At 45.1% G+C, this 144,179-nt stretch overlaps 4 protein-coding genes and 1 pseudogene across 7 annotated transcripts in view; 2 read left to right on the forward strand and 3 right to left on the reverse strand.

Moving 5' to 3' along the window:
* Window positions 1-26,141: 26,141 nt before the first annotated feature.
* Window positions 26,142-49,486, reverse strand: LOC144501549 (protein SCO1 homolog, mitochondrial-like). The gene is made up of 7 exons (XM_078225408.1): window positions 49,213-49,486; window positions 45,437-45,562; window positions 43,711-43,801; window positions 39,933-40,130; window positions 35,472-35,564; window positions 34,109-34,224; window positions 26,142-29,269 (listed from the first exon to the last, which is right to left on the reverse strand). The coding sequence occupies exons 1-7, from the start codon at window positions 49,372-49,374 to the stop codon at window positions 29,138-29,140; spliced, it is 918 nt and encodes a 305-aa protein (XP_078081534.1). The 5' UTR covers window positions 49,375-49,486; the 3' UTR covers window positions 26,142-29,137.
* A 2,526-nt stretch (window positions 49,487-52,012) lies between these two features.
* adprm (ADP-ribose/CDP-alcohol diphosphatase, manganese-dependent) lies at window positions 52,013-61,660 on the forward strand. Of its 2 annotated transcripts, none has more exons than XM_078225406.1 (4): window positions 52,013-52,111; window positions 55,984-56,627; window positions 57,528-57,650; window positions 61,213-61,660. In XM_078225406.1, exons 1-4 carry the CDS (start codon window positions 52,023-52,025, stop codon window positions 61,506-61,508), a joined length of 1,152 nt encoding a protein of 383 aa, XP_078081532.1. In that variant the 5' UTR covers window positions 52,013-52,022; the 3' UTR covers window positions 61,509-61,660. The 2 variants fall into 2 exon arrangements, with proteins under 2 accessions (XP_078081532.1, XP_078081533.1); XM_078225407.1 differs by having other exon boundaries at window positions 52,107-52,218.
* Window positions 61,661-63,436: 1,776 nt separating this feature from the next.
* Window positions 63,437-83,157, forward strand: LOC144501553 (manganese-dependent ADP-ribose/CDP-alcohol diphosphatase-like; annotated as a pseudogene). Its single transcript, XR_013499147.1, has 4 exons — window positions 63,437-66,711; window positions 73,848-74,473; window positions 80,709-80,831; window positions 82,864-83,157. The product of XR_013499147.1 is annotated as a manganese-dependent ADP-ribose/CDP-alcohol diphosphatase-like (transcript).
* A 1,471-nt stretch (window positions 83,158-84,628) lies between these two features.
* Window positions 84,629-111,808, reverse strand: tmem220 (transmembrane protein 220). Its single transcript, XM_078225409.1, has 6 exons — window positions 111,663-111,808; window positions 94,941-94,970; window positions 94,771-94,831; window positions 92,417-92,540; window positions 89,970-90,029; window positions 84,629-87,861 (listed from the first exon to the last, which is right to left on the reverse strand). Exons 1-6 carry the CDS (start codon window positions 111,780-111,782, stop codon window positions 87,732-87,734), a joined length of 525 nt encoding a protein of 174 aa, XP_078081535.1. The 5' UTR covers window positions 111,783-111,808; the 3' UTR covers window positions 84,629-87,731.
* Window positions 111,809-137,412: 25,604 nt separating this feature from the next.
* The window catches only part of map2k4a (mitogen-activated protein kinase kinase 4a), a 179,693-nt gene continuing 172,926 nt past the window's right edge, over window positions 137,413-144,179 (reverse strand). For both annotated transcript variants that reach the window (XM_078225405.1, XM_078225404.1), the window contains 2 exons: window positions 142,564-142,609; window positions 137,413-139,759 (listed from right to left, as the gene is read on the reverse strand). In XM_078225405.1, the coding sequence (XP_078081531.1) occupies window positions 139,646-139,759; window positions 142,564-142,609 (160 nt within the window). In that variant the 3' untranslated portion in view covers window positions 137,413-139,645. The remainder of the gene's footprint in view (window positions 139,760-142,563; window positions 142,610-144,179) is intronic.

Below are 144,179 nucleotides of genomic sequence, written 5' to 3' on the forward strand. Positions count from 1 at the left end.
CATACTTGTGACACTAATAAATAAACTTAAAGAGCAAGGAGGTTATGTTGAACTTGTGTAAATGCCAGTTTGGTCTCAGCTGGAATATTGCACACAGTTCAGGGCGCTGCACTTCACGAAGGATATGAAGGCATTGGAGAGAGTGCAGAAAAGATTCAGAAGAATAATCCCAGGGATGAGAAACTTCAGTTATGAAGATAGATTGGAGAGGTTGGGTCTGTTTTCTTTGAAGAAAAGAAGGCTGAGTGGGGATTTGATGAGATGAATTCAAAATCATGAGGGGTCTGAACAGACTCGATTGGGAGAAACACAGCTCCCATTCATGAAAGAATTGAGAAAGAGGACACAGATTTAAGGTAATTTGCAAAAGAAGCAAAAGTGATATGAGAAAAACATTGTTCACACAGCGAGTGGTTAGGGTCTAGAATGTTCTGCCTGAGAGTGTGATGGAGGCAGGTTCAACTAAGGCATTCAGAAGGGAATTAGGCTGTTTGTTGAAAAGGAATGGTGTGCAGGGTTATGGGGAGAAGTCGGGAGAATGGCACTAAGTTAATTGCTCATTTGGAGAGCAGGTACAAGTACAATGGGCCGAATGGCCTCCTTCTGCTCTGTAAAAAATCGTGATTTAGTATTGCCCAAAAACACTGTAACACAAAAGTTGGTGCAATTTCTATCGCTGGATAAAATAAGCGCTGGGCCGGAAGTTGGCCTTGACACCATAACTGGCCAGTGCCCCAGGTCAGAATAATGAGGACAAATGATTTTCAGTCCTTTCGAAGGCCATCTCAAGGAGGGTCTTCAAATTACAGTCATTTTTTTTCAGCACAAAGGCAGGCAGCCTTCACCTTGTGATTCCAGCCTTACTGCATATCAGCAATCAGTTCAGCAAAGTAATGCAACAAACCTTCTAGTTAAATTAACGTGAACTTCATCATACATAATACACTGGAGTTAAAACCAGGATTAATTCAAATCTAAAATAGGCAAAATAAATCACTGTTCGTAAAACTTATGCATTAAAGTTAATATTAATTTAAATCTATCAGTTGGATGAATGCAGTTCTTTATTTAAAGTTACACAGTGTTCAAATTGAATTCACTGTCTAGTGCTCTTACTATGCGTACATTAAACCAATCAGAAAAATCAGACCACATAGTATCTTTTGCAGAACAAGTCCCCATTTAGCTTTCAATCTTCAGCCTCACTCTGAAGAAAACATTTTACACAGTGCTTTTTATGAGACCCCCTTTGCAGACACCTGAGGCCTCAACGGCCCTTCTCCTAATTATTAATCGATCAGCCATTAACATTGACATCCATTGTGCCAATTCATGAGAAAATTTAGACTTGGCATTATGCAAATACATTTCAACAGAAACTTGAACCAAATCTTCAAAATGATCAGGCTTAAAGCAAAAACTCAAAGCCTTTTGTAAAACGTTCAATAAAACATTTCCGCTTTCTCAGAAAATACCTTACATTGTTGAGCAAGTATGTTATTTCATAGAATCCCGACAGTACAGAAGAAGCCATTCAGCCCATTGAGTCTGCACCAACTCTCTGACAGAGTATCTTACCTAGGCCCTCTCCCACACCCTATCCCTCACATATTTACTATGGCTAATCCATCTAACCTACACAACCTGGCACAGTAAGTGGCAATTTAACAAGGTCAATCCACCTACCCTGAACATCTTTTGGACTGTGGGAGGATAATGGGGCACCCAGAGGAAACCCATGCAGACATGGGCAGAATGTGCAAACTCCATACAGGCAGTCACCCAAGGCCGGAATTGAACCTGTATCCCTGGCACTGTGAGGCAGCAGTGCTAACCACTGTGCCACCGTGCTGCCCATGTTACATCACACATGTCACATCAGGCTATGGAGGTCTTGTGGCACAGTGGGCATGGTCCCTACCTCAAAGCCAGTAGCTCGGTGTCAAACAGGAGTCAAACAGGTTGTGTATCAACCTGCAAATCCTTCCAACACAACCAATGGCAGGCAGTAAGAGTGGGAGACATTCCTGGTCAGCCATGTGATAGAAAGAAAGTTGGAGCCTTCACCATCTCTATTTGCGGTTCCAAATTACTACATGCATTTAAAAAAGCATCCTGTCCGAACACTTCAGACTGAATGAACTGTAGCACCTCATTATCACATCAGTCCATGTATTATTCAGATCAACACACACTAAAAAGCTTCTGGAATGACACCTGTCTACCCCAATGAAATGGTTTCTGATAAAATGTCATCAGCCCAAAATGTTAACTCCGCGTCTCCTTCCACTGATGCTACCTTACTTGCTGAGTGTTTTTTATTTTGGATTTCCAACTTCCACAGTATCTCACCTCTGTTTCTATTTAAAGGGATTGAGTCGATTTTACATTCTGTTCAGGCCAACATTAAAGGTGCTCTGGAATTTTTGGTATGGCCATTCCATGTAAAATGATAAACTTGTCGATAAACCATTGGCTGACGTATAAACTAGGCTTCATTGAGTTACTGAAAACTGGGTGCCTGTGTGAAAATGCTGATATAATATTATGTTGGGAGCTAACCGCATCTCTCAGTTAGATACAAAGTTAATGAGTTGTGTGCTGGACAGAAAGTAGAGCTAGCAAATAAACTTTCTGCAAGCAGTTCTTGTAAAATTGAACCTTCTGCAGATATATTCTGGAAAAGTCACTCACACCCAATCAGCCTTTCGGATATGACCATTCTTTTCCATTTCAATGGATACGTCAATTGCAGGGTCACCGACCAACTGCGTTCATATAAAAACATTATAAAACCCTGTGGCTCTGTTGTTGAAGCCAGTAAGTAAATGAATCTCATGAACCAACATGCCATCGGTTTCATTCTAGACCAGCTTTCACAGTAAGAGCATAGCGATTGCTGCCAGTACCCCTTTTTATAGAATCATAGAATCATACAGTGCAGAGGAGGCCGTTTGGCCCATCGAGTCTGCATCAGCATTTGTGAAACACCTGGCCTCCCACCTAACCCCATTTACCAGCACTTGGCCCATACCTTTCCTGAATTCTGGATTTAAATCTACATTTGAAGTTTACTTATTTATTAGTGTCACAAGTAGGCTTACATTAACACTGCAATGAAGTTACTGTGAAAATCTCCTAGTTGCCACACTATGGCACCTGTTCAGGTACACTGAGGGAGAATTTAGCATGGCCAATGCACCTAACCAGCACAGCTTTGTGGGAGGAAACAGGAGCACCAGAGGAAACCCACGCAGATATGGGGAGAACATGCAGATTCCACACAGACGGTGACTGAAGCCAGGAACTGAACCCAAGTCCCTGGTGCTGTGAGGCAGCAATGCTAAACACTGTACTGACATGTGAGGATGTCAGAGCAAGCAAGGGTGGGGCCTTGTCGATAAACAAGGTGTTTTACCCACGCACCCCAAGAAGGATGGCCAATATTCACAATGAAGATTCACACATATGATTATTCATCTGGCTGAGATAAGATAGAACATTAAATGCTAGCTGACCTGTATTCCAATGGAAATCTTGGGGATGAGAGGGGAAAAAATGGATGGGAAACCGAACAAAACACATCAAAGCTCCCAGCAAGATCCTGAGTTTGTCTGATTTAATAAAATGGTTTTGGTTGCCTCATTATAAGAAGGCAGCAAGCAAGCACATCCTACTTATCTGCAAAGATCTAATTAATCCTTGGTCACAATGTTTATCGACCAGGTTTACGGGGCCTCCTGTTAACGCTCTGCCTGGCTAAGACATAATTGACTTCTGGAAGAAGCTGTGGACGGTGTTTTCTGAGCCATGTTCATTATCCCAGCAGCTACTCTGTAAAAGAAGAGTTTGGGGTGGATTCTCAAAAAACACGAACGCCCAACCAGTAAATGCTCAAGAGCTGGTTTGAACCTTAAATTCCTCACCCAATGGATCCACAAACAAGAAGAACTGCGGACTGGCCTCTCTAGCTGTGAAGGAAAGCAGAATGAACAGGTGAGAGTCATATCACATTGCATTGTACAATGCATTTGCATCTGGTGCCGCAGTATTCCCATAAAAATTAACACTTCTGGCTTTACTTTGTTTCCAATATATTAAGCCTATTTGCAAAGTTGTTTAAAGATGTACCAAAAACAATCAGAGGTTCCTTCGTCTCTTATCAATTGAATACCACATAAATCTAAGCAACAGAAATTTCAAGGGTTGTAGAAACAACGACAGAAAGATCAGTTCAAACGACCCCCACCGCTGCCTTTTCGTGTTGTTGAAAGTGCCCCCAGGTAAATGCTACTCACCAGAATCTACTGCAGACTCGAACAAGTCCCCTGCAGGACTGTCAGATTTTTATAAGGAGCCTGACACCTTCCCTGGCATCTGCCACATCTATATATGGTCAACTGAAATCTGGCTATGGATGTTGAATTGATGGTGTTCTTCCAATTATGTCTAAATATAGGAGGGCGTTCTGTTGTAAGTATGTTGATTTGTTTTTAGGAATCTGATGAAAGGCTATAGAATTATAGCCATAGAAGAGTTTCCCACCTCTCGATGCAGACCATTCCTCAGTCTGAGGTTATATGACTTAATAACACAAAGAGGAAATTGTCTGAAAAGTCTATCTTCTTCAAATGATATTTTAGATTTTTAAAAGTCTGAGAGCTCACTTGATATTTTTTATAGCTAAATGTGATGAATTTGAATCTGTGATGCAGTTAATCATGATTTCTCAACCAAATATCATTCCTTTGTTGTGTTTTAAGGACTCATAAAAGGAGGCAGCACAGGTAAAAGTTGCAACATCCACTACCCAACATCACTTAACCAGCCCATATTGTGTACATTTGCTTCTTAATTGTAAGGCTGTCTGACAAAAAAGGAATATACACAAACTTCTAAAGAAAACTGCTGTGGGGGGGGAAATAACGACAACCAATTTAACAAAGAGGAGACGGGATAGTTTTGAAATTGAAAAGTGCAGCAAGTCTGAGGGAAAAATATCAGAAATTTAAATTAAAAGTTTTTTCTTCCCTCCCCTTGAATTCCCATTTTGACATCGGGTTTTCAGCTATTGGAAGGAAGCCTTGTTTGACCAAAGAGTTAAAGTCAAAATTAGCCTATGTTCTGAACAGCACATGCCTCGTATATCCTTTGTCACCGTGCTGTTGGGTGTCCGTTGCAATCTTGTAATCTCAGCAGACAAGTGGGAGATGACATTTTAGAGGAGAGGCCAAAGATTTTTTGCAGTACTTTGCTTCCAGCCTCAGGCCAAAGCAGCAGGTGTCTCCCAAACATGGCGGAGAATGCAAAGTTTGTAATTGTACGTAATGGACATCAATAAATCACCAGAACCTCAACTGCAGGCAATCATTGAATATTGCACCTATTGGCAGCACAATCTTCACTTCCTGCCTGTTAAAGTCGCCAATAACGTGAGTTTCACGAACTAAATCACTCAAAGGATTACTTTATGTAAGTAAAATGATCAAACTAAACTAAGATACATGCTTATTTTACCGTACTTCCACTTGTAATTGCAAAGGGCAAAATACTTAGATTTCAAAATAATTTCAGATCAAATTGTACAGTTTGGACTCTATTACTCTGGAGTACATGTGTAGAAACTAGCTAAAAGGGCATTTATGTATGACACTTTTTTCTTTTTATTCTTTCACAGGATTCAGACATCACTGGTAAGAACAGCATTTGGCACCCATCCCTAATTACCCTTGAACTTAGTGACTTACTACACCATTTCAGGGGTCTTTAAAGAGTAAATCACATTGCTGTGGGTCTAGAGTCATATGTCGGCCAGGCCAGGTAAGGATGGCAGATTTCCATCTAAAGGGCATTAACAAAGCAGATGGGGTTTTATGACAATTGTCAATTGCTTCATGGTCGCTGTTACTGAGACTAGCTTTTTAATTCCAGATTATCACTTAAATCTAAATTTCACCAGCTACTATTACTGGTCTCGTGACATTACTACGACAGTAGCATCTTCCCCATGAATGACCATGTGCGCAAGAACCTGCATCCCAAGGCAACTGTCCGCATGCAGAGGATGAATATGGGCAGAAATGTGGAATAAAAACGTAGACCAAAATTTTCCCATCCCACCCGCCATGGAAATTTTCAGGGGTGGGATCAGAAAATCCTGCCCCAGCACTAGACAATTGCAGTCCATTTATTTCCTGAAAAAAAAGTTAATTTTACACAGACATTGGCCATTTGTGATAAGCAGTCGACATTGAACTTTACATTTATGGGTTAATGGGGTAGAATGGGTTGATGGCCTTGTGCATTATATTTTAGATATTTTCCATTCGAACTCTTATTTGCATGATTTCCTGCATTAAACAGGAATTCGAACACTGACTGGGAAGCTCCTGTGATTACAAAATGGTTGCCTTTGACAAATCAGCTAAGAACCACAATAATAATAACCAGTCAGCAATTCCTCATGGCTTCTACAGATTCTCTGTGTTGCTCTGCCTGAGGTTTGCTGCACTGGAGTCAGTTGTGAACGATCCTCAATCAGATAATTGACCAGAAAAATCATAGGAAAGGAAAGTGTTTAATTTCTTTGTCTGATCCGGGTCGGAAAATGTGTTTGTGATCCCGATCGGAAGATCTGGGATTCTGTCCTCATGGGAACCTAAATGCAACTTCATTGCAGCTAACCTTTTACAAGAAATATTCAACAGAGTCCCTGTCCACTACCTGTTCACTGGCTGTCTTGTCTGGAGACAATACACATCTTTTAGCCTGTCTTGATGCTCTCTCCACTCCCATTGTTTTGTTTCTTAAAGACTGGATTAGTTGTAAGTATTCGCATTCCAACCATTATTCATGTAAATTGAGTCTGTGTCTTATAAGTTCTGTTTGTGAACAGAATTCCCACTCACCTGAAGAAGGGGCTCAGAGCCTCGAAAGCTTGTGTGGCTTTTGCTACCAAATAAACCTGTTGGACTTTAACCTGGTGTTGTTAAACTTCTTACTGTGTTTACCCCAGTCCAACGCCGGCATCTCCACATCATGACTAGCTTAGGTGCAGGTAAAGGATCACAGAGAGATTTCCAGCGCAGTGTCCAACATTTATCTTTCCACCACACACCTAAAACAGATAATCTGGTCAACCTGCTGCATATAAATTTGCTACCACCTTCCCCGACATTATAATTCAATAAACTGCAACGCATTTTCAGATTGTTTGAGGATGCAAGGTTCTCTGTTTCTTGAGACAGTGTTTATACAGTAGTTAGATGGCCAGCTGGATCTGCAGCCTTGCACAGGGAGTATCAATAGAATGTTGCTACCTGGAGTTTAGTTATTAAGGGATCAGTTTTGAACTTAAAAACTGATGTTTTAACAAAGAGTTTCCTTTTTGTGGCCTTTATTTAAAAGTAAATGAGGACATTTCTTGAAACATCAAAATTTTTCAGGGGGCTGCACAGAGGCACAGTGGTTAGCCAGGGTCCCAGGTTCAATTCTGGCCTCTGGTCACTGTCCATGCGGAGTTGCACGTTCTCCCTGTGTCTGTGTGGATTTCCTCCGGATGCTCCGGTTTCCTACCACAGTCCAAAGATGTGCGGGTTAGGTGCATTGGCCATGCTAAATTGCACCTTAGTGTTCCTGGATGCGTAGGTCAGAGGGATTAGCAGGATAAATATGTAGGGTTATAGGGATTGGGCCTGGGTAGGATTGTTGTCGGTGTAGACCTGATGGGCCGAATGGCCTCCTTCTGCACTGTGGAGTTTCTATGATTCTATGATTTCTACGATTCTATGTTCTAAAAGATGATCATTTATGCCACACATGACAATAGTGAGATTAATAAGGGTTTGGAGGTGGGTGATGTGAGTTTGGAACCACGTTTTCAAGTAGAGCAGGCAGGAATGGGTGCAGAAACTGGGACAAACAACCAGTGAGAATGCAGAGGCCAATACAAATGGAAGCTTGACACCATCCAATGCAAATCAGCTCAATTGATTGGCACCCCGTCCACCACCTTACACATTCACTCCCTCCACCACCAACACACAATGGCAGCAGTGTGTACCATACAAAAGATGCACTGCAGCAACATGCCAAACTTCCTTTGACAGCACCTTCCAAACCCGCGACCTCTACTACCTAGAAGGACAAGGGCAGCAGATACAGGGAAACATAACCAACTGCAGGAAGCCACACACCATTCTGACTTGGAACTGCATCACCATTCCTTCACTGTTGCTGGGTCAAAGTCCTGGGATTGCCTTCTGAACATCACTGTGGGTGTACGTACATGATGTGGAGATGCCGGCGTTGGACTGGGGTAAACACAGTAAGAAGTCTAACAACACCAGGTTAAAGTCCAACAGGTTTATTTGGTAGCAAAAGCCACTAGCTTTCGGAACAGGCTGTCCCTTTGTCAGGTGGGTGGGAGTTCTGATTACAAACAGGGCACAAAGACACAAACTCAATTTACATGAATAATGATTGGAATGTGAGTCTTTACAGCTAATCAAGTCTTAAAGGTACAGACGATGTGAGTGGAGGGAGCATTAAGCACAGGTTAAAGAGATGTGTATTGTCTCCAGACAGGACAGCTAGTGAGATTTTGCACATCCAGGCAGGTTGTGGGGGTTACAGATAGTCTGACATAACCCCAATATCCCGGTTGAGGCCGTCCTCATGTGTGCGGAACCTATTTGTAATCAGAACTCCCACCTACCTGACGAAGGGACAGCCTGTTCCGAAAGCTATTGGCTTTTGCTACCAAATAAACCTGTTGGATTTTAACCTGGTGTTGTTAGACTTCTTACGGTGTACGTACATCACATGGACTGCAACGGTTCAAGAAGGCGGCTCAACAACATCTTCTCAAGGGTAACTAGTATTTTGGAACAAATGCCAGCCACCTCCCACATCCTGTGAAAGAGAAAAAGAAATTGCCTTGTTCACACAGGTCCCAGATCCACACTGTAGTGGATCTGTAATTATTGTAATTGTTGCAAGTTGGCCACGCAAAAACCCACTAAGAGTATGCAGCAACTGTAATTGCAATAAACGGCAAGTACTTTCTGCTGCTCTCAAATTCTGGGCCATCAAGTTATTTAATATGAAAGGCTGTGTAATATCAAAGCTAGATTAAGTTTAAGGCATTAATCAGGGTTCACCTTTTTTAGAAACACCAAAGCATTATTACAAGTGGCTGATATTTGAGGAATATCATTACCAAAGATTTTTTTACAGAATTCTGTACGTCTACATTTTTGTCTCATAAAAATAGGCTTCGCTCACATCAGAAAAAAACATAATTTTGGTCCTTAATATGTACCGGTGGACAGAACAATCAGTGAATTCCAAATTCTATACTGACCGATGCAGATGAACAAGATTGGAATTTCTTGTTACCCCAGAATGGGGTAATCAGTTGGGTTTTCAGTGTAAAATAAATTACTAAATTCAGAAGAATCCATTTCTGCCCTCGAGGACAAAATCTTTGTCACATTCTTCCTTTCCGTGTTAAGATAAACCTGTCACTCTTTCAGAATGTTCTAGCGATGTGCCAGGACTGTCGGAAAGCAGATACTGTTCCAGTCTAATGGCGAGATTAAGGCAGTCTTCAAATTGGCTTTGCTGTGCTGACTCATTTTCTGCAGGCTTGGGAGAAACTTGCGAAATCCAACAAGGGGAGCAATATCTTTTGAGAAAAGGGCAGCTCAGTAAATCACAAGTTGGTCCCAGCACCGAGACCGCAGCAATGCATGGGCTAGTTAATGAGTTTCATTGGATTAGGAAAGCATGGAATTTAACTTGCATACAACAATGGCATGGTGGCACAGTGGTTAGTTAGCATTGCTGCCTCACAGCGCCAGGGACCTGGGTTCGATTCCTAGCTTGGGTCACTGTCTGTGTGGAGTTTGCACATTCTCCCCTGTGTCTGCATGGGTTTCCTCCGGGTGCTCTGGTTTCCTCCAACATTCTGAAAGACGTGCTGGCTAGGTGCATCGACCATGCTAAATTCTGAACAGGTGCCAGAGCGTGGCGACTAGGGGAATTTCACAGTAACTTCATTGCAGAGTTAATGTAAGCCTTACTTGTGACCAATGAATACATTTTAATTTTAGCCATACTAAATTGATCCTAGTGTCAGGAAGAATGCAGAAGGAGGCCATTCGGCCCACTGAGTCTGCACCGACCACAATCTCACCCAGGTCCTATTCCCGTAACCCTACATGTTTACCCTGCTAATCTCCCTGACACTGGGGTCAATTTAGCATGGCCAATTAACCTAACCCGCACATCTTTGGACTATGGGAGGAAACCGGAGCACCAAGAGGAAACCCACGCAAACACAGGGAGAATGTGCAAACTCCAAGAAGACAGTGATCCGAGGCTGGAATTGAACCCGGGTCCCTGGCGCTGTGAGGCAGCAATGCTAACCACTGTGCCACCGTGCTGCAGCGTTGCTTAACCAGGAGCCAATGGAGGGCAGCGAGGGCAGGGGTGATAGGTGAACAAGGTTTGGTAAGTAAGGATATGGGCAGTGGATGGCCTCAGATTTATGTCGGGTAGAATGTGGGAGACCTGCCAGGAGTGCTGGAATACTCACGTCTAAAGGTAACAAAGGCAATAGGTGAGGGTTTCATCAGCAGATGAGCTGTGACAGGGGTGCAAATGGGCATTCTTAACAATGTTGTGGGTATATGTTGGAAACTCACCTTGCAGTGAGATATGACATAAAGCAGCATTTTGGATCATTGTTATGGACAGGAGAGAGGGGCAAAACTGAACTCCTTTGTTCACTCACCATCTGTCCATAAGCAGAGGTACTTTTTGTTTTAAAATAGGCTGCGTCGCTTGTTCCAAAAACATTTGGTTTGTTTAGGCAATTTTTAAAGTAACTTGCAGTGAACCCTCTTAATACTAAATCAGAAGATTCGTTTATTCACACACTCAAACCAAGGGGATGGTCACAACTTCACACACACAGATATACAGTAAGGGGGATAAAAAGGAGGGGATTTGACAACTATGAATAACTTAACAGAAAAAAGAACCACAGAAATAGCAATCAGTCCACGTGATTCCCAGAATCCAGCAAGTCTAAATACAGAGGGGGTCCCCTCGTGGGGAGGTTCCAATTCAGGTGAGAAATGTCTTCACTCAGATGGCTGTGGATGCTCCATCTTTGAAAATATTCAAGGCTGGAATAAATAGATTTTCGATCTCTCATGGAATCAAAGGATATGGAGGGCGAGTGGGAAAGTCAAGTTGAGGCAGATCAGCCATAATTGTATTGAGTGGGGAAGCAGGGTCGAAGGGACAACAAAGTCTACTCCTGTTGATATTTCTTATATTTTTACATTCTTAGCTGGCAGGACCAGGGGCTGAGTACTGCTTGAATCAAAAGGAACAGGTGTGCAATAATGTGTGCAATAACATGCTCCCAGATCCATTTTTGGGTTGTATGAATTTTGTGGCCATAGAATCACAGAATGATACAGCACAGAAAGAGGCCAGTTGGTACATTATTTTTTTTTAACCTGCTTTTTAAAAAATACTTTCCAATTAGGCCCACTCTCCCCTTCTCTCTCCAAGAACTGTGAAAAATTTCCCCTTCAGATATTGTCCACTTCCATTTTGAAAGTTGACTTCCACCGCCTATTCAGGCAGCGCATTCCAGATCATAACAAATGGCCATGTGAAAATAATTCTAATCATCTCACCTCTTGGTGCCATGTATCTTCATTCTGCGTTCTCTAACTAATGGTGTTGCCAACCCGCCAGGATTGGCTTGGATTCTCCAGGAATTGACAATCGATTTCCAGGACACAGCTCTGTGCAACCCTGGAGAAAAATCATCCAGATATCGAAAGGAAGAGAGCGTTTTCAAAAACTTCTTCAAACATTTTTCTGCACCAGATATAAAATATTGAAAATGTAAATGAAGGCTATTTGGCTGACAATCAGGCATCAACCAATTGGGTATAGAATCCCTACAATGCAGGGGGCCATTCGGCCCATCGAGCCTGCACCAACAACAATCCTATCCAGGCCCTATCCCACTAATCCCATGTATTTACCCTGTTAATCCCCCCGACACTAAAGGCCAATTTAGCATGGCCAATCAACCTAATCCACACATCTTTGGCTGTGGGAGGAGAAGGAACACCCAGAGGAAACCCACGCAGACACGGGGAGAACGCAAACTCCACATAGATGGTGACCCAAACTGGGAATTGAACCCGAGTCCCTGGCACTGTGAGGCAGCAATACCAACCACTGTGTCACCGAGCCACCCTGTGATGTTGTAATTTTTTTTTTATTATTCATTCGTGGGACATGGGCGTCACTGGCTGGCCAGCATTTATTGCCCATCCCTAGTTGCCCTTGAGAAGGTGGTGGTGAGCTGCCTGCTTGAATCGCTGCAGTCCATGTGCTGTGGGTTGACCCACAATGCCGTTAGGGAGGGAATTCCAGGATTTTGACCCAGCGAAGGAACGGCAATATATTTCCAAGTCAGAATGGTGAGTGGCTTGGATGGGAACTTGCAGGTGGTGGTGTTCCCATGTGTCTGCTGCCCTTGTCCATCTAGATAGAAGTGTGCTGTCTAAGGATCTTTGGTGAATTGATAATGAGTCCTTTTGCCTTCTGATTGGCGTAGGAAGGCAGTGTGTCACAACGGTGGTTGTGTTGGCCTCTAATGGCTGGAACATGGGGGCAAGTCATGTGACGAAACCTCCAGGAATACATTTAATCACAATTGGCTACTGACCTTTCTGACACTGGAAACACTTTCTCCCCATTTACTCTGGAAAAATCCCGAGGTGTACATAAACAAAACTTAACAAATGGCAGGATCAGTTGGGAAAGTTGCTAAAAAGTTGCAGGATACTTGGCTTCATAATGAGGCATGGAGTAGAAAATCATTCTTGGCTTTTATAAAAGACTGACCAGGCCCCCGCTGGAGTATTCTGCCCACCACTCGTTAGGAAGGATGTCAAGAGAGGGTGCAGAGGAGATTCACTGAGAAAAATACAAGGAATGAAGATTTACCAGTTTTTTAAAAAGATCTATATATAACCTTTCATGACCACAGGAAGTCCCAAAAGCTGATAGAATACCACTGATGGATTATCTTTGAAGTGTAGTCACTGTTGTAACGTAGGAAACATGGCAGCCAATTGCACACAGAAAGCTCCCTCACACAACAATGTGATAATGATCATATAATCTGGACTTTTTGGAACATGGGCGTCGCTGGCTCAACCAGCATTTATTGCCCATCCCTAATTGCCCTTGAACTGAGTGGCCTGCTAGGTCATCTCAGAGGACATTTAAGAATTAACCACATTGCTTGGAACTGTAGGCCAGACCAGGTAAGGATGGCAGATTTCCTTCCCTAAAGAGCAGATGGGTTTTTTACAACAAGCAACAATGGTTTCATGGTCATCATTAGATGCTTTAATTCCAGATTTTTATTGAATTCAAATTTCACCATCCGCCGTGGTGGGATTCGAACCCGGGTTCCCAGAGCATTATCCTAGGTCTCTGGATTACTAGTCCAGTGACAATATCACTCTGCTACTGCCTCTTGATTGAAACATGAACATGGCCAAATTAACTCCCATGTTCTTCTTCAAAATAGTGCGATGGGATCTTTTACATCAACCCGAGAGGACAGTTAGGATGTTAGCTAATGGTGCATAGAAAAGACTTACTGTTATGTATTTGTATTTATTCCTACTGGTTCACTGGAGCTATGCTGTATTAATGTATGCACCAGAAATTATGTCAGAGACCTAGCATGGGAGACAAAAAGAGAGAAGCAGCCATGGAAGAGATCACAGACCATTAATAAAGCTCTGTTTGTTTTTAACCAAGGTCTGTCCTGCACATCACATCTCCAACACACAACAAAAACTGGCGGTGAGGACTATGGACATACACGTGCTAGCCACCCAAAAAGAAGAATTAATCAAGGAAAAGTCAAAATAAAAAGAAAACTTTCACACTTGGTACGGAGCCTAACGGGCTAGGTTTTAAAGTTTATTTATTAGTCACAAGCAGCCTTACATTAACACTGCAATGAAGTTACTGTGAAAATCCCCTAGTCGCCACACTCCGGCACCTGTTTGGGTACACTGAAGAATTTAGCATGGCCAATTCACCTAACCAGCATATCTTTGGACTGTAGGAGGAAACCAGAGCATCGGAGGAAACCCACGCAGACATGGGGAGAACGTACAGACTCCACACAGACAGTGACCCAAGCCAGGAATCAATTCCAGGTCCCTGGTGCCGTGAGGCAGCAGTGCTAACCACTGTGTCACGTGCAGGCTAAGTGGATGTGAGTAAACGATAGACTGCAAGCAGATTATACAGCGAGCTGTGATAAATAAAAGCTGAAGCTCAAGTAGGTATTTCATATGTAAGGAAATCAAGGTTGCTGCTGGAAATGCGGGGGTAAAGCGTGCATACAGGATACTTGCCTAAATGAACAAACAGCGGGAGGTTTTGGCATCACAAGACCTTTTGATGAAGATGTGGAGTGATGGAGCTCTTATACCGAGCGTTTTGACTATTTTGCGCAGGCAAACAAAATAGCTGAAGATGTTATGGTGCCAACTTTCCTGAGCGTGATAGTGGGAAAATTTTTAATTTCCTCCGTAGTCTAGTGCAACCTGACAAACCCGGCATAAAAACGTACAAAAGGCTTGTGGACATTCTTCAAACACACACTTCACTGAAATCCCTGGTGAGTGCTTTAAAGTTAAAAGTTTATTTATTAGTCACAAGTAAGGCTTACATTAACACTGCAATGATGTTACTGTGAAAATCCCCTAGTCACCACAGTCGGGTCAATGCACCTAACCAGCATGTCTTTCAGATTGTGGGAGGAAACTGGAGCACCCAGAAGGAACCCACGCAGACACGGGGAAAATGTGCAAACTCCACTTAGACAGTGACCCAAGCCGGGAATTGAACCCAGGTCCCTGGCGCTGTGAAGCAGCAGTGATAACTAATCACTGTGCTACCCTGTCACCCCGCAGGTTAGGTTGCATAAAAGAAACCAAGAGGAGGAGGAGTCAATGGTGCAATATGTGGCAGGTCTTAAAAGACTTGCAGAATATTGTGAGCTCGCTGATGTGTTGAATGACACTATTCGGAATAGATTTGTTTGTGGTCTATGCAGTGAAGCGACATAAAAACATCTGTTAACTGAGAATAATTTTACTCTGCGGAAGGCCACTGAAACTGCTGTTCACTTTAACAATCTTACCCATTCAAATGAAATACATCATAGCCAAATTTCACATAAAAAACAATTCTTTTACGGTTCTTAATGAGCCTTCTTGTGGCTGAAAAGGCAATAACTTATGTTTAGAGAACGATCCTTTCCCATCCCAAGTCACTCCACTATGAGTCACGGTTCCAGCAAAAAGCAAACTGCTGCTTTTAACTCTGACACCGCAGTTTATTTGTGGCAGTTTTTATTGAGATATTTCCTCATTGCCAAAGACAGTAATCTCTCTATCGAGAATGTATCACACATCTCCTGTCTCAGTGTAGGCACTGCAAGTTCTCTCTCAATCTCTCGACACTGGAATGTGCTGAGGCCAGAAAATTGCAAGGGGATGAGATGACCACCCCCTTGTTCCCCATCTCCTCTCAGGACAGCAGCTGCATTGAAGGAACTGACATCTCCCAGCATGCCTGGAACCACGGGCCACCTGTTAGGAGACTTGATTTGCTGGAACAGCACTGAAGTATCCAGAAAACTTATGTCAATAATTCTGGTTGTTGAAAGCACAGTTACAATTCCTCATACATAAAGAGTAGCAAAGGGCACGCAGGTTCCTTTGGACTCTACAGAATAATATGTCTTACTGTCACAGACAGGAAAGGGATTTAACTTAAACAACATTAATTTCTCCTCTCACCATCCATCTGTAAACAGTGAGGTATTTTTGATTTATTCCCCTTTTTAATAAGCCGTATTTCCCAACCCTTTGGTTTTGGTGCAATCTAATTTTCTATTAATAACCCCACAACAAACTCAAGATAGAATGCACTCAAAGGGTTAGTTTATTTGCACACACACAAAATTCAGGAGGAGTGTTGCATTGTTGTCTCATTTGTTTTCATACAGTAAAAGAGGGTGAGAAAAGAAAGATCTACAGTGCAGAGACCACAGAGAAAAGAAATAATGATTCACATGGGTTCTAAAGTCCAGAATCAAAGTTCAGCGAGGTATTCCTTCAATGGGGTCAGTAGGCTGAAGACTGATGCTGTATAATTCACTCTCCCAGTGCACTTGTGTCTAATATCTCATCATGATATGCAATTTGCTCCTCAATGTTTCCTTTGAAAATATTCACAATGTCAGTCTCTTAGCTGCTGGTGCCAAGTGTGGGATCAAAAAGAAGAATTTCTCTTCTTCAATGTCTTCTTTTTCCTCCTCTAACTGAGAAGCTTAGTTCATGGGTATCTGAAATGGAAAAGAGACAAGGAACTGGATTTAGTGCAGTCTTTTCTGACAGAAAATATGGTAGCCAAGTCCACTCTGTCGCAGAAGAGGACATACACCAGTCTCCTGTAACAGGAAAAGCTCCCATGATTGTTTTGGAGGTGGGACGGGCCAATGTGCAATCTTTCCCACTGAAAGCGGACTGTCAATTAAAATTCATTACCGAGCCAATTGACACCAATTATCCCAGAGCCCACCAGAATTTATTGGTGGCCCATGGAATTACTTGGGGGTTGGCAGAGCTTATCTGTGCCTTCAGAAGGCCTTCTAGGTGGGGCCTGCTGTCAAGGGACTCGCTATCATGCAGGAGGGTGGCCGCTGAAAGGTATCCCCCCTACCTTTGCCTCTGACTCCCCATCCACTCTCTTCCACGTCCTCTCATCCCACCCTCACTCACCTGTGGGCTGAGCACCCCAGTGATCCTCATGCATTACCAAAAGAAGTCACCGGTCCAGTCACTGATTGGCCAGCATCTCTCATGGGTCGTGAGGGAGTAGGGGGCATTTCTGCCCCCAGATTCTTGAATTCCAGTAAAGGCCCGATGCTGACAAGTTACATGTCTGACAGGCACTAGTTGGGCCTTCCCCTCAGGAGTGATGTGGTGGGAGACCCAGTGTGCTGAGCCCATGTCGATTAAACTCCAACAAAGAGTTGGGTATTGGAAAGGAGAGGAGAACGTGAGAAGTATTTGTTTATAGCCTATTTGGTTAGCACTGCAGCTTCACAGAGCCAGCGACCTGGGTTCAATTCTGGCCTCAGGTCACAGTCTATGTGGAGTTTGCACATTCTCCCCGTGTCTGTGTGGGTTTACTCCGGGTGTTCCGGTTTCCTCCCACAGTCCAAAGATGTGCGGATTAGGTTGATTGGCTATGCTAAATTAACCCTAGTGTCAGCGGGAATGGCAGGGTAATTATGAGGGATTACAGAGCCTGGGTGGGATTGTGGCCGATGCAGACTCGATGGGCCAAATGGCCTCCTTCTGCACTGTAGGGATTCTATGATTCTATGTACCTTCTCACTCAGAGGACATTGAGGGATGAGAGGAGGAATATTAGGAATGTAGCTGGGGATTAATCTCTGATGTGGAGATGCCGGCGTTGGACTGGGGTAAGCACAGTAAGAAGTCTCGCAACACCAGGTTAAAGTCCAACAGGTTTATTTGGCAGCACTAGCTTTCAGAGCCCCAAGCCCCTTCTTCAGGTGAGTAAGGACTCGTGTTCACAAACAGGGCATACAAAGACTGATGTGCGATATAACTCACGAGGCTAGAGGTACTCGGGGAAATAAAGGCTTTTATTGACTACAACAATAGAGCTACCATATATAATACACGATCCCAGACTAAAGGGTCCCAGACAGAGCAGTGACCTTTATACCTCTCCCAGGAGGCGGAGCCCGACTGGGATGTACCATAAGAACTATATTACAGGTAGAACAGCCCAACTCTAACCCCAACAGTAACATGTAGAACAGCCCAACCCTAACCCCAACAGTAACATATATACAGACTCATAGCACTGGCCAGACCCTGGCTCAGCACTACCTGGTGGGAACCAACAATGGTTCACCACATTCACCCCTCCTTTGAAAACAAAGGCCGGCGGGGTACAAAACACAGAACAATTGTTCATCAGTCTATAAGTTCAGACGGTCTGGGGGAGCGCACCATCGTTGTGACCTCCTCAACACCGGCGATGACACCGGTGTAGGCACTCGCGGTGGCGTTCTCCCCAAGGCGGTGTCCAACGGCTCCTCCAATGTCTCACGGGCCGGTAGACCCCGAGGTGGTGACAATCCGCTGAACTCGGACACGCCTTGAAGTGGCGACCATCTCCTGGACTCAGGCAAGCTGTACACGGGAGTAAAAGGGTTAAGTGATGGTCCCAATGCTGTCCGTGCCGTGTCAGGAGGGGAAACAATAGTTGGGGGGTCTCTAACAGGAGGTATGGGAGCGACAGGGGTTTCCAAGCCCCCTGCTGGCGCCAGGTCTCGAATCGAGACCGTGTCCTCTCGCCCGTCAGGGTATGCCACATAGGCATACTGAGGGTTGGCGTGGAGGAGATGGACCTGTTCAACCAAAGGGTCGGACTTGCGGGTCCTAACATGTCGCCGCAGGAGGACAGGTCCTGAGTACGTCAACCAAGACGGTAATGAGGTCCCAGAGGAAGACTTCCGAGGGAATGAAAACAGTCTCTCATGGGGAGTAGCGTTGGTTGCCGTACACAGGAGTGAGCGTATGGAGTGGAGCGCATCAGGGAGCACCTCTTGCCAACGGGAGACTGGAAGGCCTTTAGACTTCAACGCCAGTAAGACAGCCTTCCTGACTGTAGCATTCTCACGTTCAACCTGTCCGTTACCCCTAGGGTTGTAGCTCGTGGTTCTACTAGAGGCAATTCCGTATGAGAGCAGGATTTGCCTCAAGTCATCGCTCATGAACGATGAGCCCCTATCGCTATGGATGTAACAGGGGTACCCGAACAGGGTGAAAAGATCACGAAATGCCTTGATAACCGCGGTCATATCGGAACAAGGAATGACAAAGGGGAATCGTGAGTACTCATCAACCACATTGAGGAAGTACACGTTCCGATCTGTCGAGGGAAGGGGGCCCTTAAAATCTACACTCAGTCTTTCGAATGGACGAGTGGCCTTAACGAGTTGTGCCCTGTCAGGTCGGTAGAAGTGCGGTTTGCATTCCGCGCATACCCGGCAGCTTCTGGTTATAGACCTGACATCCTCCACCGAGTAGGGTAGATTCCGGGCTTTTATGAAGGGGTAGAGCCGAGTGACCCCCGGATGGCAGAGGTCATTGTGGAGAGCCTGCAATCGATTCTCCTGCATACTAGCGCATGTTCCACGCGACAGGGCATCCGAGGGCTCGTTGAGTTTCCCTGGACGATCCATGATGTCGTAATTATAGGTGGAGAGTTCCACCTCAAGATCTTATCGTTCTTGATCTTGCCCCGTAATGTGTTATTGAACATGAACGCCACGGACCGCTGGTCCGTGAGCAGGGTGAACCGTTTTCCCGCCAAGTAATGGCGCCAATGCCAGACGGCCTCCACAATGGCCTGGGCCTCCTTTTCCACCGCCGAATGTCAAATTTCGGGGCCTTGGAGGGTGCAAGAGAAAAAGGCGACGGGCCTGCCCGCCTGGTTAAGTGTGGCGGCCAGGGCGAAATCCGATGCATCACTCTCCACCTGGAAGGGGATGGACTCATTGATAGCGTGCATCGTGGCTTTTGCGATGTCGGCTTTTAATTTTTCAAAGGCCAAACGAGCCTCTGGTGCTAGGGGAAAAGAGGTAGACTTGATGAGCGGACGGGCTTTGTCCGCGTAATTGGGAACCCACTGTGCATAGTAAGAGAAGAAGCCTAAGCATCTTCTCAGTGCTTTTACGCTAGTGGGCAGGGGAAGTTCGAGGAGGTGACGCATACGGTCTGGATCAGGGCCAATGACCCCGTTTTCCACCACGTATCCGAGGATAGCTAGGCGGCGCGTGCGAAATACATACTTCTCCCTGTTGTAGGTCAGATTCAGGCGAGATGCAGTGCGTAGGAATCTAAGAAGGTTGGCATCGTGGTCCTGCTGGTCATGGCCGCAGATGGTGACGTTATCCAGGTACGGGAAGGTAGCCCGCAGTCCGTTATGGTCCACCATTCGGTCCATAGCACGCTGGAAGAACGAGACCCCATTCGTGACACCAAAAGGAACCCTTAGAAAATGGTACAAGCGACCATCCGCCTCAAAAGCCGTGTATTGTTGGTCCTCTGGGCGAATGGGGAGCTGGTGGTAGGCAGACTTTAGGTCGATGGTGGAGAACACCCGGTACTGCGCAATCTGGTTGACCATGTCAGATATGCGCGGGAGGGGATACGCATCCAGCTGCGTGTATCTGTTAATGGTCTGACTATAGTCTATGACCATCCGGGGTTTGTTCCCACTCTTGACCACCACGACCTGCGTTCTCCAAGGACTAGCGCTAGGTTGTATGATCCCTTCCTTGAGGAGCCGCTGAACCTCAGATCGAATGAAGATCCAATCCTCAGCGCTGTAACGCCTGCTCTTAGTCGCGATGGGCTTGCAGCCTGGCACGAGATTCTGGAATAAAGAGGGTGTGGTCATCTTAAGCGTCGAGAGGCTACAGATGGAGCACGTTGGGCAATTTAGAGGCTGCGAGTCTCCCACTGAAAGCGGAGGGAGTGGCCCACCGTACTGTAGGGTTACACTCTTCAAGTGGACCATGAAATTTAGTCCTATGAGTATTGGCGCGCAAAGGTGCGGTAACACCAGGAGCTTGAAGCTCTCGTAAACCGTGCCCTGCACCGTCAGATTTACCACGCAACTCCCTAGCACGGTGACAGACCGGGACCTTGACGCCATCGAAATTGTCTGCTTGACAGGCTGAATCCGGAGGCCACACCGCTTCACGGGTTCTGGGTGAATGAAGCTCTCCGTGCTCCCGCTGTCAAACAGACAATAAATCGTGCGTTTGTTTACCTGTATGTCCATCATGGACTTGTCGAGTCTGTGAGGCTTTGCCTGGTCCAGGATGATCGACGCCACCGTTGGTTCGTGGGCGCCACTGCAGGCAGCTGAGATGGATGATGACGACTCCTGCTGGTCATTCGCGGTCGATGCCGATCAAAATGGCTGCCCCCATAGGTCGCACGTGGGCGATGGCGCCAAAACCAGCGGCCCCTGGTGGTCGCGCGTCTCTTGCGACTCCGTCGTCTGGAATGGCGACGTCCTGGCCTCGCACGTGGAAGAAGCCCTTGACGATGCCGACGACGAGGAAACCGGCTCCGGGGAGTCACACGCCGCACTGCTGTTCCTGGATGGAAGTTTGGATCGGCATACCTTCGAATAATGCCCCTTCTTGCCGCAGGCGGAGCACAACACCGCTTTAGCGGGACATCGCTGCCGAGGGTGCTTCACTCCCCCACAGAAGTAACACCGCGGGCCGCCTGGAGCTGCTGCCGTCGTCAGGCCCGAGGGTGGCAACGCAATCACGCAGTTTTTCGGTCCCGCTGAATGAAGTGGGGTCTGTGACTGCCCCTGCCACGCTGTCTCCACGTGGTCGTCGGGGTACATCGCCAGACTTTTGGAGGCTGTTTCTAGCGCATCCACTAGCTCTATGGACTTAGTGAGATCGAGATTACCTTGCTCCAACAGCCGAAGGCGGGTGTAAGACGAGCCGATTCCCGCCACAAACGCATCTCGAGCGAGGTCGTTCATGTTCTGGTCTGCCGACACTGCTTTGCAGTTACAGCCCCTGGCTAGCTGTAGGAGCTCGCACGCGTACTGTTCCGTTGTTTCGCCGGGCTGCCGCCGTCGAGTGGCTAAGAGATATCGAGCATGCATCTCGTTCGGCGGTTTAATGTAGCGCTTCTTAAGAAGCTCGAGGGCCCCTTTGTAGTCGGTGGCCCCACGGATCGCTAAATATACAGCGTCGCTTACCCTCGCGTGGAGGACCCGGAGTCTGTCGGCGTCGGTGGTGACCGCTGCGGAGGCTTCGAGGTAATCCTGAAAGCATTTCAACCAGTGGTCAAAGGTGTTCGAGGCACCCGCCGCACGTGGGTCCAACGTAAGCCGTTCGGGTTTAAGCATTTGCTCCATGTTCTCTGTGTCGTTTTTTTTTCAACAAAGAGAGTTCAATTGTAGTCAATAAAATTGATGCGCGATATAACTCACGAGGCTAGAGGTACTCGGGGAAATAAAGGCTTTTATTGACTACAACAATAGAGCTACCATATATAATACACGATCCCAGACTAAAGGATCCCAGACAGAGCAGTGACCTTTATACCTCTCTCAGGAGGCGGAGCCCGACTGGGATGTACCATAAGAACTATATTACAGGTAGAACAGCCCAACCCTAACCCCAACAGTAACATGTAGAACAGCCCAACCCTAACCCCAACAGTAACATATATACAGACTCATAGTACTGGCCAGACCCTGGCTCAGCACTACCTGGTGGGAACCAACAATGGTTCACCACAAAGACACAAACTCAATTTACAAGATAATGGGTGGAATGCGAGTCTTTACAGGTAATCAAGTCGTAAAGGTACAGACAATGTGAGTGGAGAGCGGGTTAAGCACAGGTTAAAGAGATGTGTATTGTCTCCAGCCAGGACAGTTAGTGAGATTTTGCAAGCCCAGGCAAGTCGTGGGGGTTACAGATAGTGTGACATGAACCCAAGATCCCGGTTGAGGCCGATTGGAAATGTTCCCTTCCAATCGGGGAACACTTCAGCAGTCACGGGCATTAGCCTCTGACCTTCGGGTAAGCGTTCTCCAAGGCGGCCTTCATGACACACGACAACGCAGAATCGCTGAGCAGAGACTGATAGCCAAGTTCCACACACATGAGGATGGCCTCAACCGGGATCTTGGGTTCATGTCACACTATCTGTAACCCCCACGACTTGCCTGGGCTTGCAAAATCTCACTAACTATCCTGGCTGGAGACAATACACATCTCTTTAACTTGTGTTTAACCCTCTCTCCACCCACATTGTCTGTACCTTTAAGACTTGATTACCTGTAAAGACTCGCGTTCCACCCATTATCTTGTAAATTGAGTTTGTGGCTATATATGCCCTGTTTGTGAACATGAGTCCACACTCACCTGAAGAAGGGGCTTGGGGCTCCGAAAGCTAGTGCTGCCAGATAAATCTGTCGGACTTTAACCTGGTGTTGTGAGACTTCTTACTGGATTTATCTCTGGCCATGGTTTCAGTGATGCCCCTTCTCATGACAGCCAGCAACTCCATGGTCGATAAAACGTGCAGCCACACTATACTGCTTCCTATTCTTCTCTGCCACCTCCTCTTCTGCACCACTTCCTCCTGCAGAAGAAGGTATGTCAGCGAATGTTACACAATATGTTTGGGTTATTTGGCTGTCATCGTGCGATAGCTCTAGTTCACTTGAGCTTTAGCATGAGGCTCACAATAGTGCTGTGTATGTGAGGGTGCAGCAAGGGATGTGAATTTTAGGGCTGAGTACTCTTTGATAGAGCTTGCTGGTAGGTGAGTGAGTCAAGTGTAGTGAATTGTGCAGTAAAGGAGGCTAGCAGTGGGATATGCCATTTGCAGATGAACTCACTCAGCTTGACAATTCATATCAGGTTGTTGAACTTCTTCCTGCCCTGCAGTGTGTTCTTGGAGCTACACTTCCGGCATTGACTTTCACCACTATTTCTTCCTACTGCCTCCTGAATATATGTCTGGAGAACCCTATGCTCCCCAGTCGATGCAGTATGTCTCACCATATTCTCACCTTCCCCTCAAGCCTCCACTGCATAGCGCGAAACTTTGGCTGCGTTTGTTCCAGTCCAGGTTGACTTCAATAGCCACAATGCTCCTACCCTTTAATTGGTTCAGGTTGCCTTTAACTACTGTAAGCCTCTAATTACAAACCCTGCTATGTGCAGCGATTGAACAGTGCGGGGAGCTGCTGACAACAATCATTTAAAAGAACAACAAAGTAAGTGATTGGGTGTAGTCAGTTGAGCAATGGATGGGGGCCATCTCCTATTGGGGCAGTTGGTAGGATCTGACATTTGCAGGTGCAGTGACTCACCTTGACAATTCATGTGAGATCATTACATTTCTTCCTGGACTGCATCCGTGTTTAAGGGGAAACATTCCTGGTATATTGACAGCTGCCCGCTAACTTCTGCCCACTCCCTCCTAAGAATGTGCCTGGAGGGCCTCCGACAAATACAAACATGTTTCTCAGTTCCACCTCTTCCACCAAAGCCTCCAGCGCATTTGTGCACCCATTTGTCCAGTTGAAACAACATTCAACTTTTAAATGGGTGCTTAGTAGTGAAAAAGACAGGCTATTTAGATATGCAAATCAGTATCTCACTTATTTAAGGAACGCAAACTGCAACTTCCAAAGAGAAACAGTTGGAGTAATCATGGTAAATGGCAGTACAATTTGTTTAACTATTAAGGAACCTAGCCAATAATCCTTAAAAATACTGATGGCGGTCTCTCCAAAGGCAAAAGCAAGCATTCTTCTCTGGTCTCCACATAAATCATATACAGAAAGCAAAATAGAAAGAGGAAAGGAACGATGGGATTAATAGAGAGATAAGAGGCAGAAAGAAAAAGTAAAAAAATTGATCCGGATCTTCCGCAAAGCAACAATCATCATCAGATTGCCATTCCACTCAAATTTTCCCACAACTAGATACTGCTCCACATCTTTTGTTGGGTCTTCCGAGCTCAGCTTCTCCAGCAATGCTGAGTACAGATTGATCGGATAACTCCATCGCATTGCTGTAGCATTTGGGGGAGGAGAGGGGTTTTACGGCATTAATTGCAGTATGGTCAATTTAAATACCCAGTAAGAATGTTAGTGAATCCGTGAATGAATGAATATTTTGTGAAGGGTGAGTGGATGAATGACTGAATGGATAGGGTGGTATGAGGGTGAGGTAAGTGGATAAGTGATTGAATTGGCAGGTGCGGAATTTGGGAGGTGGGTCACTGTAGATGGGAAGGGTAGTCAGGCCAGGGGCTAGTTGGATTAGGTCAGGGATAGTTGGGTGTTCGATTTGGGTTGGAGGGGTCAGTTCTGTAGTTACCTAAAAGTTAATTAGGATTCTCTGGTGTAACATGGGTAACTATCCAGTTAGGTCCCACGGAACTGTCTGAAGTTCCAACTCTAACTCAGAGTCAGAGACATTTGCGGAGGGTCCTGGGGAGTCGGGCAATTCTGTCAAAAGTTCAATTTTCCTGCACAATTCCCAGAGGTCAGCATGTCGGGACTCCTATGGAGTCCAGGTAGGCAACTTGGGTCATGTGTCCAGAAGATCTGGTCACCAACTTGATTTTAAATTTCCAACACAAATTAAACACTGAAGGAATGAGATTCCACCCTGAAGGAATGAGATTCCACACTTGTAAAATTGCATTTTCAGAGGCCAAATACCATGGCAACAATTGTGACTTACTAAGCCGTTAATAACATCAATTATACCTGAATGCAACTGCCCTAGCTTTTTTTGTCTCATTGAGTTAGTAATTAGTGGGTATGAAAAGGAGTTTCATATTCTTCATTTGAGTCTGTTAGGGAGATTCTCTTATAGCACAGCCAGCAAAGTAGCAGGAAAACTCAGATTGCAACTTGCTAATTTTCCAATTTAACCATGTAAGCACGGACTCTGGAAGTTACTGTCTGATTTGCTCCATAGTAAACAATGAGTGCTTAGAGCTTTCCCTTTATTCTCAACACAATCTGAGCCATTTTTTTTCTGCCCTTGAACATTTGTAACCCATGTTTCCATAAGTGTTCTCATGTATTTGACCATTTTACAATCTAAAAGACAAACTTTTAATCTTCAAATCAGATAGTTCATTTTTAGTCAAATTGAGAAGTTGTATAAGGAAAGAAAAAACTGAGAAAAGACAGATTCAGATGAGGTTGACTACAGAATAATTCTACATCTCAAATGTCTGCACCATTTCCCTTATTATTCATGTACCATTACTACAGTCAATGCTGTGATAATTTTCTGTGACTGTGAACTGCCGACCATGTCACTCAACTATGGTGAGCCATACATTGTGAAAAGATTCTCGACAACATTTTATTTTATCATGTTTTAATCATCAAAGATAAAGGCACGAAAGTCTGTGGAATGTTCGAAGCGACAGAGCATGTTGTGAGCTTACTTTACCAAAAACAAATTAATGTCCTTTTAATAGCGTGAAAAGAAAATTGATCCCAGCCAAAGAAATAGTTAAAGATAATAAAGAGATGCCAAGTGTCCTGCCTAATTTACATGACATTTACTCCCACTGACTTCTGCCTCCATGGTTGACGTCTATCATTCATCTCAAATAGTAACTATCCTAGGCTTGAGCTCATGGTGCTAGACAGATCCATTTCACAAAGATACCTCCCTGGTAGTTTAGTTTTACATTATAATATCTTATATTCCTCAATATAACTTTATAAAAAGGTACAGTCTCCAATATTTACCTCTGCTTAGTTGAATTAACAAATTCTGTTCACAAGATAATTCTTGTAATAGTTGAAAAGCCACAATACTAACAATGTTGTCAGAAATACTGTTTAAACAGGTGCTCTGTGTACATGTCTTTGTATGAGATATACAAGCAAGTCAGGCTGTAAGATCTCAGATACAGCAATTTAAATTTACTTCTGTCAAGCCAACTAATAAATCTGTCTTGAAAAGATGTTGGAGAAGCATTTTTATATACCATTTATAGACAAAAGAATGTTTCTAACTTGGGTGTAATGGAATGCGCTATTGTACGATTAAGTCGATATGGTGTACACACAGGGGTTGGGATTTTCTGGCCACGCTTGCCCCAACACTGGAAAATCCCGCCCGAGGCCAACAACCTTTGCATGGTTCTGTCCTGCCCACTATGATTCCCACAGTGGGTGGGTCAGGAAAATTCCCATCTGGGTCTTTGAAACCACTCCATAATGGTGTTAAGAAATTGTGCACAATAATACCCCAGTGATGGAGAAGATAAAAATCAGCCACACCACACACTCTGAGGATGGGATTTTCCAGCTGTTCCCATCGGCGGAATCTTCTGGTCTCATCAATATCCTCCCATCCCAAACCCTTCCCCCCCAAAAAAAACCCCAACTGCGGATTTCCCAGTGGCAGAGAGAGCAAACAACAATGGAGTTCCCATTGACAGCAGTGGGACTGGAAGATCCTTTCACCAGCCAGTGGCAGGTTGCCTCTGGGAAATCCCATCCTCTTTATCCACGAAGACCGTTCTGTAAAATGTATTCACATGGATGGCCAGAGAGGGCAGATCAAGTTCAACTATGATTCTCTTTCATTTTCCTGTGTCCCCCACCACCCTTGCCCCAGTTGAGCGACCTGCTAACATTATCTCAGGTGACATTTTGAAGAATGGTCACTTGCCTTAGGACCAAGAGGACTGCCTGTATTTTTGGAACCAGAGCCCAGCATGGTTCTCTGTCTTCAAAGGAAGAAGAGACTAAAGAGAAGCAAATATTAAACTTGTTATTACGCGTCACCTTAATTCAATGGCTGGCACCTAAGCTTCTGAGCCACAACACTGTAGGTTTGAGCTGGATACCATGATTGACCTTATAAACCAGGCCAAGAGATTCATGGGGCGGAATTTTCCCTTCCCTCCAACCACAGGAATCGTAGCGGGCAGGCGGTGGGGGGATCATGCAAAGGTCTATTGGCCACGGGTGGGATATTCCAGTTTTGGGGTGAGCGTGGCCAGAAAAGCCCACTCACAGTGTCAGAAATGTCATTGTTTAAACCTTACATTTAAACGAGATGCAGACTGCCTGGTTAATGGTTTAAATGGATGTGTTGTGTTACACATCCCAGAGGAAACGTTGTTCATACAGCAATGCTTCGAGGTGGCTCTAAGCAGGCTACTTTTAATTCCCCAAGGGCAGGGAGTGCCATTGGCTATTAGTTGCACAGCTTGTGCAGCACTTACCATTGATAACACTGAAGAAACCCATGGAAATAAATGCACCTTAATTACAAAGATGCCATTACAAGATTCACTGCAGCAACTTGCCAAACCTCCTTCAACAGCACCTTCCAAACCTTCAACCTCTACCACCTAGGACAAGGGCAGCAAGTGCATGGGAACACACCCACCTGCGAGTTCCCCTCCAAGCCACACACCATCCTGACGTGGGAATATATCACTGTTCCTTTACTCTCGTTGAGTTAAAATCCAGGAACTCCCTCCCTGACAGCACTGTGGGTGTATCTACACCAGATGGAGGCGGTTCAAACAAAAGGTGGCTCATTCCCATCTTCTCAAAGGCAAATAGGGTTAGGCAACAAAGGCTGGTTTAGCCAACAACATCCACATTTCACAGAAGAATTAAAATAATTGGAGAGACTTGAGAAGGTGAGGCCTTCGTCACTAGCACTTAAAAGGTTAAGGGATAATCTGACAAGGGTCTTCAAGGTTATAAAGGGTTAGGATAAGGTAAATAGCGATAGATTCATTTCGCTGGCAGGCTTGACCGGAACAAAAGGCACAAATTTAAAGCAATTAAAGGGTAAGTTGGAAAGCAAATGGGGGCTGGAGAGCTCTCTCCCACAATCTGTATGTACAGCAGAGGCTAGAAATTCCTTTAAAAATGAATCAGGCAGTTGCTTGAAGAGGAGGAATATCAAAGAGTACAAACAGTAAGCAGGAGAGTGGAACTAGATGAAGTGGCTCATGCAGAGAAAAGCACTGGAGCATTCTTAATGGGGCAATCGACTGACTGCAACCTTCTGTAATTTGTCAGTTCTGATGAAAGGCATGCACCCTGAAGCTGCATAACAAAGTCTTTCCTCCTTACAGATGCTGAGCAACCTTTGCAGTTCCCATTTCTATTCATCATTCTAACTTTGTTATTGGATTTACTCAGTTTTCACATGTGCTTACATCTTCAAAAGGAGCAGGTGTTGTTACATGCAATCTTGTACCCTCTGCCAAAAGAACTTTGGACTATTATTTTGCTTAATTTGAAATATTGTATCCTTTATTTCCCAGAAACGGTCAGCTTGATTTGACCAGTTTTCTTTCTCGCTCGCAGTCAAGTGTTCAGATTACTTGTGTTTGAAATTTCTCATGTGTGAAGCTATAGAACCGGAAATCTCAGCACTATTCTTATTCTGACCATAATACTCCAGAAATTCTCCATTAGGTCCAACGAGATACATGATTATTGTGTGGTCAACCTGAAACAAATGGATAACATAAAGGCAGTTAACTTTTTGCAACATAATCCTTTGCTACGTATCTATCGGGCGGCACGGTGACACAGTGGTTATCACTGCTGCCTCACAGCACCAGGGACCCAGGTTCGATTCCCGGCTTGGACCACTGTCTGTGCGGAGTCTGCACGTTCTCCCCATGTCTGCGTGGGTTTCCTCCGGGTGCTCTGGTTTCCTCCCACAGTCCGAAAGATGTGTTGGTTAGGTGGATTGGCCATGCTAAATTCTCCCTCAGTGTACCTGAACAGGCGCTGGAATGTGGCGACCAGGGGATTTTCACAGTAACCTCATTGCAGTGTTAATGTAAGCCTACTTGTGACACTAATAAACTTTAATATTAGAACTGAAAATACTTCAGCTTAAGCAACCCTAAGGTTTATTTTTAAACTGGACAGGCTTTGGATTTTGCATCTGGCCTTAATGCTCCCCTTTCAATAATTTTACTGAGATTCGCTTCTTAAATACCAACAAGTAAACAAAAAACCTTTCTGATCCTGTTTATTTGCACAAAATCATGTAAGTCCAGAAGATCCAAGATATGGGTGCACAAAACGGAATATTTATACAAAAGTGGTTTGAGGCTGGGATGGAGGTGCATTGTAATAGTAATCAACAAGGTTAAGGACAAATCAAAAACTGCCCTGCTGGTTAAATACACTGCTTACTGTGGGACAGGACATTCCAGTCCAAGGAGATCAAGGGTGAAACCATCAATATTTAGCAGATTTAAAATAGATGAGGAGAAACTACTTCTCTCAAAGGGTGGTGAATCTGTGGAATTCACTACCTCAGAGTGCAATGGATGCCAGGACATTGAGAGTAAATTTGAGGAGATAGACAGATCCTTAATTAGTAAATGGTTGAAGGACTATGGAAAACGGGCAGTAAAATGGAATTGAGGCTGAGACAAGATCAGCCATGATCTTATTGAACGGCAGTTGCAGGATCAAGGGACTTGATCGTGGGGCGAGATCGGCACTTGATGGCCGACGGAGACATGATGGGCCAAGGGGTCTCTTTCCGTGCTGTAAAACTCTATGACTCTATTGTTTTAGGCACTATCATGTAGCTCCATCAACAGACTGAGTGCCTTCCATGTGGGATGCATATAATACAGCCATTGTGCATGCCAATGCAACATAGTTAAAAGCAAAGGAATCCAACGGCAGCTTAAAAGAAAAACAGAAGAGCCGAGATTTTCCTGTCCAATCTTCCAATCCCGCTTGCTACCAGGATCTTCCAGTCCAGCCAAAAGTCAATCGGGATAATATAAGGGATCATCTTGAAGGGAATGAGCTAATCTGCTAAAGGAAGGTGTTATGAGTGGGAGGGCATGCTTGACTAACTTACTGGATTTCTTTGAGCAGACGGCAGACCAAAAGATAAGAGAGACAGATATTGATGTTCTGAGAGAGTGGATGTTAACTACTTGGATCCCAGGGAGACATCTGACACTTTCCTACACAACAAGCTATTGCACGTGGTCCAAACCCCCGGATAAATGGGAATGAATGAAAATGGATTGACAAATAGTTGATTTATAGACAACAGTAGTGCACAGGCAGGTAACCAGTGGAGTGACACAAGACTCAGCAATAATGATGCTGTTTACATTTCCTATGGATTTGGAGGAAAGAAAATGGTGTGCACAATGCTGACAACACTAAGGGGGGAATTTTACCATTTTGAGTCTAAGTGCCGAATCCAGGCGTCAAATAGATCCGTGCCTGGAATCCTCTTTCCAGTGCGCCCATACGCGCTTTGCCGGCTCCGGCCCAATCCGCGCTGTGGGCGGGGCTTAGCACTGGCGGACCGATCGGATCTCTGAACTGCGCATGCGCAGTTCGAAAAAAATCTGACAGTGCGTGCCCGGGCGCAAAAGAAAAAAAAAGCAGAAAGCGGAGAGAGCGGCTCTCTGACGGTCATCCTCTGGGTTGGGGGGGGGGGGGGGGGGCTGCCAGATCACCCTCTGGTCAGGGAGGTGGGGGGGGGGGGGTGGTGGGAGGGGAGTGGGAGGGGAGTGGGTGTGACGTATCATCCTCTGGTCGGGGAGGTTCCGCTGCCAGTCTGCAGCCGATCCCTCCTGCTGGAGTGGACGTGCCATCCCACAAAACCTTCAGGATGAAGCGATTCCTCGCTAAGAAGATGAAGCAGAACCGGCTGATTCCACAGTGGATCCGCATGAAAACTGGCTACAAGATCAGTACAACTCCAAGAGGAGACACTGGAGAAGGACCAAGCTGGGCCTGTAAAGGGATACATCATCACTGGTACACTACCAGCCACAGATTACTCTTCCCTGCAGGGGCAAGAGAGCGGGAGAGATGGGCGCGCGGTTTATTAAGTTGATTTAAGTGCATGCAAATGCATTTAAATCGTCAGGTTGCCTGATTCGGGCGCGGGCCCAATCGGGTGTCGGTAAAGCCACGATCTGCTCGGATTCGGATGCAGATCGCGTTAAAGGTCCGCCGCCCAACTTTACCGTGATTTTGCGCCCGTTTTGGTAAAATCAGGCCCTAAATAGGGAGCGGTGGCAAATGATGAATATCAATGTACACGGATTTAGAAGTATCTTAACAAGCATGATCAGTGGGTGGAGTGGGTGGATGGGGAGCAGCCGTTCCCCTTAGTTGCAGGATCAGTTACAAGGGGACACAAGTTAAAAGTGAAGGGTGGGAGGTTTAGGGGGGGAATTGAAGTAAAACTTTTTTACTCAGAGGGTGGTGACGATCTGGAATGCACTGCCTGGGAGGGTGGTGGAGGTGGGATGCCTCACATCCTTTAAAAAGTACCTGGATGAGTACCTAGCACGCCATAACATTCAAGGCCATGGGCCAAGTGCTGGCAAGTGGGATTAGGTGGGCAGGTCAGGGCCTTTCATGTATCGGTGCAGACTCGATGGGCCGGAGGGCCTCTTCTGCACTGTAATATTCTGTGAATTTACTACAGGAAAATGTAACATTCTGAGTTCTTGGCAGAGGGGTGAATCAGGATAACATGCTAACTGGAACTATAGCTGAGCTGTTGCAACTGGACAGAGATCTTGGAGTTTTAACGAACAGCAACTAAAATCAACACATTTCCAAACTGTTTAAAAAAGAACGTTGCGATATTTAGCAAGAAATAGAAATATATAAATCCAGAGAAGCCATTTTAAAACTACTGGATGCTGGTAGTTTTTTTTTAAGTTTTTAAAGTTTATTTATTCGTGTCACAAGTAGGCTTACATTAACACTGCAATGAAGTTACTGTGAAAATCTCCTAGTCGTCACACTCCGGCGCCTGTTTGGATACACCGAAGGAGAATGTAGCATGGCCAATGCACCTAACCAGCACGTCTTTCGGACTGTGGGAGGAAACTGGAGCACCCAGAGGAAACCCACACGTTCACAGGGAGAACGTGCAGACTCCGCACAGACAGTGACCGCAGTGAAGAGGGGCTTGACATCAGATCCATGACAGGAAGTGTTCAAATCATGGCTCAGTCTATGAGCTCCATGGTTCAGGGCATTAACTCGTTGGTTCAGGGCATCAACTACATAGTGCAGACACTAGTGGGCATCCATGAGTGCCAGTGCCAGAGGACGGCAGGGCTTCTGGATCTCACTCCAGCCGCCCCTCTGTGGTGATTGTCCCCTTAAGGATCAATCTGCAGAGTAGGGGTCATGTGACCTGGGGAATCAATTGAGGAGCAGGGTGAAGGATCACCCTGGTAAGCAGGGGTTTCTGTTCCAGAACCTTCTTGGAAGCTGACTGGCAGCCATGAGGCTGCAGGCCTCTGTATTACAGTTATATGTAAGTAAATGCTGCAGTTGCTATTTACCTAACTGGTGAACCAGAATTCTTACATTGGCGACCAGAATAAGAGAAACATAAAATGATCCCAAGATCACGGCCAACAAAATGGAGGAGGAGTGGAAGAGAAAGGTAATCCTTCTGAGCGTGTGTGGGGCACAAGTCTACAATTTAATATGCAGTCTCATATCCTCTTGTGCGCCTGACTCCAAGTCACTCACTGAGATAGTTAAATTGGTGAATACACTACCACCTGAAGCCATTGGTAATATTGTAGCAATTTTAGTTTAACTCAACTGGGACAGCCCCTAGGGAAATTAATCCAACATATTTTGCCAAGTTAAGACAGATCTCAAGAGCACTGCGACTCTCAAGGATATGCTGCGGGACTGTTTAGTCTGCGACTAAATGAGTCCATCCATAGGAAGCTATGAGCAGAGAAGGAGATAAATTATAAGGCGGCGCTGGAGATGGAGAGCGCTGAGAAGGATGAACAGGAGCTTCAGAGTGTGAGAAATTACACAGTTCGCCAGTTAGGGCAAGAGGCTATGGTCAGCAGTGGTGCCAAAAACGAAGATGTAATTTTAAAATGGGAAGTAAATGGATGCACAAATAGGGTCAATCAATTGCCTAGGATTGAAGTAGAGTGTTTCTAGTGCAGGGGTAGCCCTTGCTGGAGGGATCAATGACCAAGGGGCATAGATTTAAGGTAAGGGACAGGAGGTTTAGAGGGGATGTGATGAAAAATCTTTTCAGCCAAAGGATAGTGGGAGTCTGGAAAGGACGGTAGAGGCAGAGAAACTCGTAACCTTTAAGAAGTATTTAGACATGCACATGTGATGCCAAGGCATACATGAACCAAGTGCTGGAAATGGGATTAGAATAATTAGGTCTCGTTTGTGACTGGCGTGGGTGCGATGGGCCGAAGGGCCTTTTCTGTGCTGTAGACATCTACGAGTCTGAAATTAAAACAATCAAACACTGGCACGTGGAAATAAATTTACTTACAATGTAATCATTGTCGTCATCTTTAGGTCCTTGGCTATAATACACTCTGTAGGCTCTCGATACCTGTTCTATTTGCTCTTGCGACCCTGTTAAGCCAATTAACTTTGGAGAAAACTCTAGAGAAAGAATCAAAAATGTATTTGTATTACATTATAGTATGTGCTTCTAAAAAAGATTTACATACTAAACCAAAGGAATGAATTTATATAGTGCCTTTCACAACCTCAGAATGTCCCAGCGTAATTTGTAGTACTAGGTAGTAATGTGATGATATTGTGCTATTAATATATTTTATTTTTAAGGGGGGGGCTCTTTTGTTACAAGCAGTCGGTTTGTCTGGGAGGAATGCAGCAGATTCTGAGAAAGCAGGATAATTATACTCATTTTAGCCATTTAAGGTTTATTTAACAGAAGCCTTAAATGGGCTCTTCTTTGATTAAAGTAATAAGGTAAGTTAGGTTATGCAGGGATGGAATCATGTGATACTAGAAATGGGAGGAGCTAGGCTTGTAGCAGAAAAACAGTTTCATTTTCATTTTAAGAAGGGCAATTGCTGACTGTCGCTGGTTAAAAGCAGAAGCCTGGAGGCTCTCTCTCTCTCTCTGAAAGCTCCAAAGCTGTTAGCCCAAGTCAACGCAAGTATGCCTGGATTTGCTAACTATTTTTAAAGAGGGGTTTAAGTCTGTAAGAGAAGTATTGCTAAGTTGGAACGGAATAGTAATAAGTTAGAAGTTAACAGTTTGTTTCTTTTCATGTTTAAAGATTGTTCAACGGTTAAGAATGTAACTGTTTCATTTTGTTAGAGGTAAATTTAAACTGTGTTACGAATAAATGTTCTTTTGATAAGAGATGCCTAATTTGTTAGTGGAACTACTCATGAGGCAAAGCATCCTTTCCTCACATTTATGCCCAAAATAGAGAATTGTTGGGGTCTAGTCTAACTTCATAATATACCTTAGAGTTTCTGATCTGGCATCATAACAGTAAGAACTGCAAAAATAACGCACGCCAACTAAAAGATCTGGTGCCTGAAGACTCACACACATACCCCATAGAGGCAAAGAAGACTTTAATGCTACAATGCAGATTAAGAACTTAACCTAATGCCATCTTCCTTTCTCAGGGATGCAAGAGTGGGGCTCCAGAAAGGATTTTTAAAAGATATTAGTCGGATGAAAAGAAAAAAGAAAATTGCACGTGTTTGAAATCATGAAGCAACAACAGAAAATGATGCAAGTACACAGATCAAGCTGCCTCTGCAATGGAAAAGGATTAAACCAGAAACATTAACTTTCTTTCTCCTTGTATGTGCTAATCAATCTGTTACCTAATTGCAGAATTCTCTATTTCTTTGCCAGCTCACCTTGGACATATCTTGCCATCGCCTCAACGTTATCTCGGGCTGGATCTATTGTGATCAGAAGTGGTGTCAGGTTTGGTAAAGTGGGGATTTTGTCTGTAACAGGAAGTACAAGAGAGATATAAGATCACAATAAACAAAATAGAGATCTAATCATTGCACAGCATAATGCTTTTCACATGTGTGTCTGCATTAAACAAGTTACAACAATTCTACAGTCCCTGTACAATTGCACAACTAAGTAAAACATCCCCTAGGCCTGCTCCTATACTCGAAGTATCTCAATGGAATATAGATTCCATTGCTAAGTTTATATAAGAATATAGATTCCATTGCAAGGGCAGCACGGTAGCACAGTGGTTAGCACTGCTGCTTCACAGCTCCAGGGACCTGGGTTCGATTCCGGGCTTGGGTCACTGTCTGTGTGGAGTTTGCACATTCTCCTCGTGTCTGCGTGGATTTCCTCCGGGTGCTCCGGTTTCCTCCCACAGTCCAAAGATGCGCGGGTTAGGTTGATTGGCCATGCTAAAAATTTGCCCTTAGTGTCCTGGGATGCGTAGGTTAGAGGGATTAGTGGGTAAATATGTAGGGATATGGGGGTAGGGCCTGGGTGGGATTGTGGTCAGTGCAGACTTGATGGGCGGAATGGCCTCTTTCTGTGCTGTAAGGTTTCTAAGATTCCATCAAGGAATATGGGGGGTGGGGGACTGGGATGGGATCAGGATATTGAATATGATCAGCCATGATTATAATGAATGGTGGAGCAGGCTCAAAGGGCTGAATGGCCTACTCCTGCTCCTAGTTTTGATCTTGTATAATGATAGAAGATCAGAAAATAACAGGGTTTCCTAAACTGCAGGTCACAATTCCCGGTGGGGTCATGAGACAAGATTTAGGGGTCACGAGCACTGTGGCAGAAATGGCTGCTGTAGAGCTCGGACTGAAGGCTAAAAGCTGCGACGTCCCTTTAAATCTGCGGGATTTTCTCTATTGCTGGGCGTGGCCCAAAGGACAGATCTTTGAGGCCTGATTGCTGTTGCAAAAAAAGCAAAAAGGTAGGTCTGCGGAATAGTCGTATGAACTCAAAACATTAACTCTGTTACTCTCTACACAGATGCTGCCAGACCTGCATTTTCCAGGTTTAGGTATCTGTTAGGTATCTGAGGATTGGAGGATAGCGAATGTGGTCCCGTTGTTTAAGAAGGGTAGCAGGGATAACCCAGGAAATTATAGGCCGGTGAGCTTGACGTCCGTGGTAGGGAAGTTGTTGGAGAGGATTCTTAGAGACAGGATGTATGTGCATTTAGAACGGAACAATCTCATTAGTGACAGACAGCATGGTTTTGTAAGAGGGAGGTCGTGCCTTACAAATTTGGTGGAGTTTTTTGAGGAAGTGACAAAAACGGTTGATGAAAGAAGGGCCGTGGATGTTGTCTATATGGATTTCAGTAAGGCATTTGACAAAGTCCCACATGGCAGGTTGGTTAAGAAGGTTAAGGCTCATGGGATACAAGGAGAAGTGGCTAGATGGGTGGAGAACTGGCTTGGCCATAGGAGACAGAGGGTAGTGGTCGAAGGGTCTTTTTCCGGCTGGAGGTCTGTGACCAGTGGTGTTCCGCAGGGCTCTGTACTGGGACCACTGCTATTTGTGATATATATAAATGATTTGGAAGAAGGTGTAACTGGTGTAATCAGCAAGTTTGCAGATGACACGAAGATGGCTGGACTTGCGGATAGCGAAGAGCATTGTCGGGCAATACAGCAGGATATAGATAGGCTGGAAAATTGGGCAGAGAGGTGGCAGATGGAGTTTAATCCGGATAAATGCGAAGTAATGCATTTTGGAAGAAATAATGCAGGGAGGAGTTATACAATAAATGGCAGAGTCATCAGGAGTATAGAAACACAGAGGGACCTAGGTGTGCAAGTTCACAAATCCTTGAAGGTGGCAACACAGGTGGAGAAGGTGGTGAAGAAGGCATATGGTATGCTTGCCTTTATAGGACGGGGTATAGAGTATAAAAGCTGGAGTCTGATGATGCAGCTGTATAGAACGCTGGTTAGGCTACATTTGGAGTACTGCGTCCAGTTCTGGTTGCCGCACTACCAGAAGGACGTGGAGGCGTTAGAGAGAGTGCAGAGAAGGTTTACCAGGATGTTGCCTGGTATGGAGGGTCTTAGCCATGAGGAGAGATTGGGTAAACTGGGGTTGTTCTCCCTGGAAAGACGGAGAATGAGGGGAGATCTAATAGAGTTGTACAAGATTATGAAGGGGATAGATAGGGTGAACGGTGGGAAGCTTTTTCCCAGATCAGAAATGACGTTCATGAGGGGTCACGGGCTCAAGGTGAGAGGGGCGAAGTATAACTCAGATATTAGAGGGATGTTTTTTACACAGAGGGTGGTGGGGGCCTGGAATGCGCTGCCAAGTAGGGTGGTGGAGGCAGGCACGCTGACATCGTTTAAGACTTACCTGGATAGTCACATGAGCAGCCTGGGAATGGAGGGATACAAACGATTGGTCTCGTTGGACCAAGGAGCGGCACAGGCTTGGAGGGCCGAAGGGCCTGTTTCCTGTGCTGTACTGTTCTTTGTTCTTTGTTCGCTTTAAAACTCTGCAGTTTACATAATTCCTACCACGCTGAACTTCTTCCCCTTGCCCAACAGCTAAACTGCACCCACCCCCCCACTCAGGAGCTAAAATGCCACCATAACATCTCTAATCTTTTCCCACTTCTGATGAATGGTCACAGACCTGAAAAGTTAACTCAAGTTTCTCTCTCCACAGATGCTGCCTTGCACTTGGAAGGGAAGATGGTTCTGGGCATCCACTGAGGTATTTACCAGTCACGGAAGACTAATAACCGGCATTGAAATCAATCTCCCAATCAAAAATTGCAAAACCCTCAAAGCTCCTACCCTGATGAGGGAACCTTGTAGCTTGAATGTACAGCTGTCAACCTTGCAATGTGGGGAACAAGCTGTAACAAGTATTGGTGCAACCTAATGCTGAAAGTTAGAACTGTTATGAAAAGATGAAGAAGTGTAATATCACACAACGTGGATCCTTACATCAATGCAAGTTTGGCTTGCCTCCTCATTTAATCAGGATATTCACGTATTCTATTTTAACTGATTAAATTTACAACTTTTTTTCTTAAAAGATGCTAAACTCCACAATGAAGAGAGGTTGGATAGGCTTGAGTTGTTTTTGTTGGAGCAGAGAAGACTGAGCGGTGACCTGATTGAGGTGTTCAAGATTGAGGGGCATGGACAGGGTGGATAGGGAGCAGCTGTTCCCCTGAGTTGAAGGGTCAGTTACGAGAGGACACAAGTTAAAAGTGAGGGGTGGGAGATTTAGGGGGGATTTGAGGAAAAACCTTTTTACTCAAAAGGTGGTGATGATCTGGAATACGCTGCCTGGGAGGGTGGTGGAGGCGGGATGCCTCACATCCTTTAAAAAGTACCTGGATGAGTACTTGGCACGCCATAACATTCAAGGCTATGGGCCAAGTGCTGGCAAGTGGGATTAGATGGGCAGGTCAGGGCATTTCATGCATCGGTGCAGACTCGATGGGCCGAAAGACCCCTTCTGCAGGAATATAATTTATTCATTTTTGATTCTGTCATGTATTTATCCTTCACTACACTAGCTACTTGGGGATCTACTATTCAATGTGTTGCAGTGAGGTACACAATAGAACAAGGGCACACACAAAAAAAAGGTTTTATGGAGAAGTACTGGTGTCACTTGAGACTCAACTCTCCCTTATCTGTAGTTGGCCCGAGACTTACTGTTGTTATAAACGTCTATTCACATCCCCCCAGCAGACAAAGACAAAAATGTGACCTTCAACAAAAAGTTAGGAAGATTTCTGTGCTACAAAACAGAAGAAAATGCACCAGAATATTCCTCTGTATAAACTCCCGGGAGCAACGGTGGTTAGCTCTGCTGCCTCACAGCACCAGGGACGTGGGTTCAATTCCGACCTCGGGTCACTGTCTGTGCTGAGTCTGCACGTTCTCCCCGTGTCTGCGTGAGTTTCCTCCGGATGCTCCGAATTCCTCCCACAGTCCAAAGATGTGCGGGTTAGGTTGATTGGCCATGCTAAGTTAACCCGAGTGTCAGGGGGACTAGCAGGGTAAATATGAGGGGTTACGGGAATAGGGCCTGAGTGGGATTGTGGTCGGTGCAGACCCGATGGGCTGAATGGCCTCCTTCTGCACTGTAGGGATTCCATGATTCCTTCATTTCTATTTATCCTCAAGAACAATATTATTCCTATGGACCTACACTAGGGCAACATAAACCTGAAATGACATTTTAATGTTAGTTCACACATGCTTTCAATATATGCCTCATTAATCAGTTGGATTTAAAATGATATCAGCTTGAACAGCAAAACCTTTCATTTAATCATCTGGTACGCATTTTCAATCACCAACTTTTGTTGAAATTGTTACCTATTTCATCCACGACTGCAACCATTTTCTCCAGTTCTTCAGGACAGATGTCCGGACAGTGTGTGAACCCAAAATAAATCAAGACCCACTGTCCAAGATAGTCTTTGTCCGTCTTGGGTTGTCCTGTATGATTGACGAGTGAAAAAGGTCCTCCGAGAGCTGCCTTTCCAATACTGCGGGTCCGCTCCTTCTCAAGCTCTAAATAAAGCCAATTTTAATAAAATGACTGATTCTTTTCGGGCAAACACCATATGAACACATAAGGATAGACAGATGCTCTTTCCTAAGGTAGAAAAGTCAAATACCAGGGGACATTGGTTTAAAGTGCGTGGGGAAAAGTTTAGAAGAGATGTGCAAGGCAAGTTTTTTTTTTACACAGAGTGTTGAATGTCTGGAACACACTGCCCTGGGAAGTGGTGGGAACAGGTATGATCGCAGCAGTTAAGGGGCATCTAGACGAATACATGAATAGGATGGGAATGGAAGGATACGGACTCTGTGAGTGCGTATCTTGAGGTTTTAGTTTAGGCAGGCATCATGATTGGCGCAGGCTTGGAGGGCCGAAGGGCCTGTTCCTGTGCTGTACTGTTCTTTGTGTATCCCACAGCTTCATATGAACTTTCAATAAGAGCTTTCTATTTTGCCATATCTCCATTATTAGATCTCAAAACAATGGGTGGGATTTTCTGGCCGAGCTTGCCCCAAAACCAGAAAATCCCACCCTTTCCACGGTCCCCCTCCCCGCCGCTACGATTGGCGTAGTGGGCGGGATGGGAAAATTCCAGTGAACGTCTCTCAGGGTATGTTGGGAACAAATGCATACATCAGAAAATAAAACACTGACCCATTGTGCATGATCTTCAATTCACAGATGGAGAGATGTAGTGGTAACATTACTGGACTGGTAATCCCAAGGCCAGGCTCTGGGGACAGAGGTTCAAATCCCACCAGGGCAACGGATGAAACTTAAGTTCAAATAATAAAATCTAGAATATAAAGGTCGTTTCAGTAATGGTGACCCTCACCACCACCAACTATCATCGACTGTTGTAAAAAATCTGGTTCACTAATGTCCTTTCGGGAAGGAAATCTGCCATTCTTACCCGGTTTGGTCTACACGTGACTTCAGGCCTACAGCAATGTGGTTGACTCTCAACTGCCCTCGGAAATGGCCGAGCAAGCCACTCAGCTCAAGAGCAAATAGGGCTAGGCAATAAATGCTGGCCCAGCCAGTGATGCCCACATCCCACGAAAGAATAAAAATTTAAAAAACCCACCCATTCATCTTTTGACAAACATCTATAACATGAAACTTAGAAAATGACTGCCAAAAGGCAGTAGAAAGAGCAGTCTCAGAGGCAGTGTCATATTCTAAAACTTGAAGAAAACAAAAAGAAGCTTTCAAAACCAAAAATGCTGGAAAATCTCAGCAGGTCTGACAGCATCTGTCAAAGGCTTATCCCTCAAAATGACAAAGGGTCATCTGGATTCGAAACGTCAGCTCTTTTCTCTCCTTACAGATGCTGCCAGGCCCAACTCTGTTCCTGCTTCCCCTCATCTGCTGCTGAAGCCTTCGTCCACGCCTTTGTTGCCTCTGGACTTTTTCAACACACTCCGCATCAGCCTTTTATTTTCCACCCTCAATAAACTCTGCCTATCCAAATTCTGCTGCCCATATCCTAACTCACATGAGGCCTCACTCACCTATCACACACTGCTCTCTGACCTACACTGGCTTCTGGTTAAGCAAAGCTTTGATTTTAAAGTTCTTGTCCTTTGTTTCAAATCATTCCAACTTGACCCTCCCTCTCTCTGTAATCACGACCAGTGCTACAACACTCGGAGACATCATTAAGCTCTCAAAAGGCTCTGACAAAGGCTCATTCTGAATTGAAACGTTGGCTCTATTCTCTCTCCACAGATGCTGTCAGACCTGCTGAGATTTTGCAGCATTTTCTGTTTTTGTTTCAGATTCTGCCATCCGCAGTAATTTGCTTTTATCTTAGCAACATAGAAACCCTACAGTGCAGAAGGAGGCTATTCGGCCCATCGAGTCTGTACCGACAACAATCCCACCCAGGCCCTATCCCCACTTAGTTACCCTGCTAATCCCTCTAACCTATCACATCCCGGGATACCTAGGGTTAATTTAGCATGTCCAATCAACCTAACCCGCACATCTTTGGACTGTGGGAGGAAACCAGATCACCCAGAGGAAATCCACGCAAACACGGGGAGAATATGCATACTCCACACAGACAGCGACTCAAACCAGGACTCAAGCGGGGAGCCCACTGAAACTCGGTAGGGCTGCCCTGTATTAATTAAATGGCCGATTGGCCATTATGGGAGTTGAGGCAGGATTTTGGCGCCTCAGAAATGGGAAGTCCAGCTTCAGAAAGCTGCTGGCCAGTTGCTGTCCGTACTTGCAGCGCTACTGGGAGCAGTGGGCACTATCGGTATTGCATGTGGTGCTGGAGGAGGCATTCAGCACTGGATTGGGATTTGGTATGTATTCTGGGGGTCACGGTGAGACAGGTGAGGTGGCTTGGGTTTGAGAAGCCAGTGGTAGGGAAGCTGGGGGTGTAAGAGACCCCCTGATAGGCTCTGGGGATCTGTTAAGTAGGGAACCCCAGCCTTGTCCACCACAAACCTGCCAGGCACTTGGCATGGGCCTCCCTCTCTGCCAGTTAAAGGCCCTTAAGTGGGCATTAATTTCCCACTTAAATGGCGCAATAGGCCCACTGGCAGGTAGTCACCTGATGCCACCCCCACCCTGGCAAAATTGAGATGGGAGCGGAGGCGGGCAGGTAGACATTGGGCAGGGCACCCACTCAATTTAAAATGCTCCCTGCCTTCGAACTCATCATGTGGAGATGCCGGCGTTGGACTGGGGTAACCACAGTAAGAGTTTTAACAACACCAGGTTAAAGTCCAACAGGTTCATTTGGTAGCAAATGCCATTAGCTTTCGGAGCACTGCTCCTTCGTCAGATGGAGTGGAAATCTGCTCTCAAATAGGAAACAGCCAGTCTAAGCAGATAGGAGTCCAATAACCCTCCAGCTCAACAAAGTGAAGATTAATATGAAAGAAAAGTACTGTGGATACTAGAAACTCAAAATAAAAAGTGAATGTGGTGGAAATGCTCGGCCAGTCTGGCAGCATCTGTGGAGACAGAAACAGAGTTAACATTGAGTCCATGGTCTTTCATTAGAATAGATGAAAAACCGTCAACTTGAAACATTGGGTGGGATTTTCCAGCCACGCTCGTCCCAAGACCTGAAAATCTTGCCTAAGGTCAACGGACCGTGGCATGGTCCAGCTCCCGCCCGCTACGATTCCCGTGGTGGGCGGGACGGGAAAAATCCACCCGTTAACTCTGTTTCTCTCTCCAAAGATGTCACCAGACCTGACGAACATTGATAGCATTGTGTGTTTTTTATTACAGAGGCTGTGTTTCTCTTCCAGAAAGACATGCTTTTATATAGCAACTGTTACAGCCACAGGACATTGCAAAGCAACCAATTGAGTACTTTTGAGGTGTAGTCACTGTGGCAATGTAGGTAGATATGTACTCCATGGTATTTTAGTACGCAATAAAGTTTAGCATTCCACTGGCCTTTGAGAGTAATTTCTGTGGTAGCCTTTGACAATTATGCACATGGTTTCCAATCCTTTATGGACTTCCATTATTTCTAACCTTTTACCATTTTGAAAAAGCTCTGATCTTCCCTTTGTAGATGCAAAGTGATAAAATTATGTTGTAACCAAGACTTACTTTCTTCTTTTTCTTTCTTAAAGTACTTCATGACAACCAACAGACCTCCTCCGACAGCAAAAGTGATTGCTAAAGACTTCCACGTTACAGGCTACTAAGAAAGAAAAAAAACATGTCTCAGAAAAAAAATAGTATTAACCAAACTGTAAATAGATGGCCAGATTTAAAATAATTTCAGTGGTTTTGAACACTGGGGACCTTAGTGTTAACAGGATCCAAGCCAGTTGATGAAGCTGAAACTAAGACACACAACTTTTCTTTATCGAGGGAATTTATATAGCTTGTTCAGTCTCACAGCTCTCCTCCCACACAACCCAGTGTCCCAGCAATCCCCTATTTATGCTTCTTCTGTTCCCTGCTTGGTACTTAGCTATGGTTCTGTGAATAATCGCCAAATGCTGTGATTTTGTGGATAGCAAGAGTGAGCAGGCCCTGAGTCTACCTCAGCTGGATATAACCTGTGGGGTTACCATTAATCTAATCCACAGACACTATTCAACTGAGCCCACTTGGTCGTCAAATTCCATGGCCCTATCCCCGTAACCCCACATATTTACCCTGCTAATCCCCCTAGCCTACACACGTTGGGGCAATTTAGCATGGCCAATCCACCTAACCTACACACCTTTGGATGGGAGGACACCCACACAGACACAGGGAGAACGTGCAAACTCTATATAGACAATCACCCAAGGCCGGTATCGAACCCAGGTCCCTGGTGCTGTGGGGCAGCAGTGCTAACCACTGTGCCACCCATATGTGGATGATTAGATCCCCTATTATAGATGATCAAAGACAATTAATACCCATCACCTGTTTCTCTTAATCTTAACAATGTAATTGAGAAAGCTTAACAATGTAATTAACAAGACATTGATACTTGGCATAGTTTCAAAAGTAAAATATATTTAGTGATGTTTTATTCAGACAATCTGCATGTATAATGTTGTGATTTATCACTGTTCAACTGTGGTGTATTACATTGTGAAGCAAAACAATGCTAATGTAACAATGCTGCACCTTCACAGCAATGCTTGCTCATTAAATTCTACACAATGGAGAGAGAAAAACTGGACCTTCCAATCAGATACTGTATTTAATTTTTTAAAAGATTGGCCTAAATTGGTTTGCATTTATATAACATCTTTCACAACCTCAGGATCTCCCGAAGTGTCTTACAGCCAATGAAGTATAGTCACTGTCATAATGTGGGAAAAACAGGAGCCAATTTACACACAACAAGCTCCCACAAATAGCAAAGTGATAATGACCAGAAAACCTGTCTTAATTATGTTGATTGCTAAATAAATATGAACCAGAACATAGAGCTAATTTCTCTGCTCTTCTCAAACTAACACTACAGGATCTTTTACAGGCATCTTAGGGGACAGTTTTGGACCTCTTTTTAACATGTCATCCAAAAGACAGCGCCTCCAACAGTGCAGCACTCTAACAATAATGCACTGGGGTGGCCGATTTTGTGCTAATGTTTCCAGAGTAAGACTTGATTAATTCAAATGGTTGTTGTAGTTATATTGTAACTACACTAAGGTAAACCAATCCTAATGGAATGTCAGACAGGGAGGGTAACATGCCCGCAAAGGAGTCTGGCTGTGCAGGCACAGGAACAAGAAAATCTATCCCATAGTCTGTACAACTATTTGACAGTGAATGCTCAATCGACATTCCCATTTTATTCATCGAAATTAACTCCAGCCGCACTTACCCCCCCCTTCTTAGTGCCGCTGTCTGCTTTCTTTCCAGATGGTGATGGAGGCATTGTACTGAAGTAGTGAAGATGGTGGGTGGAGTGTCTGGTAGGCTTCCATATTGGGCAAAGGTCTTTACTGAACTGTAAACACAAGAACAAATAAACCTTGCAATTAATGAGCACCTTTCACATACTCACCCCATTGTAGGGCACAATGGGTTACTTTTAATGTGGAGTGATTGACGGTTTGCACACAAACACACTGAAAGTTGGTATACCAAAACAGCAAGCGATTAGGGAAAACAAATGGCATGTTGGTCAGTTCTGCAATGGGATTGGAGTACAAAGATAAGGAAGTCTTGTTACACTTGTGTAGGGCTTTGGTGAGACCACACCTGGAGAACTTTGTGCAGTTTTGGTCTCCATATTTAAGGAAGGATTTACTTGCATTGGAGGCAGTACAGCGAAGATTCATTGTATCTGTTCCTAGGATAATAGGGTTGTCCTATGATAAGAGGCTGAGTAAATTGGGCCTATACTCTCAAGAAGATAGAAGAATGAGAATTGATCTATTGAAAGATGCAAGATTCTGAAGGGGTTTGACAAGGTAGACACTGAGGGGTTGTTTCCCCTGACTGAGGAATCTAGAGCACGCGGGCACAGTTGCAAGATAAGGGGCTGATCATTCAGGAGTGAGGTGAGCAAAACCTCCTTCACTCAAGGAGATTTAAATCTTTGGAATTCTCTACCACTGAGGGTTGTGGATGTTCCATCGTTCAGCATGTTTTATGGCTGAGACTGATAGACGTTTGGTCTTTCAGGCAATCATAGCACACGGGAGTAGCAAGTGAGTGCAGTTGAGGCTGAGGATCAGCCATACTGAATGGAGGAACATGCCCAAAGAATCGTATGGTCTACTCCTGCTCCTAGTTAGAATCATGATAAGAAGTCTCACAACACCAGGTTAAAGTCCAACAGGTTTATTTGGTAGCACGAGCTTTCAGAGCGCTGCTCTTTCAACAGGTGAGTGGGAGTTGGGTTCACAAACAGAGCATACCAACTCCCACTCACCTGATGAAGGAGCAGCACTCCAAAAACTTGTGCTATCAAATAAATCTGTTGAACTTTAACCTGGTGTTGTGAGACATCTTACTGTGCCCACCCCAGTCCAACGTCAGCATCTCTACATCATATTTAGAATCATAGAATCCCTACAGTGCAGAAAGAGGCTATTCAGCCCATCAAGTCTGCGCTGACTCACTGGCAGTGAATGCAAGCCCTTTTCTGTAACTGCATGAATTTAACTTGCTAATCCCCCTAACATATACATCTTTGGTCACTAAGGGGCAATTTTGCATGGCCAATCCACCTAACGTGCACATCTTTCAAGTGTGGGAAGAAACCGAGCACCCAGAGGAAACCCACGCAGGCACGGGAAGAATTTGCAAACTCCACATAGACAGTGACCCAAGTCAGGAATTGAACCCGGGTCCCTGGCGCTGTGAGGCAGCAGTGCCAACCACTGTGCCTCACCAATTTGCACTCAGCAAAATCTCAGTTAGGAGATAATGGTTAAATACTCTGAAAATTCTACTCAGAGATAGATATTGTTCTAGACATTCAGGTTACTCTTCTGCGAATAGGCCACAGGATGTTAAACAACGCAATGAGCAGACAGGCTGGGCTTCAGTTTGTCTCATCTGAAAAATGGCTTCTCTGACAATGCAGCACTTTCCCAAAAGAACACTGCAGTTCTAGACTAAATGTTGTCCTGAAGTAGCACTTGAACCCACAACCTTCTGAGTCAGGAGTGGGAGTAATCCCAACAAGCCAAGGATGATTAGGAAAACACAATCATCCTCCTAAGGAGTTCTAATACCTTTGAGATATTGCAGTTTGACCAGTCGAATGAACCTTTGACTCCAAAATCATCATCATAGAATCATAGAAATCATAGAAACCCTACAGTACAGAGAGAGGCCATTCGGCCCATCGAGTCTGCACCGACCACAATCCCACCCAGGCCCTACCCCCATATCCCTACATATTTTACCCGCTAATCCCTCTAATCTACGCATCCCAGGACACTAAGGGGCAATTTTAGCATGGCCAATCAACCTAACCCGCACATCTTTGGACTGTGGGAGGAAACCGGAGCACCTGGAGGAAACCCACGCAGACACGAGGAGAATGTGCAAACTCCACACAGACAGTGACCCAAGCCGGGAATCGAACCCAGGTCCCTGGAGCTGTGAAGCAGCAGTGCTAACCACTGTGCTACCGTGCTGCCCAGAGTGCTATCGTACAGCCATTATAAAAAACATATGCCCGTCCATGATATAGATATCCAGTTCTCAGATAAAACCAAATAGCTCATTTAACAATATCATTGCTTCCATGAAGTAGACAAAATCTAATACTTGTAATATTTATACAGAATATCTTCAAAATGATCCAATAATGAATCTCGATCTAAAATATCTGGCACAGAGTAAAATAACTTTCTCGCTAAAGGTTTAATACAAACCACAATGTTTATTTTAATATGCAAAACTTTGAGCCTTTGTGTTCACATTACAAATAAAATTATTTCTTGTAGCCCTAAACTCTACCTGTAAATGGCCAGAGCCCGATAGTGCTCAGTCACGAATCACATATTGCCTGTGGCATTAAAATTTGAACCAATTAAGGTACAGGAGGATAAGAAACTACAGAAGCTTCAGGTAAATTCTCTGCTCTCAGAGTAGTTGCCATTGCATTATTTTTGCCTCACTTTTCTGCTCAATAACATATTTGCCTCATCTTGCCAGTTTACAACTATATTCGCACCACTGATCTAAGACTAGTGTCCAAAAAGCTCAGTTGGCACCTCATGTTGTTTCCGGGCTGCTAATCATCCTCTAACGAGCAAGGGACAATTTTGTATGCATGTGTAAATAAAATTGTTTTTTATTTTGCAGGACAGTGGCACAGAGGTTAACACTGCTGCCTCACAGCACCAAGGACCCGGGTTCAATTCCAGCCTTGGGGGACTGTGTGGAGTTAACATATTCTCCCCGTGTCTGTGTGGGTTTCCTCCCACAGTCCAAAGACTTACAGGTTAAATGGATTGGCCATGCTAACTTGTCCCTCAGCATCCCTAGAAGTGTAAATTAGGGGGATTAGCCATGGTAAATGTGTAGGGTTACGCGAGGGAGAGGGGGGGGGGGGGGTAGGTGGGCCTGGGGAAGATAGCCCCCAGGTGTGTGGTAGGCCTGGGTAAGATGTTCTTTCAGAGAGCTGATGCAGACTCAATGGGCCAAATGGCCTCCTTCTGCACTGAGGGATCCTGTAGTTCTATGTCTACAGGAAGAGTTCCAATTTCTGAGCAATACTGAATAAATATTGTTAAATAAACATTACAGTGAACACTCGAGTTGCCTAAAGAGGCTGAAGAGACCACCTGAATACCCTGTAAACATCACTCCACACAACAGTGCACTATTCTGCATTTACCAAATGTTGACATTGCCAAATCCAACGATGCTGCCTCAAATTCTCCTTCCGCCTTGTATCCCCCATTGGGAATGAGTAAATTCACCACAGGGAGGTCTGATCACTGAGTGGCCTGAAAACTCAGACACAAAGCCAGACATGAATAGACTGAATTCCAGAGATCAGCGCTTTCCCCAATCTTACTCCTTATGTGGTGGGGACCACCAATGCGACCACAGAGTTTCATATCTGAAACCCCCCAATTCACTCTCAATGCATCTTGCTGGGTGTTTAGCGTTTCCTGGTGTGTAACTCACCGCTCTGGAGGGACACAGCGCCTTCGCCGCGAGTAAATTCGGGCGGCCGCATTGACCGGCGGCGATCCTGCACCAAAACCGGGTTTCGCAGGAGACTTTGCGATTAAACCCGCTGGAAACTGCGCCCGTCCGTCTGCACATCAGCCGCACCATCAGCGCCATGGTGCACACTGCATAACCTTGGCTCAGTTGATCCGGAAAGAGACTGAAAACCTCCCCTTCCACCAGCAACACCGCTTCATATCAGTAAATCATCTGATACACATGGTCTTGTAACAATAATGCAAACCTCATCTGATACACATAGCCCTGTAACAATATTAACACCTCAAAGTGCAACACGCTCCAAGGAGAAAAGTTAAATTTCATTGCACTTTTTATCAAGTCCAATTTGAAATGTTTTGGAATATACTTTTACAGATGTCATGAATGTTTTGGATGGAAACGTTGTTATCATTTTCAATTTGATATGCTCTAGCATACAATTTTACAATATTTATGAATAAACTATTTTTTGGGGGAAATCTGTTCTTATCAGTCCAGTTTGACAATTTCCCATGAATAAATTATATTTTGGGGGTGGGACATCTGTTATCAGTCCAATTTTTGGTATGTACTTTTCTGTATTTTGTGATTAAGGAATATTTTTGGAATCATTATCCCACCTAAGCGGGAATGCCTTTGCACGTTGGTGCAGGTGACACAGTGGTTAGCACTGCAGCCTCACAGCGCCAGGGACCTGGGTTCAATTCCCAGCTTGGGTCACTGTCTGTGCAGAGTCTGCACGTTCTCCCCCTGTCTGCATAGGTTTCCCCCGGGTGCTCCGGTTTCCTCCCACAGTCCAAAAGATGTGCTGGTTAGGTGCATTGGCTATGCTAAATTCTCCCTCAGTGTACCCAAACAGGCACTGAAATGTGGCGACTAGAGGATTTTCACAGTAACTTCATTGCAGTGTTAATGTAAGCATACTTGTGATACTAATAAATAAACTTTGGGCAGTAGGGGTAAGATGTGGAGTCGACATTGTGTAAGTCTCTCTCAACTGAGACATCAAGGAAACTTCAAAAGTGTATTCAGAAGTCAAAGGTCATAATTTTCTTGGCATATTTTTACTTTTCTGAAAATGTAGGAAAATAAAGAGAACAATGGGAAAATGTGCAGTCTTGTACTGGATAAGTAGAAATTTCCTTTAATTAAATATTGGGGAGATTTGAAACCATTGTTTTTATCTCCTATTCCAAGTACCATTTCCAAACTATCGACTCTATCTCCCTGCCAACAATCTGAGATTAAGCCAGTTTGTTCACAAGCTCACTATCTCATTCAAACCCAAGATGAGCTTCCAACTTCATATTCATATTGGGTTGATTGGCCATGTTAAATTGCCCCTTAGTGTCAGGGGGATTTGCCGCATAAATATGTGGGGTTAAGGGCATAGGTGGGATTCTTGTCAGTGTAGGCTCGATGGGCTGAATGTCCTCCTTCTGCATTGTAGGGATACTATGATTCCATGATCACATCTTTCCACAAGAAATTAGATAATTCATATTTTAAAAAGGCCACACAATCAATGAGGTAAATTAAAACAATTGTTATTTTGTTTAATTTCATTCATAACATTTTTTTTTCCTTCCTCCCCATTGTAAAGGAACTGAGATTTTCCTTAATTACATTCTCAGGAGCTGGCAAGATGCCTGTATTTCAGCGACATTCTTCTGATGACTCCAGAGTGAATGAAACCACTACAACCATCCCAATCGTTCTCTAAAACATGCAGTTTTGCTTTAAAATGGGACACACTGCATAATAATTGTTAATTTTGTTAAATAAGTTCCCCTCTAGCCCAGATGACATTGAGGCCAACTTTACCAATTGCCCAGATTAAGATGTGGAATGTGTATTGTATTGAAAAGTGTAAAATTGGAAAGAGAAATGCTTTCAAATCAAAAATACTGGGAAGCATGTTTATTTTAAAAAGCTGCAAAATGTCCAGTTAAGCACATAACAACTTAAAGAACAGCAGAGAATACAGGCAGCTACAGGTCCTGGCTTGACCACCTACAATTATAGTTGCTGTTCTATACACAATCATTGGAAAGAAGGACAAAGCATGAACTAGAAAGATTGGGCAGTCCCAATAATTCATTCTTGCACGGCCTGGGGAGAGTCAGTTTGGTCTGGAATCGAGCTCCACAGCTTCATTACAAGTGGTTTTACACAGGCAGCAAAAAGGCATCTTCCATAATGCAGGGAACCCGAGGAACCATCACAACCATCCCAATGACAACATGGCTCTCTGTCTCTGTTCAATCTCTGATCTTCCTCATTTTTACATAACAACAGCCAGCTCTGCCTAGAAACAGAACCAGAAATGGCCACAGCTATACAGAGAGGCAGCCCAAATAATCCAAATATACAGAGACACATGGAACAACTATACCCAGAAAATGTCCAGACTAGCCAGCAACTAACCCCAATAATAACCAGTAATCAGAGATAACCAGTAACAAGACATTCCCCCAAAGATAACCAGTGACCAGAGATAATCAGTAACCAGACATTCCCCAGAGGTAACCAGCCATTCATAGAATCCTACAGTGCAGAAGGAGGCCATTCGGCCCATCGAGTCTGCACTGACCACAATCCCACCCAGGCCCAAAGATAACCAGTAACTAAAAGTCACTAGCTGTGACACTAACCCGGAAGTAGTTTCCCCTCGCTGCAGCCTCATTGGAGGGAAAGCGTTAACGTCACAGACAGATCTCACCAATCAGCAGATACTGGACATGACGCAGCGGCCAGGATGAACGATGGTGATGTATTCTCCGGAGGCGGGGCTGGCGGCGCTGACGCGTTTCCGGGGGGCGTGGCGGAGCGGTTTGCTGTGTGTCCGCGGCAGGTGAGAGTCCGGATAAGGCTCCGTGGAGAGCCCGGGACTGGGGGGACAGTGGCTCCGGGACACCCCGGGGCTCTGTGCTGGGCCTGTGTAAGATGCTCTGTTAAAGGGTCAGTGCAGACTCAATGGGCCGAGTGTCCTCTCCCCCCCCCCCCCCCCCGTGCTGTGGGGAATGTGAGGCTTGGAGATGATCAGAGTCATTAACAGTGTGAGGGCAGCAGAGTGAGTGAGCAGCCAGGGGGTGGGATTGAGCCCGCGGGACCGGCGGCGGGGGTTCGGTGCGGTTTACCACCAGTTTCACCCAGAACCCCCCCCCCGGGGAGAGTGACATGGCCTGGCAGTGTGGGGGGGGGGAGGGGGCTGTGGGGGGGGGGAGGGGGCTGCGGGGGGGGGGGGGGAGGGGGCTGCGGGGGGGGGGGGGGGAGGGGGCTGCGGGGGGGGGGGAGGGGGCTGCGGGGGGGGGGAGGGGGGCTGCGGGGGGGGGGGAGGGGGCTGCGGGGGGGGGGGGAGGGGGCTGCGGGGGGGGGGGAGGGGGGGGAGGGGGCTGCGGGGGGGGGGGAGGGGGGGGAGGGGGCTGCGGGGGGGGGGAGGGGGCTGCGGGGGGGGGGGAGGGGGCTGCGGGGGGGGGGGGAGGGGGGCTGCGGGGGGGGGGAGGGGGCTGCGGGGGGGGGGAGGGGGCTGCGGGGGGGGGGGAGGGGGCTGCGGGGGGGGGGGGAGGGGGCTGCGGGGGGGGGGAGGGGGCTGCGGGGGGGGGAGGGGGCTGCGGGGGGGGGGGAGGGGGGGGAGAGGGCTGCGGGGGGGGGGGGGAGGGGGCTGCGGGGGGGGGGAGGGGGCTGCGGGGGGGGGGGAGGGGGCTGCGGGGAGGGGGCTGCGGGGGGGGGGAGGGGGCTGCGGGGGGGGGGAGGGGGCTGCGGGGAGGGGGCTGCGGGGGGGGGAGGGGGGCTGCGGGGGGGGGGGGGGGGAGGGGGCTGCGGGGGGGGGGGGAGGGGGCTGCGGGGGGGGGGAGGGGGCTGCGGGGGGGGGAGGGGGCTGCGGGGGGGGGGGAGGGGGGCTGCGGGGGGGGGGGGAGGGGGGCTGCGGGGGGGGGGGGAGGGGGCTGCGGGGGGGGGAGGGGGCTGCGGGGGGGGGGGGAGGGAGCTTGGGGGAGGGAGGACGGAGGGGGCTTGGGGGAGGGAGGACGGAGGGGGCTTGGGGAGGGAGGACGGAGGGGGCTTGGGGGGGGAGGACGGAGGGGGCTTGGGGGGGGGAGGACGGAGGGGGCTTGGGGGGGGAGGACGGAGGGGGCTTGGGGGGGGGGAGGACGGAGGGGGTTTGGGGGGGGGAGGACGGAGGGGGCTTGGGGGGGGGGAGGACGGAGGGGGCTTGGGGGGGGAAGACGGAGGGGGCTTGTGGGGGGGGAAGACGGAGGGGGCTTGTGGGGGGGGAAGTCGGAGGGGGCTTGTGGGGGGGGAGACGGAGGGGGCTTGTGGGGGGGGAGACGGAAGGGGCTTGTGGGGGGAAGACGGAGGGGGCTTGTGGGGGGGGATACGGAGGGGGCTTGTGGGGGGGGAGAAGGAAGGGGCTTGTGGGGGGGTAGACGGAAGGGGCTTGTGGGGGGTAGACGGAAGGGGCTTGTGGGGGGGGAGACGGAGGGGGCTTGTGGGGGGGAAGACGGAGGGGGCTTGTGGGGGGGAAGACGGAGGGGGCTTGTGGGGGGGAGACGGAGGGGGCTTGTGGGGGGGGAGACGGAAGGGGCTTGTGGGGGGAAGACGGAGGGGGCTTGTGGGGGGGGATACGGAGGGGGCTTGTGGGGGGGAGAAGGAAGGGGCTTGTGGGGGGGTAGACGGAAGGGGCTTGTGGGGGGGGAGACGGAGGGGGCTTGTGGGGGGAAGACGGAGGGGGCTTGTGGGGGAAGACGGAGGGGGCTTGTGGGGGGGAAGACGGAGGGGGCTTGTTGGGGGGGAAGACGGAGGGGGGCTTGTTGGGGGGGAAGACGGAGGGGGCTTGTGGGGGGGGAGACGGAAGGGGCTTGTGGGGGGAAGACGGAGGGGGCTGGGGGGAAGACGGAGGGGGCTTGGGGGGGGGAAAGACGGAGGGGGCTGGGGGGTGGGAAAGACGGAGGGGGCTGGGGGGTGGGAAAGACGGAGGGGGCTGGGGGGTGGGAAAGACGGAGGGGGCTGGGGGGTGGGAAAGACGGAGGGGGCTGGGGGGTGGGAAAGACGGAGGGGGCTTGGGGGGGGGGAAGACGGAGGGGCTTGGGGGGGGGAAGACGGAGGGGCTTGGGGGGGGGAAGACGGAGGGGCTTGGGGGGGGGAAGACGGAGGGGCTGGGGGGGGGGAAGACGGAGGGGCTTGTGGGGGGGGGAGACGGAGGGGCTTGGGGGGGGGGAGACGGAGGGGCTTGGGGGGGGGGGAGACGGAGGGGCTTGGGGGGGGAGACGGAGGGGCTTGGGGGGGGGAAGACGGAGGGGCTTGGAGGGGGGGGAAGACGGAGGGGCTTGGGGGGGGGGAAGACGGAGGGGCTTGGGGGGGCGGGAAGACGGAGGGGCTTGGGGGGCGGGAAGACGGAGGGGGCTGGGGGGGAAGACGGAGGGGCTTGGATGGGGGGGGAGGGGACCAGGGGGGAGGACGGAGGGGGCCGGGGGGGGGGGGGAGGACGGAGGGAGAGGGGGCTGGGGGGGGGGTACGGAGGGGGCTGGGGGAAAGGGGGAGGGAGAGGGGGCTGGGGGGGGGTACGGAGGGGGCTGGGGGAAAGGGGGAGGACAGAGGGGGAGGGGGCTGGGGGGGCGGAGGACAAAGGAGGAGGGAGCTGGGGCAGGACACGGGGAGAGAGGAGGGGGTGGGGGAGGACAGAGGGGAGGGGAAAATGGGAAGGAAGGAGGACGGGGAGGAGGGGTGCAGCAGGAAGATGGATGTAGGAGGGGGAGGGTGGATGGAGAGGGGGATGTGGGAGTGAGGGAGGAAGTGGGGAGTGAGGGAGGAAGGGGGTGGTGGGGAGTGAGGGAGAGGGTGCTGTCGGATCAGGAGGGGGGTGAGGTGAGTGGGACGAGGTGGGTTCGAGGGTTTGTTGGATATGGGGATGGGGTGATGGGGGATCGGAACTGTTGGTTGGGGGTGTGGGTTTGCCAGCAATGTTGATGGGGAAGATGACTTGGATGGGGGAGGGTTCTAGCGTTGAACTTGGTGGTGTGAGAGAGGGGCGGGGGGAGGGGAAGTGGAGCCCCTGAGACCTCCATGGTGGAGTGGAGAGGAAGCTTATTATTTTCCTCTGCTCGGGGTGCCCTTTCCAATCTCAGTGTAGCCCGGGCTTTACAGTGTGTTTCGACTCTGCCCCTCAATGTGACAGTGCGAAACACGCCCACTTGTTTTTTTGGGGGACAAAGTGCCATAAGATCTGTTCCTCTGGAGAGAAAGATGCTGGTTTTCAGTCAGATCCTGACACTTTGCCGTTTTTTGGTAAGATTCTGCCCTGAATCTATTTCGGGTGATTCGGGTTGGGGTGATTGACTGTTTGAAACATCAGAGAGGGCTGCAATTGGACCTTTGTTTCTGAAGTATCCTTTGCTGCTGAAATGAAAGAAAAATCACAGCTAATCCCTTCACAGAACAACAGAGATATAGGTGGGGGAGAAAAGAGACTTCTATTTTACAAACCAGGTTTGCATTTTAGAACTGGTCTGGGAAACGAGCGGTTGATGTGTGTTTTCCTCTTCCCTGTACAATTTGCATCTACTTAGCATTGCTTGATTGTCTGTCCCAAGATACCATGTTCCACAAAAAGAAGTACCACCATGTTGCTATAGAACCAGTCTGCTTCGTCCTTGCTGTGCTGTCAATAGCCTGTCTTAGATTGAATCCGGGTTACTGGTTTCACTGACCTCTCTTTTTTTTAAAAAGATGGTGGCCGAATGGAAGTGAAATATTTAAAAGAATGGAGGCTGAAGCAGCCAGAAAAGACCCGTATTTTACTTTTGGAGTCATTGCAGACATTCAGTACGCTAACATAGAGAATGGCTTTAACTATTCCAAGACAAGGGAACGTTACTATAGAAACAGCCTCCATCTGCTGCGCAGTGCCATTATGGGATGGAACGAAGAACCAGCCACTCCCAGGTTTATCCTGCAGCTTGGCGATCTCATTGATGGCTTCAATTTGCGGCTCAAGTCCACAGATGATGCACTTCAAACGGTACTCAGTGAATTTGCAAAGTGTAGGTCTCCAGTGCACCACATCTGGGGAAACCATGAATTTTATAACTTTGACAGGGAACTGCTACTTAAATCGGCACTCAACACCAGGCACCTGGGAGACGAGAAACCTCCCGATAACACGGACAGCAACGAAAAGACAGATTTGGACCCCGAGGATCTGGAGGGGTTCTATGGCTACCACTTTAGCCCTTTTCCGAAATTCCGCTTCATATTAATTGACACGTATGATCTCAGCATTCTGGGAAGGAAAAAGACCAGCAGGAAATATAAGGATTCTATGCTGGTGCTGAAATCAAACAACAGAAATGAGGATCTTAATAGTCCCAGAGGTAAGCAGTTATTTTGTCGCCTACTCGTGCTGCACTTGCTGCCAAGCTTTTCCGTTTTAAAATGTTTCATGGCTATATTTTAAATGGAAACTGTAAAATCTTCTGGGCTGTAATTACAAACTTCCCCTCATGGAGGCACTGCATGACTGTATTAGCAGGAGACTATAATTCCTGCTATGGCTGCATTAGCAGGAGATTATAATTCCTATAATTCATGTCAGAAGTAGGCTTACATTAACACTGCAATGAAGTTACGGTGAAAATCCCCGAGTTGCCACACTCCGGCGCCTGTTCAGGTACACTGGGGGAGAATTTAGCATGGTCAATGCACCTAACCAGCATTTCTTTTGGACTCTGGGAGGAAACCGGAGCACCTGGGGGGAACCCACACAGACATGGGGAGAACGTGCAGACTCCACACAGACAGTGACCCGAGGCTGGAATTGAACCTGGATCCCTGGCGTTGTGAGGCAGCAGTGCTAACCACTGTGCTCCATAGTTATCCATTTTGAATGTGTAATCCAACAGTCATAGTGCTTGAACTACTTTTTGTCAGATTTCAATTATATGTTCACACGAGAATGCCAAGCACGTAAATAGCAAAGACCTGTAAAAATTGCTACAAGTGAAAGCGTGTGTTATTAACAATGGTGGCCCATTTCAGACTTGAGAATTCTTTTCTCCGAGGGTTGTGAAATAGATTCTTGATATAGCAAGGGGGTGAAAGCTGGGAATGTGGGGTTAAGGCCACAATCAGATTGGCAACCATATTATTTAATACGGGCTCGAGGGGCCAAGTGGCCTACTCCTAATTTGTATACTTGTATGCATACTGGTAACATTGCTGGAGTGAATCAGTGCAAGTTGAAAGTCTATTAGTCATATGTATTTAATCGGCAGGACTCACTGGACTGAATATACGCTTTCTGGCATTTAATGGAGGTTTCAGTCAGGAGCAGCTGGAATGGTTAAACAAGATACTCACTTTCTCTGATAACAACCAGGAAAAGGTCACAATCATTGGTGAGTTACGGTGTTTTTAAAAATTCATTAGTGGGACACGGGCGTCGCTAGCTGGCCAGCATTTATTGTCCATCCCTAGTTGTCCTTGGAGGGCAGTTGAGAGTCAACCACATTACTGTGTCTCTGGAGTCACACACAGGCCAGACCAGGTAAGGACGTCAGATTTCCTTCTCTAAAGGACATTAATGAACCAGGTGGGTTTTTCCAACAATCGACAATAGTTTCATATCAGTGGATTCTTAATTCCAGATATTTTTTATTGAATTCAAATTCCACCATCTGCCATGGCAGGATTCGAACCCGGGTCCCCAGAACGTTAGCTGAGTTTCTGAATTAATAGCCTAGCGATAATACCACTAGGCCATTGCCTACCCCCAAAGGTGTGGCTAACAAAATACAAGAACTCATTCCAGTAACTATCTCCATCATGCATTCGTTCATTACAAAGGTCTGATCATCATCTGGGTTTAAATAAACCATACTTGTCCCAAAAAAAAGAAGAATCGAAAGGTAATATCAGTTGTGTACCTCAGGAAGTCATTAGATTCCAGATATGGTCTTTGACCGGTACTTATGTAATGTGATGTGTAGGCGGCTAGTGCACTTTATATTGCAAACCTCTGCCTACAACAGGTCACATTCCTTGTTTTCAGTTGGCTGAGGAGCCAGATCGTCCACTTTATTTCCGGCATGTTAGCACTTGCAGGTTGATGTGCATCCAAAATCAGTACTTTGAACAACATAATATAACAATAGACTAAAAATATCCTTCTAACACAAGAGCAGAATTGTTTTCTGAATGACGTGCATCTCTCACTGTCCAGTCTTTGTTGCGAGACTTCAGTTTGGCACTTTGAACACTGCTTCAATTTCTGCGTAGACTAGCATAAAAACCAAGCCATCCTCTTGTACTACTGTAATTTCTATTTTAAATACTTCGATCATTGTTGTGACTAATACAAAGTTAGGTATAGATATTGGATCAAGTTGGTTCCAGGGATGAGAAACTTCAGTTATGAGGATAGAATGGAGAGGTTGGGACTGTTCTCCTTGGAGAGAAGAAGGCTAAGAGGAGATTTGATAGAGATGTTCACAATCATGAGGGGACAGAGTAGATGGGGAGAAACTGTTCCCGCTCAGAAAAGGATCAAGAACGAGAGGGCACAGATTTAAAGTGATTTGCAAAAGCAGCAAATGTGAGGCAAGAAAAAACCTCTCGTGCAGCGAGTGGTTCAGGTCTGGAATGTGCTACAAGGCAGATTCATTCGAGGCATTCAGGAGGGCCTGAGATGATTACTGGAATAGAAAAAATCTGCAGGTATGCAGGGAATGGCACTAAGTCATGATGTTTGTTGGCGAGCTGGTACAGACACAATGGGCCAAAAGCCTCCTTCTGCTCTGTAATAATTCTGTGAAGATAGGCACAGTTCCCCATTCTGTGAACCACTATATTTTCTGAAAATTCGAAGCACAATAGGAAGTCAAAATAATCTCCTCCATTCCATTCTTGTGCAACTTATTGGCTAGGAAGATATCATACTCATGTTCTTAACATCAGAGACTTACAATATTGGGAACTGTCAAGGCAATGTGCTGATATTTCCATATCCTCAGCATTCCCTAAAGTACTTTACAACCAATGGATTACTTTTTCAATGTAATAAGGTTCCACACACACAGCAACTGAATGATCAGATAATCTGTTTTGGTAAAGTTGATTACAGTCCTCCTCCAATGCTGCAAGGCAGCACCTTCCTAGAGTAAGTAATTATGTCCGTGGTGGGATTTGAACCCAGAACCTTCTAGTTTAGATGTCAGTACTATCCACAGCCTCTGACCTGGGCAGGAGTGCTAGCAACTGAGCCAAGCTGACACTATGAAGAAATACATCCAAGCATTTAAAAGTGCAATACAAGGACTGTACCAAAAAAGGTTAGAGCTCCCCTAAACAGTGTGTGTAGCGATGCTAAGAGTCAAATTTTGAATAAATACAAAAATTGATTACCCATTCATCAACTAAGAAAAGGGTCTTTTACTTTCAGAGATTTGGAGAGTTTGCCAAGGATATCTAAAAATCCCTGAGAGCACTGTTATCTCTTGCAATGCTGGATGAACTTTGTCTTCCACCTCATTATTTATCAGATGAACACTCCCTTATTTCAGCTCATAATCAAGGTTGACAGTCCACGTTGCTTTAAAGAGGTAGAAACATAGAAACTAGAAGCAGGAATAGGCCCTTCGAGCCTGCTCCGCCGTTTATTATGATCATGGCTGATCATATTCAATATCCTGATCCCGCTTTCCCCCCATATCCTTTGATCCCTTTAACCCCAAGAGCTACAACAGGTGCTGCACTGTTGTAGTTCCTATATTCAGCGTCACTTCTCACCCAAAGGTCACACGTGCTGTTTGGTCATTCAGCTGGATGACGATCCCATGACGCACTCTCTTCCAGTTTGCTAAAAGAATGGCAGAGAGATTGCAGCTTCCTGGCCAACATTTCTTCCTCAACCAGTACCACAAAAGAGCAGATTACCTGGTCAAATCTGATCCCAAGTCAGGATTGCTGCAGCTACCAAAGGCAAATAAACACCCCTGGTCTCTCTGCTACATATCTGAGATTGTAAATGTATTTCTGACATTTCCTCTCCAGTATATTAAGCCAATTTGCAATTTGACAATTTATTTTAACTGTTGAGTCAGTTTATTACCTTTATCTGCCATTCATCTTATAGGCTAATCAGACTCCAAATCTTGAATCGATGCAAAGCAGCCAGAGCTTCATGTTGATGCAGAATATGTAGTAACAATCAAGCATGAAGTCACCTCCATTAGGGTGCTTCTTAGTTTAAACAGTTGATACTTTTTATTGCTTGAGTTTCATTTTAAGATTTTCTAATATCTAATGAGAGCTGACTCTCCTATTAGTTCCCCCCCTCCTCCTCCCCTAGATATCATGCCCTAAGAACACACTGGTGACCATGGACTTCCACTGGATTGGTCCATGTTTGAGGCCTGCAGTGATTTGCCACTGCCTTCTGCAGTTTAGCTGACCAGGACACTCCCACACTTGCCACCTGCCATCAATCACATTGGAAGCGTTTACCGGCCGATAATCAACCCCTTTGGCAACATTAAACAAGCATCTTTCTTGGCCATCAAACCCTGAAGTGGGACTTGAACCCAGAGCTCCTGGCCCAGTGGTAGGGACACCACATCTCCCTGCGTTGATCCGTTATGAACATTAAAATCAAACCAGGATTTACATGATGTGCACGGGAAACAGAGTCATGCAGAGTTCTTAAATTGTTCTTATTTAGAGAGCGGCGTAGAGTCCTGTACAAATGTATTCTGTCAGCTTTTCATTGCTTTATTGGTCTTAGTTTGGTACCTGTAACATAGCCACATCTTTTCAGTTTGACTGAAGTACTGAAAGAAGAACAGAGTGGATATTTCTTTTTATATTTTGACCACCATTGAGCACTTCAGCGAAATGCGAAAGACGCATTTGTTAAGTAGTGGGGAAAAGATGATGTAATTCTAAACTCTTTTCTTAATGCAGGTCATCTTCCTGTCCACCCGCAATCTACCGATCCAATGTGCATTGCCTGGAACTATGATGAGATCCTCTCAGTATTGCATGCACACACATGTATCGTGTGTTTTATCGCAGGACATGATCATGACGGTGGTTACTACTTGGACGATCATGGAATTCACCATCTTACCATTGAAGGTGTGATTGAAACATCACCAGAGAGCCACGCCTTTGGTACCATTCAGGTTTATAAAGACAAAATGATCTTAAAGGGAAGGGGCAGGATTACTGACAGGGTTCTGCACTACAGAAAAACATAAATGAATGGACTTCTGCATTATATCCTGATGTGGCACCTAGAACTTTATCACATGATGCTGTGTACTTTCCAACCAAATGTTGCAATCAGCTTCCCCATTTTGCCTTGCAGTTTCTGTTATAATTTTAATAAACACACTCGGATGATAGAGAGCACAGTGGTATCGGAAGATTTAATACAAGGGAGTGAATCCAGGGATGCAAAACAGACAAGTAATGCTGAAATCGGAAGAGTACCTTGTGAAACACAAATTTGTAAAGCACCTTCTCCAGAAAAGAATGGTGCGGTAAATTAATCTGAGATTGACAGGCTAGATTCTGCCCACAACACCGAAAAGCTGGCTGTAAATGTGGAAGACGGTCACAGGTATTCCAAGCCTGCCTGAAGGCACTTTCTCATCACCTGATTCTCTTTTATTTTTGCTCAATCAAAAATGTGCAGGTTCAGTTGATTAGCCATGCTAAACTGACCCTGGTATCAGGGGATTAGCAGGATAAATATGTGAGGTTACGTGAATAGGATGTTAGTGGGATTGTAGTCGGTGCAAACTCGATGGGCCGAATGATCACTTCCTGCACTGTAGGGATTCTATGATGTGGAATGGAGTAATCCTCGAGTTTCTCCTCCCCTCCTCTCCCTCCACATATACCACGAACAAAAGAACCCCCCCCTTTTCCTTTTTTCTCCCACCACAGATACACCCCTACCACCACTCCGCACAAGAAAAGACTAACACAAATAAAAATGGAAAGCTCCAGGGAACAAGAAGACAACAAGCCACAATATAAGGGCAAGACATCGCAAGGGGCAACGAGGGTTGGACATGAACTGAACGAAAAGTGGCAGAGCAAGAAGAAAAGGGGACATGTCCTCTCTCTGTCTGACCCCAAAAACCTAACTCTATAATATACACTCATCCACTGTCTCTCACATGTCAGTGTCATCCTACAGGCTCTGTATGAAGCTACTGGGGTTGGATCTTCAGAGTGCGATCCAAAAAGACCAAGGGAGGTCCTGAGAGCCAATGTAATTATAGAATCCTACAGTGCAGATGGAGGCCATTCGGCCCATTAAGTCTACACCAACTCTCCAACAGAGCATTTTACCCAGACTCTATTCCCTTAACTCCACACATTTACCCTACTAATCCCTCTAACCTACACATCATGGGACACCAAGGAACAATTTATCATAGTCAGTCCACCTAACCTGCACATCTTTGGAGTGTGGGAGGAGGAAGGGCTGGGTATTAACTATTCCTGGATGCATGGTGTTCAGGAAAAGTAGGAAAGGAAGGAAAATGGGAGGGGTGGCTGTATTGATTCCGGAAAACACTACAGTGCTGGAGATTAAAGGTGTCCCAGAGGGTTCAAGGAGAGAATCGCTTAGGCTAGAGTTTAATGAACAAAAAAGGTGTAATTACATTGCTCCATGTAGTCCCTGGTTACCAATTAGTAGAAACGATATACAGGAACACATTTGCAAAGCAATTACTAAGAATCACAAGAATGGGGAAATTTTAATTATTAGAACATAGACTGGGAGAGAGGGCAGAGAGAGACAAGTGTTCATAGTGTGTTCAGGAGAATTTTCCACAGCAGTATGTTCTGAGCTCCAGGGGTTTATCCCAAAGTTGTGCTGGGGGAAACTATAATAATGTAAGATAATTGAATTCTAGCCATTTATTCAGACTGTCTCTGGCAAATGTAAATGCTGAGCTATCACTGAAATTATCTCCGCCTTCCTTGCCCCTTTAGACATAGTCAACTCCAGCTGGTTCGCCAATTCGAAAAGGTTTGTTCAGACCACCTGTTGTAAACCACTCAGTGACCTCTTCCACACACAGGAAAACTTTTGCCAATGAAAGAGCCATTTCTCCACAAGGCACTCCCTATTTAAACTAATCAAATGCAACACCTGGGTAAAAGCACCAATTCCTTAACACTCACTGTTTTATAGCATTTAATCCTAGAAAAGGCAGTCCAAACAGCAACTGCTTGTATTTGTTAAAGTTGAGCTGAAATCCTTTCTTGCCTGCATCGCTCCTCCCATTAAGCTCATGATTCTGTTCCTGTCAATCAACCTAATCAAAACTCTAACTCTGAAACCTCAAGGGGAGACCTAAGTAAACATAATTGCATTAGCACTGTTTAAAACAAACACTCCAGGTCTAAAATGAGTGCTTATCCTGGCTTCAGCTACCAATTTAAAGGTTTTGCTAGACAAATCGGCATCCTGCAAAACAGAGCTGAATTCTAACATACCCCTTCCAAGAAACAAGATACACATATATTTCTCAAAGGCACAGTATCATCACACTCCCCCTCCCCATGGGACTCCTCACCCTATACTACTAGCCCCAATGATTCCCCACAGCCTCAATTACCCCATTCTCCAGCTACCATCCCCTTCTCCCGGTCTCCCCCTACCTCTTGGCCCATTGTGACTCAACTCCCCCTCCACCGGCTCGACCCTACCTTCACCTGTCGATCTGCTCAGGCCCAAACAACCCTCCCTCCCTCTGACTCATAAGAACATAAGAAATAGGAGCAGGAGTAGGCCATCTAGCTCCTCGAGCCTGCCCCGCCATTCAATAAGATCATGGCTGATCTGAAGTGGATCAGTTCCACTTACCCACCTGATCCCCATAACCCCTAATTCCCTAACCGATCAGGAATCCATCTATCCGTGATTTAAACATATTCAACGAGGTAGCCTCCACCACTTCAGTGGCAGAGAATTCCAGAGATTCACCACCCTCTGAGAGAAGAAGTTCCTCCTCAACTCTGTCTTAAACTGACCCCCCCTTTATTTTGAGGCTGTGCCCTCTAGTTCTAGCTTCCTTTCTAAGTGGAAAGAATCTCTCCACCTCTACCCTATCCAGCCCCTTCATTATCTTATAGGTCTCGATAGGATCCCCCCATAGCCTTCTAAATTCCAACGAGTACAAACCCAATCTGCTCAGTCTCTCCTCATAATCAACATCCCTCATCTCTGGTATCAACCTGGTGAACCTTCTCTGCACTCCCTCCCAAGGCCAATATATCGTTCCGCAAATAAGGGGACCAATACTGCACACGGTATTCCAGCTGCGGCCTCACCAATGTCCTGTACAGATGCAGCAAGACATCTCTGCTTTTATATTCTCTCCCCCTTGCGATATAGGCCAACATCCCATTTGCCGCCTTGATCACCTGTTGCACCTGCAGACTGGGTTTTTGCGTCTCATGCACAAGGACCCCCAGGTCCCTTTGCACAGTAGCATGTTGTAATTTTGTTCCATTTAGATAATCCAATTTGCTATTATTTCCTCCAAAGTGAATAACCTCGCATTTGTCAACGTTATACTTCATCTGCCAGATCCTCGCCCACTCACTCAGCCTGTCCAAATCTCTCTGCAGACCTTCTACGCCCTCCACACGATTCACTTTTCCACTTATCTTTGTGTCGTCTGCAAACAATTGCCATTCCATCAGAAGTTACAGGGCTTTGTTTGCAATCCAACGAGAAATGAAGCATTGCTAGACCTGCTTCTTGGGAATGAAGTGGGCCAGGTGGATCAAGTGTCAGTGGGGGAATATTTAGGGAACAGGGATCCTCATAAGGTTTAGGTTGGGAAAGGCAGGGAGTAATCTAGAGTGATTAATCGGGGGAGCAACCAATGGGCTAAGAATAATTGGGTTGGCGGGCAAGACTAACTGAATAGAGCAGGCTTTTTCAAAGTGGGGGTGATGACCCATGGGCGGGTGTATAAAGAAAGGGTCATAGAGTCCCCAAAGATGGCCTGTCTCAGGTGCCAAGAACCACATATCACTCTAAATGCGGCTAAAGAGAAAATGCCCCACACTGTTGCAGAGAGATGAATTCTTCCTGCAGCATCAGACGAGGCTCGCAGGGTCCTAGATGAGAGGTCAGCTGAAATGCATCCCGTTTAGTGATAACACAGTGGCTTGCCGAATTAGTGACATTGCTGAGAATTTAGTAGTACATTTAGCATAGCAGTTCTCAATACAACTGGGTGAAAGTACATGAGACATTACAGATAATGCAAACTTGCTAGTTTACATTATATATGTTTGGCACAATAAATTTTTTGTGGCTATACTATGCGGTTTGCCATTACCAACCAACACAACTGGCGCACAGATCCTTGAAGTGTTGAATAGTTACGTGATTGGGAAGTGCGACCTCAACTGGGTTAACTGCAGAGGAATCATAAGCGATGGGACAGCCAGTATGACTGGGATAAACAGTGGAGTTATAATAAGGATTAAGGAATCAGCTGGTCAGGACATTGTTTGGAATCATTGCTTCATTGATCACGAGGCATTGGCATTAAAAGGAATTCCATCCGATCTTGAAGTGGTGTGGAAAAGTCGTGAAAGTCACTAAACGCAGGGGACTCAATTCCAGGCTTTTCGAGGCTCTGTATTCTGATGTGGGAGCCAAGCACACACATTTATTCTTTCACACAGAGGTATGTTGGCTATTGGGGGGTTGGATGCATGGCAGCGTTGACAAACTGAGGTATGAAATCCATGCTTTCCTCCTTGAGAAATCGTCCCGTCTGGCTGATTCGTTTGATGATGGAAGTTGGATGCTAACTGCCTTACCTTGCAGACATCTTTTTGAATCATAGAATTCTACAGTGAGAAGGAGGCCATTGGGCCATCAAGCCTGCAGCGACCACAATCCCACCCAGGCCCTATCCCCATAACCCTATGCATTTACCCTAGCTAGTTCCCCTGACACTAAGTGGCAATTTATCATGACCAAGCCACCTAACCCGCACATTTTTGGACTGTGGGAGAAAACCCATGCAGACACGATGAGAATGTGCAAACTCTGCACAGACAGTGACCCGAGCCAGGAATCGAACTGGGTCCCTGGCGCTGTGAAGCAGCAGTGCTAGCCACCTTGTCACAATTCTGAATGAACTGAACCCAAAATTGCAAGGAAAGGATGAGTTTTTCTCAGCACTGGGAACAAACAGATGATTTCCAAAAGTCATTGGAAGTTTAGCAAGTGCGAGTAAAAAGCCAAAACTACACATTCCCTACACTGCTAGGGCACATCAAAGAAAACAGTGTCAGTGAGGAAACTGTCAATAGACTGACAAGCCGTGTTCATTTACATCTGGCTGCACTGATCATCAGCTTTTGTTGCTACTTTCCAGAGAAGTTTGACATTTGGAATGAAAAGAGGTGGGTGAAAAATTTATTTTGCGTTCGAGAGTCCTGGGTCAGTTATTAACTTACAGCTGCCTCCAAATGAGACAGAGCTGTTGCACCTTGATTTGATTTGATTTATTATTGTCACATGAATTAACATTGTGAAAAATATTGTTTCTTGCGCACTATACAAAACATACCGTTCATAGAGAAGAAAACGAGAGAGTGCAGAATGTAAAGTTACAGTCATCGCTAGGGTGCAGAGATAGATCAACTTAATGCAAGGTAAGTCCATTCAAAAGTCTGACAGCAGCAGGGAAGAAGCTGTTCTTGAGTCGGTTGGTACGTGACCTCAGACTTTTGTATCTTTTTCCTGAAGGAAGAAGTTTGAAGAGAGAATTTCCGGGATGCGTGGGTCTTTGACTATGCCAGCTGCTTTGCTGAGGCAGCAGGAAGTGTAGACAGAGTCAATGGATGGGAGGCTGGTTTGTGTGGTGGATTGGGCTACATTCATGACCTGTTGTAGTTCCTTGTGGTCTTGGGCAGAACAGGAGCCATACCAAGCTGTGATACAACCAGAAAGAAAGCTTTCTATGGTGCATCTGTAAAAGTTGGTGAGAGTCGTAGCTGACATGGCAAACTTCCTTAGTCTTCTGAGAAAGTAGAGGCGTTGGTGGGCTTTCTTAACTATAGTGTCGGCATTGGGGGGGGGGGGGGGGGGGGGGGCAGGACAGGTTGGTGATCTGGACACCTAAAAACTTGAAGCTCTCGACATTTCTACTTCATCCCCATTGATATAGACAGGGGCATGTTCTCCTTTATGCTTCCTGAAGTCAATGACAATCTCCTTCGTTTTGTTGACATTGAGGGAGAAATTATTGTTGCTTCACCAGTTCACCAGATTCTCTATCTCATTCCTGTACTCTGTCTCGTCATTGTTTGAAATCCGACCCATTATGGTGGTGTCATCAGCAAACTTGAAAATTGAATTGGAGGGGAATTTGGCCGCAAGGTCATAGGTGTATAAGGAGTATAGTAGGGGGCTGAGAACACAGCCTTGTGGGGCACCAGTGTTGAGAATGATCGTGGAGGAGGTGTTGTTGCCTATTCTTACTGATTGTGGTCTGTGAGTTAGCACTTGAGGTCTGTGAGTTAGCACTTGACAGCACATTAAAAACACGCCACAAGTCCATGAGGTTGTCATCATTCTGGATTAGCGTCTCCCAGGAGTATCCAGTGCAGAGTAAAACAAGCAGCTTATTGCTACTGCCCTTCACAATTACCTATGTGTGTGTGTGAGGTGCGCAGTGGCACAGTGGTTAGCACTGCTGCCTCACGATGGAAAGGACCTGGTTCAATTCCAGCCTTGGGTGACTGTGTGAAGTTTCACATTCTCCCTGTATCTGCGTGGGTTTCCTTCGGGTGATCTGGTTTCCTCCCACCCTCCAAAGATGTGCAGGTTGGGTGAATTGGTCATGCTAAATTGCCCCTTAGTGTCCAAAGATGTGTAGGTTAGGGGGATTAGCTGGGTAAATATGATTCTATTATTTCCATTTTCATAAAGGTGAAGACAGCACAAAGGAACTGCTGAACCCTACACTTTATTTGGGTGGCACAGTGGTTAGCACTGCTGCCTCACAGCTCCAGGGACCCAGGTTCAATTCCCAGCTTGGGTCACTGTGTGGAGTTTGCACATTCTCCCCATGTCTGTGTGGGCAGTCAGGGTATATTCTCACTAAGGGGAAAAGGTAGGACAGAAACATCTCAAGCTCTCTGGAAGACAAAAAAAAAAGAAATTAAGATGAAGAAAACTTGGATAGTTGATGACACCATCATCAGTCCCCAACTGTAGGCTTTCTATGATTCTATCTATGATTCTAACTGGGAAAAAATAGACAGGATGTTAGTATCGAAGCAAATCACTGCGGATGCTGGAATCTGAAACAAAAACAGGAAATGCAGGAAAATCTCAGCAGGTCTGGCAGCATCTGTGGAGAGAGAACGGAGCCAACGTGTCGAGTCAGGATCACTCCTGGTCAGATGTTAGCAGTCTTGTTGCAATTTGTCCAGTTGACAGAAATGATGTACATGGGTTTCCCTCGAACAGTCTGCAGTGGAATCAGTGAAAATGATGGAGTTGGATATTCCCTGCCAGGGTTAGCAGTGATTGATCAGTGTGTTAGGTTTCCTGCGCCTTGCTGTGTGTGTGTATGATGGGGGATTGTGGGGTGGGAGGGTGAGTTTATTGATAACATTGTAATCACTGTTCCCCGTTGGAGATTGCAGACTGTGCAGATTGCCAGCTTTTTCTCGGACAAGTCATTCTGCGACAGGTACAGTTCAGAGGCAGGGCAGGGTCTTGCAAGGAGCTAATTGCACGGTGCACGTTTCTGTGTTGTCAGTTTGGTTAGCAGGCCTGGTTTAATTGTGACCGCGCTGTATGCGTATTAAACCAATTGACATGATATTTTAATTTATAAGTGCCTTTATATCACGTTGAAACTGTTCAAAGCGCTGAACGGAATGGAATGGTCCTAGGCATGTAGTGTTTTAAACAGGGATGCAGATTTGGAAGTGCATCATTGTATGAGCAATATTTAATGTAGGCTGACCCATGGCTAAAGATGTCCCAACTCCTGGTCAAACACGGGTCATCGGATTGGGCATTTATTGTCTATCCCTGCTTTAGGCAAGCTTTCTGTTTCAGTAGCCAGGCCTAACAGCACAGAGGAAGCAGTAGCACTTAAATCCATGCAAGCGAAACTAGTTCACGATCATCAGCCGTTAAAATTCAAGAATAAAAAACTTTAGACAGCTGATGCCCGAGGTTGTGCTGCCGACTTCTATCCATCAACGGGTGGATGGGCAATGAATGTTGGCCCGGCCATATCCCACAATTGAATAAAATCTCCCATACTCTTGGGTGCTGAAGTGGGAAGTTGATTCTCTCATGTTTGAATATAGGCATTCATATAGCTCAGACTTTGGATGTAGGTAGATCGTGTCATTCTAAAATGGACTAATCTTTTAAGGCAACGCTGCTTAAAAAAAACCCAGAGCTTTACAATCCCCCAATGTTACAGAATTGAAATGCTACAAGTAACATTGAGTCCATTATTGCTGGAAAAAGAGACACCAGGTGTAAGCTTTTCATCTTGCACTCATCAGGACAGATCACGAGATAAAGGGTACAATAATTTATACTGCATGAGAAGAGAACATGGCTGGAATTTTATCGCCCCGATTCCGGGGCGGGCGAGGCTCGCAGAATGGAATTCTCCGTTGGCCTCGGGCGGGATTTTACGAGTCTCGCCCGAGCGAGGTCGTAAAACCCCGCCCAATCTTCCTCACCTAAAGACTGCATGTGAGCCTGGGACTACACACTCAATCATCCTGGATCACACTACAGGAAGTGGGAGCCAACTGGTTTCATTCAATATGACACCAAAGTTGTTCACTCTGCTCACTACAACTCGATTCTCTTTTGCATTTTGTGTTTCAGATGGCATCTTGAACCATTCATTATAACTGTCATCTGAATTCCTTGAGGAAATTACTGCTTTGTGATGCCGCTTCTTGGGTGGCACAGTAGCACAGTGGTTAGCACTGCTGCCTCACAATGCTAGGGACCTAGGTTCGATTCCTGGCTTGGGTCACTGTCTGTGTGGAGTTTGCACATTCTTCTTGTGTCTGCGTGGGTTTCTTCCGAGTGCTCCGGTTCCCTCCCACAGTCCAAAAGACGTGCTAGTTAGGTGCATTGGCCATGGTAAATTCTCCCTCGGTGTACCTGAACAGGTGCCGGAGTGTGGTGACTAAGGGATTTTCACAGTAACGTCATTGCAGTGTTAGGGGAAGTAATGGCTTGGTGATATTATCGCTGGACTATTAATCCAGAAACTCAGCTAATGTTCTGGGAACTCGGGTTCGAATCCTGCCACAGCAGATGGTGGAATTTGAATTCAATTTTTAAAAATCTGGAATTAAGAATCTACTGATGACCACAAAACCATTGTCGATTGTTGGAGAAACCCATCTGGTTTACTAATGTCCTTTAGGAAAGGAAATCTGCCATCCTTACCTAGTCTGGCCTACATGTAACTCACAGCAATGTGGTTGACTCTCAGCTCTCCTCCAAGGGTAACTGGGGATGGACAATGAATGCTGGCCAGCCAGCGACACCCATGTCCCACGAATGAATAAAAAAAATAGTGTTAATGTAATAAGTAAACTTTAAAACTTCAATTTGATTGGAGTTTTAAAAAATAACACACGCTGGTCCAAAGCAGTGAACACTATGCACAGAGTTCCATTTTCCTGTTTCAATTAGACGCAGGACAGCCAGATCTGCATTGTTGTAGCAGGTACTACCTCCCCTTTTTGAATGTTCCTCTCTTAAATTCCTTAAAAAGGCAATGTTAAACACCCAAATAATGTCAGTACTATAACTGTTTTGTTTGATATCGGTGCAGAATAACAAATAATGGTGTAGGCATTCAGTTTGTCACCCAGGTGTAAGACTGGCACTGGGGAATTGGATGCCTGTTACTTTAGAAGCTTTGATTTCAAGCCCAGTGTGCCAGCAAGTCAACAATTATGGAACAAACACAAACAGCTGTTGAAGGCGCAGAAATCTGACCTTGTGTACTGTCTGGATAAAGCATTGTCATGTTCATATAACCCTCGATGTGAAATATATTTCCCTAACTCCCCCCATATTCTTTTGTTGATAATCTTGACTCTGGGTCCCTTATTTACCATTTTGTATTAACCAGTGAAAAACGTCTTTCTCTACTTTAACTTTTAAAGCTCATTTAGTTGTCACAAGTAGTCACATTAACATTGCAATGAAGTTACTGTGAAAATCCCTTAGTTGCCACACTCGGTACCTGTTCAGGTACACTGAGGGAGAATTTAGCATGGCCAATGCACCTAACCAGCACGTCTTTCGGACTGTGGGAGGAAGCTGGAGCACCCAGAAGAAACCCACGCAGACATGGGGAGAATGTGCAAACTCCACACAGACAGCGACCCAAGCCAGGAATCGAACCTGGCTCCCTGGTGCTGTGAGGCATCGGTGCTAACCACTGTGTCACCGTGCTGCCCTACTTACCACCTCACAAATCTTCATTTTAAAAAATCTTTGTTCCTCTTCTGTGCTCCAATTTTCAAGTTCTTATTTCATTGCCATAACCTTTTATCCCAATGATTCTTTGTTGTGATTTTCCCATGTTTCCAGTACGCCTCCTTTAGCAGGTGTATGGAATTGCACATGATACTCCAACCAGATTAACTAGTTTTATAGAAATTCATTTTGTATTTAGTGTCCCTAACATGTAAAATCCACATTCCTCATTTCTTTTTTTAAGGATCCATTGCACTTGTACTCCAACTTTAAAAATTATCAGCTTATCCGTCCTTCCTATTTGTATTACCAACTCTGTTGAGAATCTCACTGTTTAAAATATGCTTTCATTGTTTTCTTTTTCCTTTTGCCCATTGAACTGCACTTGCTACCTATCTGCCCACTTTCTAAATCTGTTGAAGATCAGCAGCCTTCTGCATTGTAGTACATTAATTTGCAATAGTGCCCTCTCTGCCACCCCCAGTGTTGGGGAGGTGTAATCAAAGGTGGTAACATGGCTGCTTAAAAATATTTATTTAGCTGATCTTGGGCTTCAACTCCACTTTACTGTCTACTCCTCATATCCCTAAGAGACCAAGAACAGTCAATCTCAGCCTTAATTATATTCAATGATGGCACATCCGCAACCCACCAGCATTTTCTGACCCTTGCTATTCCTAATCTCTACTCCTATTGATTCTACTTCCTGATCTTCTGAGCCAAGTTCCTTTTTCACTAAAATCCTTATGTCATCCTTTGTTATCAGTGTTATCCCTCCTCCTTTTCATTTTGCATATCTTTTCAATATATTTTGTACCTTGGGGTATTTATTCCCCAACCTTCGTCACCTTATAATTATGCTTCTGTAATGGTGATTAGATCGAAACAATTCATCTTTATTTGTGCCACTAATTCATTTTTCTTTTTGTGGATGGTCCATGCATTCAGATAAGAGTGAGTTTATTTTTAGTACTATCCCGTGCATGGACCTTACTCTGTGATGCACTCGTACTGTTAAACTCATGGTCCATTCCTGTCCTACTTCATTTGGCTTTTCCCACATCGAAATACTTTTCTATTTTATCAACTTTTATCTTTGAGTTTCTGAATCTCCTTTTGCCTGAACCTTCCTCTCCCTCTGTTTGTTTAAAACCATTTTCCCTTACTCTGACCATACTTGCTAATTTACTCTTACATTTGTACACTCTGTCCGTTCCTGTCACACTCTGATTACCATTACCCAGAATGCTACCCTGCACTATTGCCTTTTCCTTTTCTTTAACTTTCTGTATTTTTAGAGAATCCTTACAATGCAGAAGAAGGCCACTCGGCCCATTGAGTCTGCATCGACCCTCCGACAGTGCATCCTACTCAGACCCACCCCCTGCCCTATTACCAAAACCCCACGTATTTACCCCGCTAATCCCCCTAACCTACATATCTTGGGACACTAAGGGGCAATATAGCATGGCCAATCCACCTAACTTGCACATCTTTGGACTGTGGGAGGAAACCAGAGCACCCGGAGGAAACCCATGCAGACATGGGGAGAACGTGCAGACTCCACACAGCCAGTGACCCAAGGCTGGAATCAAACCTGGGTCCCTAAAGCTGTGAGGCAACAATGCCAACCACTGTGCCAGCGTGCTGCCCTCATGTGAACCTCCAGCCCCTCCACTATTTAATTTAAAGCTGTCTGCAGAGCCTCGGCCATCTCTGTGTATTTATGGTTACATTCTCATTGATGCCTTGTGTCTTACATTTTGTCATAAATGTCGTATGTGTCACCTAATCAACTGCCATTTAATAAGACATGGGAAAACCTCTTGGAAAGAAGTGAGTTTGGTTGCATGGAGCTTTTGGAACTGGTTCTCAAGGTGGAGGGAGGTGATTTGAAAATGTGCTTCTGATTTTGAAGTAATCAATTATCAGTAGATCCTTTACCATTATAGTAGGTGGTAAGAGCAAAGAAAGCTTAATAATAATGATGTAGTGATCTTGTATTAAAACTGAGTCACTGTTGAAACCTGACCTTTATATTTTTCAGGTGGTGGCAAAGTATGTGGAATTTAAGCTATTGAAAGAATGGCAACTGAAGCATACGAGACTAAAAAACTGAACTTTAGTTTTGGAGTCATAACAGACATTCAGTATGCCAATGCAGATAATGGTTACAATGACACATGCACAAAGAGGCGTTACTATAGGAATAACCTCCATCTGCTGCGTGGTGCTGTCAAAGCATGGAATCTCCCACTCCCAGGTTTATTCTGCAGCTTGGAGATATCATTGACGGCTGCAATTCACAGCTCAAGTCCTCAGAAGATGCACTTCAAACGGTAACCAATGAGCTGGCAAAATGTGCGTCTCCAGTGCACCATATCTGGGGAAATCATGAATTGTATAATTTTGACAGGGAGCTCTTACTTAAATCAGCTCTCAGTAGCAAGCACCTGGGAAAGGTGAAGAACAGCATTGAGACACAGTCCAACCCTGAAGATCCCGAGGCTTTTTATGGCTACCATTTTAGTCTTTTTCCTAAGTTTCGATTCATAATCACTGACTCGTATGATCTGAGCATTCTGGGAAGGAAATATTCCAGCAAGAAACATTATGATTCAATGGAGATACTGAAGACGTATAACAAAAATGAAGATTTAAATAGCTCAAAAGGTAATTTAAACTTACATCCATGTACAGCAGTGTTGGGTAACCTTTATTTACCTGGTTTCCAATATTAAAATATCAGCTTTGAGCCTCAAATCAATGCTATTTTTATAATTCCGGAATGTATTATTTTATATATCTTTTTACAGCAATAATGTTCCATGCATTTTTCTTAAGGCTGGGTATGTCATCCATAAAGGCAGTGGCATTGAGGTAATGTTGGCAGACTAGTAATCCAAGGGCCCACGCTCATACTCTGGGGACATGGGCTTGAATCCCATCACAGCAACTGGTGGGAATTTAAATTCAGTTAGTAATTCTGGAATTAAAAAGTTTGTTTCAGTATTAGTGACCATGAAACGATGGCCATAAAAACCCATCTGGTTCACTACTGCCCTTTAGGGAAGGAAATCTGCCATCCTCACCCAATCTGGCCGACATCAGTCCACAGATGTGTGAGTTAAGTTGATTGGCCATGCTAAATTGTCCCTTAGTGTCAGCAAAGTGACACTATGTGGGGTTAAGCGGATAGGGCATGGGTGGGCTCAATGGGCCAAATGGCCGCCTCCTGCACTATAGGGGTTCTATGATTCTATGATACACGTGACTGCAGACCCTCTGAAATAGCCAAGCGGTTATATCAGAACCGCTACAAAGTCTACAAAAAGGAGTTAAACTGGATAGATCACCCAGCACCGATCTTGGCACTGGAAATGATTTGCAAGCTCAACAATTTAAATCCTGGAAAGTCCTCCTTACTAACATTTGAAGGCTAGTTCCAAAATTGGGAGAACTGCCCCATGGACTAGTCACAGAATCATACCTTATAAACAAGATTCCAGATACCACCATCACCATCACTGAGTATATTCTGTCTCACCAATAGGAAGTGACACTGGTATACAATTGAGAGGGGGTTGCCCTGGGAATTCTCAGCATTGACTCTAGATCCATGAAGTCTCATGACATCAGGTCAAACATGAGTAAGGAAACCTCCTGCTGCTTACCACATACCACCCCCTCAGTTGATGAATCAGTTCTGCCCTGTTTGAACACCTCGAAGGAAGCACTGAGGGTAACAAGGGCAGAGAATGTACTTTGGGTGGGGGACTTTGTTGTCCATCACCAAGAGTGGTTTAGTAGTGCCTCTAACTTACTGAGCTGGCTGAGTACTAAAGGGCATAACTGCTAGACCAACAACACACTTGACCTTGATCTCACCAATTTATCCTTCACAGATGCATTTGTCCATGGTCGCATTGGTAGGAGTGACCACCGCACAGTCCTTGTGAAGGGAAAGTCCCATCTTCACATTGAGGATACCCTTCAATCCTGTTGTGTGGCATCACCACTGTGCTAAATGGGATAGATTTCGAACAGATCTAACAACTCAAAACTGGGAATCCATGAGGTGCTGTGGGCCATCAGAACTGTTTACAACCACAATCTGTAACCTCATGGCCTGGCATATCTCCCATTCTACCATTGCCACCAAGCTGGGGAATCAACCCTGGTTCAATAAAGAGTGCGGGAGGGCATGCCAGAAGCAGCACCAGGTAGAGCGTAATAAAATGAGCACTGCTTGCATGCTACACAGCGAAAGCAGCATGTGATAGTCAGACTAAATAATCCCACAGCCAACAAAGCAGATCTAAGCTCTGCAGTCCTGCCAAGTCCAGTCATGAATGCTGGTGGACAATTAAACACCAGGAAAAGGAGGCTGAACAAATATCCCCATCCTCAATGATGGAGGAGCCCAGCACATCAGTGCAAAAGATAAGGCTGAAGCATTTGCAACAATCTTCAGCCAGAAGTGACGAGTGGATGATCCATCTCAGCCTCCACCAGAGGTCCCCAGCATCACACATGCCAGTCTTTATTCAATTTGATTCACTTCAGATGATATCAAGAAATAACTGAAGGCACTGGATATTGCAAAGGCTATGGGTCCTGATAACATTCCCACAATAGTACTGAAGACTTGTGCTCCAGAACTTGCCGCGCCCCCAGCCATGCTGTTCCGGTATAGTTACAACACTGGCATCTATCCAGAAATGTGAAAAACTGCCCAGGAATATCCTGTCCACAAGAAGCAGGATAAATCCAACCCAGCCAATTACCGCCCCATCAGTCTACTCTCTATCAGCAAATGGAAAGTGTTGTCGAGAGTGCTATCCAGCGACATTACTCGGCAATGACATGCTCAATGATGCTCAGTTTGGGTTCCACCCGGACCACCCAGCTCCTGATCTCATTACAGTCTTAATCCAAACATGGACCAACCAACTGAAATCCAGAGGTGAGGTGTGAGTGACTGCATTTGACCGAGTGTGGCATCAAGGAGCCCTGGCAAAACTAATGTCATTGGGAATAAGGGGGTAACCCTCCACTGGTTGGAGTTGCACCCAGCACAAAAGATGATGATTTTGGCTGTTGGAGGTCAATCATTTTAATCCCGGAACATCACTACAGGAATTCCTCTGAATAGTGTCCAAGGCCCAGCCACCTTCAGCTGCTTCATCAATCACCTACCCTTCATCATAAGGTCAGAAATGGAAATGTTTGCTGATGATTGCAACTCCTCAGACACTGAGCAGTTTTTGCCCATACACAGCAAGAGCTGGACGCCATTCAGGCCTGGGCTGATGAGTAAAATTTGCACCACACCAGTGCCAGGCAACGATCACCTCCAACAAGAGAGAATCCAACCATCTCCCCTTGACATTCAATGATATTAGCAGTGTTGAATTCCTGACTATCAACGTGGGGGCCACCTTTGTGCAGAAACTGAACTGGACCAACAACATAAACACTGTGGCTATAGGAGTAAATCAGAGGCTGGGAATTCTGCATGTACCAACTTACTTTTCGACTCCCCAAAACCTGTCCACCATCTACAAGGCACAAGTCAGAAGTGTGATGGAATACTCAACACTTGCCTGGATGAGTGCAGCTCCAGCACTCAAGAAGCCTGACAGCATCCTGGCCAAAGCAGTCTATTTGACTGGCACCCCATCCACCATTTTAAGCAACAACTCCCTGTACCACCAACGCACAGTGGCAGCAGTGTGTACCATCTACAAGATGCACTGCAGCAATTCACCAAGGCTCCCTCAACAGCACTTAGCACCTTGAAGAACCATTGCAGCAAACTCATGGGAACCCCACCACCTGGAGGTTCCCCTCCAAGCCACCCACATCCTGACTTGGAACTATATTGCCTTTCCTTCACTGTCATTCCTGGAACTCTGTCCCTAACAGTTTTCCTTACATCCTGTCACCTTCACGGTTCAAGAAGATGGCTCACCGCCACCTTCACAAGTACAATTAGGATTGGGCAGTAAATGTTGGCCCAGTCAGTGATGTTCACATCCCAGGAATGAATTTTTAAAAGTTGTTCATACTGCCTGTGTGAAACTAGACTTGTCAGATCCAGAAGTTCACACCACATGATCAGAATTCTAGTCATCTTCAAATGTTACTTATCAATGAGGAAGACCCTTCAACCCATCATAATGCATCTATTTTGCTTCTTAAATAATTCAAATCTTTTTTTCTCAACTAAAGGAGCGTATTCCATAAGTTGATTGTGTTGTGAAAGATGAATCATAGCCACCTTTTCTCCCCCTTTTTCTCAATTTTACCTCTCTCCCACCCATCACCCCCTCCCCCCACAATTTCATCTGTCAGAGCTTACCCTCTGATTTCAGCTTCTCTGCCATTTGGCCATTCACACCTTCTATTCTCCCTGTGGACAGCCATTAGCAGCCTTTTCCCTTGTTTTTGTGGCTATGACTCATCTTTCATTCCCTCACCCTGCAGTATAAATATCTCCCACTTTCTATGCCTTTTAGCTTTGACAAAGGGTCATGTGGACTCGAAACGTCAGCTCTTTTCTCTCCTTACAGATGCTGCCAGACCTGCTGAGATTTTCCAGCATTTTCTCTTTTTGTTTCAGATTTCAGCATCTGCAGTAATTTTTCTTCATATAGCTCTATAATATCACTCCTGAGACTCCTTCTTTCTAGGTTGAAAAGTTCCCAAGTTTCTGCAGTATTTCTTCACAACTCAGAGCACTGACACGAGAGCAGTCTGACCAGAGCACAGTCTAGTTTAATCACTGCCACCTCTGAGTTATATCTTGCTGTCTTGGCTGTGTAATTCAACATCTTTTGGCTTTGTCAAGCCAATTAAGTCTCTTTCAACTTCATCTTTACCCATTTCAACATCATTCATAGACAATGCGTGTCATCTATTTATTTATCTTTCCGAAATGTAGCACTTGCTTGTATTCACTTGCTTGTATTCTAACCCGCATATCAGGCAGGCTTTTACTCCAGGCTTTGTTGAAACAGGTTAGACAGAATCTTCTCCTTCTGAATCCCTGCTGATTCTGTGCATTATGTTATTGTTGTAGGGCACTGTTGTCCAGTATAGGTTCACGGGTATAGATTGAGAGGCAGTAGATTTAAAACAGATGAGGAGGAACTACTTCCCACCGAGGGTGGTGAATTTGTGGAACTCGCTGCCCCATAGCGCAGTGGCGTCTGAATCATTGAATGGTTTCAAGGAGATAGATAGATATATTTCTAATTTTAAAAAACAGGTTAAAGGGATATGGGGAACAGTTGCAGAGGTGGATCTGAGACCAGGGAGAGATGAGCCATGATCTGATTGAATGACAGAGCAGGCTCGAAGGGCTAAATTTGCTGACTTCTGCTCCTAATTCCTATGTAAGTATGCTAGCCACATCTGCGGATCCAGATGTGACCAGTTGTTTATTAGCAAATAAAAAAATGAGTGATGGATACTGGACATCTTGATATTCATTTTTGCACCTTATGCATGTGTACTGAGAACCCTTTCTGTGACTTTTTATGCAAACGGCCTGTTGGTTTTATTGCAAGAGGATTGGAGTACAAGAATAAGAAAGTCTTGTTACAATTGTACGGAGCCTTGATGTGACCATACCTGGAATACTCTGTGCAATTTTGGTGTCCATTTTTAGGGAAGGATATACTTGAATTGGCGGAAGTATAGCAAAGGTTCACTAGATTGGTTGCTGGGATGAGAGGGCTGTCCTACGAAGAGATGTTGAGTAAATTAGATCTATTTTCCTGGAGGTTAGGAGAATGAGAGGTGATCTCACTGAAACATTTAAGATTATGAAGGGGCTTGACAGAATAAGTATTGAGATGTTGTTTCCCCTGGCTGGGGAATCTAGAACATGGGAAAACAATCTCAGCATAAAGGGCCAATCAATTAGGACTGAGATGAAGAGACATTTCTTCATTGTGAATCTGAGAGTTTTACTCTGGGCGTTGTGAATGCTCCATCATTGAATGTATTTAAGGCTGGGATGGACACATCTATCTTAGTCTATCAAAGAATTTAAGGATATGGAAGCAGGCATGTAAGTGGGGCTGAAGCCCAAGATCAGCCATGATCTTACTGAATGTCGAAGTAGCCTCAAAAAGCCATGCAGTCTACTCCTGCTCCTATTTCTTATGGTTGTCTGGATAGTGTTAAGAAAGAGTATGTGGTCTATCAGGTCCACTGGCTGAATTTCAGCCTTTCCATCTCAGACCCACCAAGGCTGAGCTGACAGGACAATGGAGGTTTGATCTTTTTCAAGTTTGGTCTTAGGAATAACGAATAGGGACAATCTCCTGTGGAACTTCAGTGAAATAACAATCGCTGTTCTAGCATTTTGCCTAATGACTTCATGTAAAACATAAAAATAGAAGATAGGAGCAGGAGGAGGCCATTTGGCCCTTTGAGCCTGCTCCGCCATTCATCACGATCGATCATGGCTGATCGTCCAACTCAACAGCCTAATTCTGCTTTCTCCCCATGGCCTTTAATCCCATTCGCCCCAAGTGCTATATCCAGCCACCTCTTGAATACATTCAATGTTTTGGCATCAACCACTTCCTGTGATAATGAACTCCACAGGCTCACCACTCTTTGGGTGAAGAAATGTCTCCTCATCTCCATCCTAAATGGTCTACCCTGAATCCTCAGACTGACCCATGGTTCTGGACTCCCCCACCATCGGGAACATCCTTCCTGTATCTACCCTGTCTAGGACACATGGGTAAAATTTGGGGAAGCCCCACGATATATTAAAAAAACAACTAAAATACATTGAGTCTCCTAGCAGAAGTGTGTGTTATGCTTTCAAATGTTTGAAATTGTTACAATTTGAGAATTGAAAAGTTCTGAAATATTTCATTCATAGGCCTCATTGGGCTGGATAAATGCTTTGTGGCTTTCAGTGGAGGTTTCAGTCAAGAGCAGTTGGATTGGCTAAACAAAGTACTAGCGTTCTCGGATAATAACCAGGAGAAGGTTATAATTGCTGGTAAGTGATGGCTTAGCAAAATATATCTGAGCAGAAGCTTTGATTTCAGAATATGTGTCCACAAGATAATACCAATAGTACAAAAACATTATAGAAGTGACTGGAAATCAAAGTGAGCACACCAGTTTCCTGCTATCACTTTTTGCGTGCAGTAAGAAGTCTCACAACACCAGGTTAAAGTCCAACAGGTTTATTTGGAATCACGAGCTTTCGGAGTGCCGCTCCTTCATCAGATGAGACTCTCAAGTTTCCTGTTCTTGATGTACATGTTCCTGATGCGCTATCAATAAGGCGAAAGACTACCGGTATGCCAATACAAGTGTTGGCTTTTATTCACAACAGAATCAGGAGCAGATCCCAACAAATAACCGACCTGGACTGAACAACGGGGAGGAGACAGCCACCTTTATACTAGGTGCCGAGGGGAGGAACCAAACTGGAAGGGGATGTGGCCAGGTATGACAAACACACACAACGGTGGTCCATATAGGACAAAGGCACAACTGAGGTCCACCACATTCACCCCTTCCTTTAAAAAAACAACACGGGGGTGAAGCGGAAACAATATTACAAGTATCTGATCCTAATTTTGTTATTTGTCAAGGTAATAACTTATCTTTGATTATGCCAACATAGGAGTAGAAGTAGTCCATTCGGCCCCTTGAGTCTGTTCTGCCATTTAACTATATCGTGGCTGATCTTCAGCCTCAATGCCATCTGCCCACACTATCCCTTCCTGTCATTGGTATTTAGAAACCTATCAACCTCTGCTTTGAACATTGGATGAAGAGGAGGCAACTATGTTTGATGTTCAGTGAGATTATTCCTTCTGCCACTTAGCTCCATATACCTACCAATGCCCCTTAGTAACAAAAATCTATCAACTTCAGATTTAAAATTTGTCTAGCACCAGTTGCTGAATTCATGCAAGAGAGTTCCAAACTTCTCCCAGCTTGCTCCAGGTTTCCTTCCTCCATTCCTGAAGAGCCTTGCTCTAGCTTTTACACAATGCTCTCTGTCCTGGATTCCCAACCAGAAGAAAGCTTCTGTTTATCTACCCAACTTTCCCTTTAAGATCTTGAAAATATCAATCGGAATATCCCTTAACTTTCCAAATTCCAGAGGAGACAACTTGTTTGTGTGATCTCTCCTCAGAATTCAATCCTTGCAGTCTAGGCATTATTCTTGTAAACATATGCTGTACATCCAACAATGTTAATTATGGGTGTTACACTTGGAACTGCTCACAGTAACACCAGGTGTGGTCTAACCAGAACTTTGTATAGCTCAAACCTGACTTCTATCCCCTTTTATTTTACACCTCTCGACATAAAGGCCAGCACTCCATTAGCTTTTTTCAAATATAATCCCGTTAACTGGTCTGTTTAATTTATATTCAACCCTTGTAGAAAACATAGCATTAACGGAGGAAGTTATAGATTGTTGGGATAACAATCTACAAGTTGTTATAAGTTCTATATAAGTTATAGATTGTTGCCGGCACAGTGGTTAGCACTGCTGCCTTACAGCGCCAGGGACCCCAAGTTCAATTCTGGCCTCGGGTGACTGTGTGGAGTTTGCACGCTCTCCCTGTGTCTGCGTGAGTTTCCTCTGGGTGCTCAGATTTCCTCCCACAGTCCAAAGGTGTACGGGTTAGGGGATTGAGCCATGCTAAATTGACCCTAGTGTCAGGGGGATTAGCAGGGTAAACGTGTGGGGTTGCTGGAATAGGGCCTGGGTGGGATTATGGTTGGTACAGACTTGATGGGCTAAATGGCCTCCTTCTATACTGTAGGGATTCTATGATTCTGCAAATTGAGGCTTAAATCGGGGAAATGCATAAATGGGAAAAACCATGGGTTAGAAGGCACAGAGTCTGAGATAATGAAGTGCCCAAAGATTTGGGTGATAAGTGGTTATTATTGTAGGGATGTCTAGGGATATCTGAATCAATCCAATCCCCTGTCGTCAAATAGGCTACCTGGATTTGATGTACATCTGAGCAGACAATGTCTTTGTTTTCTTACTGCAGCCCACATTCCAATCCATCCACATTGTACAAACTCACGAGGTGTTGCCTGGAACTATGATGAGATCCTCTGTGCTGCATGCACACACAAGTGTCGTGTGTTTTCTAGCCGGGCACAATCACGATGGCGGTTACCACTTGGACGATCACGGAATTTACCACCTTACCGTTGAAGGTGTGATTGAAACATCACCAGAGAGCCACGCTTTTGGAACTGTCTACATACACAACGACAGAATGACTTTAAAGGGGAGAGGCAGGATTCAGGACAGGATTCTATATTACAAACAAATCTGAATCAATGTATATATTAGCACATTGGACATATGTTAATATACTGTGTCATATGAGTGTAATGTGAAAAGTGGTAGGTATGATCAAAACTAGACCATGTACTAGCAGCTACAGATTAAAATATCAGATCTTGTAGTCTCAATGCTGTTCCTTTTGCATCAGAATATCTGTGCCTTATTTCAAAAAAATGGGAATAGTCACGGAAGATTTCATATGTGACTTCGGGATTTGCATTCTTCACAATCAAATTTTGTCCCACATTTCACAGGTTTCTTGCTCACACTTATCTCTAACCCAAAAGCTTTTGGTTCGAGTCCCATTCATGAAACTACAGCACACAATCTTGACTAACAAATCAGTCTTGTCAGAAGCGGTACCTTTCTGATGAAATCCTAGAATAGAATCCGTAACAATGCAGAAGTGGCCATTCAGCCCATTGAGTCCGCATCAACTCTCTGACAGAGTATCTGACCCAGGCCTTCTCCCCCACCCTATCCCCATAACCCATTTACCATGGCTAATCCATCTAACTACACATCTTGGGACACTAAAGGGCAATTTAGCATGGCCAGTCCACCTAACCTGCACATTTGATTTGATTTGATTTATTATTGTTACATGTTTTGGGATACAATGAAAAGTATTGTTTCTTGCGCACTATACAGACAAAACATACCATTCATAGAGTACCTAAGGGAGAAGGAAAGGAGAGTGTTACAGTCATAGCTAGGGTGTAGAGAAAGATCAGCTAAATATAAGGTAGGTCCACTCAAAGGTCTACTGGCAGCAGGGGAGAAGCTGTTCTTGAGTCGGTTGGTCCATGATCTTAGACTTTTGTATGTTTTGTCCGATGGAAGAAGGTGGAAGAGAATGTGTCCAGAGTGCTTGGGGTCCTTGATTATGCTGGCTGCTTTTTCGAGGCAGCGGGAAGTGTAGACTGAGTCAATGGATGGGAGGCTGGTTTGCGTGATGGACTGGGCTACGTTCACAACCCTTTGTAGTTTCTTGCAGTCTTGGTCAGAGCAGGAGCCATACCATGCTGTGATACATCCAGAAAGGATGCTTTCTATGCTGCATCTGTAAAAATAGATGTTGTAGTAGACATGCCAAATTACCTTAGCCTCCTGAGAAAGTAGAGGCATTGGTGGGCTTTCTTAACTATAATATCAGCTTGGAGGGACCAGGAGAGGTTGTTGGTGATCTGCACACTTAGAAACCTGAAACTTTGGACTGAAATGTTAAACCAATGCCCTATTTGAAGAGCAGCAGATATAGAACATAGAACATAGAAAGCCACAGCACAAACAGGCCCTTCGGCCCACAAGTTGCGCCGATCACATTCCCACCTCTAGGCCTATCTATAGCCCTCAATCCCATTAAATCCCATCTTCCATAGTCCTTGTCAATATTTATCCCTGAGCCAACGTCACTAACCAAAAGCAGATGATCTGGTCATCATTTGGTAAAAAGGGGATTAGATTTAACATCCCTGCATTGGAGTAAATTCACATGCTAGTACTTCCAGGTCCTGACATCAGCAGAACTGGCCAGCAAGGATGTTTACTTTCTAGAAAAACAGATGTTTTCTAGCTAGATTGCAAACACATTTTTAGGTGAAGGGTTAATTATAAACCTACATAGGCAAGATCAGATTTTTAAAACAACTTGCTGTGCATTGAGTAACTGTGTGAACAGTCTGTATTTGTGACTTGGAGCTGAGAGTTGGATTAGAATGCTGTGTCCCTGTGATTGCTGTATTAGAGAAAGTTGTTACTTCTGAGGTTCCTCTGAGATAGTTCCCTCCATGCTTGAGTCATGAATAAACTATTGCAAGCTGTCCCTGGATCTCCTGTGGTTAGTTGGAAGGAGTCCATCACAACATTACAAATGTAATTGTGAGGAACATTTGTTTCAAGGATATGATTTTTTTTTACTATGTGCTGTCTATCAGTTACAGGTGTGTGTTTAACATCCCCAGACATTATATGAAGGAGGAGTTCTCCCAGTAACTAAGCCAACTGCCCTCTCTCAACCAAGATCACTACAAACATTTAAAATAATCATTTAATTTATTTTGGTGGAACTAAATCTCTTAACAAATTGGTCACGACAATTACATAGCAACAATGATAGTTATTTTGTAAAAGTAATTCAGTCGCTATGAAGCACTTCGGGTTGTGTCAGGGTGACAAAGTGTTACATTGGTGCAAGTGTTTTATTTGCTTGGAAGATGCTTTATCAGATTGGAAGGTGATTTTCACTTTGTCAGTAATATTTTTCCTGACATATGTCTCTGTTTTGCGCTTTTAATTTTTTTTCATCTTCAGGATATAACTTCCTCAAGTTAACAAGAGCAAAGATGTTCTTTTTGGCCTAGATTAAGCTGACAGAAATGAAGTAACAGCACCTGCTGCTAACCTCAAAGAAAGCTGGCCACTGAAACCTAGCAATCGCAGAGCATGGACTTCCTCCTTCCTGATATCAGTTTGAATCCGGCACCAGGTTAAGGGGAACTCCAGGTGTCCAGCACCAGTGATGTTACCAAGCGGGATACGCAGCCAATCACACTGAAGTATTCTCATCAACAGGAAACCAGGAAGTAAAATGCACTGGCTACTCTTCAATCGTCATTAAGTTCTACAAAGAGCAAAATAAGTAATTGAAACATATATACGAGATTAAGGTCATTCCTAAAACTCTAATGTTTAATAAAAGTGAATTTTATGGAGAAATGTGACATTCGGCAAATATAAAATCTTTTTTCAGGCTTTTAAGCTGCAATTCTCAATTTAGTGTGCGGTTAAAATCCAGTTACACCTCACTCAACAAGGCGTAACCAAATTACAAAGGTTTTTACGGTGAGACAAATGGGGTAAAATGGCATGTTCTCGCCGGCTCAATGACTCCTACTTGACTGCAAGCTGGGAGGACTTCAATAGCAGATCTGCTGAATTGCTGACAGTAAATTCTGTTTTAAGCATTACTCTGCACACGTGAAGATGCAGCTTTCAGTTTCAGGTAAGTAATGGCAGTGAACGCCGGCAGTTTCACTGTCAATACTGCCTCCAAATTCGGGCCAATTAAAAATGTGTCCGCCTCGAAATTTTAAATCAATTCTAACTTAGTGAGAGGTCCCTGGGTCTCAGTAGTCTGAGCACAATGGTAACACTGTAAACTGCTGAAAGTGTGCAAATAACTGAAGAGAACAAATTAAGCCAAACCCAGAATTTTTGATACGAATCAGGTAACACTGCAATATCAAACAAAGCTGCATGAAGAAGCAATGGCAAGAAAACAGCTCTCAACTCAAAGCTTGTGAAGAGTTACTTCCCTATTACAAAGTTCCGACGGTATTTTATATTTTAAAACTGTTGTCTTAGCTCAAAATAACAATACATTACAAATGTGCCTATCTTCCATTCTGGCTCTGCAAAATAAAAATATTTTTAGGGATGGTGTAATTCCATCAGGCAAAGCAAACCTATTGTTTTTTGCTATATAGATCAATGGTATCTGCCATAAAGGAGTGGCCTTGTTAACCCTAGCAATCTTGGAATGATCCTAAAAGTTATTGTATTATGATTGTGGATAGAAACTTTCAGCTTAAGTCTTATGGTGGCTCACTATATCAAACAGACATATGAGGAGCAACGGATACCATCAGCACAAAACAAATGTAGAAACCACAAGAACAGTGCCCCAACTAGTTAGCTGCCAGACTCATTTTCCTGTCCTCACTGCATTAAAACTTTTTGTGCCAAGATAGGACTCATCAGCTGCCTTTGCACCCACACAAACCAATGCCTGGATGACGAAAGAAGATGGGTTTTCCTCAATATGGGAAGCTCAGTGGCACAATGCTTAGCACTGCTGCCTCACAGCACCAGGCAACTGGGTTCAATTCCGGCCTTGGGTGACTGTGTGAAGCTTGCACATTCTCCCGTGTCTGCGTGGGTTTCCTCCGGGTGCTCCGATTTCCTCCCACAGTCCAAAGACGTGCAGGTTAGGTGGATTGACCATGGTAAATTGTCCCTCAGTGTCCCAAGATGAGTCGGTTAGGGGAATTAGTGGGGTTACAGAATAGGGCCTGGGAAAATGCTCTGTCGGAGAGTCAGTGCAGACTCGATGGGCCAAATGATCTCCTTTTGCACTGTTGGGATTTTACGCTTATGAATACTAAAGAACGAACAAGAGAGAGATATCAAACATAGATGTGTTCAGCCCATTACTCCAAAGCAATGAAAACTTTCCGGTAAAAGTGTTTCAACACAGATTAAATGTTCAAGACCTGTAGTCTGGTTTCTATTTGCGACTCTCTGACTCAGCATTGTCAAAATGACAATTATATTGCAAAATTAACAAAATATATACAAATTAAACATTAAATTAAGTACAATATACTATTTCATAAGAAAGGTGCATCTGAATTCAAAGTTTTCTTTCACAAATCTATATCATCTATACCAGGAGCTCTGAAAACAAATTTAAACTGCAGGTTCGGATTTTCTTTTGAATCGTCCTATTTCAGTCAAGTTAAGAGGCTCTTTCCCTGGTCCCAATGTTGGCTCATATCCAGTCTAAATGGTGTTCCTACAGTGCTCTGGCCAAGATACCCGCAACTCTTTATTGATGTAATAATATAGCCATGTTATGAATGGCAGGACTGTAATTAGAACCGCAATGGAAAGTCTGTAGCCGCCGAGATACCTGGAAAATATAACAATTAAATTGATTACCAATTGAGATTGTACAGAGGAATGATATTATAAAGCAACACTTTGCCCTTCATTAGTTTGAAACATGTAATTCAAATAATCCATTGGGTAGCGATTGCCAATCTAATTTTGGGCAGTGGTTTGTAAGTGACACAGTCCGTGTTGGGAACAATACCATGACCTATCACAAAGGCTTAGGTCCTTGTAGATGTGGTCACGTGAACATTGTTCATTTGTACTAATGGAGTTTAAGGACATACAGGATGAGCACAAACAAACAGACACTTACTGACACGGGAGGAGAGTGGAGTCAGGAGATATACATCTGCAATATTTCACTCTGTGAATAAATTTATTCCAAGGAAAGACTGGCTTTGCTTCCTTCCTTCACCAACTAGTTATCAGAAATTGAATAAACATTCCTCTCATAGGTCCCCACACATTCAAGTTCATGGGAAAGCACTTTGCTTTTGAAAGTATTTCCTTCTACATTACTGTGCTCCTTCAATATACCGCAGATGTCATTGTACAAGTTGCTGCTTGAAAATCCCGCCAAAAACTGGGGTTGACTTAAAATGCCAAGTATAAAAGGTGAAACACTGGCGTGGGTGTGGGTGGTCGCCATTTTGAAATGTCATCTGCTTCTGAAGTGAAGAGTGGGCATGTATTAAGGTATCGTGCACCTTCCTAACACAATGACAACAAGATGACAATGTGTGTCCGAACACTAACAAGCAGCACTGAACTGGCAAGTCACAGGTTCAATCCACGCACTTCGCTAATGCAAGTCGTGCAAGGCAAAGATTACTTTGGGGCTGTAACTTCCTTCGAGTGGCGATCAGTGTCTGTTTGCCTATGCCAAATTTCTTCCCTGCCTTTCTTGCCCGACCTTCTGACTGAGCGACAGTGATACATTTCCAAGTTCAGACAGTGAATGACTTGGAGGGGAACCTCCAGGTGGTGGTGTTTCCCAGATATCTGCTGCCCTTGACCTTCTAGATGGTAGCGATCATGGGTTTGGAAGTTGCTGCCTAAGGAACCTTGGTGAGCTCCTGCAGTGCATCAGTGTACACTGCTGCCAATGTCCGTCAGTGGTGGAGGGATTGAAAACTCTGCTGTTTATATTGGATAACATTACATTCTATGCAAAATGATAGAAAAAGTGAAACTTAACTGACATATTTCTCTATTTCCTTCATTCTTTCTTGGGATGTGGGCATCACTGGCATGGCCAGCATTTGTTGCCCATTCCTAATTGCCCATGCACTGAGTGGCTTGTTAGGCCATTTTAGAGAGCAGTTGAGAGTGAGTCTGGAGACACATGTAAGCCCGACCGGGTAAGGACGGCAGATTTCCTTCCCTAATGGAAATTAGTGAACCAGATGGGTTTTTGCTACAATCAATGATAGTTCTTTACACTCCAGATTTACTCCAACCATGGAGAGATTCAAACCCTTGTTCCAAGAGCATTAGCCTGGCGACGAGGGGAATTTTCACAGTAACTTCATTGCAGTGTTAATGTAAGCCTACTTGTTACACAAATAAAATAATAATAATAGTCTACTGATATTACCACTATGGCATCGTCACCATGTAAATGCAGGAGAGGTAGTAGCAACTTTAAAGGTCTAGTGGATACCCTTTGGGAAGTCTGTGGTCTAAAACAACTGTAATATTTAGCATGTACCCTGTCCCTTTAAGACCACTGGAACCTTTTGTGTAACAAATGGAGGTACTATATCCAAACCACAATACTGCCTCCCACGTTGCATGTTGCAGTTCTGCAAGTATGGCTGAAAGGATTTGTTGAAGAGTGATACTGAATGAAGGGTTGTTGTAATATGTGAGAATCCAATTGGTTGGAAGAATGAGAGTTTCCAGATAACAATATACGTCTGGTAGTCCTTGAAAAGCACAAACATGTGGGCAACCATATTTGAAACAAAAAACTTCCGAATTTAGGAGTATTAGATAGAATATTGTCGGAATGAATAAAGGAGATGGAACCCAGATTCTGAATTATTCATATTATTTCTGTGTTTAAATCACCAATGCTATTTTCCATCTGATGATTTGTTTGAGGAATATAACGGTACTCACTTTCCTGAATGTCGGCACAGAAGAATCCATATAACAATAATAACTAACCCCAAAAACTCCCTGCAAAACAAAACAGAATAACAGAGTAAGAATCTAATGGAATAAGAACAGAAAATGCTGGATGAATTCAGCCGGCCTGGCAGCATCTGTGGAAAGAGGAACAGAGTTAATGTTTTGAGTCCTTATGACCCTTGAAGGGTCAGATGGACTTGAAATATTAACTGTTTCTCTCCACAGATGCTGTCAGACCTGCCGGGTTCATCCAGCATTTTGTATCTGTATTTCAGATTTCCAGCATCCACAGTATTTTGCTTTTATATTAGAATCAAAATGATTCTATTTTGCTCACAAAAAAAGCATGTTGATTTGAAAGTAGCAATTATTGAACAGACAAATCACATGCTATAACATTTCATATAAAAAGGAATTTATCATAGAATCTATGGCACGGAGACAGGCCCTTCAGCCCAAACTGGTCCATGCCGCCTAAAATGCCCATCTAAGCTAACCTCATTTGCCTGCATTTGCCCCATATCCCTCTAAACCTTTCCTATCCATCTATCTGTCCAAATGCCTTTTAAATGTTTTCAAAGTCCCTGCCTCAACCACTTCCTCTGACAGCTCATTCCACATCCGTACCAGCCTCTGTGTAAAAAAAGTTGCTCCACAGGTTCCCATTAATTCTTTCCCCTCTTAACTTAAACCTATGCCCTCTACGCCTTCAGGGCAGTATGGTGGCACAGCGGTTAGCATTGCTGCCTCACAGCACCAGATGCCCCTTAGTGTCCTGAGATGCATAGGTTAGAGGGATTAAGTGGGGTAAATATGTGGGATTACGGGGATAGGGCCTGGGTGGGATTGTTGTCAGTGCAGACCCGATGGGCCGAATGGCCTCCTTCTGCACTGTAGGGATTCTATATTCTCTATCTATAGTTCTCAATTTCTCAACCCTGGGAAAAAGATTGAGTGCATTCACCCTGTCTGTGCCTCTCAAGATCTTATACACTACATTTACATCTATAAGAAATAGAAAAAGAAATGGGAAAAGTTCAATATAAAAAAACTACAGTGAATACAGACAATTAACTCCTTTAAGGTATAACATACGAATAAACAAATTAAGAGCAAGAGTAAACAATGCCATCCTTCATGAAAAAATCTGCAATACTCAGCACCTTCTCGTGTCCTTGGAACAATGCTAGCACTTTACAGCTTATCTAAGTGCAGCCACTGCATTATAGAATCCCTACAGTGCAGGAGGAGGCCATTCAGCCCATCAAGTCTGCACCGACCCCAATCCCACCAGGCCTATTCCCGTAACCTCACATATTTACCCTGCTAATCTCCCTGACACTAGGGTCAATTTAGCATGGCCAATCAACCTAACCCGCACATCTTTGGACTGTGGAGGAAACCGGAGCACCCGGAGGAAACCCATGCAGACAAGGGGAGAATGTGCAGACTCCACACAGTCACCCGAGGCCGGAATTGAACCCGGGTCCTGGCACTGTGAGGCACCCGTGTTAACAACTGTGCCGCCCATGAACTTGTACTCAGAAAAGTCAGAAAAACAGCCATAGAATCTTTATAGTCACCAGACCAGTCAGAGAGGCCTCAGTACAACACCTTGTCTGAAAGATCTCTGATAATCGAGCACTCCATCCTAGTGTCAGCCTGGCTTACATGGGGCTTGAACCCACAATATTCTGATTCCGAGGAGTGAGTGATACTAACTGAGCCAAACTGAAGGTCAACAGGAAAGTTATCCAGTCTGCCTTGCACATTGCCAAGTGGCTGGACTAAGGTCGGCCTCGGTAAAAGGCTTGGGAGCACCTAGCTCTTCCCAAGCTCTTGGACAAAGAACAATGCACGATGTCGAAAGATCCAACAGGGCAAAAATAAAATGAAACGGTGATACCATGTAACACGGTTAATGCAGGAAAATGAACCAAAAATGCTTGAATCTTGCTGAAAAGAGAGACATGACACTGAAGCTTTTCATCTTGCACTCATCAGGACAAACACAAAAATACCAAATTTCAAATAATCATAACAATTTATACTACAGGAAAAATAGATGATGATTGGTTAAGAAGTCCACTTTGATTGGTCAAGGCAAATCAACATGGAACTACTGCCCCCCACCCCCCGCAAATTCCTAGGTATTTCACAAAAGGTGCAAAGCCTGAACATATTCTTTATGCTTGCAGAGAACGGGTCCTGTGAATGAGCGTGTGTTGCTCCTTGCACCGTTTCTCCTGCAGTACAAATTGTTGTGATCGTTTGAAACTTGGCATTCTTGCATTTGTCCTGCTGAGTGCAAAATGAAAAGCTTCAGCAATTCTTTGCCGAAATATTCAAATGTGTTTGCTTTTAAATGAATGATTGACATGGAGTAAAACGTTATTATTTGTGTCAGTGACGGAGGGAAGATGGAAGCTCCGTACCGTCCCTCCTCCTCTTGGAAAATGTTGTTCTTTGCAACACGTTGAAGCCGCCAAGCCCACAGGATTGCTACCATTGAACACATGCACATGTGTAACTCCGAAAGACTTTTCCAGATGAAATTGTCTGCAAAGAATTAAGGTAAAAGTGATGATAAACTGAGGGGGAAGAAATATCAAGATTCAGACAGAAAGCCACTTATGGACCTTCTCTGTGTGAGCTACTTTACAGGAACTCAACATCACCACATTGCCATAGCACATTCCATTCCTTTCAACACAGCTAATCGAATGGAAGAAAAACTTGCATTTATATAGCGCCCCTTTCACAACCTCTAGACATCCAAAAGCATTTCACAGTGTGACGATACTGTGCCTTTAAGAAATGTATGTGTGTCATGTTTCTTGTGCAGGATCTGTTGAAGCAGTTTTACACACTCTCAGTTGTGTTGTTGAGCCACTCTTTGTGATGGGCATTGAGATCTCCCACCCTGGGTAAATCCTGTGTCCGTCCTACCCTTAATACTTCTTTCAAGTGGCGTTCAACTTGGAAGAGTACTGATTCACCAGCTGAGCAAGGGCAACAAGTGGTAATCAGCAGGAGGCTCCTTGGCCAAGTTTCACCTGATGCCATAAGACTTCGTGGGGTCCAGGGTCAATCTTGAGGACTGCTAAGGCCTCCCTCCTGAGCTCCCAGTTCCGATACATCAGTCAGGCCATAACCAAGGATAGTGTTGGAAACGTCTGGGACACTGGCGGAAAAGTATGATTATGCCAGGCTGTTGCTGAACTAGTCTGTGGGCGATCTCTCCCAATGTTGCCACATATCCCCAGAGGTTAGGGGGGAGGATTTTACAGGTTGACATAGCTGGGTTTGTCTTTGTCATGTCCAATGTCTAGGTCAATACCATGCATTCCATCTGGTTCTGTTCTTTTAGACTTTTTCATAATAGTCTGACACAACTGAGTGACTTGCTGCATCATTTCAAAGAGTCATTAAGAATCATCCTCATTGCTAAGAGGTCTAAATGCAGATCACTGTACAATCAATAGTGAGATCAGACTTTCAGCACATTACTCGGAGCTGCATAAAAATATTCTACAACAACTTGCTAGAATTTAACCTAACTTTTAACCTATTAAAATGAACCTAGGTGCTTTATAGACGTATAATCAAACAAAATCTGACACCGAACCATGCAGTGAGTCCAAAAGCTTGGTCAAAGAGGTAGGGTTTTCAAAGAAGCCATTTAAAAGGTGAGATCTAGAGATTTGAGAAGAGATTTCCAGATCGTGGGGTCCCTGCAAGTGAAGACGTGGGCGCTACTAGTGAAAATCGGGGATACACAAAAGAACAGAATGGGGGAACACAGGGATTTGGGAGACTTGTGGAGCTGATGGGGGTTGCAGAGTTAGGGGATGGCAAAACCATGGAGAGATTTGAAACATAAGAACATAAGAAATAGGAGCAGGAGTAGGCCATCTAGCCCCTCAAGCCTGCTCCGCCATTCAATAAGATCATGGCTGATCTGATAGTGGGTTCAGTTCCACTTACCCGCCCGCCCCCCATAACCCTTAATTCCCTTAATGGTTAAAAATCTATCTGTGACTTAAACACATTTAACGAGGTAGCCTCTACTGCTTCATTGGGCAGAGAATTCCAAAGATTCACTACCCTCTGGGAGAAGAAGTTCCTCCTCAACTCTGTTCTAAATTGACTCCCCCGTATTTTGAGGCTATGCCCCCTAGTTCTTGTTTCCATTGCAAGTGGAAATAACCTCGTTGCTTCTACCGTCTAGCCCCTTCATTATCTTATATGTCTCTAGAAGATCTCCCCTCAACCTTCTAAACTCCAATGAGTACAGGCCCAGTCTACTCAATCTCTCCTCATAAGCTAACCCCCTCATCTCCGGAATCAACCTGGTGAACCTTCTCTGTACCCACTCCAAAGCTAATATATCCTTTCCAAAGCTAATATATCCTGCATAATCATGGATGAGAATCATTCTTTGTACTCAACAGTGGACATTAACTTAGGGCAGCACGGTGGCACAGTGGTTAGCACTGCTGCCTCACAGTGCCAGGGACCTGGATTTGATTCCCGGCTTGGGTCACTGTCTGTGTGCAATCTGCACGTTCTCCCTGTGTCTACGTGGGTTTCCTCCAGATGCTCCAATTTTCTCACAGACTGAAAGATGTGCTGGTTAGGTGCATTGGCCACACTAAATTCTCCCCGAACAGGCGCCGGAGTGTGGCGACTAGGGGATTTTCACAGTAACTTCATCGCAGTGTTAATGTTAGCCTACTTGTGACACTAATAAATAAACTTTAAACTTTAGTGACAAAGTACTTCCTACCTGTGATTGGTGGATTGAGGCCAACAAGAAAGGATAATGTGGCAGGGATTACATAAACAACCTGTTGGTGAAAAAAGATGGTGAGAAATTCTTTTATCCAACCTCAACTTATAACCAAAATGTTACTGAACAATTCTTAAGAAATCCACTTAGTGATTAAATATACTTACGATCCATATTCCTGCATCTGGATCATTAATCTGTGGCAATTTGGGGGGGGAAGAGAAGAGATTACATTTTTGAGATGGAAATTTACAACTGTATGTTGTTCAGCTATATAATTGTAATTACAGTATAAGGTGACCATTTGCATCTGTGAACAAAGATGAGCCAATGTCAAAACTGATGCACATCAATTTAGACACGAGGCTCGAGGCTTCAGTAAATGAAGGCTTTTATTTACTATTAATGAAGCTATCAGAACTTATGTACACTATCCCAGACTGAAGGGGTCCCGGCCAGAGCAGGGACTCTTATACTTCTCCCAGGAGGCGGAGCCCGACTGGGATGTGCCACAACAGTAACAAACACAGGTGTAACAACCCCACCCTAAACCAACAGCAACAATAGCACAATCCAACAGTAACATATGTACATCCTTGTAGTACTGGCCAGCCCCTGGCTCAGTACTATCCAGTGGGAACCAACGATGGTTCACCACATTCACCCCTCCTTTGAGAACAAAGGCCGGCGGGGTACAAAAACAGAATAAAGTGTCAGCAGTCTATAAGTTCAGACGGTCAGGGGGACCGCACCGTCGTTGTGACCTCCTCAATACCGGCGGTGACACCGGAGTAGGCACTTGCGGTGGCGTTCTCCCCAAAACGGCGTCCAGCTGTTCTTCCACAGACTCACAGGCCGGTTGACCCTGAGGAGACGGAAGTGCAGGGGATCCTGACACGCCCTGCGGTGGCGACCATCTTCGGGGCTCTTGCAAGCTGTGCATGGGAGTAAAATTGTTAAGCAATGGTCCCGATGCTGCCCGCGCTGTGTCCGGGGAAGAAATGAGAGATAATGGATTTGTTACTGGGGGTATGGGAGTGACAGGAGTTGCTACGTCCCCTGCAGGCGCCAGATCTCGGATCGAGACCGTGTCCTCTCGCCCATCAGGATATGCCACATAGGCATACTGAGGGTTGGCGTGGAGGAGGTGGACCTGTTCGACCAAGGGGTCGGACTTGCGGGCCCTTACATGTCGCCGCAGGAGGACGGGTCCTGGGTACGTCAACCAAGCTGGTAAAGATATCCCCGAGGAAGACTTCCAAGGGAATGAGAACATCCTCTCGTGGGGAGTAGCATTGGTTGCCGTGCACAGGAAGGAGCGAATAGAGTGAAGCGCATCAGGGAGGACCTCCTGCCAACGGGAGACTGGAAGACCTTTGGATTTCAACGCCAGTAGGACAGCCTTCCAGACTGTAGCATTCTCTCGTTCCACCTGTCCATTACCCCTAGGGTTGTAACTCGTGGTCCTACTAGAGGCAATCCCGTAGGAGAGCAGGAATTGCCTCAAGTCGTCGCTCATGAACGACGAGCCCCTGTCGCTATGGATATAGCTGGGGTACCCGAACAGGGTAAAAAGATCACGGAATGCCTTGATCACCGTGGCAGCGGATGTATCCGAACAGGGAACAACAAACGGGAACCGGGAGTACTCATCGATTATGTTTAGAAAGTACACGTTCCGATCTGTTGAGGGAAAGGGGCCCTTAAAATCAACACTCAGCCTCTCGAAGGGACGAGTGGCCTTGACCAAATGTGCCCGGTCAGGTCGGTAAAAGTGCGGTTTGCATTCCGCGCAAATCCGACAGCTCCTTGTTACCGACCTGACGTCCTCCACCGAGTAAGGCAGGTTGCGGGCTTTTACAAAGTGGTAGAGCCGAGTGACCCCAGGATGGCACAGATCATTATGGAGGGCGTTCAAACGATCCTCCTGAATACTAGCGCATGTTCCATGCGAGAGGGCATCCGAGGGCTCATTGAGTTTCCCTGGACGATACATGATATCGTAGTTATAGGTGGAGAGTTCAATTCTCCACCGCAAGATCTTGTCATTCTTGATCTTGCCCCTCTGCGTGTTGTTAAACATGAACGCCACGGACCGCTGGTCCGTGATCAGGGTGAACCGTTTTCCCGCCAAGTAATGGCGCCAGTGTCTGACGGCCTCCACAATGGCCTGGGCCTCCTTTTCCACCGCTGAATGCCGAATTTCGGGGCCTTGGAGGGTGCGGGGAAAAAATGCGACGGGCCTGCCCGCCTGGTTAAGTGTGGCGGCCAGGGCGAAATCAGATGCATCGCTTTCCACCTGAAAGGGGATGGATTCGTCTACCGCGTGCATCGTGGCTTTCGCGATGTCGTCTTTCAATTTCTTGAAGGCCAATTGGGCCTCTGGCGTGAGGGGAAAAGTCGTGGACTTAATAAGCGGACGGGCTTTGTCCGCGTAGTTGGGGACCCACTGCGCATAATAGGAGAAGAAGCCTAGGCACCTTCTCAGTGCTTTTGCGCTAGCGGGCAAGGGAAGTTCAGCAAGGGGGTGCATACGGTCTGGATCAGGGCCAATGACCCCGTTTTCCACCACGTATCCCAGGATGGCTAAACGGCACGTACGGAACACACACTTCTCCCTGTTGTAGGTCAAGTTCAGGCGAGATGCAGTGCGTAAGAAGTTATGGAGATTTGTGTCGTGGTCCTGCTGATCTTGGCCGCAGATGGTGACATTATCCAGGTACGGGAAGGTAGCCCGCAGCCTGTTCTGGTCCACCATTCGGTCCATAGCACGCTGGAAGACCGAGACCCCATTGGTGACACCAAAGGGAACCCTAAGAAAATGATACAAGCGACCATCCGCCTCAAAAGCCGTGATTTGTCGGTCCTCTGGGCGAATGGGGAGTTGGTGGTAGGCGGACTTGAGGTCTATGGTGGAGAACACCCAGTACTGCGCAATCTGATTGACCATATCAGATATGTGCGGGAGAGGATACGCATCCAGCTGCGTATATCGGTTAATGGTCTGACTGTAATCAATGACCATCCGGGGTTTGTTCCCGCTCTTGACCACAACAACCTGTGCCCTCCACGGACTAACACTGGGCTGTATGATCCCTTCTTTGAGGAGTCGCTGAACCTCAGATCTAATGAAGATCCGATCCTCAGTGCTGGAACGCCTACTTTTAGTAGCGATGGGCTTGCAGCCTGGTACCAGATTCTGAAATAAGGAGGGTGTGGTGATCTTTAACGTAGAGAGATTGCAGGCGGGGCGCGTTGGGCAATTTGGAGACTGTAGCTGTTCTCCCACTGCCAGTGAAGGGAGTGGCCCACCGTACTGTAGGATTACACTCCTCAAGTGGACCATGAAATTTAGTCCGAGAAGTATTGGCGCGCAAAGATACAGCAACACAAGGAGCTTGAAGCGCTCGTAAACTGTGCCTTGTACTTTCAAGGTTACCACGCAACTCCCTAGCACGGCAACAGACCGGGACCTTGATGCCATAGAGATTGTCTGTTTGGCAGGTTGAATCTGGAGTCCACACCTCTTCACAGTGTCAGGGTGGATAAAGCTCTCAGTGCTCCCGCTGTCAAACAGACAATAAAGCACATGATTGTTTACCTGGATATCCATCATTGAACGATCGAGCCTATGAGGCTTGGCCTGGTCCAGGATGATCGACGCCACCGTTGGTTCATGAACGCCACTGCAGGCAGCTGAAATCGATGCGGAGGACCCCTGCTGGTCGTTCGTGGTCAGTGTCGACCAACATGGCTGCCCCCATGAATCGCACGTGGGTGAGGGCGCCAAGATCAGCGACCCCTGGTGGTCATACTCCTCCGACTCCGTCGACCGTAATGGCGTCGTCCGGGACTCGCACGTGGACGAACCCCGCGACGACTTCGCTGATGATGGTGATAATCCATGCTCCGAAGAATCGCAGGCCGCACTGCCGTTCCTGGGTTTCGATCTGCACACCTTTGCATAATGACCTTTTTTACCGCATGCGGTGCAGATTACCGCTTTAGCGGGACACTTTTGTCAGGTATGTTTTGCTCCTCCGCAGAAATAGCACCGCGGGCCGCATGAGGCTGCAGCCGTCGTCTGGCCCAAGTGGGAGCATGCCATAACACAGCACTTCGAGCCCGAGGGGCGAGGAGGGATTTGCGACTGCTCCTGCCACGTTGTCTCCATGTGGTCCTCTGGATATAAGACTAAGCTCTTTGAAGCCGACTCGAGCATTTCAGCTAATTCGATGGCCTGGGTAAGATTGAGATTACCCTTTTCCAGCAGTTTGAGACGGATGTATGATGATCCGACCCCGGCCACAAACGCATCTCGGGCGAGGTCGTACATGCTTTGCTCAGCCGACACAGCTTTGCAGTCACAGCCCCTGGCTAGCTGTAAGAGCTCATTGGCATAGTCCTCCATCGTTTCGCCCGACTGCCGACGTCGTGTGGCGAGGAGGTAACGAGCGTGTATCTCGTTAGGTGGTTTTGTATAGCGCTTCTTTAGAAGCTCGAGGGCCTTAGGGTAATTAGTGGCCGCACGGATCGCGAGGTAGACTGTGTCGCTTACCCTCGCATGGAGGACCCGGAGTCTGTCATCATCTGTAGTGACCGCTGCGGAGGCTGCCAGGTAATCTTCGAAACACTTCAGCCAGTGGTCGAAGGTGTTAGAAGCGCCCACCGCACGTGGATCTAGCGTCAGACATTCTGGCTTGAGAATTTGCTCCATACTCTCCTTTCTTTTTTCTTCCGTCGAGAGTTTAATAATAGTAAATAAAATTGATGCACATCAATTTAGACACGAGGCTCGAGGCTTCAGTAAATGAAGGCTTTTATTTACTATTAATGAAGCTATCAGAACTTATGTACACTATCCCAGACTGAAGGGGTCCTGGCCAGAGCAGGGACTCTTATACTTCTCCCAGGAGGCGGAGCCCGACTGGGATGTGCCACAACAGTAACAAACACAGGTGTAACAACCCCACCCTAACCCAACAGCAACAATAGCACAATCCAACAGTAACATATGTACATCCTTGTAGTACTGGCCAGCCCCTGGCTCAATACTATCCAGTGGGAACCAACGATGGTTCACCACAAAAACACATTCAGCAAATGTTTAGATATTTTCCCTCAGACACAACTGTGGATGTTCTTCAAGATGATAATGCGTGTCTGTGTCATTTACTTACACATCAGTGCTTTAAACAATTATACAAACTTAACAGAACAAAAATCTTGCTTCTAAATTTCTGCTAACTGCGCACTTCCTAGATTTGCATGAAATTAGGCATGTTATAGGAAGCCTGCAGCTAGCAGAAATTTGGAAGCAGATTTATGTTCTGCTAAGTTTGTATAATTAATTAAATCACTGACTTGCATTTGTATAGCACTTTTTCCAACCAGAGGTCAACTCAAAGTACTGATCAAATGTTGGAAACATGGCAGCCAAACACTAAGGGACCTGGGTGTATATGTGCATAAGTCATTGAAGGTGGCAGGACAGGTGGAGGGAGCAGTTAATAAAGCATGCAGCATCCGAGGCTTTAATAATAGGGCCGTGGTGTACAAGAGCAAGGAGGTTATGCTGAGCTTGTATAAGACACTAGTTAGACTTCCACTAGGGTACAGTGTACAGTTCTGAGTGCTACATTATAGGAAAGATGTGAAGACTTTGGAGAGAGTGCAGAAAAGATTTATGAGAATGGTTCCACGGACGAGAAACTTTAGTTACAAAGTTAGATTGGAGAATCTGGGATTCTTTACCTTGGAGAAAAGGTTGAGAGGAGGTTTGATAGAGGTATTCAAAGTCATGAGGGGCACGGACAGGGTAGAGGGGGAGAAACTGATCCCATTGACACAAAGATCAAGAACTGATTTAAGGTAATTGGTGAAAGAAGTACAAAGAACAAAGAAAAGTACAGCACAGGAACAGGCCATTCGGCCCGCCAAGCCTGTGCCTACCACGATTCCCTAACTAAACTAAAAAAAAACTTTGTCCTTACTCGGTCCATAAAGTAAAAGCGATGTGAAAGGAGATATTGTTGCATTGAGTTGTTAGGATCTGGGAGTTGGTTTAGCTCAGTTAGCTGGGCGACTGGTTAGTGGTGTCGCCAATAGGGTGGCATGGTGGCATGTCCGTGCCCCTCATGATTTTGAATGGGCGGCACGGTAGCACAGTGGTTAGCACTGCTGCTTCACAGCTCCAGGGTCCTGGGTTCGATTCCCGGCTCGGGTCACTGTCTGTGTGGAGTTTGCACATTCTCCTCGTGTCTGCGTGGGTTTCCTCCGGGTGCTCCGGTTTCCTCCCACAGTCCAAAGATGTGCGGGTTAGGTTGATTGGCCAGGTTAAAAAAATTGCCCCTTAGAGTCCTGGGATGCGTAGGTTAGAGGGATTAGCGGGTAAAATATGTGGGGGTAGGGCCTGGGTGGGATTGTGTTCGGTGCAGACTCGATGGGCCGAATGGCCTCCTTCTGCACTGTCGGGTTCCTATGATTCCTAGTAGTTAGCACCGCTGCCTTACAACGCCAGGGACCCGGGTTCGATTCCCGGTTGGGTCACTGTGTGGAGTTTGCACATTCTCCCCGTGTCCGCTTGAGTTTCCTCCAGGTGCTCCGGTTTCCTCCCACAATCCAAAGATGTGCGAGTTGGGTGCATTGGCCATGCTAAATTGCCCCTTAGTGTCAGGGGGACTAGCATAGGAAATGCATGGGGTTATGGGGTGGGCCAAATAGCCTCCTTCTGCACTGTAAGGTTCTATGAATGGCGCAGGTTTAATTCCAGTACCAGCTGAGGTTAACAATACAGTCCCCGCCTTCTCAAACTTGCCCCTCACCTGAGGTGTGGTGATCCTCAGGTTAAATCACCACCAGTCAGCTCTCAGAGGGGAGAGCAGCCTATGGGCCTCCAGGATTGGGGTGACATTTACATTTGTTTTACATTTGAATGCACTGCCTGAGAGTGTGGTGGAGGCAGGTTCAATCAAGGCATTCAAGAGGAAATTAGATGATTATTTGAAATGAAACAACAGGCAGGGGTATGGGGAGAAGGCAGGGGAATGGCACTAGGTGAACTGCTAATTCAAACAGCCAGAGCAGACACAATGGGCCGAATGGCCTTCTTCTGCACCGTGACGATTCTGTGACCTCTACTCATGGGTTGGATTTACATGGCTCTTGTGCTCAGTTTACTGCACTGGCATGGGCAATAAACAAGACAAATGTTTAATCCCACAGAGAAAAGAATTTGGAAATTATTATAGCTGAAATGTTATCATTTTGCTAAATTAAACTGTCGCTGACTCACTTGAAACATTTATGACAAAGTGTCGTATCCATAATTATTACGAGCTGACACAATCTTGGCCTTGCCCTTACTGCAACAATTTTCATAACACAAAAATAGCCAGTTACTTAAGACTCGCATCAGTAAGGGAGCAGCATGATGATAATATGTGGGCTTCGACTGATATGTTTTCACTGACTATTTTTTCTGGTTAAACAACGTCTTGGTTTTAGAAATTCCCACCTGTGTTTTGAAATGACTCCATTGCCTTGCCCCTCCACATCTGTGATTCCCTCCAACCCCACAACCCTCATCTAACCCTGCCTCTTTCAGCACTCCCCCACTTTAATTGGTCCACTAATGGTGAGAAAGGTTTCAACTGCCTAGGCCTGAAGTTCTGGAATTCCCATAAACCTCTCCAATTCCCTATTTCTCTTTCTTCCTTCAGAATGTTCCTTACCCCTCTGACCAAGCCTTGAGCCACTTGCCTTCCATAGAAGAATCCCTACTGTGCAGAAGGTCTGCACCGACTCTCCAAAAGAGCATCTTACCCCGGCCCACACCTCCACCCTATCCCTGGAACGCTGCCCATGGCTAATCCCCCTAACCTATACATGTTGGGACACTAAAGGGCAACTTAGCATGGCCAATCCACCTAACCTGCATATCTTTGGAGTGTGGAAGGAAACCGGAGCACCCGGAGGAAACTCACGCAGACACGGGGAGAACGTGCAAACTCCACACAGACAATGACCCGAGCTGGGAATCGAACCCAGATCCCTGGCGCTGTGAAGCAGCAGTGCTGACCACTGTGCCACCGTCGCCCATATTGCCTTTTGGGGCTTGGTGTCTTAGTTTTGTCATTAAAAGCTCCTGTGCAGCACTTTGGGACATTTTACTATGTTAAAGTTGTAAGGAGCTGTTGTTGCTGTATTGAAACATGTTGTCAAATCTTTTTCCACTTTACCATAAAATCAACCCCGGCAGGCAGTTTCATGCTGAGGTCGTATTAACTGGGATAGCGGTCGGGGCACAACACAGTGAATCCCTGTAGGCAGGAAGTCTGTTCTAACTAAAACAGTATGAGCCAGAAACAAAGGGAACTCAACCAAAAGAGCTAAAAGGAACCACACTCAATCTTAATGCAGTGTGGAGGGGCATTGGCAAAAGCAATTGTGAATTGTAAAGAATGTGTATTAAACATTATGACTCCAAGGATAAATCTTAACCCTATTTCACTATCAATTAAGCTTGTCAAAGTGCATATTGAAGCCTGTTTATAATACGTTCTAGAGATGCTACAGGAGAGCTAACAAACCAGTGTTTATTCAAGAAGTTCCCCATTCACCAGACTTTGATCTGTAAATAATGATGTGAATGACTTTGGTGTCGCCAGCATTTTCTTCAAAAAGCACAGCTGTATAAAAAGCTTGGTTTATCCAGAAATAGAATGATTCCACCCTCCCCCACAAAGCATCTTCAACACCCTGTCAACTTATCGCAATGCTTCTGACTTTGTTTCAAACCATTGTAACTGCTCTGCACCCTGCATACTGAACAAAAGCTCAAAACAAGTCATCAATTTATATGGATGGGTACAAAAGTGTCCTCTAATTTTCTCCTAATGATCTATAATTGGCATGGTGGCATAGTGGTTAATACTGCAGCCTCACAGCATCAGGGACCAGAGTTCAATTCCGGCCTTGGGTGACTGTGTAGAGTTTGCACGTTCTCCCCGTGTCTGCTCCGGTTTCCTCCCAGTTCAAAGATGTGCAGGTTAGGTGGATTGTGCATGATAAATTGCCCCTGAGCAGATGGTGTCCAATTGGGCTTTGCCAGGGTGCCAGGTGACCACAGGGTAGGGCCTGAATGCGGGGGGGGGGGCAGGGCTATGGCAGGGGTGGGAAGCGGGTGTATGCACAAAGACAGGGAGGATATGCAAGGGGACAGGGAGGATGGGGGAGAGGGGGGAGAGGGAGGTGGGGGAGAGTGGTTGGTGTGTACAGTGGGGGTTGACAACCAGGGGAGAGGGTGGGGGAACATGGACATAGGAGGTCCACCAGGAAGGGTCCTGATGCCAGCAACCAGTGTTGGTGTAGTGGATTGATAATGCCCGCTGATGATTGGGGTGGGGTGGGGGAAGTTGGCAGAAGGTGCCCCGGTTCATTGGGAGATCGGGGTGCCCGAGCACTCTGCAGCTGGCTTCACCAGTTTTACTTAGGATCCATGCCCCTCCCACCACCAAACCGGCACAATTCTCCCAGCTGTTAGAAAGATTGCAGTGTCAAACTCACCCAAAAAGCCAGTGTGGAACACTTCCCTTTTCAGACTTTTTCGTGTAAACTGTCCCTAAGTTTACAAAGGGTGGGAAATGGGAGGTGGGTGAGGAGACGATTGGAGTTGGTGAGTTTGAAGGTAAACACATTGATGAGGGTTTCAGAACTTTGCAGCTGTAGTTCTGGGGACACTGCTTCTGTGGAGGCTGCTGTTCGCCTTGCTGCAAGAACCTTTGAAAAAGTTACACTTTGTCAAATGAGGTGTAACTGGGTTTTTAAATGGGGACTAAGTTCATAATTACTGTTTGTTAGAATGTAGTAAGAAGTCTCACAACACCAGGTTAAAGTCCAACAGATTTATTTGGTAGCAAATACCATAAGCTTTCGGAGCACTGCTCCTTCGTCAGATGGAGTGGAAATGTGCTCTCAAACAGTGCCCAGACACAGAAATCAAGTTACAGAATACTAATTAGAATGCAAATCTCTACAGCCAGCCAGGTCTTAAAGGTACAGACAATGTGGGTGGAGGGAGCATTCAACACAGGTTAAAGAGATGTGTATTGTCTCCAGACAGAACAGCTAGTGAGATTCTGCAAGACTAGGGGCAAGCTGTGGGGGTTACTGATAATGTGACATAAATCCAACATCCCGGTTTAGGCCGTCCTCATGTGTGCGGAACTTGGCTATCAGTTTCTGCTCAGCGACTCTGCGCTGTCGTGTGTCGTGAAGGCCGCCTTGGAGAACGCTTACCTGAAGATCCAAGGCTGAATGCCCGTGACTGCTGAAGTGCTCCCCCAAAGGAAGAGAACAGTCTTGCCTGGTGATTGTTGAGCGGTGTTCATTCATCCGTTGTCGTAGCGCCTGCATGGTTTCCCCAATGTACCATGCCTCGGGACATCCTTTCCCGCAGCGTATCAGGTAGACAACTTTGACCGAGTTGCAAGAGTAGGTACCGTGTACCTGGTAGATGGTGTTCTCATGTGAGATGATGGCATCCGTGTCGATGATCCGGCACGTCTTGCAGAGGTTGCTGTGGCAGGGTTGTGTGGTGTCGTGGTCACTGTTCTCCTGAAGGCTGGGTAGTTTGCTGCGGACAATGGTCTGTTTGAGGTTGCGTGGTTGTTTGAAGGCAAGAAGTGGGGGTGTGGGGATGGCCTTGGCGAGATGTTCGTCTTCATTAATGACATGTTGAAGGCTCCGGAGGAGATGCCATAGCTTCTCCGCTCCGGGGAAGTACTGGATGACGAAGGGTACTCTGTCCACCATGTGGAGAATTCGGTGTGGTGGGACACGGTGGACAGAGTACCCTTCGTCGTCCAGTACTTCCCCGGAGCAGAGAAGCTATGGCATCTCCTCCGGAGCCTTCAACATGTCATTGATGAAGATGAACATCTCGCCAAGGCCATCCCCACACCCCCACTTCTTGCCTTCAAACAACCACGCAACCTCAAACAGACCATTGTCCGCAGCAAACTACCCAGCCTTCAGGAGAACAGTGACCACGACACCACACAACCCTGCCACAGCAACCTCTGCAAGACGTGCCGGATCATCGACACAGATGCCATCATCTCACATGAGAACACCATCTACCAGGTACACGGTACCTACTCTTGCAACTCGGCCAACGTTGTCTACCTGGTACGCTGCAGGAAAGGATGTCCCGAGGCATGGTACATTGGGGAAACCATGCAGGCGCTACGACAACGGATGAATGAACACCGCTCAACAATAACCAGGCAAGACTGTTCTCTTCCTTTGGGGGAGCACTTCAGCAGTCACAGGCATTCAGCCTTGGATCTTCAAGTAAGCGTGCTCCAAGGCGGCCTTCACGACACACGACAGCGCAGAGTCGCTGAGCAGAAACTGATAGCCAAGTTCCGCACACATGAGGACGGCCTAAACCGGGATGTTGGATTTATGTCACATTATCAGTAACCCCCACAGCTTGCCCCTAGTCTTGCAGAATCTCACTAGCTGTTCTGTCTGGAGACAATACACATCTCTTTAACCTGTGTTGAATGCTCCCTCCACCCACATTGTCTGTACCTTTAAGACCTGGCTGGCTGTAGAGATTTGCATTCTAATTAGTATTCTGTAACTTGATTTCTGTGTCTGGGCACTGTTTGAGAGCACATTTCCACTCCATCTGACGAAGGAGCAGTGCTCCGAAAGCTTATGGTATTTGCTACCAAATAAATCTGTTGGACTTTAACCTGGTGTTGTGAGACTTCTTACTGTGTTTACCCCAGTCCAACGCCGGCATCTCCACATCATGACTACCATCGTTAGAATGTAACCAGTGACAACTTTGTATTGGATGTAATATGACCAATGGGAACAAGACATAAGGGTCAGCTGACCCAGTAAACCATGGAACCAATCACAGAGTGATGTAATAGTCAGCTGACCAGCTGATTCACTATAAATAAGAAACTATGTAGAATTGTGTGGAGTTTGGAGTGGCCCAGGGTGAGGCCCCCAGTTTGGAGTAATGATGTTTCTTTATTAAACCCTTTCTTTGATTTATAAGTTGGAGTAAGTTTTGTTGTATTTTCATTGGCTGCATTTTGAAGAGTTCCTTCTTAAGAGAAGTTAAACGCCTTCACTGGCTCCGAGAAGCTTATTGTACAATTGGGGAATGTCAAATTTCTCCACTATGATAAAAACAAACCCCATATTTTTAAATATGTATTTAAAAGTTTCTTCATTTGTATACTAACTTATTTCTTAATCTAATCATAATTAATTTCACAATTTAAAATATTAAAGTAAAAGTGAGGGATATTTAGTGTGTTTAACTTCTTGTTTTGCTTTGTGAGAATACTTCAATGATTCATTGCTTACCCATCTTGACATCTCTGCCACTGGGCATCTGGAGAGCTCCTCAACTTGGCGCCAGATTTAAACTGCCTGCCGAAAGGGGAAAACCACACCACAGAGATCGCTAGCTCTTTGTAGACAGCTTTCTTCAAGGTCAGTGGCAGCACATTGCTTCATCACAAAATCCAGCCCCTCATATTACAAAATTCGATGGCACATTTATCATAATGGAGAAATTTGACATTCCAGAAATATTAAAGTAGTTTTTCAGAGACAGAGAGGGTGGTCAGCAGTTATTAGAACTTATCATATAATCCCTACAGTGCAGAAGGAGGCCATTCAGCCCGAGTCTGGTCCAACAACAATCCCACCCAGCCCTCATCTCTGTATCCGTATTTACCCTACTAGTCTCCCTGACACTAAAGGGCAATTTAGAATGCCCAATCCACCTAACCTGCAAATCTTTGGAGCGTGGGAGAAAACTGGAGCACCAGAGAAAACACACACAGACACAGGGAGTTGTGGCAGACACCACTCAGATAGTCACCCGAGACTGGAATTGAATCTGGGTCCCTGGCGCTGTGAGACAGCAGTGCTAACCACTGTGCCACCATGAGGCCCTAATCAGGTACCATGCCCTTAGAGCACATTGGTGACCATGGATCTTCATATTAATCTTGCTTTAGAGTCATCAATCATCTGATTTGGTGGCACATTCATCCAGTTTGCAAACCTCTTTCAAAAGATCATTCATTGTCTACCTTGGACTCTTTGACCATCGACCTTTCCCATCAACATCAGACTTCCAAATCGTGATTGCTTATTATGTGCCCAAGAAATTCCAACTGTCTTTTTCTGATCTTGGTCAGTGAGTTCTTTTGATCTCCGATTTTATGAGCACCTCTTCCATGGCAGTGATGTCTAGGATATCCTCATTATTCACCTCAATAATCCATAACTCTGCAGCCTCAATTCTTCTCTGCGTTGCTTCACTGACTGCCTAACACTCGCTTCCAGGTGTCAAAGTGGGTGTGATGCAGCATTCTGGGATTCTCAGCTTTGTTTTCATGGCTAATTTTGGGTTGATCATAACTTTCCCTATTTTTTGAAATGTACCTTTGGCCATCGCAATCCTTCTGATTTATTTCTGTCTGATGTTATCAAACTTCCCAGGTAACAAAATTTGTCAACATGTGTGACCTTTTCAGTCTTCAATGTGACCTTACATTCTGGTGTGATTTTCATTTTGGACACTACCAGACATTTTGTTCTCCATTCTGAAGAGGAACTTCTTACACAGTTAAAAACACAGCTACACCTCATGCCACAATGTGTAACATATTTTAGTAAGTAGTCTCACAACACCAGGTTAAAGTCCAACAGGTTTATTTGGTAGCACGAGCTTTCGGAGCACTGCCCGTTCATCAGGTGAGTGGAGAATTGGGTTCACGAACAGGGCATATATAGACACAAACACAATTACAAGATAACAGTTGGAATGAGAGTCTTAACAGGTAATCAATTCTTTACAGGTGCAGACAATGCGAGTGGAGAGAGGGTTAAGCACAGGTTAAAGAGGTGTGAATTGTCTCAAGCCAGGACAGTTAGTGAGATTTTGCAAGCCCAGGCAAGTTGTGGGGGTTACAAATAGTGTGACATGAACTCAAGATCCCGGTTGAGACTGTCCTCATGTGTGCGGAATTTGGCTATCTGTTTCTGCTCAGCAATTCTGCGTTGTCGTGTGTCTTGGAGGCCGCCTTGGAGAACGCTTACCTGAAGATCAGAGGCTGAATGCCCATGACTGCTGAAGTGTTCCCCAACTGGATGGGAACACTCCTGCCTGATGATTGTCGAGCAGTGTTCATTCATCCGTTGTCGTAGCGTCTGCATGGTCTCCCCAATGTACCATGCCTCGGGACATCCTTTCCTGCAGCGTATCAGGTAGACAACGTTGGCCGAGTTGCAAGAGTATGTACCGTGTACCTGGTGGATGGTGTTCTCACGTGAGATGATGGCATCCGTGTCGATGATCCGGCATGTCTTGCAGAGGTTGCTGTGGCAGGGTTGTGTGGTGTCGTGGTCACTGTTCTCCTGAAGGCTGGGTAGTTTGCTGCGAACAATGGTCTGTTTGAGGTTGTGCGGTGGTTTGAAGGCAAGTAATGGGGGTGTGGGTATGGCCTTGGCGAGATGTTCGTCTTCATCGATGACGTGTTGAAGGCTCTGAAGATGTCATAGCTTCTCCGCTCCGGGGAAGTACTGGACGATGAAGGGTACTCTGTCTGCCGTGTCCCATGTTTGTCTTCTGAATTCCGCACACATGAGGATGGCCTCAACCGGGATCTTGGATTCATGTCACACTATCTATAACCCCCATGACTTGCCTGAGCTTGCAAAATCCTACGAACTCTCCTGGCTTGAGACAATTCACACGTCTTTAACCTGAACATAACCCTCTCTCCACTCGCATTGTCTGTACCTGTAAAGACTTGATCACCTGTGAAGACTCACATTCCAACCGTTATCTTGTAATTGAATCTGTGTCTATATACACCCTGTGAATCCAATTCTCCATTCACCTGATGAAGGGGCAGCACTCCAAAAGCTCATGCTACCAAATAAACCTATTGGACTTTAACCTGGTGTTGTGAGACTTCTTACTGTGCCTATCCCAGTCTAACGCCGGCATCTCCACATGATAACTTTTCCTAGGGTTCCCCCCCTCAATGAGACAAGTAGCCGAAGAGCAGAAGTTCACATCAATTCAAGTAATGTCTAGTTTAAGTTTATTTATTAGTGTCACAAGTCGGCTTACATTAACACTGCAATGAAGTTACTGTGAAAATCCCCTAGTTGCCACACTTCAGCACCTGTTTGGATACACTGAGGGAGAATTTAGCATAGCCAATGCGCCTAACCAGCACGTCTTTTGGACTGTGGGAGGAAGCCGGAGCACCCGGAGGAAACCCACACAGATACGGGGAGAACATGCAGACTCCGCACAGTCAGTGACCCAAGCTGGGAATCGAACCCGGGTCCCTGACGTTGTGAGGCAGCAGTGCTAGCTACTGTGCCACCATGCTGCTCCTAAGATTTTATAAGATTCCTGTCTGCAGGGACTCCAACAATGAGTGGCAGGAATCACTGACAGCAATTTACGGATTTTGGTGTTTAACGGAGTGTATGTGGATCTCTGAAGTTGCTGGCAGTTGTAATGATGGTGAATGTCACAGTTGCACCTTCATTACAACTGCAAAATCCGGAATAATAAGATGAAAAGGACAAGGGCTCTTTCCTGGAGATTAGGCAATTTTTAAAAATCAATTTTTCACAAAGAACATCCCTCATAAGTATTCCTGCTTCTCCAATAACAATGTACATTTATATAGTGCCCTTGACATAATAAACCAACACATGCCACTTCATGGAAGCATTATAAAACAAAATACATTAAGCCATGAAGGAGATATCAGGTCAGATGGTCAAAGAGTATCTTAAAGGAGGAAAGTGAGGTAGAGAGGTGTAGGGAGTGAATTCTAGAGCTTGGGGCCCAGGTAACTTAAGGCAACTCCACCAATGATGCAACAATGGAGGATGCACGGGCTGGCATGGTGGCACAGTGGTTAGCACTGCTGCCTCACAGTGCCAGGGACCTGGATTCAATTCTCGGCTTGAGTCACTGTGCAGAGTCTGCATGTTCTCCCTGTGACTGCGTGGGTCTCCTCCGGGTGCTCCGGTTTCCTCCCACAGTCCAAAAGACATGCTGGTTAGATGCATTGGCCATGTTGAATTCTCCCTCAATGTACCCGAACAGGCGCCGGAGTGTGGCGACCAGGGGATTTTCACAGTAACTTCATTGCAGTGTTAATGTAAGCTGACTTGTGACATTAATAAATAAACGTTAAACTTAAACAAGAGATTAGAATTTGAGAAGCACAGATATCGCAGAGGATTATAGGGCTGGGAGAAAGAGATTATCTTATTTCAAATAATGATGCTCTCGCTTGGCCTGTGGCCGTCTTGATGTGGATTGATACTGGACATTGTAAAGCAGTTGGCAAATTGCAGTTAAGGCTCTGTGAACCAACTGGACACAGAGGTAATAAAGTAAAGGCAAAATACTGTGGATGCTGGAATCTGAACCAACAACAGGATTCTGACTCGAAACGTTGATTCTATTCTCTCTCCATAGATGCTGTCAGCCGTGCTGAGATTTTCCAGCATTTTCTGTTCGTGTGTGAGGCTAAAACGTAGCCTGGCTGAGTTCAGTGTCACCCTCCTGCCCAGCTCTGCTGTTAATTATTGGGAATGAAACAAAGAGGGTGTCACTCACCATAACCTGGAGCAGCTGTTGAGAGTGATAGTTTAGGTTAAAGCTTATTAGTCACAAGTAGGCTTACATTCACACTTCAATGTGTGAATCGGGAAGGAAAGTTGGACTTTAGTATGTTTTTCCCCCACACTCTGTTGGAAGGGGATTTATTGTTATTGTCCAACTGAAAAGTGAACAGGAAACTCACCTGGACGTAAGCAGCAAGCGCAAAGAAGAAAGCCATGCAGAAGTTGCAGACTTTCCAGGACAGGAGGTAGAGCGGCGGGGAAGGCGGATTGCAGAGAGCTGCCTCTGATTTCCCTTCCATATTCCTTCCGTTTCACATTGTAGCCCAGTAAGCATATGCTGTGGACGTACTGTGCGGGGCCACCCCTTACGCTCTGCGTGCCTTCAGGCTGCCAACACCTCTAACCCTGGAGTTGGTGCGGGACTCAGAGCAGCATTCCAGTGAGAGCATCTCAAAACGGTGCCTCGCCCCAGCAGCAAATACTGCCTTTAAATTCCAGTACAAACTGGGGAAAGGCACTGCAGCCAAATGAAGTCAGTTCAAGCTCATTTGCAGAATAAAAGTCCAAGCACACATTGTTTTGACATGAGCCAGGCAGAAGTTTTATTACTCGCGGTTAGGACGACCCCTGACTCTTCATTCCGACATGTTTGCCAGGGACAGCTTAAAATTTAAAGGAGGTTCTGTTAGTAATCATCTTGAAAGTCGTTTTTAATTTCTGCAGTTAAAATTTCTTTAGCTGTGAATGTGGTCTCCTCCCTCCCCACTTCTGTAATCTCCTCTAGTCCACCAGTCCTCCAATAGATCTGTGCTCCTCTAATTCTGACCTCTTGAGCATCCATTGTTGGTGGTGCCTTCAGTTGCGAGGGTCCAAGCTCAGGAATTCCCTCCCCACATCTCACTGCCTCTCCATCTCGCTCTCATCCTTAAACCTACTTCTGTGGCCAAGCTTTTGGTCATCTGACTTAATATTTCCTGGATAAAAGCAAAATATTGTGGATTTTTTTAAAATTCATTCGTGGGACATGGGCATCGCTGGCTAGCCAGCATCTATTGCCCATCCCTAGTTGTCCTTGAGAAGGTTAAAGTTAAAGCTTATTTATTCGTCACAAGTAAGGCTTACATTAACACTGCAATGAAGTCACTGTGAAATTCCCCTAGTCGCCACACTCCGGCACCTGTTCGGGTAAATGCACTAACCAGTACATCTTTCAGACTGTGGGAGGAAACCGGAGCACCCGGAGGAAACCCACACAGACACAGGGAGAACGTGCAAACTCCGCAGACAGTGACCCAAGCCAGGAATCGAACCCGGGTCCCTGGTGCTGTGAGGCAGCAGTGCTAACCACTGTGCCACCGTGCCGCCAGTGGTGGTGAGCTGCCTTCTTGAATCACTGCAGTCTATGTGCTGTGAGTTGACCCACAATGCCGTTAGGGAGGGAATTCCAGGATTTTGACCCAGCAACAGCGAAGGAATGGTGATATATTTCCAAGTCAGGACGGTGAGTGGCTTGGAGGGGAACTTTCAGGTGGTGGTGTTCCCATTTATCTGCTGCCCTTGTCCTTTGAGATGGAAGTGGTCATGGGTTTGGAAGGTGCTGTCTAAGGATCTTTGGTGAATTGCTGCAGTGTGTCTTGTAGATAGTACATACTGCTGCTACTGAGCATCACTAAAGGGATTGAATGTTTGTAGATGTGGTGCCAATCAAGCTGCTTTGTCCTGGATGGTGTCAAGCTTCTTAAGTGTTGTTGGAGCTGCACCCATCCAGGCAAGTGGGGAGTATTCCATCACACTCGTGGACTTGTGCCTTGTAGATGGTGGATAAGTTTTGGGGAGTCAGGTGGTGAGTTACTCGCCGCAGTGTTCTTAGTCTCTGTTCTGCTCGTGTAGCCACTGTGTTTATATGGTGAGTCCATAGAAATCATAGAAACCCTACAGTGCAGAAGGAGGCCATTCAGCCCATCGAGTCTGCACCGACCACAATCCCACCCAGGCCCTACCCCCACATATTTACCCGCTAAACCCTCTAACATACACATCCCAGGACACTAAGGGGCAATTTTTTACCTAGCCAATCAACCTAACCCGCACATCTTTGGACTGTGGGAGGAAACCGGAGCACCCGGAGGAAACCCACGCAGACACGAGGAGAATGTGCAAACTCCACACAGACAGTGACCCGAGCCGGGAATCGAACCCGGGACCCTGGAGCTGTGAAGCAGCAGTGCTAACCACTGTGCTACCGTGCCGCCCAGTTGAGTTTCTGGTCAATGGTAACCCCAAGGATGTTGACAGATGCTGGAATCTGAAACAAAAACAGAAAATGCTGGAAAATTTCAGCAGGTCTGACAGCATCCGTGGAGAGAAAATAGAGCCAACTTTCCAAGTCAGGATGACCTTTTGGAGAGAGACAGAGAAACATTGGCCCTATTCCCTCTCCACAGATGCTGTCAGACTTGATGAGATTTTCCAGCATTTTCTGTTTGTGTGTCCAATATCTCCTTGTATGGCTCAGTATCTTACTTTGTTTTATAGTGCTCCCATGAAGCACCACGGGGTGTTTCATTACGTTAAGAGTGATATGTAAATGTAACTTGTTGTTATTGCAACCCCGTTTATATTAATATTTCCACAAAGCCAGCAAAATGTTCATCAGTAGTACCTGTTGGTTGACTCAGTAAAACCATTGCGTAGGACTGATGTCTTCCTGGGGTTATCCCAATAGATAAATGTCCTCTGTTTATGGCCCAGTCTTAGAAAAAATCTGTCAGCGGTGAAGTTATCCTCAGCAGATGGATAGGCGAGAGGGCCTGTGTGCGCGGGATAAAGAATTTTGTTTTTTTGCATGCACAATCTGTAAAAAAAAAAACACTACAGCAACAAAACGAGAGTAAATAGAAAAGAGGAGGACTCTACAGAGTTGCTCATTATTATAACTTGTCACAATCAGTCACATCAGTTTCAAGACACAGTCATCCTCACCCCAGGCTACAAAGTGACCTTCGAAAGAACTCCCGATGACTTTCTAAAAGCTGTTTTTAATTTCAAACCAGCTACTAATGTTCTGTTTTGACATATAAATTACAAAGATTATTCGTTGATATTATGCTTCGAGCCAGGCAGTGAAGTTGGGCCCAGTAAATTTTCAAATACATTTACTGTTTTTGCTACAACTGTGGCCAGTAGATGGCACACATATATTACTCTATATATTGTACATAGAGTAATTGAAAATACCGTGTAAAATACACTCTTACAAAAGGAAATTGATTTAATTAAGACAGATAAATCAACGCTAAAGTTAACAACACAAACTGTTAATTGCTGCTCCTTGAAGCAAATTGGCCAACAATTCATCATTGAGAATGTGAAGCTTCCCTGCTACCCCTGGACTCAGAATCCTACAGTGCAGAAGTAGGCTATTCAGCCCATTGAGTCTGCACCGACCACAATCCTATCCAGGCCATATCCCCATAATCCCATGCAATTACCCTATCTTGTCCCCCTGACACTAAGGGGCAAATTAGCATGACCAGTCCACCTAACCCACATACCTTTGGATTGTGGGAGGAAACCGGAGCACCCGGAGGACACCAAGCAGACACGGGGAGAATGTGCAAACTCCACATAGTTAGCGACCCAAGCCAGGAATTGAACCCGGGTCCCTGGCGCTGTGAGGCAGTAGTGCCAACCACTGTGCCACCATGCCACCCACATACTGTGCACGTACCCTGATTAAATTGTTTAAATATAGTTGCGACTGGAATCAACCATTTCAGATCTCTCTCTCTCATCACTCCCTGCCCTACCTCCCATCTGCTCCTAATGGACAATTGAAGAAACAAGAATCAGGAATCTATTTGTTGAATTAAAATTAATTTAATTTCGAGGGGGAGCTAGTGGAAAAGCCACTGGACTACTAATCCAGAGCTTCAGGTGAATGCTCCGGCAGGCACAGGTTCGAATCTCATCACGGCAGTTGATGGAATTTGAATTCAATTAATAAATCTGGAATTTGAAACTAGTCTCAGTAATGGTGACATGAAACTATCGATTGTTGTAAAATCCCACCTGGTTCACTGATGTCCAGCATGGAAGGAAATCTGCCACCCTTACCTGGCCTACATGTGACTCCAGATCCACAGCAACGTGGTTCACTCTTAACTGTTCTCTGAAATGGCCGAACAACGACAATTACGGTTGGGCAGTAAATGCTGACGCTGCCAGCGATGCTCACATCCGATGAAAGTTTTTGAGAAAACGTGCAAGAATCATTCAGTGAGTACGTACAGACACTATGGACCAAGTCCCAGGTTAAGAATGACCACCTGCCTTGGTACATTTACTAATTTCTAACATACAGAATGGCTCTGACTTTGTGGTGGTAATGTCTGCGAAACTGTCAGAATTCACTGTCAGCTGAAACAGACAATAGCTTTCAGGGTGCAATCTTAGCGGCTCGCCGGTTAGCCAGCAAAATAGGGCGAGGGGTGAAAAACTGGGTTCATGCCCGGTTTCTCACCTCTCGCGATCTTTCCTGCACCATTTTGCCGGCGAAATCAGCCTTGCACCCAGAAAGGGCATGAGGCTGGTTTAAATATTAATGTTGTACATGTCATTAACGAGCCCAGGACGCAATCCCCAGATTCACTTACCTTAGTCCCCTTGCTGGTCGAGGTCCTCACTGGAGAGGATCACAGATGGTCCCACCAACAGGGACCAGTGGCAATGGCCTTGTCGATGGGATTGGAGGCTTTTGAAGACCCCTGAGCGGTCAGGGGGAGGGCTGGGCAGTGCCAGGGTGCCAGGCTGGCACTGCCCACCCTAAGTCGTCCAACAGGTTTATTTGGTAGCACAAGCTTCCGGAGTGTCGCTTCCTCTTCAGGTGAGTTACTCCAAAAGGAGTGACACTCCGAAAGCTTGTGCTACCAAATAAACCTGTTGGACTTTAAACTGGTGTTGTGAGACTTCTTACTGTGCTTACCCCAGTCCAACGCCGGCATCTCCACATCACTGCCCACCCTGGCAGTGGCAAGGGGACAGGGCCTTATAAGGACAGGCAGGGTGGGAGGTTCGTAGGAGTGGAGGGAAGTGGGGAACTCTACAGAGTGGGTGGGGTTGAGTGGGGGGGGGGGGGGGGTGGAGTGACATATCTCCCAGTACACTGCGTACACTGTATATTGGGAGATCAGGACACCTGCGTAATGGTACCCCTAGAGCTCAGCAGCCAGCTTCTCAGGTGAGCTGAGACTCCACTTCCCTACTGGTGAGAATCATGTTACAGCTAGAGTGCCATAAATTCCAATTACTTACCTCACTGAAAAGATCACCGTTTTCTCACCCGTTCGACACTTACAATCTTTATGAGAAAACTCCACCCCTAGAGTCTGCATGAGCGCAGCACCCTAAAGATTCAGTTATTTCGAAAATCATTGAATTGGCAAGTATTTCCACTCTCAAACTCCCAGTCCCACTGTAAAAAACCCTTGAAAAAGTTGGATCTTGTTGAATGAGGGGCAATTGAGTTTTTAAATGGCACACTAAGTTTATAATTACAGCTACCCGGCTTCAATGCTGAAAAACTCATTTTATTTTGTGGAACGTTAAATATTGTTTTTTTAAATTTCCCACCCCACAAAATGCCAGGGGCTGCTCGGAACTTCCTGCAGAGAAACAGGATTAAAACACATTTCTTAAAGGCACAGTACCATCTAAATGGAGGTCGGTCACCAGTGGTGTGCCCCAGGGATCTGTTCTGGGACCCTTGCTGTTTGTCATTTTCATAAATGACCTGGATGAGGAAGCGGAGGGATGGGTTGGTAAGTTTGCTGATGACACGAAGGTTGGTGGGGTTGTGGATAGTCTGGAGGGATGTCAGAAGTTACAGAGGGACATAGATAGGATGCAAGACTGGGCGGACAAGTGGCAGATGGACTTCAACCCAGATAAATGCGTCGTGGTCCATTTTGGTAGGTCAAATGGGATGAAGGAGTACAATATAAAGGGAAAGACTCTTAGTACTGTAGAGGATCAGAAGAACCTTGGGATCCGGGTCCATAGGACTCTGAAATTGGCCCCGCAGGTGGAGGAGGTGGTTAAGAAGGCGTATGGTGTGCTGGCCTTTATCAATCGAGGGATTGAGTTTAGGAGTCCGGGGATAATGATGCAGCTATATAAGACCCTCGTCAGACCCCACTTGGAGTACTGTGCTCAGTTCTGGTCGCCTCACTATAGGAAGGATGTGGAAAAGATCGAAAGGGTGCAGAGGAGATTTACAAGGATGTTGCCTGGATTGAGTGGCATGCCTTATGAGGATAGGCTGAGGGAGCTCGGTCTTTTCTCCTTGGAGAGACGAAGGATGAGGGGAGACCTAATAGAGGTGTATAAGATGTTGAGAGGCATAGATCGGGTGTACTCTCAGAGGCTTTTTCCCAGGGTGGAAATGTCTGCTACGAGAGGACACAGGTTTAGGGTGCTGGGGGGTAGGTACAGGGGAGATGTTAGGGGTAAGTTTTTCACAGAGGGTGGTGGGCGAGTGGAATCTGCTGCCGTCAGTGGTGGTGGAGGCAAACTCAATAGGGTCTTTTAAGAGACTCCTGGATGAGTACATGGAGCGTAATAGGATGGAGGGTTATAGGTAGGTCTAGAAGGTAGGGATGTGTTCAGCACAACTTGTGGGCCGAAGGGCCTGTTTGTGCTGTAGTTTTTCTATGTTCTATGTTCTATATACACCACAAGTCTTCAGCACTAAACAACTGGAATTCTTTCACTATGGCCAGTGCGCTTATCTATTTCTTCATATTCATAGAGTCATAGAACAATACAGCACGGAAACAGGCCCTTCGGCCCAACCGATCCATGCCGACCGTGGTGCCCCTCCCACCTAGTCCCAACTGCCCACATTTGGCCCATATCCCTTTAATTATTTCCCATTTGTGTACTTATTCAAATGCTTTTTAAATGTTGCTATTGTACCTGCCTCAACCACTTTCTCTGGCAGCTCATTCCATACATGCACCACCCTCTGCGTCAAGAAGTTGCCCCTCAGGTCCCTTTTAAATCTTTCCCCTCTCACCTTAAACCTATGCTCTCTAGTTTTCAATTTCCCTACCCTGGGAAAAAGACTGTGCGCGTTCATCCTAACAATGCGCCTCATGATTTTATATACCTTAATATGGTCACCTCTCATTCTCCAAGGAATAAAGTCCTAGCATGGCCAACCTCTCCCTATATCTCAGGCCCACTAGTCCTGGCAACATCCTCGTAAATCTTCTTTGCACTCCTTCCAGTTTATCAATGGCTTTCCTATAACAGGGTGACCAAAACTGTGCACACTACTCCAAGTGAGGCCTCACCAATGACTTATACAACTGTAACATAATGTCCCAACTCCTATACTCACTGCCCTGACTGAAGCCAGCTCCTCAGGTAAGCTGAGACTCCACCTCCCTACTGGTGAGAATCACATTACGGCTTCTGTATTACACAGAGTGCCATAAATTCCCATTACCTACCTCTCTGAAAAGACCACTGTTTTCTCGCCCGTTCGACACTTAGAATCTTTATGAGAAAATTTCACCCTGGGAGTCTGCATGAGCACAGCACCCTGGAGGTTCAGTTAGTTGAGTTAGTTGAAGTTGGGTATCTGTGATGGTGGGAATATTAGCATACTATAGAGGAGTGAGGTTGTAAAGGGATTTAAACAAGAGGATGGTGATTTTAGATTTGATGCTGTGGTAGTGGAGCCCTTTAACAGGGCGTTCCGAGGGTCACGTGATCAGGCCAGATCCAATGGAGTGTCGAGGTGGGAAGCTGAGCCAATCGGGTGCAAGGCTGTGTACCCGAGGTTGGGGAGGATCCTCAGTTGGAGCCTGGGAGGAGTGCTGTACAGTCACATAGTTAATTCTGTCTGACCCTTTACTGTAAATACCTATTTATTGTTGGCAATAAATCCTTTGTCACTTTGACCCACATTGAATTGCCCTTGATTTATTACAGATGCATTGAGGGTCTGGGAGCCAATATAGGACACAAGGCCACGGGTGTTGGAAACAAGCTTGGGCATTTATTAAGGAATAGAAAACTAATGGGTAAACCATTCACGTTATCCTTATCTGGTGTGAATGCTCAGAGGACTCTCAGATCCACTTCTGCTAACCCTTTACTCACCCTTGGCAATCATACTCTCTGCTGCCTAGATTCCAAGATCTGGGATTCCTTCCCTAAACATTCTGCCTCCCTTATGGGTGACACGGTGGCACAACGGGCAGCTCAGTGGCAAGCATAGTTGTCTCAGTGCACCGGGAACCAGTGGTTCAATTTCTAGCTTTGGTGACTGTGTGGCATTTGCACGTTCCCCTCCCCGTGTCTGAGTGAGTTTCCTCTGAGTGCTCTGGTTTCCTCCAACAGTACAAAGATGTGCAGGTTAGGTGGATTGACCAACATAAATTGCCCCATTGTGTCCAAAAATATGTGTAGATTAAGTGGATTAGCCGTGGTAAATGCGCAGGGTTATGGGGATAGGGTGGGGTGGGCCGGGGTAAGATGCTCTTTCAGAGAGTTGGTGCAGACTCAATAAGCCGAATGACGCTGTAACAAATCTCTCCTTCTTTGAATAGCCCTTCTTAAAACCCCACCACTTACAATTTTGATCACTCCAAAAAAAAATTTCTTGGTTCAGCATCCACTGTAATGATTATTCCTCTGAGAAACTTGGAGTGTTTTTCTACATTAAAGCATTATATCAATGCTAGTTGTTACTGGAAATAGTAAGGATCAGTATAAGGCGTCCTTCACCTCAAAAATCAAAACACAGCTGATGCTGGAAATCTCTCAAATTGAACATGGGGAATGCTACAAAACTCAGCAGGTCAGGTAGCAGCAGTGGAGAGAGTTAACCTTTCAGTTCTGGCAATAGGACCTCTCATATCATAGAATCTACAGTGCAGAAGGAGACCATTTGGCCCATCGAGCCTGCACTGACAATAATCTCACCCGTAACCCCACATATTTACCTTCCTGATCCCCCCGACACTAAGGGGCAGTTTAGCATGGCCAATCAACCTAACCATCTTTGGACTGTGGGAGGAAACCGGAGCATGTGGAGGAAACCCACACAGACACGGGGAGGATGTGCAAACTCCACACAGACAGTCACCCGAGGCTGGAATTGAACCCAGGTCGCTGGCGCTGTGAGGCAGCAATGCTAACCACTGTGCCACTGTGCCACCCCCACATTTCTCTCTCCACACAGACTGTTTGACCTACAGAGTGCTTCCAACATTTTCTGTTTTGTTTTTGCATTCTGGATCCCTCTGATTGAGCAATATCCTATTTCTAAGGCCCAAAAGAAACCTTCAGAACATTCGGGAATCATCAAGAATGCAACTTCATCAATAACCATCACCTTTTCTGGTGACTTTTTTTTAAAAAAAGGATGACTATTCAATAAATTTCTATTACAGACGCAGAGTGAATGCACCTAAAACAATCAAAGGCCTATTTCAATTTTAATGATCTATAGAAATTTTCCTATAGAACACAATCGTAAAAAAAGTAAAGTTAATCAGTGACCTTTCGTAGATCCCATTATCGTTACAGAAATTCCGACACGGAATTGTCCTGAGACAGGAACACAAAGGATACTTTGCAGTATACTGCAATTCCTGCACTTCATTTAAATGTGAATGCCTCAAATATCACATGCCTCCTAGATTACACATCTAGATGCAAAATTTTGCTTGAAGTGGTTTCAAGCAAAGCCCGAAATAGAGCTATCACCACAAGTATATTTTCATGTCTGCAGCACTGGCAGGATTTACACTGCTGATGTCCTTCCTATGGGGTCAATTCAAAGCCACACACTGCAGTACAGCCAGGGTGTTGGAGCATGACAAAGTATGAATAGGAAAAACAGGAATATTCAGGAGAGGAAAAGAGTAACAGCTCAGCAAAAGGTGCATTTTCATTAATATTCTTTTATTTCCCCAGTTTTTGAACATACATGCTGTAAACCTCTATGACTCTCTGACCTTTAAACACATTTTCTATTGTGGTTAAGGAATTACTGACCTCAACACTGAAGAAGCAATATAAACGAGTAAGATTTAACTTGAAATCATAGGTTAATGATTCTCCCAACGTTAATTCCACTTCTTCATACTAATGCTGCCAAATCTCCATACCCACTATGTCAGCCACTATCACTCCTTAGACATCTTGCATTGTTACGGCAGAGGAAACGTACAACATACCCTCAGGCACAACCTTTTATTGCAGAGCAGTCATTACACTGGAGAATCGCATCTTCACGCATTAGGAGAAAGCTGAATCAAAATGTAGCCAAGTCCACTCTAATACACGGCAAGATCTAATTCTCCAATCAATAGCTCAGAGCACAGATCATAGAATAGAATCTCTGCAGTACAGAAGGAGGCCATTCAGCCTATCACCAACTCTCAGAGTGTATTACCCAGGCCCTCTTCCCTGCCCTATCTCTTGAACCCCACACCATGGCTAATCCCCCTAACATACACATCTAAGGAGTAATTTAAAATGGCCAATCCACCTTGCCCACGCATCTTTGGACTGTGGGAGGAAACTGGAGCACCCGGAAGAAATCCATGCAGACACAGGGAGAAGGTGCAAACTCCACACAAAGTCACCCAAGGCCAGATTTGAATCTGGGTCCTTGGCACTGTGAGGCAGCAGTGTTAACCACTATGCCGCCCCTGTTTGCTATTTCAGATAGGCCAAGTTACATCACATACATTGGGTCAGGCCTCACTTCCTGCACCCTTCACTCAAATCTCAGTATTTCAGTACGATATTCCAAACCCCAGATGCCCTGAAAGGTTTGGATCCAATCAGCCTCCAGCAAGTACCCATTTTTCCAGCACAGCAATCATACAACAGGTACATGGATGGGAAAGATTTAGAGGGAGATGGATCAAATACAGGCAAATAGAACTAGTTCAGTTTAGGAAACCTAGTCAGCATGGACGAGTTGGGCTGAAGGGCCATGCTGTACATCTCCATGACTTTATGATTCTCTAACTAAGCCGCTAATTTTTGTTTAATCAGCCAAAAGACAAACAACAAAACAAGATAGTTTTCTATAAAATTCTGAAATAGCCATTTTGACAAAGGAGAGGTTTGTATAGAGATCTAATGTAATTGTCATAACTTTGAGCTGGTCAAATTGGGAGATTCAAGTTGTTTTGAGTTAATTCTACCTGTGTTGCTGGATAGTTTGGGTAAATACGCACACTGTCTGGGACATTATCTAGTAATAACAGGGATTCTATCCTGTGAGCATGTTTAATTGGCCTCAATGAGGTGTGAAGAATTGTTCATTGTATCCAGATGTCTCGGATATCCTATTTGTGGGGAATTTCCTTGGAAGTGCTCCCATTCCATTGCTGTAACTTCACGAGAAATATGCCAGAAACAGTAAAAGATTGTTTTACCCAATGGACCTGCTTGCAGAAGAGCAGGCAGCAGTCGGTTGCGAACCTAATAGTTAATGGATCTGGTATGGTTAAGACTCTTTAACTCAGCCATGGCATTAGCATCCAGCTTCTCTGAGAAATTAAGAGTGTGGGCCAGATGACTGACAGATTTTCTGCACTGGTTAACTCCATGGAAAGGAACTCCAGTGCAGGCCAGAATGGCTCCATTGCAGCTCTGACACTGAGGATGGAGTGAGCAGGACCCCTCCCAACCGTCTGCCCCACAAAACTGTCCCCGTTCTCTCATGCTTTCCCAGACACATGCTGCAAGCTGGAAGGGTCCAACGAAAAGTCTTGTTTCCTATGAACAGGAGGCAGAGGCCAGCCTCACAAATCAAACGGGTGTCACTGCCCATAGGTGAAGGGTGAGCAGCTACCCTCTCTCGCAGCATAGCAACTGACATCCCCCTCAGTTACCAACACCACATTCTGCCTTCCCCAGTGTTTTCCTGCACACCACTCCTCAGAACGGCCATTCTGAGCTGCAGATTCCTCTCGATTTCAAGGCTTGACCTCACCTAGCCATCTGAAAAACCGACACGGACACACACAATCAACCCATTGCCATCTCATACCCACTCTGTCCAAAAGCTGTCATTTCATCATCCGTTGCACCCAATCCATTTCTGACACTCGTAACTCTCTGCTTTCTGTCCTTGCAGGAGTGTAGAACTCCAGAGAGAGACGGAGAACTAGGGATGGTCCTACAGTGATAGAGACCTGGGTATGGCCAGTGATAGAGACAGAAACTTGGGGATGGTCTTACAGTAATAAAGACAGAGAACTGGGGATGGCCTTCGTGATAGAGGCAGAGAACTGGGGATGGCCTTTGTGATAGAGGCAGAGAACTGGGGATGGCCTTAGTGATAGAGGCAGAGAACTGGGGATACTCCTACAATGAAAGCCACTTGACTGCTGGAGAGCAGGCGGCTGTAAAAAGAAATTGGCAGGGCACTGGTTAATGGCCGTGAAGTACGGGAATCTCCAGCAGGATTAAGGAAAATCCCAAGGCTTTTTACACATATATAAAGAGCAAGAGGGTAGCCAGGGAGAGGGTTGGCCCACTCAAGCACAGGGGAGGGAATCTATGTATGGAGCCGGAGGAAATTATTGAGGTATTAAATGAGTACTTTGCGTCAGTATTCACCAAAGAGAAGGACTTGGTGGATAATGAATCTGGGAAAGGGTGTGGAGATAATTTGAGTCATGTTGAGATCAAAAAGGAGGTATTGGGGTTCTTGAGAAACATTAAGGTCGCCAAGTCCCTAGGGCCCGATGGGATATACCCCAAAATACTGAGAGAGGCAAGGGAGGAAATTGCTGGGGCCATGAGAGAAATCTTTGTTTCCTCACTAGCTACAGTGGAGGTCCCAGAGGATTGGAGAAGAGCTAATGTTGTTCCTTTGTTTAAGAAGGGTAGCAAGAATAATCCAGGTAATTACAGGCCAGTGAGCCTTACATCAGTGGAAGGGAAATTATTGGAGAGGATTCTTCGAGACAGGATTTACTCCTACCTGGAAATAAGTGGACATTTTAGCGAGAGGCAACATGGTTTTGTGAAGGGGAGGTCGTGTCTCACGAATTTGATCGACTTTTTCGAGGAAGTGATGAAGATGATTGATGAGGGTAGGGCAGTGGATGTTGTCTATATGGACTTCAGTAAGGCCTTTGACAAGGTCCCTCATGGCAGATTGGTGCAGATGGTGAAGTCGCATGGGATCAGAGGTGAGCTAGCAAGGTGGATACAGAACTGACTCAGTCATAGAAGACAGAGGGTAGCAGTGGAAGGGTATGTTTCTGAATGGAAGGCTTTGACATGTGGCGTTCCCCAGGGATCAGTGCTGGGACCTTTGCTGTTTGTAATATATATATATGATTTGGAGGAAAATGTAACAGGTTTGATTAATAAGTTTGCAGACGACATAAAGGTTGGTGGATTTGCGGATAGCGATGAGGACCATCAGAGGATACAGTAGGATATAGATCGGTTGGAGGCTTTGGCAGAGAGATGGCAGATGGAGTTTAATCTGGACAAATGTGAGAGGGTGCATTTTGGAAGGTCTAATGCAGATAGGAAATATACAGTAAATGGCAGGATCCTTAAGAGTATTGATAGGCAGAGGAATCTGGGTGTACAGGTACACAGGTCACTGAAAGTGGCAACGCAGGTGGAGAAAGTAGTCAAGAAGGCATACGGCATGCTTGCCTTCATTGGCCGGGGCATTGAGTTTTAAAATTGGCAAGTCATGTTGCAGCTTTATAGAACCTTGGTTAGGCCGCACTTGGAATATAGTGTTCAATTCTGGTCGCCATACTACCAGAAAGATGGAGGCTTTGGAGAGGGTACAGAAAAGATTTACCAGGATGTTGCCTGGTATGGAGGGCATTAGCTATGAGGAGAGGTTGGAGAAACTTGGTTTGTTCTCATTGGAACGACGGAGGTTGAGGGGTAACCTGATAGAAGTCTACAAGATTACTAGGGGCATGGACAGAGTGGATAGTCAGAAGCTTTTTTCCAGGGTGGAAGAGTCAATTGCCAGGGGGCACAGTTTTAAGGTGCGAGGGGTAAGGTTTAAAGGAGGCGTACGAGGCAAGTTTTTTTTTACACAGAGGGTGGTGGGTGCCTGGAACTCGCTGCCGGGGGAGGTAGTGGAAGCAGATACGATAGTGACTTTTAAGGGGCATCTGGACAAATGCATGGATAGGATGGGAATAGAGAGTTATGGTCCCGGGAAGGGTAGGGGATTTTAGTTCAGCTGGGCAGCATGACCGGTGCAGACATGGAGGGCCGAAGGACCTGTTCCGTGCTGTAATTTTCTTTGTTCTTTCTTTGTTCTCCTGGATACCTGGTGTCAGAATTAGGTCACACCGCCATTTGGTACGTAAGAATCACTAAGGTTGATTCACTGTCACCACTGCCTTCGATATGAACACCTGAAGAGTGTGGATTTTGAACCCTCTCCCCGTGTCAGTTCTAATTCATGTTTTTCCTCTCTTACTGGTCCTTCGTGAATCAGGAACTAGAGTGGGAGGAGGGTGAAGGGTCTTCAGGAGGCTGTACAATCTGAGGAAGCAGTCACACAATTCACACACACACCCTCCATTAGTGCAGAAACACACATCTCAGTAGGTTGTCACATGGTGAGGGACATAACAGGTGAGCAGGAGCTTGTGTTGTGGACAGGGACAAAAGTGAGGAGACCCAACAGAAGGTGCAGGAAACTCTCCCAGGTTCTGCTCAGTTGGAAGCAGATACTGAGCCTCATGGGTCATCAACAATGAGGACAATTCAGGAACAGTAACAGGAAGTGTGTGTGGTTCCGTCAGCATTTCCAGAGACACAAAGCAACCCTGGAGACTGATTAGAGGAGTTTGTCTCTAGCACGAGTGCCATGACATTCCAGACATTTGTACTCATGTCCACCTCACTATAAACAGTGCTCACCTGCATTAACACAGCAGGCGATCGAGTGCTTGCTGGCCCCCACCAATGGCCTGCACACTCAGTTTGCCACTTTAAACAGAATGGCCATTCAGGGATCCACAGGAAATTCTCCAGCTCCTGGCTGGCCGGAAAGTGTAGATGGGCCATTCGAGGGAAGGTGGAGGAAGGACACATGGAAGTGGCAACTCTTCTTAAGGTGCTCCCCACGTCCAAGAACAAATAAACGTGGACATGCTGCTGAAGTCAGTTCTGTAGCAGATTAGAAACCTGCTTACATCATTTCAATGCTAGATTGTGGATTTAAACAGAATAAGGCAGTCATGCTCACTGGTCTGTTATGCTGTCATCTGTACTGAATCCATTGATTGGTAGGTTTCTACAGAAAGCACATTAGGGCTCCAATATTGCAATGTTAAGGGAACTTGTTTCCCCTGCCCAGTGAAATCCATACTGGCTGTGGTAGTTTATGGAGGCCTGCCCCCTCACCTTGCCCTGTGCTCTATATTGAGTGGTGACCCTCAAGCTATATTTGTCTATCCATCAGAGAGGCCTATGGTCCTTTGTGGACTATGACTAATTACCAATGACTGTACACATACCAAGCTAGGGTCAGAATGTTTGCACATTAGTTCCATGATAGAGATGGATGAGCCAAAATCAAATGTATTTTAATTCCTTTGTGGCTGGCTGTTTATTGTGATTTGCTCACTGCTTGCACTTTAGAAATTCAGGGGCAAGTGCAGATGCTGAATGATGGCGACAAAAGGTCAAGTATTCAGGGTTGATAGACACCAATTTTTGAGCAGCAGTTTTGGTACACATTACCAAATCTGCACAGAATGCTGTTTTTGTTGTCAACTCTCTGTATCTGGTTCAAGTACATTTTTTACCTGCACATCATACTGAGTAACTACAAGACAAAATTCATCACCTACCTAAAGTAACATCTAATAATAAATATCATTTACACTTTCCTTGAAAACTTGGCCATTAAGACACAATTAGAATTATACACATTAACACTTCCCGAATGCTTTAGAATAAAACCAATAAGGTTATTTAATTTCATTAATTAAACTTATATAAAGTCGCTTGGACAAAATATTGTGTTACATAGTGCAATACATCATATATCCAAGTCACAAGAAACACAGGACAGCCACTGGTGTATATCATAGAATCGCTGCAGTGCAGGAGGCGGCCATTTGGCCCATCGAATCTGCAACGACTCTCTGACAGAGTATTTTGCCCAGGCCCTGACCCCACCCTATCCCCATAACCCCACATATTCACCATGGCTAATCCATCTAATGTACACAATTTAGCATGGCCAATCCACCTCACATACACATCCTTGGACTATGGGTGGAAACCAGAGCACCCGGAGGAAACCCACGCAGACATGGGGAGAGTGTGCAAACTCCACACAGTCAGTAACCCAAGGCTGTTCAACCAAAAAGCCCGGGTACTTGGCGCTGTGAGGCAACAGTGCAAACTACTGTGCCACTGTGTTGCTCAATACGGATAGAATAATCTGACAAAATCTTTCAAAAATATATGTGAGATGCTCAAGTCAGCGTTTTGTGAATTATATGGTTATTCATTATAAATTTTCCTTTGACCAGTAAATAAATGTTAATTCAAAATGGTTGATGTTGCCAGTAATCGCCATTTCCCGCTATTTGCTGATCGACACTTTTTGTTACAACTGCATCTAGGCACACAAACATAAACCCTCTATGTCCCCATTTCAGCCAGTCAATAATTTTTGTCATGGAGGTGGGAAGGCCTGAGGTGTAATACATTGGCATACGGTGAGATAGATGCATTCTCTCACCACACCGTAAAGACCACTTCAAAACTTTAGTAAAATTGACACTGCTTTTTAAACCAGCTTTTTTCTTCCCCCCTACCCCTTTTCTGAAGGTACTGTCTCTGCCATGGATGCCCCCCACATAGTTGTCAGATGCTCTTCAAGAGTTTGGCCAAATGTCCCCATTCTTCGTTGAACCTCAAGTTTCCCATAAGAATCAATCAACCTCAAGATTGAACAGGGATTTATTTTTATCTGACCAAAGACATGAGGGCAGGAAGCAAAGTTTGACCGAATTCATTCAATAATCCATTACCTCCACCAGCCACCATGGTGCCATGTGCACCCTCAACATGATGCACTGCAGTAACTTGGCAAAGCTATTTCAGCAGCACCTGCCAAAACCATGACCTCTGTCACACGAAAGGACAAGAGTAGCCAGTGCAGGGGAACACCACCACTTCCCAGCTCTGCTCTGAGTCAGGTGCCATTCTAACTTGAGCATATATTGCTGTTTCTTTATCGTCATTGAGTTAAAATCATGAATACTCGACCGAACAGCACACAGATTGCAGTGGATTAAGGTGGCACCTCACAACCATTTTCTCAAGGGCTACAAGGGATCAGCAATAAATGCTGGCCTTATCAGCAACAGCCACATCCCAAGAATGAAATAAAAATACACAAGGAGATAATGGGACAAAATGTCCGAGGAGAAGCAATCACCATTGGATTGCCACTCCTCTATTTTTCTTACCTTGCACAAGTACTCTGCATTTCTCACCCAGATTTCCAAACAAGGCTTCATCAGGGTCTGCGAGTCCTTCTTTCCAAGGCAAGGCTGTCAGGGGATACCAAGCCTTTTATGGCACTAGTTGCCATATATTGATAAGCAGAGAGTTTAAAAGGTCCTCAAGCCCCTCTGAGAAACAACAGAGGGAAGGCAAGTGTGTAAGATAATTAGGTGAAGTGGTTGGGTGCACGTGGGGTGAACAGGTAGGGTGGCAGGTAAGCAGGTGAGGGGGTAGGGTGGGTGGTGGGGGTAGTCCTTGTGTCAGACCATAGTCAGGTCAGGTGGATGGTTGGGTTTGGGGGCGGGGGGAAAGAGATGAAGATCAGTCGAATAGTTGCCCAGGAGTTTAACTTGTCCCAACTTTTCCTGAGTAACTATTCAGGCATTGAGTTGCAAACATCTGAAGTGTCCACCTTTAATTCAGTTACGGAGGGCTCCAGACACGTGGGAATTGCCCATTGGAGTTCAAACTTTCCAGGTAAAGTTTATTTATTAGTGTCACAAGGCTTACATTAACACTGCAATGAAGTTACTGTGAAATTCCCCTTGTCGCCACACTCCGACGCCTGTTTGGGTCAATGCACCTAACCAGCGCATCTTTCAGACCGTGGGAGGAAACCAGAGCACCTGGAGGAAACCCATGCAGACACGGGGAGAATGTGCAAATTCCACACAGTGACATATGCCGGGAATCAAACCCAGGTTCCCGACGCTGTGAGGCAGAGTATTAACCACTGTGCCACCCCATGCTGTAATTCCCATGTGGTCAGTGCAACAAGACAGCCGAGCGGTCGCCTAGCACATCTTGTCAAATTGCAGTATTGCAATTTGTCAACTCTGAAGCTACTTTTTCAGTTTGCTTTCCCGGTTCTATGGAAGCTCTGAAGCTGCTGTTTAAATGCTTGGGTCTGCTCCTGCGGTACTTCACAAAATATTTGTCTTTCAAGCAACCTTTTAAAAGAAATTATCGGTTTTATTTCAACAATGGCTCATGGCAGCTACACACCTGCAAGGTCACAGCCGAACTGTTGGAAAATGTTTTCCAAACCACCCCTTTTAGGTTTGATTGCCATTTTGAATTACTACTTACCCTGATATTATGATGAAGTCCATTAATGTTCTCAATTCCAATGGAAAAGATCAAATGTAACACTAATCCTATCAGTCTGTGATGAATGTCACTACTTATCCTTGTTAACTCATCTTGAATTTATGCTGCAACTCTTTATTGCTTGCATATTCTGATAATGGATTCCCCAAAACTACACATTATTCTAACAGCAGCTTATATAAATTTGACTGTACTTCTACTTTAGACATCGGTATACAAGTTTGATAATACCTTATTATTTTTGTGTTCTCTGATTCTAGTTAGGCAAACTCAGGGTTCCACATTTGTCTACTTCAGCTATGTCTAAATTATGGTGGCGTGTTTCTGTATTCAGAGGTTCATTTTCTATATTCTAAGATGTACGTGAAAATTAGTTTGTTTAGGAATACTGTGAAAATCCCCCAGTCGTTACACGCCGGTGCCTGTTCGGGTCACTGGAGGGAGAATTTAGCATGGCCAATGCACCTAACCAGCACGTCTTTCGGACTGTGGGAGGAAATCGGAGCACTACGTTGGTGATGAGGGATTCTCTAAACGGACAATAGTATTCTTTGCATGCATGAGAGTTGCTGACCTGATGCCAGGAAAAGGGATAGCTTGAGATGGCCAGAGAGGAATTTGGAAAGGGAGGGGTAAAAATCCAGTTGTTGCAGTTTGAATAAACAACAGGAAAGAACAGGAAGGAAATCCTGCTGAGAGTATCAGGTGTTAGAGGAGTTAAAATAGAAAACAGGATCTCGAAGGCAACAATGTCTGTGCTATTGCCTGAGTGACATGAAAATTGGCAGAGGCAGACAGATCAGGAGAAGACTTGGCTAATAGGCTGGCATTGAAGAGAGTTTCCTTTTCATGGGAAACTGGCACCACCATAGGGACAGGAAGGAGCTGTACCAATCCAATAGACCCCTGAAGAACTGAAATGGGACCATTGTCCTCATAAAAAGGGTAAATAGGGTGATAGCAAAGGCTTCAAACTAAGATGATGGTGGAAGGGATCTTCACGAAATCAAACAAGTCTAAGCATAAATGAAAGGGCAGCATAGGATAGACTAAAGGAGAACATAACTGGCTGGGGATTTATTATAGACTGTGGGGAGGATAGTGACAAACTTCAAGAGGGCAGACAGGCTGGTGGAATTATATATGCACAACTCATTGAAAGTGGCAGGGTACATTGAGAATGAAGTTAATAAGGCATGCTGAGCCTCAGAGGCATGGAACACAAAAGTAAGGAAGTTCTGTTGAACCTTTCTGAAACACTTCCGGGTACTGCATTTTAGAGTGCAGAAAAAATTGTGATTATGGTTTCAGTGATGAGGGAATTTAATTGCGTATATTGCTGAAGCCAGGTTGTTTTCCTTAGAGAAGCTAAGATTAAGAGGAGATTTGTTTGAGGTGTTCAAAACAACGAGGGGTCTGGATAGAGTACATAGGGAGAAATTGTTCCCATTAGCAGAAGTGTCAAGAACCAGAGGGCATCGAATTAAGGGGATAGGCAAAAGAAGCAATAGCAACATGCAGTGAATGGTTAGGATAAGGAATGCATTGCCTGAGCATTGGACATAGATTCACTTGTGGCTTTCAAAAGGGAATTGGATAATTATCTAAACAGAAAGAAAAATCCAGGGCTATGGGAAAAGGGCACGGGATTGGCTGAGTAGCTCTTAGAGCCTTCTCTGCGGCTACACAAAAATCAAGGCAGGAATTAAACATTGTAAGGAAAAGAGATGTACTTATTAGGGATAACAATAGCAGGAAAAAGTGGCATAGCCACCAGCACAAAACATGGAGAGATATAAAATGTAATAAAGGATTGATTAACCCGATAGGGGTAATCTGCAGAACACCAAATGCTGGAAGATAGATGGAGGAAAGAATACACAATCAGGGGAGTATGATGGAATAATCAAAGGGGATTTCAACTATTCTTAAATTAACTGGTTAGAGGAGATATTTAAAGGGGATAAAGGAATGGAGGCTCTACAATGTGTACACTTTTCTAACCCAGTATGAAACAAACTTGTATAGGGCATTGGCGAGGCCACACCTGGAGTTTGTGTGCAGTTTTGGTGCCCTTATCGGAGGATGTCCTTGCTTAGGAGGGAGTACAGCGAAGGTTTATCATGCTGATTCCTGGGATGGCAGGTCTGTCAGATGAGAAGAGACCAAGTCGATTAGGATTATAGTCACTGGAGTTTAGAAGAGTGAAGGGGGTTCTCATAGAAACTTCTAAAATTCTAACAGGGTTAGACAGAGTAGATTCAGAATTTTCCCAATAGTTGGGGAAGGGGGGAGTCCAGAACGCGGGGTCATTGTTTGAGGATAAGGGGTAAACCTTTTAGAACTGAGGTGAGGAGAAATTTCTTCACCCAGAGGGTGGTGAATGTGTGGAATTCACTGCCACAGAAAGTAGAGTCCAAAACATTGTCTGATTTCAAGAAGAAATTAGATGTAGCTCTTGGGGTTAAAGGGATCAAGGGATATTTGGGGGGGGGGGAGATCAGGATATTAAATTCAATAATCAGCCATGGTTAAGATGAATGGTGGAGTAGGTTCGAAGGGTCAAATGACCTACCCCTGCTTTTAGTTTCTACGTAACAAGGAAGATTGGTTACTGGATGAAATAGGGAAATGAACCAAAGCAAGGAAGAGACGCGAAAGTCAGATATCTAGCCAACAGTGATCGTCCAGAATAAGGAATTACACAAAAATCCCTCGTGGGCAACAGAATTGGCAAACATTTAAAACATTGTTTTATTTATTTTTATTAGTGTCACAAGTAGGCTTACATTAACACTGCAATGATGTTAGTGTGAAAATCCCCCACTCGCCACACTCCCCTCCAACTTGATTTTCAAGTTTACTGATGACACCACCGTAGTGGGTCGGATCTCAAACAGCAACGAGAACGAGTACAGGAAAGAGATAGAGAATCTGGTGAACTGGTACGACGACAATAATCTCTCTCTTAATGTCAACAAAACGAAGGAGATAGTCATCGACTTCAGGAAGCGTAGAGGAGGACATGCCCCTGTCTATATCAATGGGGACGAAGTAGAAATGATCGAGAGCTTCAGGTTTTTAGGTGTCCAGATCACCAAAAACCTGTCCTGGTCCCTCCATGCCGACACGATAGTTAAGAAAGCCCACCAACACCTCTACTTTCTCAGATTAGGGAAATTTGGTATGTCCGCTACGACTTTCACCAACTTTTACAGATGCACCATAGAAAGCATTCTTTCTGGTTGTATCACAGCTTGGTATGGCTCCTGCTCTGTCCAAGACTGCAAGAAACTACAAAGGGTCGTGAATGAAGCTCAATCCATCACACAAATCAGCCTTCCATCCATTGACACTGTCTACACTTCCTGCTGCCTCGGAAAAGCAGCCAACATAATCGAGGACCCCACACACCCTGGACTTTCTCTCTTCCACTTTCTTCCGTTGGAAAGAAGATACAAAAGTCTGAAGATACGTACCAACCAACTCAAGAACAGCTTCTTCCCTGCAGCCACCAGACATTTGAATGGATTTACCTCACATTAAGTTGATCTTTCGCTACATCCTAGCTATTACTAACACTACATTCTGTACCCTCTCCTTTCCTTCTCTATGTATGGTATGCTGTGTCTGTGTAGCACGCAAGAAACAATACTTTTCACTCAGTACCAATACGTGTGACAATAAATCATCAAATCTGGCACCTGTTTGGGAGAATTTAGCATGGCCAACGCACGCAACAAGCACGTTTTACGGACGGTGGGAGGAAACCAGAGCACCCAGAGGAAACTGCTCCCCCCCCCCCTCCCCTCTTGATCAAAGCCCAGGAAATACTTACCCCATTAAAAATCACGGCGGCGCACTATTGATGAATAGAGACATAAGGGAAAAATTGAGGGCAAGGTAGGAGGCATACACTAAGTACATGAACAGCAGGGGAAAGCAGAGCAAGGGAGAGTACACAGTTGTCAAAAAGGCGGCAAGGCAAAGAGGAACGGCGAAATTAAATTAAGCAGCATAAACCAAAATAGTAAAATATGCTACAGACACATTAACAAAACAGAAGTTAGGATGGTAATTGGGCCATTAAAGGGATGGGCAAGATAATAACTCTCAGGCAGCAATGAAATATCAGCAATATTACATCATTGTTTTACCTCAGTATTTACCACAAAGACATTAGATGCACAAGACATTGGAAGATTAGAAATGATATAATTTAGGGGCAGCAAGGTGGCACAGTGGTTAGCACTGCTGCCTCACAGCACCAGGGACCCAGGTTCGATTCCCAGCATGGATCACAGTCTGTGTGGAGTTTGCACATTCTCCTCACGTCTGTGTGGGCTTCCTCCCACAATCCAAAGATGTGTGGGGTAGGTGGATTGACTATGCTAAATTGCACCGTGTCAGGGGGACTAGCTAGGGTAAATGCATAAGGTTATGGGGATAGGGTCTGGGTGGGATTGTGGTTGGTGCAGACTCGATGGGCCGAATGGCCTCCTCCTGTACTGTAGGATTCTATATGATTGTAATTACATTTAAAATAGGGAAATATTAAGTAAACTAATCAAACGAGGATAAAACCCCACTTCAGATGAACTGTAACAGTGCATCTTGAAAGAATCCAGAGATAGTAGAAATACTATTACACAAATTTAATAACTTACAAGAAAAGCTGTAGTGCCAGACGACAGGCAGATAGCCAACGTTATAGCTAAGGGAGATTGAACAGATCCAAGGAATTGCAGACCAGTAAGCAGAAAATAGGTAGCCATATAAGTAACAGAATCCTATTAAAGGAGTAAAACATCTAGAAAACAAAAATTATGGGCTCAATTTTGCAGTCAACACAGGTGCTGCAGTTAAGAACGGGAGAAGATATCATGGAAACATTGTAAAGTCTGAGATATCAGTGTAAATGCTGAGAAGCTGTTTCACCTGACTGGCAGTCTAGAACTAGGGGTCACAGTCTCAGGGTTAAGGGGTCAGTTAGCACGGAGCATGAAATATTTCTTCACTCAGAGGGTTGCGTCTCTTTAGAATTCTTTATTCTAGGGGGCCGTAGATGCTCAATGATCGTGCTCAAGAGTGAGATTGATAGATTTTTAGGCACTAAGGAAATTGGGTAAATGGGGCAAGTGGGGGGGAAAGTGAAGCTGATATAGAAGTTCAGCCATGATTTTATTGAATTAGGGAGCAAGTTCAAAAGGCTAAGTGGTTTACTCCAACTATTTTTGTTTCAAGAATTTTTGAAGAGTGCTGCATGTAGATTTATTCACAATATCTGGTTGCGCAGATCTTTACCCATTAAATTCCTTTCCATTTCCTTTAGATCAAACAATTCATGTTGTTGAAATGGGCTTGAAGGAATAAACGTTTTTAATTACAATGGAGCTCATTCTTGGAAATAGATAATTCAAAGAACGATTCAATACATAATGCAAATTGAATTTCCCCACTCACTTCATCAGCAGAGACTACTTGCCAGTTCTTTTAAAATGTTATAGATTCACCAAGTTAATTCCAAACTGTGTGGAGAATGGCTGTATCAGGCTTTAAGAAAGAACTAAATAAGTACCAGGCCTCCCTTCAGCTTTGAAAGTAGACTTTAGAATCATAGAATCTACAGAGCAGGATGTGGCCATTTGGCCCATCGAGACTGCATTGACTACAATCCCTCCAGGTCCCATCCCCGTAACCCCACATATTTACAGTCCTAATCCCCCTCAGGAGCAATTTCTCATGGTCAATCAACTTACCCGCACATCTTTGGATTGTGGGAGGAAACCCACGCAGACACAGGGAGAATGTGCAAACTCCACACAGTCACCCGAGCCAAAATTGAACCCGGGTTCCTGGTGCTGTGAGGCAGCAGTGCTAACCACTATGTCACCTTTGCTGAGCTTAAGCACAGATTTCTGTGCACACAAGGTACACATTCTGGGGTAGATCTCGATTTTGTTTGATAGTGTAAAGTGAGTGACATAGAGGCAGCAAACAAACAGAAAATGCCAGAAATACTCAGCGATCTGGCTGCATTTGTGGAGAAAGAAACAGAGTAAAACTTTCAGGTTGTGACTTCATCAGAGCCACTGAGGCAGCAGCCCATTTTGCATCTTGACTTCACAGGGTTTATTCACACACCTTCTCCCTTTGGGGAATAGTAGAATATGTGGAAGGATTGATGATCAACCTGTTTGAACTGCTTCTGTGACCAAGTCCCGGAGCAGGACTTCAAGCCTGGAGCTTCTGGCTAAAAGGCAGGGGAGCTATTCAACAAGCCACAAGACCACCACCTTGACGTCAATGCAACTATCATCTGTTTGACAAAAGTAAAAGAGAAAACACTGGAAACATTCAAAAGGTCATGTGGAATCCGTGAAGAGAGAATCATAATTGTAAAATGTTACAGTTGTAACAGGTTTTAAGTAAGAACAGAGGCAGGGAAAGGGTGGAGAGAACAATAGGTTACAAGGCAGGAGTGATCAAATCAAAACACAAATTGCTGTTCCTGAACATCAGTAGTGCAGAGGATGGATGACAAGAAGTCAGAGTGAGAGTGGTGCAGAGAATTAAAACAGTGAAGGACTGGAAAGCTCAGGATTGCGCTTGTGGAGTATTAGAAGCTGCTCAGCGAAGAGATCAACCAATATCCACCATTTGGTCTCCCTAATGTTGGCTACTTACTCTGGGAGGAGTGTTCAGGAGCTTGCTGATGGGAAGGGAGATGAAATGGAGGATGTTGACTTCAGTGCTTGCTCATAGAAGTACCACGGGAAAGACATTTTAGACTATTGCACAAAATCAGACAGATGACTTCCTGCCCACAATAGTAAGGTGCAAGCAAGAATCTGCCAAAAGTTAAACAGCAGCCATTCGAAAGGACAACTCTCTTATATGTTGGCAGCGCACTATTTAATCAAATTGCAAAGAAAGATCCTGTCAAAATAAATAAACAGCATGGAGCAACAAGTAGCCCAGGATTCCAATAGGGTCCGATCTTTAGTGAAGAGTTACATATTCATCAAATTGAACTGCTTTACCATCCGCAGGTATCCATTTTAAAATTCAAGCCATATACAAGTTCTTCAGATGCACAAGTGTCAAGTTGCTTATGACTGAATGATTCCAGACAAAACACATCAACCTGGTCTTTTAGGGAGAACATATCAAGTTGTGCATTTTTTTTCCCAGTATTTCAATTTGGAGTTTATTTTTGCATTTGTGTGTTTCAGATCTTACAAAACAAGAACAAGGTCACAGTCACGTTCTAGTTTTATTACAACTGACCTGCAGGCAAGAGTATAGAACTATTACATGAACACTTAAGATTCCATTTATGATGTTTTAAATATAGGAAGAAGTCAAACCAGTACACAGGATAAGAAATATCCATGAGCTCCGTAAAATGATGCTAAGGTGATGTTACTCAGCGAGCTCCATTTTCACAGACAAGTAAGGCAATATCCCTGCACATCAGCTTTGATATCTTTTATACATTTTCTATGGTACAGGAAAGAAAAAATTAACCAAAGTTCACAATGTACAGTTCTTATTCTATTTTCACAGTTTGTGACCATTATACACCTTTTTAAAGATACACTGTAATATATTCCTCACCCTTAATAGATTATAATCTAAGATTAATATAGGAATAAATTGCCAATTTTTTTTACAGGCATTCCACTCAACAAGTAAGAAGAAAAGTTCCCTTGACATTCTTTTCAAGGCAACTTCTCCACCAGTAGAATTGAACACATTAATGAATTGCCAAGCAAGGCTGGGGGCGGGCGGGGGGGGGGGGGGGGGGGGGGGGGCGGTGGAGGTGGGCTTGTGTCTTTAGTCATGAAAGCGAATGAGTGGAACAAAAAAAAATCTGCATAATTTTATAACTTGTGACATTGATCTACAGTGGAGCTATTTACTGGGTATACTTGTCCATTACAAAAATTATCACCCCCCCCTCCCCCAGAAAACAAGCACACTCTCAATAGGCATTGGTATGAAAAATAGAATCTCAGAAAGAATCTTTTTTTTTGTGTAGCACAAGTCTTGGTTCATGTGTAGCTAAAATTAAAACTTTCCTGTAGTTATCTCAAGTAACAGAGTTCTCCCAGATATTTAGCACCTCTGGAGCTCTGCAACCGCAGTGGTGTTGCATTAATCGGAAGACTCTGCACCCAACGTCTAAACACGGTGACTTGTTCCTCTTACCATTTAGCAATTTTTCCTTAGTAGACAAGTACAACCAATAACTAAACCAAACAAGTAGCCAATTGCTGTTGTCGCATCACTGATAAACCTGGAGGACTTTGAGGTTTACAGCAGTCACAGGTATACATTTATTTTTGCATAAATAATTTCTGGTAAAAAATAGCACATTGAACCACAATATGAGCTGTCGGTGGGCAACATTTAAGAACATCACTGCCAGGTGCTTACTGCATAATCCATATAGAGCCTGCTTTTGTCTAAGATCCTAAGACATCAATGTGTACATTTACAGACTGATTAACAAACAGGAAAACATTCGTTGCTTCAACACAAGCTTATTTTTTTCCAGCATGCCTTACTCTTTGAGCATACTGCTCAAAGTTACACCATAGTTCACTATTCTTTTTTTAAGATTTCAATAGACAATATTAAAACACTTTTCTCAGGTGCCTGGGCTATTTTTCCCAATAGTTACAAAGATATTGTACAGTGAATGACATTTAAGTCATGTAAAAGTTCTGTATCAGGGGAAATAGCTTTTTACAGCAAATCTTTCCTGTATCAATTTTGTTTTCATCGCAAATCTCAGTCCACACACTTTTTTTGGTGAAAGACATAGTATTCAGTTATGCCCTTATTTAAAAATCATTTCAGCTTTATTAACAGTAAAATACAGATGAATTCTTTCCTCCATAATAGACACTAACTATAAAGCAACAGAATTAAAATCAGCAAATCTATTGCACTTTGTGAAGCAAAATTCCTCAATGTATTTGAGACTGCATCGGAGTACTGATCAAAGTTTCCTGTTCGTGTACTAGTTTCCTTTCATTGAAGACAAAGCAGATATTTAGGAGTCCTTGTAGGTGCTGCCAAAAATATTCTATAGAACGGGGGGAAAAGCTAGTCCAAGACTTGGTCTTTCCAGTACTGCACCGAGATGTCGCCAGTTTCAAACTCTTCCCAGCAATGGCTGCATAATATCCCACCAAGGTCCAGATTTAAATGAACAGACTGGCAGTCTCCATATGTCTTAACCCGAACAGGCAATAACTATCTTTGATCCAGATAAACTCTTGTGATGACTTGGGTACAATGATAAGGATGCTTTTCGAATGGACAATCGTGGGCAGACACAAAGAAAATGGAACACCAATTTTTATTGCACGGTCTGTTTGAGCAAGTTAAAAATAGAAACACTGCAATGTGTCATAAAACAAATCTTTACACCTTGATTTCTTTCAGCCGTTTTAAAGCCATCTCTTCAGCAGCAGAATCAATCGACGTACATTGGGGAAACAGGGGTTGGGGGCATTTGATCCAAGATTTTGCAAACATAATTTGCAACATCCACCCTGCGCTCCTCGTACATCGAAATGAAAGGGTGTTTCTGAATAAATGAAAACAGCAGCATGTTTTTTAAAGTTTAAAGTTTTAACGTTTTGGATATAGAATTCACATTTCTTTCTGCAATGAAAATATTCATCACATGCGTGATATGATCTCTCAGCAAAATTCCTTCACTTGCACTGAATTAGTTTTAATTTATACAAACATTTCTACTGCTAACCATAAAGCGGTTTACAAAAATTCACCTATTCAGCATTTAGCATCAAACTTTACACATTCACAATGCATTCCATAAGCTTGAGAATTCCAGCAGCAATGGCAGTTTTAAATTTATGATGTGGAGATGCCGGCGTTGGACTGGGGTAAACACAGTAAGAAGTTTAACAACACCAGGTTAAAGTCCAACAGGTTTATTTGGTAGCAAAAGCCACACAAGCTTTCGTGCTCCAAGCCCCTTCTTCAGGTGAACTTCTTACTGTTAAACTTCTTGTAATCGTGCCTTACAAATCTGATCAGAGTTTTTTGAAGGGGTGGCCAAGAAAATTGATGAGGGCAGTGCGGTAGACATTGTCTATATGGACTTTAGTAAGGCCTTCGACAAGGTACCCCGCATGGTAGACTGATCAGTAAAGTTTGATCACATTGGATCAGGGAGAACTGGATATAAAATTTGCTTGCGGTAGGAGACAGAGGGTGGTGGTAGAGAGTTGTTTATCAGAATGGAGGCCTGGTGTGCCACAGGGATCGGTGCTGGGTCCACTCGTGTTTGTCATTTATATAATGGATTTGGATGAGAATATAGGAGACATGGTTAGTAAGTTTGTGATGACACCAAAATTGGTGGTGCAGTGGACAGTGGGTTATCTAAGACTACAACGTGATCTTGATCAACTGGGCCAGTGGGCCAAGGAATGGCAGATGGAGTTCAATTCAGATAAATGTGAGGTGTTGCATTTGGTAAGACAAATCAGGACAGGGCTTAGACAGTTAATGGCAGGATCTTGGGGAGTGTTGTCAAACAGAGACACCTAGGGATACATAGTTACTTGACAGGGTGGTGGTGTTTGGCACATTTGCCTTCATCAGTCAGAGCACTCAGTACAGCAGTTGGGATGTTATGCACAAGACATTGGTAAGACCACATTTGGAAAACTGCGTACAATTCTGGTCATCCTCCTATAGGAAGGATGTTATTAAACTGGAAAGAGTGCAAAAAAGATTTACAAGGGTGTCAATGGGACTGGGAGATTTGAATTATGAGAGGCTGGGACTTTTTTCCCTGGAGCATAGGAGGATAAGGGGTGACCTTATATAAGTTTATAAAATTATGAGAGGCGTAGACAAGGTGAATAGCCAAGGTCTTTTCTCTGGGGTAAGGGAGTCCAAAATTAGAGTGCATAGGTTTAAGATGAGGGGGAAAAGATTTAAAAAGGACCCCGAGGGGAAACTTTTTCCACACAGGGTAGTGCGTGTATGGAATGAGCTGCCAGAGGTGGTGGTAGAGGCAGGTACAACATTTAAAAGACATTTGGACTAGTTGGATAGGAAAAGTTTAGAGGCATATGGGCCAAACATGGGAAAATGAGACTAGTTCAGTTTAGGAAACCTGGTCGCCATGGACGAGTTGGGCTGAAGGGGACTGTTACCGTGCTGTATATCTATAACTCCAAGTGAAATTTACAGCAGGAAAACTTTAAACATGCAGATGGCAAGGAATTGAATAATAAAGTGAGAATGTTATTGCACATGCAAATTTGCAGACCCATTCCAGACACATTATATAACAAAGGAATTTTCTGTTGTGACCAGATATCCAAGTGAACAGCTCAGTAGAGAACTATGAGGGGGCAGCTGGCACTTTATTTATCTCAGTGGTAAAAGTAAATGATAGTCTGATCACCTGGCTAGTGACTCTGAGGAAATCTGCCTGTAGGAAAACTTGAACAACTGTGTAAGTATGGAGTTTCCTTTCATTGCACGTTTATTGCTCTGGTTGCCTGCTTCTGGGGAGTATTTGGAAGCCTTTATCAACTCTGTTCAAAGATTTTGGATTCCTTACTTTTCAAACAGTTTAAATATTGTGCCTACCTCTTTGACCAATCCTTTGCTCACCTATCCTAATATTTCTCAGTGTAAAATATGATTTAATCACATACCTGTGAAGTGCCTCAGGAGGTTTTAAAACATTAAAGATTCTAAATCAATCCCAAGTTATTGCAATGCAAGTCAAATGCAATGTTAGTTAATTGCTGAGAGTTTTTATAATCATCTCCCATGTAAATAAATTAGGTTGATTTGGCTTTGCAACAATGTGTGCTGAATTCTAAAACAGAACAAGAGCACATGGTCTGATACGTAAAGTCAAAATAAGGCTTTGACTGTTACTTCTGAGGCACACTATCCTAATTACGTCATGCATAGAGTTGCAAGCTTTAATTTATAGGAGACTTATGAATATTGACTTTTTGTTCATGTTAATCAGCGGTGTTGAGAACAGGGCTGAATTGTACAAGATTATTTATGGGCAATTGGAGATGGCTTCGGTATAAGTAACCTTAAAAGCTGCATGATCGCAGACAAAATTGAATTTTTCTCCTGCTGACCAACTGAAATTTGGCAAAGTGGATGGTCTGTCAACAAAATAATGATCAATTATTCCACACAAACATGACTGAGATTTTGTATTTTGATGCCATTATGGAGGATCACACTGTTTTGTAAATAATTTAAAGTGTGTACTAAAAATACAAGATAGTAATCTTTTATTTTATATAATCTTATTGGCTACAAATAAAAGCAGTATGAAAATTTAGGGCTTGAACAAGAATTGCAAATTATACTCACCAGAAGCTCTTTATACTTTGGCCTTTTGGACTCGTCCTTTGTAAGGCTAGAAAGAGATGCAAACTGTTATGTACACAGAGGTAAGCAACACAGTATATCCAGTATATTTAAACAATGCTTCAAATGGAAGCTTGGTTACATGGCAGACGTTATTGGAAGTTAACATAATTCACTTCTCTCTTCTTCCTCTATCACTAACATTTCCGCTTCCCTAGTGAAGGTGTCAATGTTAAATCTGAAGTATGCTTTCACAAATGCCAACTGGCCTACAGTAGCTTGCCAAATAATCCTTCAAGATTGATCTTGGACATTTGTTGACAGATTTATTAAGGACAGTTTCTTTGGCAGCATCTCCAAAACACATGGAGCATGGCCACCCAGAAGGGCAAAATTTACAGGAACACCAAAACTAGAGGTTACCAGCCATTTGATTTTGTCACGTTTCAATCAGAATCTTGGCACTTCCTTCCTAACAGGATTCTGGGAACTCCATCACATGAATGGAGTTCAAGAAGCAACTCCACCACCAACTTTTCAGGGCAACTGGGATGGACACCAAAAATTGCCAGCCTTACCAAGAAGGATCTTTGAATGATTTGCCCCCTCCCAGGAGAGCTAACCTCAAATATATCAACTACTGCCCCAGCTTAGACAAACCAACTCAGTACAGATCAGGGATCAAAAACCTGGGATCTTCTGCACCAAGTGATGTACCTGCTCAGGGCAGCTGAACACAGCATCCCTCCCTTGAGATCTTCCCCAGGTTGTATATCTTCCTTCATCAAGGATGCTGGATGTGCCCCAAACCCAAATTGGACACGGCTCTTCAGTCAGTCAGGGAAACATGAGAGCAGACCAAACAAACTGCTTTTCACAGGATCTTTCACCTTTATGGGTTGTAAGTTGGCTTTTTCGTACAAATCTGTCTGATTTAAGCCCCAAGTTATGTAACTACCACATAAATATAATTAAGGATATAGAAACAAAAAGCATTCCAAATGGATGCATTCTACTTTGAGTACTGTTGATCAGTGGTGGGTTGAAGCATGAATAATCTACCAGACAGTGAATCATCTGCAGGTTTAGAAAAACAACGTTCAACTCTAGACATATTGCCGGTTCTCTCCTCAAATCTTACAGATGTAATTTCACAAGGTCAAAGCAGAGGTTATAGTGATTGTAACAGATACATCTTATACACTGACCAGTAAGTTATCAGATTAATTCTTGAAGTATTTTCATTAACAATATGTACTCAGAGTCCTTGCATGAGCTCAATCAATTAATTGGCCGTTTTGAATGTTACTCGCAAATAACTTGTTCACGATGGCACAGTGGTTAGGACTGCTGCCCCACAGCACCAGGAACCCGGGTTGGGTCACTGTGTGTGGGGTTTGCACATTCTCTCCGTGTCTGTGTGGGTTTCCTCCAGGTGCTCCAGTTTCCTCCACAGTCCAAAGATGTGCGAGTTAGGTGCATTGGCCGTGCTCAATGGCCCGAGTGTCAGGGGGACGAGGGTAAATGCATGGGGTTCTGGGGATAGGGCCAAAGAGGGAGGGGAGGGGAGAATTGTGGTCAATAGGCCGAATGGCCTCCTTCTGCCCTGTAGGATTTTA

The sequence above is a fragment of the Mustelus asterias genome, chromosome 12 (genome assembly GCF_964213995.1).
Source record: "Mustelus asterias chromosome 12, sMusAst1.hap1.1, whole genome shotgun sequence".
Classification (NCBI taxonomy): Eukaryota; Metazoa; Chordata; class Chondrichthyes; order Carcharhiniformes; family Triakidae; genus Mustelus; species Mustelus asterias.

What these genes read in the sequence shown, in the direction of transcription:
- adprm (XM_078225406.1), top strand. Translation starts at nt 52,023, where the DNA reads ATGGTGATGTATTCTCCGGAGGCGGGGCTGGCGGCGCTGACGCGTTTC. An exon ending in TTGCTGTGTGTCCGCGGCAG is followed by an intron (nt 52,112 to 55,983) that starts GTGAGAGTCCGG and finishes TTTTTTAAAAAG; the next exon opens with ATGGTGGCCGAATGGAAGTG. An exon ending in GGATCTTAATAGTCCCAGAG is followed by an intron (nt 56,628 to 57,527) that starts GTAAGCAGTTAT and finishes TTTAATCGGCAG; the next exon opens with GACTCACTGGACTGAATATA.
- LOC144501549 (XM_078225408.1), bottom strand. Translation starts at nt 49,374, where the DNA reads ATGGCGCTGATGGTGCGGCTGATGTGCAGACGGACGGGCGCAGTTTCC. An exon ending in GCGGCACTAAGAAGGGGGGG is followed by an intron (nt 43,802 to 45,436) that starts GTAAGTGCGGCT and finishes CTTTCTTAGTAG; the next exon opens with CCTGTAACGTGGAAGTCTTT. An exon ending in ATGACGACAATGATTACATT is followed by an intron (nt 29,270 to 34,108) that starts GTAAGTAAATTT and finishes CATTTGTTTCAG; the next exon opens with GTTGACCACACAATAATCAT.
- tmem220 (XM_078225409.1), bottom strand. Translation starts at nt 111,782, where the DNA reads ATGGAAGGGAAATCAGAGGCAGCTCTCTGCAATCCGCCTTCCCCGCCG. An exon ending in CCTCAATCCACCAATCACAG is followed by an intron (nt 92,541 to 94,770) that starts GTAGGAAGTACT and finishes AATTCTTTGCAG; the next exon opens with ACAATTTCATCTGGAAAAGT. An exon ending in CTGTGCCGACATTCAGGAAA is followed by an intron (nt 87,862 to 89,969) that starts GTGAGTACCGTT and finishes TATATTTTCCAG; the next exon opens with GTATCTCGGCGGCTACAGAC.